Genomic DNA, 144,179 nt, shown 5'->3' with positions numbered 1-144,179 from the left:
GCTTGGGCATCTTGTATGTCCGATAGTAGAAGTTACCAAACAGAAAAATAAAAGTGGTGGCATAGAAAATGACACCCCAGTGCATCCATTTAGGAAAGGGGCAATCAATATAAATAGACAGGGCGGTGTGGCCAATAGTCACATGGAACTGAACCTGAAAGGTAGAATAACAGAAGGTCCATTAATCCTGATCAATAAGTTTCTGTTAGACTTTATATGAGCATTTTTCCTGAAAAAGTGTCCGAATACTATTCATACATTTCTTTATTTACTTAAAAGGAAGATGGGCTCTTCCCTCTCCACAAATAATTACCTGTGAATTAGGGGGTGGAGGATCATCTTATTTATTTAATTTATACACCACCCATCTCACTATAAAAGTGACTCTGGGCAGCTTACAAATAGAAAATTATAAAAAATACACAAAATACAAGAAGGCAAAGGAGAAAAACTAAAAGGCAGAGAGAGCGTCTTCAAACCACCAACCACCCCCATGGCTGCCTACCATTCTTGGATCCCCAAGCTAGTTGGCAGAGCCAGGTCTTGATGCTCTTCTGGAAGGCCAGAAGAGTGGGGGCCAACCTCACCTCAGGGGGCAAGAAGTTCCACAGGATGGGGGCAACGGCAGAAAGGGCTCTCCTCCTCAACCCTTCCAGCTGAAATTCTTTAGCCTACGGACTATGGAACATGCCCTTCCTGCCAGACTGGGTGGGACAGGTAGATGTGATTGGCATGAGACGGTTCCTCAGGTAACCTGAGCCCATGCCATAAAGGGCTTTAAAGGTGATAACCAACACCTTGAATTGGACCCAGAAGCACACCAGTACCCAATACAGCTCGCTTCCCAATCCAGGAAAGGGTGCAACTGGCACACAACATGAAATTAAGCAAAGGCCCTCCTAGCAATGACTGCCACCTGCTCCTTGACCAGAAGTCATGAGTCCAGGAAGACCCCCAAACTGTGCACTGGGTTCATCTCAGGCAGCTTTTTGGGTTGCAAAGGAGGTGCAGGAGAGGGGGAGAATTGTACTTTCAGACTTGCAAGATTCTGTCAATGCAGCTTTACAATAAAGTAGAATTAGCTCATGTGGTTGTCATTCCTATCTGGATTACTCCACGGGGCCAACACAAATACAATGGTAATAAAAAAATCATTTTCTGACCAATACACACATTTATGACCAAAAGCCTTCAGTGTGAAACTGATTAAGTCTGATCACTTTCAGGCAGCAGCCAGCTGGCTGGAGGGTTCTAATGAACTAATTAAGATCACAGTGCTGAGGTCCTCAACTTGTGGTTAGCACTTTTTAGGGAGACACTCTAGGGAAAAAAGCAGTTCAGGAAGAGAGAACTTTTTAAAGCATTTCTCTGCCCTGAGAAGGGGCAAAAAAAGGAAAAAAACTGGTCCGGCACAGGACGCTGTGCAAGAGGACTTTATCTGAATGAAACAACAGCAACCAGTGATTTTTGCAGCATCTCTCTCTCTATCAATCACGTGTACACTTAGTGACCGTTTCACTTAATGACATGGTTGTTGGAACAGATTGCGGTCACTAAATGAGGAGAGGGTATATGAGAAAAGGGAGAACAGCTCTAAGAGTACTGGGTGACTTTCTTGTTGCTATTCTTGTAGCACTCTATGTGCTGATGGCCATAGCATACGGCAGGGTTTTCTTCCTTTATCCATGGGAGTTCTGTGCAGCGCTGAGGCCTCTGATCTTTTGGGACCAGAGGACATCCAGGTTCCTCACTTCAGAAGAGACACCCTCTAAAGGTGGTGTGAACAATTGGGAGGGAAGGATGTATATCACTTTCACACTTCTTACACTGAGAAGACCCAATTTAAAAAATAACTTAGATTTTTTAAAAAATATATTACTTACTAATTGCATTATGGTCAAATATCGCTTCCACCAAAGGTACTTGTGGAATTTTGGGCCACAGGCAGCTAGTCCGTAGTACAAATACATAACAACATGAATGAAAGCATTCATATGAGCTCCAAAAAATGCTGTTGGGAAGAAGAAACAAAGTAAATACATTACAGAAATCATTAAGATAATCATATTCAATGGTATTTAATTCTGCCCATCAGTGAGAAGAAAACCCCTTCTTCCTATAATATTAAAAAGTTACAGTTCTTCAGGAGTAGGTGGAAGGACAAGAGTGTACGAGAAGAGGAGGAGCAAGAGAACCTTTTGTTACTCATGAGGAAGCCCACCCATGGTACACTGTGGGTAGGCCCTACACAGCTTGAATAGACCGGCGCAATTTCAGTGGAAGCATAAACTGCTACAAATATCTGAAAACTGGAGTCAGTTCCCACAGCGCTTGTTCTACATGAAATGTGGGCCTGAACAACTTGCTTTGTAATTTTGCTACACACAGGACAACGAGGTATAGAAAACACAACGCTCTGTTTGGGGATTACATGTCCGTTTTCAGTCCAGTACAGGAAAAGCAATGAATGCCTCTTCCCTACTCCTAGTTGTACTGACGACTTAGCAAAGAGACTGTCTCTGCTGTTTTCCTGTGCTGGACTGAACGCGCAAAGATAAAACTTGATCACGTCAGAAAACCTGATATTGGTGACGCTCATTTTTCTAGACCTGCACTGGAAGAACTGTGGATTTTTAGTAAATGTGTACCCTTGTAAAGTGTTAGTCTACAACTGTAAAGTATATGTGGACTGCAGAATAATATGAACTGTTATACTGTAAAATAGAAATTATGGATCTTATTATTTGGTAAAAGTATAAAATATCTAATTTGTACGGCAATGTACAGAAATGTATACACAGGGAAACATGCATAATTAAAGACAGAAAATGCAAACTAAGGCCGAGATTCTGACATTAACGAAAAGGAATTGTATGATTCAAGAAATAATGAAAGGAAACTATAATAACCATTACACCCTTTATGGTATCTTTCTGTACAATTTTTATCTACAGAGTGAAATGAAGCAGTTATATCTAGTTTTCATGCTACACAAAAATAAACTAAATTTAGGTAACAGTTCTAAACATAAGTGGAAGTAAGTCTTACTGAAATTATTATGACTTAGTTGACTAGATTCTTTCATCACCATGCTAAATTATGCAAGGCCCAATCAAAAATTTTATCTGCCTGTTGTTGCAGATTTTTAGTTAAGCAAGGCAGATCTGTTGCTTCATGCAGGCTTAAACACTAGAAGAAGAATATGCATTTAAAATCTGAATGATACACTTATGTCTGTGTGAAAAGGATTTCACAAGACTATAATAATATATCTTTCCTCCCCCTCATTTCCCAGAGAAGGAAGAATATGCATTTAAACTTTTAACACAACAGCATTAAGCATATGCTCATTTTTATAACTGTAGTATAGAAAATACTACTTGCTGGTATTCAATATGAATATTCATTTCCCTGATTAATCTTACTTTCCACTCAGTAGACAAGTTTACTCACCTTGTCCTCCTGCAACCCATTTTATGCCAATCCACCACAAAGTAAACATAGTGAAATGGTGATAGACATGAAGAAAACTGATTTGATTGAATTTCTTTCGTAGGATGAAGAATACTGTATCCAGATACTCAATCCCTTTTGATATGTAGTACCACCATAAAGCTCCTGCTATCTGTGATACAGAAAGAAGAATGTAAAGACAGGGTCAGACTGATGCACCATGTAGCACCGTATCTGGGTCACTATAGAGCCCCCATTATTCAGTTTGTTGCTATTGCATTATGATATCCCTCCATGAATTCCCAGTGTTTGTCTCTCCTCTCTATTTGTCTCTGTTACTAGGTACTGAATTGGAGAGTTAAAGGTCATTTTATTATGTTAAAACATTTATTCATGGTGTGGTTTCAAAGAGGTATGAAACAGTTTGGTAGTTTATTTTCTTAGAAAAAAAAATTCTGGTTGTTAAAAAGAACAATCCCCCACCTTCTGCTGCTTTTAGGCATTTGAGGTCTTATTGTGGCACTCTTACGCCTATAAAACAAGCAAGTTTTATGACTTGGAAATTAAGCTAAAATCAGATATGCATACAACTAAATCAGGCCCTGCCATCTTATACTACAAGTGCAGAGATATGATTAATACTTCTTACTTTCAATTTACATACACACACTCTCTCTCTTTCTCAAAAGATACTCCAGTGTTCACACATATATACATATACATATACACACACACAAGAGAAGAAATGAATGCAAATGAAAATACAGTAAGAAGGAAAAAAGAAAAAGGAAGAAATAAAACAGAAAGTTAAAGTACAAAATAAAAGAAAAGGAAGTAGAAGAAAAATAGAAAGAAAAAAGATATAAAGAAGTGGCTTCTAATCTTCTTTACAGCATTATAAGCACAATTGTAGATTACCTCTTTCTCTAAAGTTACATCGTGACTCTCTTCTTTCTATAATCTATCCTATCTAATCATCAAAACCATAGATCATAAGTACATTTTTTTCTGTTTTATGCAAAAAGCCCATAAGGGGTTTCCAGTCGGCAATAAATAGATACTGTCTTTTCTCTACTCAAACTAAAGATACTCCAATGTTCTAATCATTATGGTTATAACCTCTTACTGTTATGGCCTGAGCCAAGATTAAGCATTTAAACATTTACTTCTTTTCAGTTTCTGCTCAGAGTACAAAAAAAATCAGTGTCCGCAATTTACAAATAAAGCGAGTAGGAGCTATGTTTATATGTAACATGGTATCCTTATGCGAAACAGTCATTTAAAAATTTTATGAATTCTAACACAGCATGCAAATATTTAAAACTTTCAAGGATCTATAAATAACTTCCAGAAAAGAAATATTAAACTGAAAAACATGGAGTAAAAGTAGAAAATATAAGGTGTTATTTAAGAAGTATCTCTAAACACGTGAGTCTTTCCACCGTGGAGAACTTATGGCTCTATTGTTCTTAAAAACAAAAAAAACTACAGTTCATATCGTCTCTATGGAACAACACCTTATCTCTAGTCTACAGCACTGGATGGTGCCCTTTCTACACAAGTCATTTGTAACACACTGCTAGAGGAAACAACCAGTCTCGGGAACCTGCAGGGGACACAAGAGGGGATGAAATGACAAAATGTATGTGACAGCATCATTCAAATGCCACAACTTACATACTTGCATCAGATGTTGGCATGCAAGTAAGTAAGGACAAAATTTGTGCAATGCCACCACACACATGCCATTTTGCTGTCATCAAGATTTGCTGGGGACATTGTTGCAACCAGTCTCCCACAGATGGTTGCTCCGAAAGCCACTGTAAGGGAAACTAACATCATGATTTCTAATTAAAGCAGGGCATATTTATCCAGGTGCCCCTATAACTTAGTGTTTTAAATCAGTTCATGGTTGTAAGACTCACTATTCAAATATCATTGAACAGCACAGTGAAGATACAGTTAATCCTAATCATAGGATTATGAAAAGAGTACTGATGAATGGATTAATTTTTCCTAACTATTCCATGTTTCAGAAGACAATTCTATATAATTCAGGAGACTCTGGTTATTTTATTACAGGAAAACTTTATAAACAGTTGGTCTCTGCTGCTCCCCAGCCCTTAGAAGCAAACGGCATAATTCTGCAAACACACACGCAAGTACTCCCTCTTGCGCCTACTGACTGCTACCTCCCTGAGGAGTTTTTTTCAGGGTGGTGTGATGGAACATTTGGGGGATGTTAACTTTAGGCCTGCCTCTGATGGGGAGTACCACTATTGTCACATGACGGTTTGTTGTCGCTTTAACGTTTTTGTTTATGTTTGTATGCTACTCAGAACTGGTTGGAATGGCATAACATAGAAGTGCAAGGGAAGGGAAGGGAACTGCCCTCCAGCCTTCTCCAGATGAATATACTGGGGAATTTTTCCATTGTCTCTTTCTCTGCAGCCTGTGGTCTGATCAGTCTCCTTTTCATACTTGACTGTTCTTTTGCTGGCTTTTCTCCCCAAATCAGTTTGGGTCCTATGCTGTTCGGTTTTTTGAAAGTTTATATTTATACTCTGGATAGTTCTTGCTATTTGCTGTAAGGAATGCAACTATGCAATAAGGTCATATGAAAAACAGTTTTTGCAAAAATGTTGGAAATAAATTATGTAAAGCCGCTCAGGACTCCCTCTATCCGTGGGTCTACAACATGAGGAGAGAGCAGAAACACTCACACAGATTACGTCATTATACAGCAGAAAATTCAGGTGCCTCCTACGGCCTCAGCACCCTGCATGCTTTCCCTAATTTGTTTAAAATCAGATACTGAATGATTGCCACTTGCCTTAAATGTCTGTGATACTGATTTTCAAAACTGTTGTTAATGCTATGTATTTGTTCACAGCATTAGAGTCAGTGCTTTATGTAAGGGATTAGGGTATCTGACGAGGGTTAGGAGAATCTGAGTTATGCAGGTCACTCAGCATCCTCGGTCCAGCTACTCCTCCTTTCAGCGTAACCTCCTCACAGCATCACTATGAGGATAAGAAGATTGCGAAGAACCACGCACGTGTGAAGCTTCAGAAGTAGTGGGTGATAACACAGAGCAGTGTTTCTCAACCTCGGCAATTAAGATGTGTTCCTCATGCTGGCCGGGGAATTCTGGGATGAAGTCCACATACCTTAAAGTTACTGAGACTGAAAAACACTGACAGAGAGGCTGATAAATGCCTTCAGAGCCATCTGAAACTCACCTAACAGGATATGCTGTATCTTTCATATTTTAATTAATTTAATTTAAAAGATAGTCCAGTCATCACCATTTATTTATTTATTTCTCAGATTTGTGCTACCGCCCATCTCCCCCCAAAGAGGGACTCTGACTTTTTCCCAGACATCTTACGTTTTAAATTATTATACTATATGTGGTTTTTTTTAAAAAACTAAAATAATAAAAAAGGCAAAATGAAAACCGTGGCACAATCAATCTAAAAGAGAATAAAGAGAATAAAATAGAACTGCGACAAGCTTGGAAAGAGAAGGGTATAAGCAATGCCTCCACTGATCATACAAAGTGACCCAACTTAGTCTTTATGAGGAGAGACCTAGAGGTCCCCAACCGGGAAGTATATTTTATGTGCATCAATCAACCATACCTCTAAAGGTGACAGAACACAAAGCACTGATTTATATTCAATTCAGCTTTTGGATACCCTCCACCCTCAATATGGAATATAGTTCTTTTTAGTTTGGGGACTTCATTTTGAAGCTATGAAGAGTATGCTGTTGAAAATAAACTTGACGACCCTCAAACATATCAATAAAATTAACATTATTATCAACGAGTTATTGTGGGAGGTAGTAGCATCTTCTAAAGAACATAATCTGTGTCAGGAATAATTAAGGGAGGGCCACCAGATTTGGTCTGCAAACATCTGGGCAATCATTAGAGGGCAGCAAACGGGGATAGGTAACTTTAAGTCTCTGCTGCCATCTAGTAATGGTACAAATGTTTCCAGCCCAGATCTGACAGCCTTAATAAAGGGAGCTTTAGGACACAGACATTCAAAAAAGTCTGAGATGTGCGCTGTCACTATTATGAATACAAATAAACAGTCTGTACAATATATGTAATAGTATATCTTGCTCTTTCCTTCAAAGTGAATCTGTCTAAACAAATTCTAGCAGAAGAGTAAGACATGCAAACAGCTAGGCACTACTCCAAGCAAAACTTTGACAGAAAGAGTTTGGAGAGGTGATAAAATTCATCAAACAGTTAATAGCAGACAACATATCATGCAACTCTTCCCTGCACCCTCACACCTCTCTGTCCATATATAGTAGGAAAGCTGCAAGAATGTGAGATTTTGCAAGGCAGAAAGTTCAGTGTCTTCAAACCTCATTTGCATAGCTTCTCTAAGATGGTAATTGATACCAAATTCACTGAAAAGTCTCATATGTATTGGACTTCCAGGGGAGGTATGGCGAACTGAAGACAGCTCTGCAAAAGCAGAGCCGACAACAGCAGCAAAGACCAAAGAACTGAGAGCCAGTTTGGTCTAGTGGTTAAGGTGCTGGGCTAGAAACCAGGAGACTGTGAGTTCTAGTCCCGCCTTAGGCATGAAAGCCGGCTGGGTGACCTTGGGCCAGTCCCTCTCTCTCAGCCCAACTCACCTCACAGGGTTGTTGTTGTGGGGAAAAGAGGAGGAGGAAGGAATATTTGGTATGTTTGCTGCTTTGAGTTATTTATAAAAATAATTAAGGCAGGTTAAAAATTAAATAAATAAATAAACTGGTGAGTAGACTGCTTCCTTGGAACCTCTCTAGAGAAAGAGAGGACAGGAGATTGCCCACATGTGCTCTGGATGTCTGCTTCTCGTGAGGAGAGTGCAGGACAGCAGCTTTCCACAGGTTTGAGCACTGGGAGATGGCAGGATTAGCCATCTTGCTTGCAACTGGGGTGGAGACTTTTAAAGGACACTGAGTTTGCAAACCTCACTTTCTAACCACTTTTGGGTATTGCTCATTAATTATTGCTGAGCTATTAGAGACCTTCGAAATGACAAGTTTGAAAATGCCGGGTGAGTCTGCCTTTAATCTGAAACTAAAGAAAATTTTAATCTTTAAGCTTAAGAATTTAAAGAATCTGAAATAAAGAGCAAAAAGCTAAATAAGATTTTGAATTTAATAAGTTATAATTGGTCTAAGGATCCAGATAAAATTGGAATATTGAAACTTTTACAATAAGATTTTGGAATTAATTATAAGATAAAAACAGCTTCTTGTGGGAAATAGAACCTGTTTTGGTTTTTACAAGACATAATATAGTTAAAGAATTTCATGATTTCAAAAATGACACTAGAGGGGACTAAAGATTTTAGGTAGAGGAAAGATACACAGGCCTGCAAGATAGTGCAAAATGTTATGACAATTAAAATGCTGAAGGAGACTTTTGAAGAATGGAATCAGAAAATAGGAGCCACAATATCAACAATGTCAGTACTGATGTCTGTTTCTATGGATAGACTATGTCCAAAAGATGTTATTTAATAAATGTCAGATATGGAACAAATTTTATCTGACAAGATAAGGTATCAAATGTGGATTTACAACTGACAGGCCAAGAGAATGTTTTAGAAAAGGAAGTTTCACTGGCTCTACAAAAGAAACTGGATGAGGTTTTAAAATTTAAAAGGGAAATACAAATGACAAACCGAGAGAGTGACCTGGATAATTTTTTCCTACCGGATTTACAAAAGAGGCTTCTTAAAGCCTTGAAGAACTCTGTGCGATGGGACAAATGAAGAGAAACCAAATCCTACAACAATATTTGAACAAACTAAAGATTAAGACTGTTAGAAGTAAAAGAAGGAATACAAAATTGGTTTATTTGATCAAGGTTAAAATAGATATGTTGTTTCTTCTGGCAACCCTTTGTGGACTTTCTGCTGACACCAGGACTGAAAAAATGATGTTTTATAGATTTGTTTATAGATAAGAAATGGGATATGAGATGAAGAGATAAATGTTTGTAACCTTAGAGAGGGTGAAAAGTTACTAAATTTGTTTATATTTGTTGTGATGAAGGTTGGAAGTCACTTCTTTATATATTTCTTTTCTCTTTCTTTATTATATCCTTACTTTTTTTTTCTTCTCTCTTTCCTTTTTTCCTTGCACTTGTCACTCCTTCTCTCTATTCTTTTTTCTTTCTTTAAGTTTAGTTTGCATTAGATTATACTATTGTAATCAAAATTCTTAATCAAAATTATATGTGTATATATAAAAAGAAAAGTCTCACATGAATTATCCAGCTAGGAAGTGAGTAAATATCCAAGACTCTATAATAATGGGAATGGGGTTATTACAAATATATCATAGAAATAAAGCCGTTAAGTCATACAAGCAAAGGAATAATTTATAAAACCGAATGTGTAAAGTCTGATGTTTTCTTGGCAGGTGAAACAGGAAGACCTGGGTAATTGGAAGGAACACCAAGCTGATGTCTTACATGTTAATTAAGAACATGTTCTGAAGTGGCTTTTTAAAAAGCATTAAAACAACTGCATTGACTTTGATGTTACCTGCAGTGCATCACCAGCGTATTATTAGCTCAGATATAAAATGAAATTACCTTAACATCTTCCTCTCTAAGAACGTTAAAAAGAATACAAACCCTTTACAATTAGCTATGTTTTGTTTTTAGGTACTGTTTGCTTAGGGAGCATCAAGTGGAAAGAGAGATACAATCAATTCAGTTATCAGTATTCTAGGAGAAAGGTATATATAACTATTCTTATCAACAATAAATCTCAAAGCACTTCTTAAGCACTTGCTCAAAGCTAGTAAGTGCCACAGATGAAAAACAAAGCAGTCTACATTTACATGCATGAATAGACAGGTTGCAATCCAAAGTCAGATTTGCTGCAGAGATTTCATTACACTGGATACAAGTGGCTTGTGGGGAGCACAGCAGCCAAATGACGGATGGAGTAGAAAGAGGTGTTGCCAAAGCAAAAAACAAACAAACAAACACCAGAACCTGGGAGCCAATTTTCCCCAATATGGCAAGGCCACTGGTGAGCAGAAGGAGATCCTCATCTCTGTTTACTCTGGTCTGCTCCTATTTCTTATATGTGGAATCTCCAAGCAGGCCTGCTTGCCTGAGTGCCAGATTTCCTCCCCCTTTGGCTGTTGTTAAATGCATAAGCAACATCTTTTGTTTCATTTATTTGTTTTTTTTGGGGGGGGCACTTATTAATACAGTACATACAGTATGTATAATCTTGAATGCATCGTTTCTGACCGGTGTTTGATAGACTGGGATAGATCCATGACTGGGGATCCAGACATTATACAACCAGTAATCTAGGATATCAAGGTTCTCGTAACGGACCCAAGAGAAGCAACCTCAAGTTTTTAGCCAAACGTAGGGCTACCAAATGCCCAGTCTTGCACCATTCCTTTGTAGCTCTAATCAGCAAAGTTGTAGCCTGCTCAGACCACAGATTATTGAATAAACATCCACAACAGAACAAATTGGAAGTGCTTATTATTATATTCTGTTGTTGTCTTTAATTATACATCACATAAACTAGTCAGGGAGCTTGTAAGCATGTCAAAATTCTATATACATAAAACATTCTAAAAATACCATAACCAGAAATATGTGTGACTATTTTCAACAAGCTGTCATATATGTAAAGTTTTCTAAGACACCAGATGGTACAAAAACATTTTTACAACTGTGATTAAGAGGCCCATAACCTCTATACCTTGTCTTCTAAGGCTTTTTAAAAAACTTTAAAACTCATTTTAACTAATTATTTTAACTAATTAGCTCTTTTTGTCTTTTGTTTCTCTTATTTTATGCCAAAGTCACACTGACATTAGTTTATTTTGTCTCTGTGTGTGCTGTATTACTTCTGTAGTGGAATTAGTTCCTTGTTGGCTCATGCCTAGAAGTGAGAAACACAAGTTTCACAAATTATCTTTAGTTCATGGACAAAGACACACACACACACACACAGAGTTTGCATTGATTATTTGTGTGATCTTTTTTTCTTTTAAAAGGGTTCTTTGGAAGCCTAGTTTGTTTGCACCAGCAATTTATAGTGTCATTAAACCACTGCTGAAGTGATACAATGACTTCTAGTGATATACTATCACTATGCTTTTTTAACTTTTTAATAATGATTGTTTTTTGACATGTTTTATTGTTTTATAGCTATAGCTATAGCTATGTTTGTCACAATGATGCTAGTGATGATGCTATAAATCCCTAATGTGTCTGCTATTACCGCTATTGTTAACAGCCTTAACCCGATGCTGGAGATTTACAGGTTTTCAAAAAAAGAAAAAGCAATCTATATGTATTTTGTAGATTTTGCTTCACAGATCCTTTATCTAGTTTATGAAAAGTCAGATGGCTATAAAACTTATGTTGAGTACATTCAACATAAAAACTCAACATTTATAAATAACAAGTGGAGAGAATTCTTGATCATGAAACATTTCTCACCATCAAGCATTTTGTATTATCTGTCTCAAAAATATTTTTTAAAAACTGAATAAAAACAAAATGCCACCAAATTAATAGCCTCACATTTATATACTACTTAAAATTTTAGTTTATGTGTAATTTCAACTGAACACAGCATAGCCACTATTTGTTTCAATCCTCAATGTACAGTCATTTCAGAGCTACTTGATTGGGCTGATTGACTTAATGAAATTAACTGGAGAAGCCTATATTTGATCATAAGAGGAAAACGGAATCATAATTTTATCGTTCTCTAGTCTAACAACTAGACTTAACGTTCAGGAAAATACCTTGAAGGGAAATTCAAACAGTTCCTCCCTGTTATATCATCAATCGGGAAGGACTGATAATAGTTGTGATAGTCATTAATTTATAGGGGTAAATCAATTATTTTTAAAAAATGCCTTTACAAAAATCAATACTAGAAATAAACCATTTCCACCAAGGATTCTTACAGCTTTCTTGCTTAGATAGTAAGCAGGAAGCAGAATTTTTCATGCACCCAATAAAAGTGTATTCCTTGTCCTTTGAAAGTATAACAATGCTACTGATATCCACTGCCCTGATTACTTTTTAAAAGTCAGTGCTTATGAGGCAGCCTGTAGCTTAGCATGTTGACTGAACTTGCTTCCTGCATGGTTCAGCACATTTACATCATAAGCCCAAAGAGAAATTGCAATCGTATGATGAAAACGAGCTGAAGCTATCAGCACCTTACTGTGAGATGTGAAACATTATTAGTATTTAAATCTGCATCTGCATCTGCATCTCTGGGACAGCTCTCTGAGGTGTCCCTTATTGCTCTCAGGAATAATCTGTGGCATCTTCATGAAATTCTAAATAAATAAATGTGAACCACTGTGTGTCTCCATTAACTGGAAACACCATGAAAGGCTCTGGAAAGTTGTAGGAATACTGGCTAATGTGAATTGCCTTCAATAACCAGAAAACGTTACGTAGTTGCAAAAGAAAATACAGGTAGCCCTAGACTTACGACCACAACTGGGACCAGAATTTCCATCGTAAGTCATTGCAATCATAAGTCGAGTCACCATGTGATTGGACCCGATTTTACAACTGCTGTTATGGTGGTCAGTAAGCAAATCACAGGTCATTAAGTGAATCCAGCTTCCCAAATGGGCGTTTTTTGCTGGAAAATGGCAAAAACGTTGCAAAATGTGATCATGGGACTGTGGGCCGCTGCAACCAGTTGTAAATGCAAGCTGGTTGCCAAGCACCCAAAATGCGATCATGTGACCACGGAGGATGGTGGTGAGATGTTTTGCAACACTCAGAAGTGCTTTACAGGCTGTAAAGTATCTATTTTGAGGCTGTCATAACTTCGGACTGTCGAACGGTCGTATGTCAAGGATTATCTGTATATTAGAGACATTTCCCACTTTTCCAATAGATGATATTTAGATTATATTGTACATAATTTTACCTTTTCAAACTACATAAATTAACTTGCAATTATTTAGTAGAGGGGATATAATTTGTTCCTCGACAATAAAAACACATACCTTTAGGAGCAGGAAATTATCTGTTTCATATTATTTCTCATACAGTTTTTAAACTAATTTGAATTGAACAGAAAAAGTTAGGGAGTATAGTTTTAAATTTAAAATTGAGGGGGAGGGGAGATATGGAGACGAGATATGGTTGGAAACTAGGGAAGGATCCCAACCTTTATTAGGATTCTGCGTGTTTCCTCTTCTTTAAACTAAAGTGGTCAGTTTAAACACACTTTTAAAAACTTCTTGAAAGTAACACATAGTTTAGCTATATATACTATATATAGCTAAATACATATAGCTTTTTACCAGAGGTCAGGAACAGACATATTAACCTATAAAAAGAATTTAAGTGATATATGACTAATTGATATTGCTACTCACCCTGACTTCATATTCATTATCTGAATAATCCACAGTCTGACAGATATAGCTGTATCCTCGAGCTCTTGATGACAAAAACAGCTGAAAGCAGGAATTCACAATTTAATCTTCCAAAAATATGCCACTTAAAAAAAAATCTTTCTAAACTAACTAGCATCCTTTAATAAGGCTTCAGTTTAAATATCTGCTCTCCTTGATTACCCTTTTCCTCTCAAAGGGTCACTTAAGCTCCATGTGCCCATAAGAAGCCATTAAGTTCAGTCCTAGGCTGCCTCCTTTGATCAGGGATATGGTACCCAGCACCATGGAGGTACCATGGAGCCCCATCACAAAGCTTTTGGTGTGAGAGAATGTGAACCTTACATTGTTTATTCATTCAATTTATTTCCTGTTTTTCTATTCTATTGAATACTTAAGGCAGCTCAGAACTATTACCACAAATAGAAATAAGTATATGTCAAATAAAAGCCTACAAAGAGTACAAGCGGAAGCATTCAAAGGGTTGGATAAAGACAGTTATCAGCTGATTTCCTCGAGGTAAAGGCGACTAGGGGCCAAATGCAATCCTTACTCTGTTGCAGATCTTAATATCTGGAGAATTCATAACAGACAATGTGGTTCTTCAAGTGGTCAGTTCCTATGCCATTGAAGGCTTTCAAGGTTAACACCAATTATGCTTTAAATCAACAGTCATGTTACTTAAATTAATTAAGTTTTTGTCCCAACCATATTCCTTTTCCTGGCTCTGCACACTTTTTTGGAAGTGGCCTTCAGCACACCATTCAAAAACCAAGTGTGTCCTTCAGCTTGAAAAATACTGCCCATCCTTGCCTTAACTTCTAAGGAATTCCTGAAATCTAGAAGGCACCAGGTTGGGAAAAGCTGCCTCAAGCAACTTGTTCCTTTGGCCTAGCCCTTCCCCTCATGTCCAGATTACCCAGCAGCAAGAGGATTACTGCTGTAACAGGATCTGAGCAAAAGCAAGCTACTTAATGCTCTGTGATGAAGTGCAGCCTCACCTTCACATCAATAATGTAGAAGGATGGAATGTACCAATTACTGTGATAAGACAGGACACTGTGAGGGATCACACCAGTCTCTTCATACAGGTACAATACTGGGCTGTTGCCTTTATGTATGAGTGTGTCCATGCTAAGCTTGGCATAAACCATTAGTAATGCAGCTGCCTGGATATCTTACCAGATGACATTACAGACCATGATCAGATACACTACATCACTCCTTTTATTGGTATTCCAGCCATCTTTGTGGTCGCTGCTTAGTGAAGTTTGTTTGTTTTTACTGTCTTTGGATTAAACAACATATGATATGATAATGATAGCATAACTGGGATATGAGACATTGTGCACAATGAGGGAGAATGCTGAGACTCATACATTTTTAGTATTCTCATTTCATCTACTGCCTACGCAGTAATTGGCTCTGTAGATTGTTGTGGCCAAAACCTGGCTCACTTAGAGCAACCAGATCTCTTTGAAGGTAGAGCCTAAACTGATTAAGCAGGCATCCAATACCGTGTACACCACACTCCCAGCAAAGTGTTGGCAGCTTGCTGAGCAGCCCTGAGCACAAGCAGAACCACAGCTCATACATGCCCTTGGGCCCCTACATTGCAAAGACAAGACAAAGGAAAAGGCAGGCACAGTGTGAATTTCAGCATGACATGGGACTGTTTGTGATGAGCCTACCTGGGGGGCCTTCTCTTTGTTTACCCCTTCCTGCTAGGTCAGCATGTCAGCTGTGCTACCTCTGAGATATGCTCAGTGAATAGAAACAACCTGGTGGACTGGGCCACCGGTTCCTGACTGAGTCTCCCCCCTGTCACCACTCAGGTCAATTCAGCTTGCCACGAACGTTTTCATAAGGGCACTTTAAGCAGTTCACATGGATGGAGATGCTTCGTAGAGGGTTGGTAGTGAAGGCAGCTCACGTGTGTATATGGAGGGTACCTTTTATCACCTCAACATAAAATGCTTAGGAAAAAAAAATGCCAAGAATCTTAGTGGAAAAAAGAAGAAAGAAAAAAAACTTCACCAACAGAATTGATGTCAACGTTCCAAAATGAACGTTTATCACATCGTTAAAAAAAAAACCCAAAGATAAAAAGTTTAATTGTCTAATGTTTCTATCAAAAGTCAGGCATCATTTTTTAATGCTGGAGACAAAATGCAGCCCTAGATTTGCCTGCTCAGCTGGTGGAAGAGAGAGTGCTGAGGCAGCCATACCCACTGACTCTTAAGGTAGTTGGCTCAGGATGTCTGGTTCCTAGTGGAGGCAAACTTCTTACGCTTTTGCATACTCTGCAAGATGCAATTGCAAACACTGCCTGCTTATACTGCACTTTGGTATAAGCATGTACCAAATAAAAATACTACTACTAAAGTACTGTCGCCTGCCTGATCCTAAAATCTATGGCTGGGTTTGTGTATCTTATTCATACTTAATTAGCTTTAACCAGGTTTTGTTGATGAAGCCTTAGGGGATGGATTCTCACATAATACTAAGGCATAAACTTATTTACATTATTTATTATTGTAATTTTATATTGTGGATTTTATGATTGTTGTTTTAATTGATTACTGTAAACCACTCAGAGTAACCCCCAAAGGGAGGAGATGGGCGGGGACAAATTGGATAAATAAATAAACCATGGTTTACAAAGCTTTTTATGTAACTACGCTAAGCTAAAACCGAACAAATCATGCCATGACTTAGTATAAACCTGTGGTGATAAAGAATTAATGCATGTTCCTAAGTAGTCCACAGTTTCGAACAGGTGTTAGTGATGGGATTTAGTATTATTTCCTGTTCTCTGCAGGAAGCATCCAGTTCACAAACATCTAGTCAGTGCACTCCTACACTCAACCCAACAATTTCAATGAATCAATGAATGAATGGAGAGTGTCATCCACCTTTTAAATGCATATCCAGTTGTCCTAATATTTGTACTTTCACTTGAAATAATGAGTCACAAGTAGCAGATCTGGCTACAATCCTAAGTACAAGTCCTTTGCAAGTAGACATATTGTACTCAGTGAGACTGACTTCTGAGAGGACATGGATAAGATTGTACATACCTGTATCAATCTCTACATCTCTATATGTGCTTTACAGGTCTATCTAATGTGTGCACTTATCCATGTGTGAAAATTGAAAAGGTGAAAGGTCCCCTGTGCAAGCACTGAGTCATGTCTGACCCTTTGGGGGGATGCTGCTTTCGCGACGTTTTTTTGGCAGACTATAGAGCGGGGTGGTTTGCCATTGCCTTCCCCAGTCGTTGCCTTCCCCAGCAAGCTGGGTACTCATTTACCGACCTCAGAAGGATGGAAGGCTGAGTTGACCTGAGCTGGCTACCCATGTACAGAATGAAAATAGGAATACCTCTTTGAAAATATAGAAGTTAAGTAGAACCATTCCAAAGTTGTAAAAAATCAACAAAAAGCGAAATTGGAAAGGCTCCCTTGTCTTCATCCATCTAGGACCAAGCCAAACAGTGAGGAGGTAAAGCATGCTTATTGTCAATGTTGGAAAAGGAGACTGCATCATAGGCCAGTTGTCAACACGTTTATCTGGAAGGAAAACAGAAAGAATATGTCTGAAAATATGCTTTCTCGCCCAGTTTTAAAATAACTTCACACAGGGAGGCTGGAGGGCTCATCGTTTCAGCTGATCAATAGCATTTTCCCTCTTTTCCCTGGTTTCTGTTTCCTCCCCATCCTGTGCTTGCTTAGTTCTGACTGGGTGATAGTGTGTGTGCGCATGTGGGTGGATTTTTGCTTTCTAAAGATATTTTTCACTTCTGCATACTTAGGCTGCCCTGAGTCCTCTGTATGGGTGTTTGTTTTAGCACCAGAACTATGACACTTTGGAAAACTGATATTGCCATTCCATGCTAAGTCTCATTGACAAAACTGCAAGCTCAGAGTTTTCTATTTTGTATTATATTAAAAATGTTGTGTAAATTTACAAATGAGTATCACAAGTATTTAAGTTTCATTATGTATTGGCAGTTCTTTTTTTTAACATTTGAATAAAGGCTTGGTGCATATAATTCAGCCCAAGAACCAATCATGTGAGCTGGGCTTGTACCCATTAATATTTATACATACAGGTCCTTTTAGAATACTATCCCTGTCCTTGACATTAGAACTGACATATCCTGTTGAATGGATGGGAGAGGGAAGCACTGCTCTTTCCCTATCCCATATATAGATCAGATTACGAATACTTATCATCTGATCTAGACCTCCATAGTTTTCTTCCAACTAGGTGAAACTATGTGACATTGTGTTTGTAGCCTGAACATGCATTGCCATTTGTATTAGTGAATTATCTGATGGGCCAATTGCTTTTTTAAAAATCCCACTGGTCATTATAGAGCACAAGAAGTTCAAAGGACAGAAGTGAGTTAATAAAAAGTACATGCAAATAATAAATAGAAAAGAACTTCATCTGAGGATTATTACGTGGTAATTGGGACAGGGGAAATGGTTCGAAGGGTAGTCATTCTTGGACATTCCATTGGACTTGCTTAGAGAAGACACCTTTTGACCTATGTTTAAAACTAACTGTAGCAGGAGGGGACATGAATTCTGGGAATACCCAGGAAGAGAAAGTTCTTAACGACATTAATATATTACTAAGAAAGGGGAGAGACATCAGTAGCACACCATTAACATAAAAGGTAAAGAAAAGCAGAGATTGGGACCCTACAATGCTATACCTGTATGCCTGTACCAGTGGTACCTTGCTAATGATCTTCACATGCTTTGAGTATGCTATGTGAGCTCTGGGGGGGTGGAAATTAGAGGAGGCTGATAACAGTTTACACAGTCTAATCGGGATATGAGAAATCAAAATTATTGTATTTGAGAAAGCAGAAAGAATAGATGTCACTCAATGAATGTTGCTGGAAGCAAATAGAAACAGCAGGTCAAACTCCATGCAGCTGGGCAAGATCAAGGAAACATGAAAATCCAGATTGCTAATCTGGAGTCATTATATAATCTTGGAAACTCTAATAGGAATTTCCTAGACTCATTTATAATGAGTTAATTGAGGTGGAGCCTCTGAATTCTGGGAAACATTTCTTTTTTCACTTTCCCTCACTTGGGCTGAGTTGCCATTTATTAGATAGTGCCTACTCTGTTTTATGAGATGGTTTCTGTCTCTTCCCTTCCTTTCCCAGCCTCCCCACAATCTCTCACATTGTGTTACTGACTGATAGATTAACGAGGAATGGGACAAAGATACATCCTTTTTTGATTCCTCCGTGCAACTGGGATATTTTTAGATAAATTTCTGGCAGAAAAAAAAAACCTCACTTGAATATTGACTTTTCAAGTAAAAGTTACAGAACAATCCAGGTTTATGCATATTACTTTTGACTAATATGTATTTCTATAAACTGAACTGAAGACTGCATGCAAATTAACAACTGTTACATAGAGTTTTGACTGACCCTTTAGGAAATGTAAGGTGTATGCTTCTTTCTTTCAGCTGCAAAAGCGACTTTTTAAAAGCTAAATTTGTTCAGATGACCAAGTATCTTTCCTGATATACTTGATGATATCTAAAAGGAGGTGCTGAGGAAGAGATATGTAAATATATATGAAGGAATATAAATATATATGACTGAATTAAATGCACAAAATTTCTTTATAATTGACATACATATTCAAGGGGTCAAGTTCACAAGGAAAAGTGCTGGGGAGGAGCGATCTGTGGTTCCTTGAAGTTTATGCCAAGGGTCATATGATGTGGTATACTCAGATCCAGTACTGGAAGAAGTCTGGAGGCTTCTTCATTAGAGTGGCAATTGCTTTGGCCATCGTTGTTCCCTCACTGAGACTCCAAAGATAATCAGGAGAGGCGTGTTGGGAAAAATATCCCAGCTCTACAGCTGGGACAGTACAGTGAATTTCTGCCCATTAGAACAATGAGAAACAAAGAGAGTAACAACAACAACAACAACTGGCACTGAAACATAAAAAGAAGAATTGTTTGCCCCCTTCAATCTTATCCAAAAGAAGTCTGGCAGTTTTCTCATCACAAATTTCTCCCCCTTCTGACCTCCATAGGACTGATCTTTCTAAATATAAGCTTGTCACTCGATATTTTCAAAAATCACAAAGAAACAGCTTGCCTCCTTTCTTCCCTCACACAGTATCAAATATTCCTTCTTTTGGGAAGGCAGCAGAGGTGAAAATAAAAATGAGAAATAAGGCAGCAGAGGACAAAATAAAAAGGAGAAATAAGATTTATGGATACAATTTGCACAGGCTGGTATTCTTCCCTGGAATAGAAGTCCAAGGAACGATGCTAGGTAATTATCTGCTGCAGGCACAACACATAGGCAGGACTATCCTGTCCAAAGGGACTTGACAGATCTTGAGCACCTATAAGCTACACAGATCCATCCAAAGCTATATAAGGCGAGGCACAATATGCTAAGGTAGAGATGGGAGCATGATTTAGGTTATCAATCTCTCAACCACAGAGTAAAAGAAAATGTACAAAGTAATCTATTAGTCCATGTTCATAGCAACTGATATATAAGGCAAAGATTAAAAAAGTGTACGGCATCTGAAAGATTTATGGTAGTACAGAATTTCAAGAAAGGAAGACCATTTTATTGGATGCATACAGAATTTTATTTATTTTATTTTCTATCCTGCCTTTATTATTTTTATCAATAACTCAAGGTGGCAGACATACCTAATACTCCTTCCTCCTCCTATTATCCCCACAACAACACCCTGTGAGGTGAGTTGGGCAGAGAGAGAGGGACTGGCCCAGGGTCACCCAGCCAACTTTCATGCTTAAGGTGGGACTAGAACTCACAGTCTCCTGGTTTCTAGCCCGCTGCCTTAACCACTAGACCAAACTGGCTCAGTGAGTAGGCATATACATATTCTCCCCAGAGTGGTTTAGTTTACATAACATGCTAAGCCAAAAGTAAAACGTTAGTGAGCATGTGAACTCAACTTTCTCCCTAGAGGTTTCATTCAAATGTAACACGAGACAGTGGTGAATAAATCCAGCCCCATGTGTACATGAACACACACCCTGTTCCAACTTGGCCTCAAAGAGAAACTCAGAAGCTTTTGTTCTATTTTTTGATAACCCACATTTTGTGAATTGTCTGAACCCAAAACTGTGGTGACCACTCACTATGGTGATAATCGTGAAAATAAGCCAGTTTAATAAACTCAGATTTTAAATTAGCTTGTTTCTAGTCATCAAAACAAAAGTAAAAATGTTCATATTCTTTTTTATGGCTATGCTAGACAATCAGCTATGTGCAGGAGCCTGAAGTTTGCTGCAGCTTGTTCTGAAACAAATACAAATTTGATGTTTAGATCATATCCATCAACCACAAACATGCATGGCATAGAGAGGAAAGCCTATGCACAGCAGGCAAGGAAGGCCATGAAACTTAAGAGACTCATCTATGATGTTTAAAGCAAAAATAGATACAACATGAATATCTCACTTTTCTGGGTGTCTGGGTCCATTCACTGCCAAAAAGGGCAAAGCAGTGTTTGGAACAACCCTTTTTTTCTGCCTGTGGGTGTGTGCTCTTTCTGTGCTCCCTCTGTGTATCCCTGTTCCTCTCTGAAATCCAGGTGCTACATTGCCCCATGTTGCTTTTTTCCCCCCAGGAATTGTGAGAAAATGAGAATAGTGATAACTGGATGCAACAGATTTGCTTTAGTCTTCCTTCTGAAAACAAATTTCTACAAATGGGCCACTGCAAAGCCATATAAAAGGGAAGAATATTGCTAATGATAGTCCTCGATCCTTCAGAATTAGCAGAAAATTAATTTGAATTTCTAGCTGCAGAATCTCATTTATGAATCATGGAAATTCACATTATAAAAAGAGAAAGATGCCTTGTTTCAGTTAAAAAAAAGCATCATTTAAAAATGTATAAGCAATGAAAGATAAATGAAGTATTATCTAATAATGCACTCTGAGATGTTAATTTAGATTCTTCCATGCTTTTGGTGTCACCATTTATTATGAGATATAGATTTGAAGGTCAACAATTCAAGAGAGAATGCTTATGTTCCAGGCCAGGGATGTCCAGGGGAGGGGGGCAGGTGGTCATCAGTGACAAAATGGCAGGCAATTTTGGCCTTAAAGTGTTAGCGGGCAATGAAAAAATCCTTCTATCCAACTGATTAGTTAAATGAGGCCATGATACCATCATGGTTTGGCTCACACAGTTTGAGTTAATAACATAACAACATAGGAGGTGCAACAGTAACATAATGGAGAAAAATTGGTGGTAAAAGGCATGAAAAATCCTTGAAAGGTAAAGATGTTTGAGAAATTCTTTGCATACCAGAAGAGTGTGGTTTAAAAAGGGAATCCTGCAAAAATTTGGAGCAGCTTTAATACAACAGCCTATTAAATTAATACATTCAAGACGTATGGTTGCTTCTACTCAACATATTTAGTGTAATGGTATGTGGGAAAGAGCTTGGGAGACTGGGCAAATAGATGCTGCCAAGGGAACAGTCAGATAAGAGACAGCATAGCCCGCAACTGGATAGTGGGAAAGGGAAGAGGCTCAGAAGAGACCCTCCCTAGTTTCTCGGACTGTAAAGGAGATGGGGGTGGGGGGGAGAATTGTATTTTCATACTTGCAAGATTCTGTTAATGTAGCCTTACAATAGAGTAGAATTAGCTCATCTGGTTGTGATTCCTATCTGGTTTACCTTGCAAGGTTGACATTTAGCCAGAACTTAATATTTCTTAACAAACCACAACAAAGATTTATTTATTTATTATTTATTTATTAAATTTGTCACCACCCATTTCCTCTCACCAGATCCATGTCTATGACTGAATTTTAATAATAGTAGTAATATACTGTATCTCATGAATCTTCTACTATAATTAAAGTGTACCACATGCAGGTATTATATATACCTTAGTGTCAATTAATCAATCAATCATATTGAATTATTGAATTATTTTTATTGAAAGGATGAGCAGAGAGTTAGGTCTGGTTTGTTTATTTATTAGATTTGTATTTCTGGTTCTCTCTAATAAGTCAAAGTTGGAAGCCAGGTTGTTGGAGTAGCAAGAAAGCAGAGATGAGTTTTCTACTTAATACTAATTTTTGCCTGTCCCTCTTGTCCCAAGCTTTCTCATTAATCTTAAACAAATTCTGGCTTAATGTTTTATGCATGTATGTTACAAGCTAATTGTAGTTAAGTGACAGGAGGAATATGGAGACTTTATGATCCATCTCTGCATCCCTAATTTTTAAATGGGTGGGCAACCCACAATCATGGATCATGTGAGATCCTTCAGCACCCTGGAATGAAGGTTGGATTCTGTTATGTCTACACAAATCTTGCAAGACCAAACCAGCTCACTGCATTAAAATAAGGCTGATGTTATGAGAATGATGTGAACACAACAATGCAAGCTTTAAGGTTTTTATCTTTTGTTATTTATATATTTATGTTGTTTAGCTGTTATTTTTCATCTTTGGCCTTTGCTTATGAATTTGAAAATTGATTGATTCTGTAAAGACTTGAACTTACTCTCCTCCCTTCCAACCTTTTAAGGAAGAGACACCTGTGAAAAAATGTGGAATTTTGTAATTCCAGGTCTTTTGTTATCATAAGAATCAACCAATATTTTAAAATCATAATCTTTGCATTGGAATCTTCTGGGACATCCTCTATACTTCAACAGGCTGTAGTGGTGTACGCTGATAAAAAGACATCTAGAGAAAGTGAAACACATCCGAATACCTAGATAACAATCAGCAGATTATGTTACATATTAGCTTAGGAGAAGGCCCCAGTAAATATAACAGGAGCTATTCCTGAGTAAACATGCATAGGATTACATTGGAAAGCAGAGACGTAAAGGTCGCCCCCAAGGGCTGAATTGGCCCTCACAGAGTCCTTTCAGGGTTCATTGTTGAATAGTAATTTTTACTGGGGCAAAGCAAAAATAATTGAATACTGTGGGCCAATTATATTAACTGTTTAATGGCATTTATTAATTGCAATTTAATGTAATTCAGTTTAATCATATCCAATTAATTGCATGTCAATAAAATTAAATTTAGTATTAGTCCTAGCCCCACTTACTTTTTAGAGTGCAGTCGTTAGCATATTCACAAAAGCTAAGAAATCAGTTGTGTTCCATTGTTCTAAGAAATAATTTATGGCAGTATGATACTAACCCTAAATTTCCCAAGGCATGCATTTCATTTAATATTTATAATAGTGGAAACTCTTCGTAAGATTTTCAGGTTCTTGTAGCTACTCCCAGGAGCGATAAAGGAACCGAGTGTGCTTGCTTTCTCTCTCCTTCGAAGTATTCTCTCTAGACCAGGCTAGGCTCCTTGTATAAAATGCTGCTGTTGCATATTAGAAAGCAGAAACCCAAATTAAAGGTAGCCCAAAACTTCTACCTAACTGCCAATTGGAAAAGGACAAAAATAAATGATTTCAGCACAGTACAGAATGGAGCAATCTTAATAATTCTCAGAAGTGCCATTATCACACAACTTATGGCCAGGTACATGCACTTATATATGTAATCTGCATACACAAGACCATTTTACAATGGCCAGAAAACAGTGGTATGTGGTATATGAATTCATTTAAGTTGTGAATTCTGGCATATTTTGCACACTTCTTGGTGGTATGCACAATCAAGTATCAAGCTTCTGATGAGAAACACTTCTGTTCTTTACTCTGTTTTTCCTTGCACTGGAAGCTTAGGAGTGAATTTAAATAAACTCAGAGCATATATGAACACTGTCCCTGCAGGAAACAGTTTTAAATGAAATGTTGAAAGTGAGACATTGACTATGCTTCTGTTCATGAATCTTTAGCCTTCTGATATAAATAGTATCTCTGCAAAACTAGCATAAAAAATAATCAAAATATACACATTTACAAATACTTTCATGGAGTAATGTTATAAATAAATTAAATAAATGAATAAAATACTATATTTTGCAAACTGCCACAATAATGTTTTGCATTAGATTAGCCCCAGAGATGCTCTTCCTTGAGGAGAAAGTCCCTTTCACATGCCAAAAGATTTGTAATGCTTTAATGCAAAACAAAAACAAACTAAAGAACAACACCCCCCCTTGAAATCCAAAGGCTGTTATCACAAGTTAATTGTGCAATCTCTTGGGTAAAAAAACAAATAGGTACTCCACTATTTATTTGTTTGTTTGTTTGTTAAATTTATATTACCGCCCATCTCCCCCAATGGGGGACTCTGGGCGGTTTACAATAAAAGCATTTATCTGTTGCTAAAGTCCAAAGGAGCTTTGATGTACAATTTTAATCATAACGTCTAATAAATAGTAGCTCAAAACAATATAGCAATGACAAATAAGATTAGTTTGTTGCTTGGCATAACACTGGGCCCCAAAAGCACTTCTCAGATTTCTAGCTGTACAAGTTAAGGGTTAAATTGGAAAGGGATGGCAGGAAGTACTGGGAAAAGAGATGCAGGGTAAATTTGCACATCAGTCCTAGTTAATCCAGCAGTTGGACAGTGCCACTAATGCTATTCTTGTTCTCTCTGAAAAGAATCAGACTCAGTATTTTACAGCTATTTGACACATCTTTTTAAATTGTATAAGTAGGGGACTTTTTGAACCAGCTACATTTTGCCCCCATCCATCCCCAAAGCAATTGTAAGATTCTTTGCAAAATGCGGCTGATGGAACTCAAGGGGGTAAAGCATCTGCACACAAAACATGTGTACTGAAATGCTTCAGGGATTGTTTTTTGGTCACCAGGCTTTGATACCCTAAGCATTGTTTCTCACTGACAATAAAAACTGACTACAAGTCTTACCGTCATAACACAAAGCCCTGTGGTGCACTCAACGTAATATCCACATCTTTTTCACATGCGCAATTTCATTTTAACGTAGAGAAGGGGAAAGCTAAGTATACAACCACCCAGAGTCCCTCTGTCAGGGGGAGATGGGCGGTGGCGAAATTTGATAAATAAAAATAAATACAAACAAATACTTGTGTGTTTTGAGTGCTTTGATTCAAATGAATGGGAAAGGTTCTGCAGCTGGAGTACATATTAACTCCTAAGTTAGAACTCCATAACTTCGACCCATACCTACATGGGTTGAAGATGTGGAGATTAATTAGTAAAAAAAGGGTTCAAAAATATTTTTTTACAGATTTTTAATCCCACCTTTATTATTTTTATCAAGAACTCAAGATGGGGAACATATCTAATATTCCTTCCTCCTCCTATTTTCCCCACAACAACCCTGTGAGGTGTTTTTGGGCAAAACTCTTTAGCTTAATATAATCCAATGGAGAATATTCTGAATATTTATGTACTGTATTTTTTTTAATCCATTCAATAATGTCCGATTCTTAGAGACTACTTGGACAAGTTCCTGCAGTTTTCTTGGCAAAGGTTTTCAGAAGAGAGGTGCCCTTGCCTGCTTCTTAGGGCTGAGAGAAAGTGACCGGCCCAACGTCACCCAGCTGGCTTCCTGCCTAAGGCGGGGACTCACCATCTCCTCGTCTCTAGCCTGGTGCCTTAACTACTACACCAACCTGGTTTTCATGTACTGTAAAACATTATCCTAATGGCCCTTACTGACTGAAGTTAGACATTAAAGAATTGTCTCTAATTGTGGCATAAGTGTAATAATGTACAATTAAAGATTCCATCGAGTAACAGTTCTGTGATAGCAACTGTGTTTTAGATGTTAGAATCTTCGTGATTATTTTTTAAATAGAAAACAGGTTAAAGTTTGAAATTAATAATAAAGAAATGAACTGGATGACATTCAGCATGAATGTCACTGTTCTTGCAGAAAACAGTTTCCTTACTTATTACTGTTCATTTTTGCAAGAGTTATTTTGACTTGTACTGCTGTCTATACCTTATTAATTAGCAAAATGACTTTTGATATTGCTTAGCATTTTGGCTGTCTGTAATACTACTGAGAGGGATCTTATTAAAAAAACCTCTTAAATGCCTTTATTTATTCTGTTGTGCCAGTTTTATACACAGAGTATCCCTGCTTTTCAGAAATTTCTTTTCAGGCCCATTCTGAAAATGATTATTCCATGGAACAAAATCAAGATGCTGTATTGCTTCAACAATGTTGCAAATAATAATACAAAACTGGTTACATTTCTGACCTATAAATCATTCAAAGTTTTTCCCCATCATACTTCTTTATTACCTGCATCCTGCAAGTTTTTAATTTACAGAAAAGTTGAGAAATAAATAAATAATTTTGAAAAATAAGAACTGAGCTATCTATAGTTTTGGACAAGAATAAAAATCCAAATCTCATATACTAGATTCCAAAGAAGAAAGTTCCCATGTTGGATTCACTTTCATCCCTTCCACTTTATCATAAAACATTTATGAAATGTAATAGTTACTTCAGATGCCACCTTAAACCTAGACCAAAATCTAAGCATGGAGGATAGGCTGAAACTGCAGGGAAATAGAGCCCATGACACATTCTTTGTAACCAACTTCCAAATATTACACCATTACCTCACCCCCACAACTTAATGAGAGAACAATTGCATGAATTGGCTATCAGGCATCTGATTAGAGTTGGGAAGGAACAATTTGGGAATCTGATTTTAGAACTATAAGAATGTTGAAAACAATGACGAGAAACTGTGTAGGTGCCTAAGTGAGAATAAAATTTCTTCATTTGTTGTGCAATGTGGCTGTGCAGGGATGTTTTCAGTGTGGTGAAATGTTTCATGAGTTGAGCAATAGTTAAATATGGCCAGGCCTTTATGATAGGGTTGCTGGGCAAGGCGAGAAAAGCGTGGTATGATTTCAAGATGATGTTGATTGAAAATGCTGTGGTAGAGCAATAGGTGCACTGATTCATCTATTCAGCAGCATCACTACTATGAAAGTCTTATAATCAGGTTCAAAGAAAGCCACATTACTGGGTCAGATACTTCGGGGTATTTTGTTTTCAGAGGATTATACAGAATGTGGTTCTCTTTTCAATTGTTTCAGTTGGTTAAGAGCAGAAGGTTGGGATCCAAAGAACATTACAAGTGTCTGAAGGACCAGAACTACTTTCTGTCCAACAGAAACTTCATTCAGACCAGTCTGGTTTTCTAAACTCTCACTATAATAAAAACAACGTTAGTGGCAAATCCATGGTTAGATTAGAGGAGAGAAGGTAGTTGGAGCATTTGATCCACTCCTTTCACAAAAGAAAACTTAGACAAAGCAAAATTGATAACGTAGGATAGCAATTAAGAATATGAAGTCCTAAATAAAAAAAGTATCTTCAGCCATGAACTTACTGAGAAGATTTAAGAAAACTATTTGTCCTATCCCCTCTACCAAGCCCCTTGTTAAATATATATCAATGGTAATAGGAATAATTTACAGAATTATTGTTAACAATTATGTAAACAATGCATTTGATGACAGGGTCTAGAAGAGCATTATATATGTTACTATTTTGTTCTAGATTGGGCAAAGTTGATAATGTCCAAAAAAAAATTAGTGTAATAGGAAACAATATCTTCATTACTGTCATTCACACGGTCATGTTTTTTTTTCCAAATTAAGTTGGTGTGATATTCTTAAGTTCAAGAGCCAATGATATAAACAGAAGCCATGTAACTCCTCCCGTAACATTCTGAAATCACTATATTTTCCTTAATCTACTGAATAGTACAAATATAGTTTTGAATATATTATATATACACTTCTTAATGACTAGAAACACAAATACCCTAATGGCCTGAGCCTGATCATGTTTCTAATATAATTCCTTCATACTGAATCCAGAGCTTTGTTCTATCACCAGAACCAGACTTGATCTGCTCTGACTGCTCCCATGTTCAGAAAGGAAGGGAAGATTTTTCTTAATGTCCTACCCTCTGCAACCCAAACCACCATCTCCCTTATTTCCTGGAGGCTCTCCAAACCTCGAACAGATTTTCAGAGGACTGCAAAGGGAAGGAGTAACTGAATAACTATGATTTCTTGCCCCATTCAAGCAATGAAAATGTTTTACTGGATCAAAAATCTTCCACAGACCAAAGAAGCATTTCTTTCTGCAATAAGATTTTGCTAGACCCAGTCCATTCATCTGCATAGGAACACAATGGAAGTTCTATTTTTTTTTCATCCACATTATATCCACATCATCTCAAGTGCTTCAAGATAGCCAATACACTGAAAAATGTGTTTTAAGTATTGTAACTAAATACAGTGTTCTTGTGGAACATAGATTATGCCAGATATACTGTACATATACCAGTCTCAGATGTTGCCATTCCACTGAATGAAATTCAAATTAGTCTGCTCAGCGAGATTTAGTTGCCTAAAAAGTTAGGCGACTTTTTCTCAATTATGCAAATGACAGCTAGCTGTGCCTTGTAATAAGTACAGTGGAAAAAGTACAGAAAAGTGGCTCAGTGTAAACACACCACTATTCTACTCAGTATTTAAAGTTTCGGATTAGTGTTGATGTTGGATTAATATATCTGAAGCATGGCTAAAAACAAGACCAAGATATGAAGAATTATTATGCAGATCGTATAGAAAACAGGCTCTCTGAAGTGAGCATTGTACTGTCCAGAGAATGCCAGAATAAATGTGAATAGGAAGGAAGGCAACTCTTCCTTCCTATTTACTTATGAACTGTCAACATTTATAACCCACACTACATGAATTTTATAATTCCCTGTAGTGAAATCCATCATATTTGCAGAATCATCCTAGCATTTGAAATAAGGTATTGGCCATTTCGTATATAAAATGCAATCCTGGCTCCTGAAGAATATGTATTCATATTATCTGCAACCATAAGCATGAAAATGTCAAGCATCCAGTTATCCATGTGTTGTTTCATTTATCAGCAGAACAAAGGTATTTGCTGATGCATAAGACGAGAAGCAATCTAAGGCTGCAACCTTAGGCAATTTATCTGGGGTAAAGCCCACTGAACAAAGTGATTCTTCAGAATAAACATCATATAGTTTTACTATCTGCTTGCACCTGCCATGCCAATCCTAAATGATATCCTCTATTACTAGTCATATTTGATATCAATCTATTAGCTAATGTTTATACTTTACATTCCCTTTGGAAATAAACTGTCAGTTTAGGATTAGCTTAACTAACCACATCATGAAACTTGGAATATGTGACCAGGACATGATCTGACTTCCATGAAAGAAAGACAGACAGACAAAAATGGAGGGAGGGAGAGAGGAAGGAAGGAAGGAAGGAAGGAAGGAAGGAAGGAAGGAAGGAAGGAAGGAAGGAAGGAAATCCCTAAAGATCTAACAATGGTACATTCATTTCACAATGCAAAGGATGCCAATGGCTCATACTTTCAGTCCCATTTCCCCCAATTTGTATTGGCCATCAGTTTTCAGATGTATTGAGCATCAGTTTCAGTAATTCCCAATCAGCATGGCCAGTCAACTTGGCACCTTCACATGCATTAGATGTATGGCTTGTGGAAGTATGGTAAGCTTACTCTTCCCCTTCAGATGTTACATTGGTTCCCACAGTAAACCTTTCCAAACACTTTTTCTTGTGTGGAGCAGCCTATAGGCAGCAGCTCTTCTTCCTTGGCAAGCTCACAGTTAAAGGGCCAGTGTTCCAGAAGAATGGGCTCTGCAGCAATCACCGCCAGTCCTTGGCTAACAGGGCTTCGATTCAGCACCAGCTTGCATACAAAGAATTTAGATCTCATTCTAAACGCTTGGTAAGTTTCCACTGCCTACTCTCATTAGAAGGCTGTCTAATATAAGCCAAGAAAGGAGACGGAACAGCATCCCTTGCAGCGAACTTAAATGGAGCGGCTATTTCTCCTCTACTTATGACTGGTGTCCCCCCAAAAGTTGAGGATGAGGAAGGAGCCCCAAAATGTCTACTAAGAGGATCCCATTTGAGTTTGCCGCCGTCTCATAGAGCAACCGGGCTTAGGCAAGATAAGAGACGGAGCCATTTTGATCGTTGTGTGACAGTGACAAGCAAAAGTGGAATTGGAGAGGGGGAGGGGAGGGAAGGAGCCCCCTCTTTATAGCCTGGATGGGAAGGTGATGAGGAAAGCAGCGACGGCGGCGGCAGCAGCAGCTGGGCCGGCGGAACCTGTCGCCGGGGGCGGAGAAGAGACGGCAGGTGCTCCGTAGCCAGGAGCGGTAACGGGAAAACAGGCCAAGTGCCGGCGCATCGGGAGGAGGCTGACGGGAGACTAACGAAAGCTTGGCGCTTGGTTACCTCGGATGCTCCAGCTCCAGCGGTAGAACTCCAAGGTGTCGTTCACCACGTTGGCTATGAGGCCCGGCTCTCCGGAGTGACCCATGGCTGGCTGGCTGGCTGGCCGGCGGGCGGGCGGGCGGACGGGCTTGCTTGCGGCAGTCGTAGCAGCAGCGGAACAGCAGCAGCAGCAGCAGATCCGGCAGGCTTAGCTTAGTTTAGCTTAGCTTCGCTCAGCTCAAACAAGCGGGTCTGTGGCTCTTCGCCGGGGCTGCTGCTGCTGCTCCCCTCCTCAAGCTGGAAATGAAATTTAAATCTCTGCCTCTGGGTGTCTATCTTCAAGCCCCGCCTCGCTGGGAACGACTTCCGTGCCCGCGGCAGGGAGATGGAAAAGGCAGAAGAACCGGCGCCGAGCGAGGCTGCAGCACCTTGGGATGGACCATAGCGCTTACTCACGTGACGCCTCTGTTTTCCCGCCCCCTCTTTCCGGGTGGCATCTGCCGGCGCAGGCGCCCGTCCTGCGGTCCTGCCAGTCGATTCACGGGCTGCCCTGGCGGGAGGGACCGAGGCAATTCCGGCAGCCTTCCCTGGGGTTGGGGGTGGAGCGCTGGGGGTGGAGTGGTACCTCAAGGTACCTCGCGGCATCTTGCGAAGGCTCGCGGGTGCCAAAGCCACGCACGTGTCACCAAGAAGCGGAGGCCGGCTACCCCTTGCCAGTGTTGGGGGAGGGACTTTTGTGGTGCTGAGCCCGCACCCCGGAGGGTGAAGCCTTCCTCTCTGTATTAATCCTCATCCCCTCCTCTATCTCTCTGACTGAATAAAAGGCAACGGGCCATAAAGATGCAATACATCGCAACCCATCCATGGTCAAGTCCACAAATATTCCCGATGGAACTGTCTTGCCAAAACCACTAGAAGTGTCACTAGAACATCTACTTGGAGAGGATGTTTCATCATTCCACCCACTCCTTTGGAGCCTTTAAAACCTTAAATCTAAACCTTTAAAGCCTTAAATGGCACAGCTCCAGAATACATCAGGCAATGCCTTACCAGAATTAAATGCCCACCTGATCCTGTCACAGAGAGAAGGCCTGCTGAAAGTGCCTTCCCATTCTGGGGCATGGACTAGTCCCCATGTTATAGAATTCTCTCCCTACAAAGTATACACAGCCTTCACTTTTCTGCAGTTCCGCAAGCAAATTAAAGCTGTTTTATTTCAATCCATTTTTGGTTCCAGCTGATTGAGGGTGCCGATCTTGCATTTTATCCTTGTTCGGGTTTGATGCTCATTTGGATTTAGTTGTTGTTGTTGCTTAATGTGGAATACAGCTCAGAGGCCTTTGGGTTTGGGATGGGTTATAAGTCGGGTAAAATAAATATAGGCACTCATCAAAAGTCCTCATCTCAGGATTTTAAAGGTGTGAGTGTAGGGCCCAAGCTATTTAGGATTTTAAACATAAATACCAATAACTTAATCTGGGATAGGAAGGGAGTAGACAGCCACACGTATTCATCAAGAATTGGTATAATGTAGAATTACTAAAACAAGTTAGAATTCCTGCCATATTCTGAAGTAAGAAGCTATAAAATAATCTTCAGAGGCAGCCTTATATATAATACACATTTATATATCATACACTACATGTAACCTTTTATGTATGATATGCCCACTTAAAACACTGTATATATAACACACTTGCTGGTCTATCAAAGAGGCAACAGGGGCAGTTGCTAGGAATAGTTAATCTCTGTTTGCATTTTTGCCTTGTGCCAGTGCTTCTTGGTGGAAAGAAGCACACCTGGACACCATCAGGACAGGTGAGCAAGAGGAAGGTGGTAGTGACTGCTTAGGATTCTTCCTCTTGCAGAGCATTTGGTGCAACTCTAAATCAATCCTATTCTGCTTCACTTTGAGCTGCTAGCAGCAGCTTCCTACTTGACTTGGGCCTCTCAGATACATTCCTTTCCACCAGTAAAATCTGACAGACAGACCAATACATCAACTTAACTCTTTACCCTTAAGAAATCAATACCATATGCTTAGGATTACATTCTAAGACATCAGTTCTTCTCACATCTTAGAGCAGTAAATTCCATTAAATATGCTCTGTAAAAAACAGTTGGTGTTTGGATGGTGTTTGGTATTTGGTATTTGTTGGTATTTGGATGGTGTTTATCAATTGCATGGTGTGTCCATGTCAGCCTTATAAGATGTAAAACCATTCAATGATGCCAATATAGTAATACTTCAGTCAATCAATATACCAATCAAAATTAAGTTCATGGTATGACCCTGTGTGTGTTTTTATATGGATATTCTACATACACATACTACAAGATCGCACAAACAAACACTGACTTTCTAATCACCAGAATAGTGCTACATCTTGCTTGATATGTGTTTTATTTTGCCTTCTCCTTCTAGACTGGGCAAATACACAATAGGATGTCCCATTCCAATGACACAGCAGCAGCAGCAGCATATTTAAGTGATGTAACCAGATGTTGGTATAGTTTGTCCAATACTTTTTTTAATTAAAAGGTTTAACACTAACCACACTGGATCATTTACAATATATTCTTATGGGAATAGTTCTGGTTTCCAGTATAGCTTCTCATGGATACAAATGATCTTCCCACAGTTATTCTAGTCTAGTGGTATCCAGGTTAAAATCAATGCTGTCTCTGAAGATTTCAAATGGTTCAGATTTCAGCAACCTACAAATTAAAATATACTATTCAAAACACATACTTTCTTGCTTTTAGTCTGGTAATTTCAAGACTAAATGTATATGGCCTAGTATATGTCAAGGGCCTTCTCCAATATGTACCTGCCTAACTTTAAAATCTGCTTCAAGGTCTCTATTCTTGATCTCTCTTCCTTTAAAAAATTAGGCAGAGGATGATCAGAACCTGCCCCTCCATTTTTGAAATGTCTTCCTAAGATATATTTGTATAACCTCAAGAACTGCAGTCTTTTATATTACAAGTTTAAATTGTTTTGATTTGTTTTGTTAAACCAGGTATTTCTGGTTGAGCTGTGCTGCAACGTGGTTAGTGGTTAAGATGATAGACTAGGCCTGGGAAGTTTCAGGTTCAGACTGGGCTAATCATGACCTCTCAGCTCAACTTATCTTATAGACAGTTGATGTGGCAAAAATAGTTGGAGGAGGGAGGGTTATGTATGTAGCTTTGAGCTCCTGAAAGTAAGGTGGCTATAAATATAATGAATGCATAAATAAAATCAGTTAAGAAGATTGCAATAAAGAGACCTAGCAGAAACATAAGGAAATTATTTTGCCCATGAGGAGAACAGCACCATTTCGTTAATGTTCCCCATAATACCATAATCCCCTGAATACATAGTATTCAGACATATACCGCCTCTGACCACAGTTATAATTGATAACCATAATCAGTAATAGCCTTTTTGACATAAGACATTAATGATCTCCTTGTTTCAGTCACCCAGTTTCTATAGAAGCCGAGGGTTGTACTGTAATCTGCTGGTAGCACTGCATAAGAATGGGAGGACACAAAAGTCTTAAAGCACACAATGAGTGAAGCATAAGGACTAGTACTGGAATTGGACACTGAGACACCAGAATATCATTCAATATCTGAGCTACTGTTATCTCAGTTGAATGACCAGCCCCAAATCCTGGTTGAATATGGTTTGAGAAAGCTATGGAATTTAAATCAGGAATCAATTGTGGGAAGGCCACTCTTTCAAAGATTTTATATGAAAAAGGAAGCAGAGACACGGGTCAGTAACTTGAATTCAAGGAGAGATCTAGGGAAGGTTTCATTAACATATTTGCCATTACTTAATATAATATTTACCAGGTAACATAGGACAGGAAAAGAGTAAGGGGGGGAAAAAAAGAAAGAAAAGAAAGGGAGTAGCCAGGGATGTAGTATAGAGAAAGCCCTCTGTGATAAATTCAAATGCATAAAGGTGTTGTAGAAGATAAAACAAATAGTGGAGGAGAGGTACTAGAAGGAAAGGAATAAACAGTGTTCAACATTTTATTAAAGAAGAATTACTCCAAGCCCTCATTGAAAGAGAAGAGCTGGGGGAAAGCACATTCTTCACTTCAGTGGTAGTGAGACCCTGACCTAAGACTGAACGGTAGTCTGAGTAAAAGCCTCCTTTGCCTGTTGCAAATAATAAAAATAATTATCCCAAGCTATCCTATGTGTGTCTGCAGCCTGAAGGGAGAGAGTTTTATCTCATTTCCTTTTCCTTTATGGCCAAGCCTCATGGACACAGATATAACCTACAATACCTAAGATAGCAATAGTGACTGACACATTTTTACATTGAAACCAAGTTTCAATTACCAATGCTAGAGAAATATATTAAGTAGTAAACAGTATATTTTCTTGACCATCTGCAACTGCCTAATGAACATGCTCCTTGGCAGAATTTTTGACCAGGATAGACTGTCTGTGTGGAGCTATCTTTGTATAATAGCCAAATTGGGGCAAAGATCTTTCTCCAGATACCCATCTGCAGCTTGCTTCAACCTTATCATAGTCATCACAATCACCTCCTCCTTCAGTCCTGGATGTTCTCAGTAACACCTTTTATAGTCCTTGCCTATGCTGCCGTCCTAAAAGGCCACCAATCCTACAAGCTCTTCCCACAGCTACTCCTAATCATAGGTGGTAAAGACTTGGCATTTCCAATTCGTTACTTTAATCCCACACTGCTATATTGCATAAAACGTAAGTAAAAAAATAGGCAGCAAGCACTGTTCCTAAAATGAAGCTCATGCTTGGCACCTTTAAGATAGAATTATATAGTAGACATGGAGGGTCTCAACCACAATATATTCACATACCAGGTGGCCAGATGTCTTCATCAAGTCATACAACTGCACAAAACTTTTAGTTGGATATGTTGTTTCATTAACTTATTGTTGTTTTTTCCCCTGATAATGAATTGCTGTATCAAACAGTTCCTCTTTTTCTACTGTAAGGTTGGCCAAAGACTGTAATAAAGAGATTTGATTTGATTTGATTTGATTTGGGTGCATTTCCTTAGGGCCTGGAGGCTTCAAGACAATATAGCTAGTGGATCCTTTACACATTCTTACTGAATTGCACCCCACCCCACTTTGTTGTGTTCATTTCTTGGTAAGCTGTGTTTTCTACAAACTCCTTTTATGTTTTTTAGTCTTTTGATTAACTTTATGTTTTTAGACTGGACCTGTTTTTTCAATAACCTTGAGAGAATTATTTTAATTTTAGAGAATTATTTCAAGTTCTGCAAATGCTTTGGCTCTGTTTATAGCCTTAAGCTTTGAGAAGCTTACTTTCATGGCCACCTTAAGCAAGGTAAAGTGAATGTTACAACATGGCATGGGAAAAGTTAGGAAGAAGCAGAGAACTATATAAACCTCAAATGGAGGTGAAAAATATCTCTAAAACATATAAAACAAAACTAAAAGTTTTGTGCAGTTGTATGACTTGATGAAGACATCTGGCCACCTGGTATGTGAATATATTGTGGTTGAGACCCTCCATGTCTACTATATAATTCTATCTTAAAGGTGCCAAGCATGAGCTTCATTTTAGGAACAGTGCTTGCTGCCTATTTTTTTACTTAAGTTTTATGCAATATAGCAGTGTGGGATTAAAGTAACGAATTGGAAATGCCAAGTCTTTACCACCTATGATTAGGAGTAGCTGTGGGAAGAGCTTGTAGGATTGGTGGCCTTTTAGGACGGCAGCATAGGCAAGGACTATAAAAGGTGTTACTGAGAACATCCAGGACTGAAGGAGGAGGTGATTGTGATGACTATGATAAGGTTGAAGCAAGCTGCAGATGGGTATCTGGAGAAAGATCTTTGCCCCAATTTGGCTATTATACAAAGATAGCTCCACACAGACAGTCTATCCTGGTCAAAAATTCTGCCAAGGAGCATGTTCATTAGGCAGTTGCAGATGGTCAAGAAAATATACTGTTTACTACTTAATATATTTCTCTAGCATTGGTAATTGAAACTTGGTTTCAATGTAAAAATGTGTCAGTCACTATTGTTATCTTAGGTATTGTAGGTTATATCTGTGTCCATGAGGCTTGGCCATAAAGGAAAAGGAAATGAGATAAAACTCTCTCCCTTCAGGCTGCAGACACACATAGGATAGCTTGGGATAATTATTTTTATTATTTGCAACAGGCAAAGGAGGCTTTTACTCAGACTACCGTTCAGTCTTAGGTCAGGGTCTCACTACCACTGAAGTGAAGAATGTGCTTTCCCCCAGCTCTTCTCTTTCAATGAGGGCTTGGAGTAATTCTTCTTTAATAAAATGTTGAACACTGTTTATTCCTTTCCTTCTAGTACCTCTCCTCCACTATTTGTTTTATCTTCTACAACACCTTTTGCATTTGAATTTATCCATTTAACACAGAGGGCTTTCTCTATACTACATCCCTGGCTACTCCCTTTCTTTTCTTTCTTTTTTCCCCCCCCTTACTCTTTTCCTGTCCTATGTTACCTGGTAAATATTATATATTGTGCAGTTGTATGACTTGATGAAGATATCTGGCCACCTGGTATGTGAATATAGAGTTAGCATTCCTTAAAAAGTAATAAACATAAAATTTATCACTATGACCCTCAAATTTAGAGATTATTGGGAAGATCAAAGCACGTCTCAGGGCATCATAAAAAGGACACTACATAGGCAAGAGTTTCTACCTCCCTGGATCCACAAGGGCAAAGTCTTTGTAAATAAGGAATCCCATGAAAGTGGGCTCTGGAAAAGGCCTATCTATATTTGCTTAGGGTTAGATTGTATAGGTACCCTCCAGTAGAGGGCTTGCGGCTATCTAACAATTAGCAATAGAATTCAGAAGCATTGGTGATATCATTTTGGTGGTCAGTAGGGTGAGGATTTCTATGACCTAAAAATGTTAGAAATATGAAAGCATTTATGACCTTAAAACCATTTAAATATGACTTTTAAAGCAAAAATATGACTACAATTTTTCTGAAATTAGCACCCAATTTTTAAAAATCTGTGCTTACACACACACACACACACAGACACAGACACACAAACACAAATTTAAAAGGTTTATTCTTCTTCACTTCCAGTGCAGAAGTGCTAGTATTGAAGGAATCTAATGAACATCTTGAGAGTAAAATGGTCATCCCTGGATTAGTTTTCATTAACAGCAGAATTGCGTTGGATGACCATGTGCATCTTGAGGATATCAAACTCAAAACTCCTTCTGTTGTCCACCAGTATGTTCTTGTATCTGGAGAAACTCTGTTTGACATCACAAGAGCTTATAGGAACAAATTTGAAAAAAGCAGACTTATCTGGAGAAAATTCTGCCTTGAAGTCTTCAAATTTTGCTTGGAGTCTATATAGAACGTTACTTATTTTGCAAAGTGTTGAATAACCCAGATTAGATTGCAGCACTCTTTGCAGTTGATCACTAAGTTTTTCAGCTACTTTCCCCTTTGCTTGCTTTAAATCACTCTCAGTTTGTTTTACAACGTTCAGTGCATCACTAAGTTCCATTCCATTCTTACAGTTTCAAGGCGGGTGATTGCTCTTGATAATCCACTGAAGTTAGATCCTATATATGCTAAGTTTCCAGCCAAGGTTTCAGAAAAGGAAACTTGCACAATCTTGGTGGAGGAAGATTCACAACAGTCAAATTCTTTAACTATCCACTGCAAGGAAGCATAATTTGTGAAATAATACATAGCTACATCCAGCCAAGTCCCCCAATGTGTCATGGCAGGTTGGGGAGGGAGAGCCAAAGTAGGAGCAATTTCTTTGAACTTTTGTACTCGAAGTGGAGCTTTAATGAACATTTTTTTTTTCCCATTCAAAATTATCTACATCAGGATAGTTGCTTCAAATCTCTTTGGCCACTCTGTGTAAACCATGTGCAAGCCTTGTGATATGGATCATTTTTGGATAAAGAAGTTTAAGTCCCTTGGCTGCTTTAGTCATGGATGGAATGGCATCTGTTACAAAGAGGATATTTCTCCTTTTTACACCATCTGGCCAGAGTAGCTTCATAGAATCATCAAAGAGCATAGAAATAGTGGAATTGTTTACTTTTTGTAGAGTTTCACATGTTAGAACAAATACTTCACCAGGCTTGTCACATTTCAGAGTGCCAATAATAACATTGGCTACATATCTTCCATTTACATCCCATGTTTCATCTATTGAAACCCATATCTTATTGTTGTCAACAGCAGATCTTACCTTTGCTAACACATCTTCATAGCAGGCAGAGATGTAATTTTTCCTTACAGTTGATTCATTTGGAATTGGGTGACTGGTGTACCTCTCCAAAAAATGCCTGAGGCTACCACTACCTAATTTCCTTAAGGGAATATTTGAAGTCACTATCATTGTACAGAGATCCTTACAAAATTCTGACTGGGTATTTGATGAACCTGCAGTTGAAGAAGAAGCTCTCTCGAAAAGGAGACATTGCCTGTTCTCAGTGAAGGTAAATCTTGCTAAACAACTCTTGTGTTTTGCGGTGTCACAATGTTGTTGAATATTAAAACGCTTTTAGGCCTATACCTTAACTTCACACAATTTATAAAACAAAATATCACCATCGCTACTGAAAATCTGCTCCCCAAATTCTTGAACAAGATGCTGTAATTTCACACTTGCTGAACATGTACTTTTAGGCATGTTGAAATCAGATTGCAGCTGTCACGTGACTCTACCACCTGGAACACACACATACCTGAGTTGGGGAGCAAATGAGAAAAAGAAAAAACAGGCAAATTCTCACCTTTTTTTCAGGCCTGGTCAGGGGAGAAGCCTTTTCCCTTTCCCTCCCTCCCTCACACACACCCCTGAGTTGAAGAGAAAATAAGAAAAACAAAACAGGCAAATTCTCTCCTTTTTTTTCCAGGCCTGGTGTCAAGAGTACTGATGGTGAGCAGGAGGGGGCCTCTGTCCAGGGGGGAAAATGCATGCGTAGTACTGAGGAGTTAAGCAGCCATTCAAAGAGACACAGATCAGACCCGCCTTAACCTTTGGGGTTTATCTGTCTGGGTTTTTCCCACGCTTCTTCAGTTTGTTAGGATTTTTTGTCTAATGTAGCAGTAATAAAGCACTAGAGACCTATTTCTTGTCTCAGTGTGGTTCCTGGCTGTTAGGACATCAATCCTAACAAACTCCTACTCCCATTGAAAGAGGGAGGAACAAAAAAAAAAAGGAAGAGACATTTGGGAAAATGTCTTCGGAAAACCAGGAAATTCGGCAGGCCATCCAACAACTGGCAGCAGCATTGCAACAACATCAACAACAAGTAGATCTCCAGATCAAAACATTACAAGCAGCCATGCTACAGCAGTTACAACAACCAGCTCCAATTAACCCACAATCGGTGCCAGGAGCAGCAGCTCCGCCAGTAGTCTTGAGATCCCAGGGCAGTCTACCAGAGAGGTTTGGAGGAGAAGCAGGACAGTTGAGAACCTTTCTCACACAGTGCACAATGTTTTTCGACAGCAGACTGGCAGAGTTTCCCACAGATAGAACCAGAGTCACCTTCATCCTAAGCCTGCTAAAGGGCCCAGCAGCCAAATGGGCTATTCCCATGGTGGAGAACAACAACCCAATTCTCAACGACTACCAGAATTTTCTGGCAGGGTTCCGAGCACACTTTGATGACCCGATCAGAGAGGTCACTGCCAGCCGGGAAATTCGGAAGCTCAAGCAAGGCAACAAGAGAGTGGGAATCTACATTGCTGATTTCAAGCTGTTAGCAGGAGATCTGGACTGGAATGAGAGTGCCTTGAAAGACCAATTCAAACAGGGGCTGGATGAAGAAATTAAAAATGAATTAGTGTGCCAGGGAACACCAGCTACCCTAGAAGGTTTATATCAACTGTCTGTGGTTGTAGACGCCAGGCTAGAAGAGCTCAGACAGATGCAGCTGGGGAGAAACAGGGGCCTCAGAGCGCTTCCAGGATTTCCAGCTCTCTCCGCAGCATCTCTTTACTCAGGACCAGAGGAGCCAATGCAGGGGCGAGCAGGAGGCTTATTTCCGAGGCTGAGAGACAGAGAAGGAGAGAGAGAGCCCTCTGTTTCTACTGTGGAGCCCAGGGGCACATGGTGAGAGCTTGCCCAGCGAGAAGCCAAGCAAATTCCGTAAGAGCCCCAGGGCAAGCAGCAGAACCAAGAGCCACCTCCACCTCAACTTCCAACCAGGGAAACTCCATTGGTCTCCCTCCACAGAGCTCAGCAGGGAGACCATCAATCAATTAAGAAGGACTCATTCCGAGGATTCCAGGCAATCCTTTTACTACTTACCAGTCATAATGCACGTAAACCCAGAGCACCAGGTCAAGCTAGAGGCCCTCGTGGATTCTGGAGCTTCCACCAATTTTATTGATGTACAGACTGTACAAGACCTCAACATCCCAACCATAGAATTGCCACGTCCCATAGAAGTGGAGACCATTGACGGCCAGCCCCTCAAGGCAGGGCCGATTAGAAGGTTCACAGAACCTTTGCAACTAACAATGGGAGACCACACTGAGTGGATCCAACTTTATGTTACTGCATCACTTAAATGTGCCTATAGTCCTGGGCACACCTTGGCTGAAGATCTACAACCCATTGTTGAACTGGACTACAGAAGCAATCTCCTTCCCAGCTAAGGAATGCCAGCACCACAAGACTCAAGCCGCTCTCCTCTCTCCAGCAACCAATGCAGCCACGGAAGCAATGGGGGGTCCAGTTGCCAGCCAAGTATGCAGATTTTGCAGACGTTTTCAGTGAACAAGAGGCCACAGCACTAACCGCCCCCCCCCCAGGGACTGTGATTGCACCATTGAGTTGATACCAGGAGCCAAGATTCCAGCAAGGAAACAATATCCCATGTCCCCCAAGGAACTAGCCACCTTAAAGGATTACTTGGATTCTAATCTCCAAAAGGGTTTCATCCAACCATCTACTTCCCCAGCATCTGCTCCTACCTTCTTCATACCAAAGAAGCCTGACCCGTTGGCACCGGCAAACCAGGAGGCACCCATGAGAGTGGTCCACGATTTCAGTTCCCTCAATAAACTCACGGTCAAAGAAAATTACCCACTCCCCCTAATATCTGATCTGTTGGATCGCTTACAGAAAGCATGCATTTTTACTAGGTTGGACCTCAGGAATGCATACAATCTGATCTGGATGAAAGGGGCATGAATATCTGACTGCCTTCGATACCAGGTTTGGTAAATTTGAGTACCTTGTTTTGCCCTTTGGCTTGTGTAATGCAGGAGCCATATTTTCCAGATTTATGAATCAAATTTTCTCTGATTTACTAGATAAGTATCTGGTCATTTATCTAGATGACATATTAATATTCTCTGAGGATGCTACAACTCATGTAACCCATGTACGTAATGTCTTGCAAAGACTGAGAGAGAACAAGCTGTTCGCCAAGCTAGAGAAGTGTGCCTTCGATTTAACTGAATTACATTTCCTGGGCTATAAAATATCAACAGAAGGCATATCCATGGATCCTTCTAAGATCCAGGCAATTCTCTCTTGGCAACCCCCCCGAAATGTGAAAGAGGTACAAAGATTTCTAGGGTTCTGCAATTTTTACAGGAGATTCATAAATAAATTTAGTGACAGGGCTAAACCCCTCACACAGCTTTTGAAGAAAGGATCAAAATTCATTTGGGGGGAGAGACAGCAAGCAGCCTTCCAAGAATTTAAGCAACTCTTTGCATCCCAGCCGCTTTTAAAGCACCCTGATCCCACGAAGCAATTCATAATGCATTCAGATGCTTCAGATATTGCCATTGGTGTGGTTTTATTGCAATATACAAACAAAACCGAGAATATATTGCTCCCTTGTGCATTTTTCTCCCGCATGCTCTCACCAGCAGAGAGAAACTATGATGTTTTTAACAAGGAGTTGCTAGCAATTAAAGCAGCATTCCAAGAGTGGAGGCACTGGCTAGAAGGTGCAGCCTTTCCTGTGAAAGTTTGCACTGATCACAAGAATTTACAGCTTCTACAAAACACCAGATCCCTCACCCCACGCCAAATCAGATGAATCCAGTTTTTCTCCCATTTCAATTTTGTCATTTCTTATGTTCCCAGGGCGCAGAACTGTTTGGCAGATGCCCTGTCTCGATCCATTCAGGCAACCCCCGCTACTCACCAGGAGGTACAGGGTACTATATTACAACCTCACAACTTTCAGCAGTCTATGAGGGGGAACCAGACAGAGATTTTAGCAGTAGGCAGACAAGCAGAGGACCTATTTACAAGAGTCAGAGCTCAGCAGCAACAGGACCCGTATGCCAGGGCCAGGATGGATGACCTCCAGAGCGGCCCGCAAGACACTGCCTCCCCCTTTAATGTGGAGGCAGGAATCCTCTGGCATAGTGGGCGATTATACATTCCCCCCTCATTGAGGGAAGAAGTACTGAGGCTTTCCCATGACCATCAAAAGGCAGGCCACAGAGGTGTTTTCAAAACTCTCCATAGAGCTCTGAGAGACTACTGGTGGCCTAAGATAACTGCAGACATAAAGGGCTACGTGGCTTCTTGTCATACCTGCAGATGAGCCAAGCCTCTCCCAGGGAAACCCACAGGACTCTTGCAACCCCTACTCACCCCCAGTAGGCCTTGGGATACAATCTCCATGGATTTCATCACTGATTTACCCCTGGTCCAGGGGCTGACTTCCATACTAGTGGTGGTGGATCTTTTCACTAAAATGGTGCATTTCATTCCTTGCAAGGGCCTTCCATCTGCGCAAGCCACAGCGCAGTTGTTTATGGACCATGTTTTTAGGTATAGAGGCATGATAAATCACTTGGTGAGTGACAGAGGCCCTCAGTTCACTTCCAGGTTCTGGAGGGCCCTTTTCCAGTCACTAGGGGTCCAGATCCACCTATCATCATCGCATCATCCGGCTAGTAACGGGCAAGCTGAAAAAATTAACCAATGGTTACAGCAGTATCTCAGGTGTTACACCACTTATCAGCAAGACAATTGGCCAGCCCTGCTGCCCATGGCAGAATTTACTTATAACAACTCTGCGCAATCCTCTACCAAGATGTCTCCTTTCCAAGCACTCTACGGGGTTAAGCCTCGGCTGTTGCCCACCTCCTCCCAGCAGGGAACTGTTCCAGCCACGGCTGATTTTCTTAAGGAGCAACAAGCCTCACCGGAGTTGTTAAAGGTGCAGCTGAACAGGGCAAAGATGCTCACAGACAAGAGGGGCCAGCGATTGTGGTAGAAGACAAAGTGTGGCTCTCTACCAAGTTTTTGACCTCTACCAGGCCCTCCAAGAAGTTGGACTCTAAGTTTGTGGGCCCTTTCACTGTGGTACAGCAGATAAATCCAGTGGCTTATCGCTTAAAGCTACCAGCATCCATGAAAATCCATCCAGTCTTTTACAGAGCCTTGCTAGCCAAAGACCCTCTCCCAAGTACCTTACGATCACAAATGCCCCCCCCCTCCAGTAATTGTGGAGGGGGAGGAGGAATACCAAGTCAAGGAAATTCTGGACTCTAGGAGGAGGGGAAGGGGCATCCAATATTTAATACACTGGAAAGGGTACCCTGAGGAAGAGCGCACGTGGGAGAATGCCAGAGATGTGCATGCACCAGCACTGGTTCATCGATTCCATCAGCTTTTCCCTCACAAACCCAAGCCTCGCACTCTACCAGAAATTCCTCACTTGACTGAGCAAGCAGAGGAATCCCAAGCAGAGGAGTTCATAAGTTGGCAACCTCCACCCCCGCCTGAGGCTCTGAGGCCAGAGGCAGAGGAGGAAGGAGAGCCGCAGCCCTCCACCTCGGGCTTGCATTTCCCAAGGGGGAGGGGGGAAGAATCTTCTAATTATCTAGCTATTTTCCAGCAGCAGCCACCTGGGCCAGAAGCATTATCAGACCTGGAGAGCAGCACTGATTCGTCCTTGGAGGAGTTTTCCTTTGAAGAATTTCCATCGTTGCCCAGTTCCCATGGGAGCTTAGAGGGGGACATGGACTCTTCTGAGACCTCTGGAAGGGGGGGCGCTGAAATGGAATGTGAATCTGGAGGGGAGGGTGATGTCATGAGTACTGATGGTGAGCAGGAGGGGGCCCCTATCCAGGGGGGAAAATGCATGCATAGTAGTGAGGAGTTGAGCAGCCATTCAAAGAGACACAGATCAGACCCTCCTTAACCTTTGGGGTTTATCTGTCTGGGTTTTTCCCACGCTTCTTCAGTTTGTTAGAATTTTCTGTCTAATGTAGCAGTAATAAAGCACTAGAGACCTATTCCTGGTCTCAGCGTGGTTCCTGGCTGTTAGGATACCTGATCAGGGGAGAAGCCTTTGTTCACACCATTCTCTCTCTCTCTCTCTCTCATACACATACACACACACACACACACACACCTTCCTGAGTTGGGGAGCGAATAAGAAAAAGAAAAAAAAAACAGGCAAATTCTCACTTTCATTGCTGGCTCGAACTTGCTGGCCTATCAGGAGGGTTGCCAATAACCAAAATATGACTAAAATATTATGTTTGTTACAAAATTAAGCGGAAATATGACATAACACCTTTAAAAAGTCAAAATATGACTTTTCAGGCAAAATAAAAAGCATCTAATTCTCACCAGATTACTCTAAAACATGTTTTAACTTAGTTATAAATTCAAAAAATGTTCCAGAAAAAATATGACATGTCATAGAAATCCTTGCCCTAGTGATCAATGTCCCTAATTCTTTTCTTTTACTACCAATTTGGCCTTCTCAAGAGTTAATTGGCCCAAATATTCAGCAGAGAAGCCAAGACTGCAAAGTTCTTCTATATAGGTATGGTGCCAATGAGACTGGTAGCTTTCTGACAACAGCAGAGGCATCAGGCCTATAGGGTCAAACATGATTCTGAGTCCTGAAATTAGAATACTGGCCCAGGCCTGGGCCTTAATATGTGGCACACTAGCTTCAAGCCTAGAGACTGCATTAGGCATGCATTTTGGGCTACCAAACAAATTTCTAAGGAAATTCGACTGAATGGTTTCATAAGCCCTTAGGTTTGTATATGGGCCAAGGTGTATCCCATATAATAGTTGGGCAGCTGTTTTAGCCATAAACAGTTTGATTGCTGATGGTATGTAATTTCCCCCCTATTGCCTAATTTTTTTTATTATTGCTTGTGAACTCTTTTGAACAGTAGATGTGGCATAATTTACCTGGGCTGTTCATTTCCTAGATGCCTGAAATACTGTGCCCAAATATTTAAAACATTTGACTTGTTCTAATTCATGGGAACCAATTGTCCACTTGTACCTTTGCCTTTTGTTGGAAAAAACTAAAACTTTACATTTATCGTAGTTGACTACTAATTGTTCCTCATTACAGTAGGATGCCAGAGTTCTTGGTGCCTGCTTCATGCCTACAGAAAACAAGGAGAGAAGAACTGCATCATCAGTGTAGAGTAGAATTGGGAGATGTCTATCAGCTAATTTAGGTGCATGGATACCAACTCTCTGAAGGGTTTTAATCAGAGAGTTGATATTAATGTTAAAAAGGAATGGTGCTAAAATACATCCTTGTTTCACCCCCTTGACAGTCTGGATAAAGTCAGAAAGGTCCCCTCCCTGGTTATATCTTACTGTAAGGCCGGTTTTATCATATAGCCTATGAATTAGGAGCAAGTGTCTTTTGTCTATAGAGGATCTGCTCAGAATATCCCAGAGTCTGACCCTTGAGATATTATCAAAAGCTGCCTTGAAATCAATGAAGGCTGCATATAGATTCAAGTCAGAGTGGTTTGTATATTTGTCCACCAGATGTTGAAGCACTGTGCAATGGTCTATAGTGGATCGTCCCAGTTGAAACCCTGCTTGCTCAGGGTTGATTATTCCCTCATCTATCACCCAGGTTTGGAATTTGGTGAATAGGTACCTGGCATATAGTTTGCTAATGATGTTCAATAAACTAATTGGCCTATAATTAGCTAGGTCATTCCTATCAACCTTTTTATATAAGGGAACAATTATAGTTTCCTCCCAGTCCTCTGGAATCTTAGCTGTGTGGTTCATGTATGAAAAGAAGGAGGCCAGTACAGAGACTCACCAATCTGCATTGGATTTAATTAGCTCAGGCGGGATACAGTCACTCCCAGGGGCTTTGCCACACTTAAGCTGGTTAAATTGATTTTAAACTTTCTTGCATGTGACTGAGGGCCATTGCGCTAGTGAGGATAATGGTACATCCATCACATAGGTGTTAGTGTATGGATCACAATAAAGGGCTTGGAAGCGATGTACCCAAATACTTGAGGGAATGCTACAATGCAATTGTGTAATGACGTTATGGGAGCAATCTGTTATAGTATGCCAGAATAGGGGAGGATTTTTGGACTTTGTAGCTTTGTTTAGTTGTGACCATTTTTTCTTCTGATCTTGGGTATTTTCTTTCTGAGCAGAGCCTTATATTGTATTTTCTGCTCCTTTAGAATTTGGATGGAATCTGATGAATTGGCCTTCAGTGAGGTGTCACAGGATTCCAATAATGCTGCTTTGGTAGTGATGCAAGATTTGTCAAACCAACTCTTAGAATGCCATCCCCTGATTAGGTTGGTATTTGCCTTTGTTAAAAAAGGTTGGAGCTTAGCTATGAAATTGTGATTGATATACATCAAGTATTCTGCTATCTTATGGGGTGGTTGGGTCTGAGAGCGCTCCTAAGTTACAGAGGCTTGAAAAGTATGCAGTTCCTTCCTCCATGAAACCATTGGGCTATCCTACTTTCAAGGGAGCCATTCCATCTGACCCTGTAAGAGCTGCCTCCCATCAGGCATTTTAAATGGGCCTTAACTAGGTTCCTAATTAGGCCTTGTCTAAATTTGCAAGTGAAAGTAGGGGAAGGTGGTCGCTTTCAGACCTAGGGACTATGCCAAAATGCTTAAGGCAAGGGGCCAGGTCTCTAGAAATTATTAAATAATCTATGGTAGGTAATTTATGAGTTAACCAAAATGCATATTGCCCAGGGAAATCATTTCGGACAGAGCCGTTTAACATATGTAGGTTAAGCCTATTTAGGAGATGCAGCAACCTAAAGCTAGTCCTCCCAGAATTTAGCAGAGGCCATGTACTGCTATTGTGAAAGACATAATCCTCTTACAAAATTTTTAAATTTAAAAATCATTGAAGGGAGTGAAAAATGCCTAAAAGTCAATATTATTCTTTTGAGTCCATGCCAAGACTTTTTCCCTATTTATTCAACCTATATGCTGAATATATATTGAGGGAAGCTGGACTGGAAGAAGATGAGTGTGGTTTTAAAATCGGAGGAAGACACTTCACTATCTTGTGCAATACTGATAGTACTCTGATAGCTGACATTGAACTGATATTGAAGCTCCAGTAATGAAAGTCAAGGAGCACAGTGAAAAATTGGACTAAGGTTAAACATAAAGAAGATCAAATACATGACAAAAGGTACAGCAATCTGCCATAGAGTTCACACTGAAGATACTGAAGGGGTGGATAGTTTCTGCCTTTTAGATTTGACTAACAAGAGTAAAGGAACCAGCAGTCAAGAAATACACTGCAAGTTAGCCCTTGGTAGAGTTTCAGTAATGACCTTCGAAAAGATATTCAGATGCTGTGATGTGTCTATACCTACAAAGATCAGAATCATGCAGGCAATGGTTTTCCCTGTGACACTCCTTGGAAGCAAAAGTTGGACTTTGAAGAAGCAGGCTAGAAAGGGTATTGACGCTTTTGAACTTGGATGCTGGAAAAGGCTCCTGAGAATACCATGGACAGCCAAGACAACAAACAGATGCATCATAGAAGAAATCAATCCAGAGTTCTCACTCAGGGCACAAATGACCAGGCTTAAATTATCCTACTTTGGACGAATTATGCAAAGACCTAGTTCTTTGAAGAAGTCCATAAGGCTGGGAAAGGTGAAAAGAAAAAGAAAAAAATGACCAGGCACAAAATGGATGGACTCAGTCAGTTACAGTGGCAGTGGGTATACTATTGGCAGATTTGAATGACCAGGTTGGGGACAAATTGTCCTAGAAAAATTCTATCTATGTGGTTGCTAAGAGCAGACACCAACTTGATGGCACATAGTCATTCATGCTTGGATTATTACAATAATCTGCTGGCAGGTGTCCTCAATTCTTCTTGTTGTCTCCTGGTTTTAGTCCAGATCAGTGCATCTGGACTGTTCTGGACCTTCCATGTTAGTGTCATGTTTAACTACACCACAGGGCTCTTGGCTGGCTCCATTTTTTCAGCTGGTGTTCCTGTTCGATTTGGTGTAGTTTGTGTCCTGTTCAGACTATGCAGCCAGGCAAGGTCTTAAAAAACACACTGTATTAAATAACTATTTACAATAGTTAAGTCCTTGAATACGAAGACTCAAATTAAGAAACCCGACTGGCACAGTAGGCAGCAAAACAGGACTCTCTCACTGGACAGGGAGCCTGGATGCAACTGGAACGCAGTGTGCTGGAAGCAACAGATCTCGAACTGGAGTGGAGTGCTGGAGCTGGATCACTGGCAATCTGGAACTGGATTGAGTTTGGACATGGCAACTGGAGCTTGGAAGCAGGACTCAAACTTGGAACAAAGCTAGACTCAGCTGGAAGCCCTGAACTAGGTGGAATTCTTGGGACTAAAGTCTTGCAGCAGGACTTGGAACTTGGAGCATGGCTGGACTCGGCTGGAAGCCTAGGACTAGGCTGACTTCTCTGGACTAGAAACTTGGAGCAAGGCTGGAAACTGGAAGCTAGGCTGGACTTGGCTGGAAGTGTCCTGACACCCAGATTCTGAACAAGATAGTTGTGAAAATTCAGAGCATGGCTGAGTCTGCGAAATGCAGTTGCACAGAACTGAGGACAAGCGGCAGCGTGGAAACCCTTTGGCTTGACTATGCTGCTGAGGAGATTGTGGAGTTTCAATGCTGGATGCAAGGTGGAGGCTGCTGGCATGGCTGACTTGGATTCCTTGGTTGCAGCAGACACAGGACTCAATTCCTCTTCAGAGTGGAGCACAGGCACTGGGTCCTCTTCAGCAACAGATGCTGACTCCGATGCTGGTAAGGACTCTTCTTCCAAAGCTGCAGGCTTTGAGGATCGGTTGTCTCCAGCAACCTGCTCTCTGCGCAGCTGCCTTTTATTCCATTCCTTGGCGCGCTTGGAGTCTCCTGTAGCCAATCGGGCTGCCTTCTCCTTCACACGCTTTTCGGCTTGTTGGCATGCGCTGATTGGTGTATTCAAATCCCCCTCCGAATCTTGCCCAATCAGCACCGTGGATTCTTCCTGTGCTGTTTGCTCAGCTTGGAGTTTCGTTTTCCCGGTTTTGGACTGGTAAGTTTCCAATTCCTCCTCTGACTCTGAAAGAGTTTCACTTTCCAAGTCAGAGGCAGGCTTGGTTCTGACAGTATGGGTGCTTAAGATGGCCCATTTTCCCTGAATGTGAGAGAAATGGCTGCTTGTGCAGACATGTGTTGACATGAAGAAGAAATCCATTGCATGCTGGGTGTCTTCCCTGCCACTTGCATATATCAGAGGGTTACATGCCAGGTGCAGGAGAAGGGCTTCATCTGCATCCCAGACCAATCTGAGATAAATTCAAGCAATTAAAGATACTTTCTTCCACTTTCTAGAGGAGCATGAGGGCTGGCCACCAATCACACTGTGCCCTCCATAGTACTCTCAGATGCAAGGTTGTGGGATGCCAGGGCCCAGCTAACTTGGCTCAATAGGCATTCCATAAGTAAGCTGGTAGCATTATCTTGTGTCTCTACTTTGGGGATGGCTGCCTGTACTTGATGCCCTGCAAATGGTACATGAGTTGCCCCTTTCACAGCTCCTTTTGTGCAGACACCCATGCATTTCCTGATCTTCTACCCAGACCTTCTTCCATATCTTCCCCAGGCCCACAACTCAGAGGCTCAAGGTGGTTGCCACTCATTCTCTGCAAATGACTTATGACACTCATTTATGGAAATGGAGCACTTCACAAGCAAAGAAACAAAAATGGTGGTTCCAAAAAATTGGAACCCAGGCCATAACAAACCTTCCAGTGCAAAGCTCTTATTTATTTATTTATTTATTTAATTTTTATTTTCTATCCCACCTTTATTATTTTTATAAATACCTCAAGGCAGTTAACATACCTACTACTCCTTCCTCCTCCTCTTTTCCCCACAACAACAACCCTGTGAGGTGAGTTGGGCTGAGAGAGAGCGATGGGCCCAAGGTCACCCAGCCGGCTTTTGTGCCTCAGGCGGGACTAGAACTCTCCCACAGGTCCTAAGCTAAAGGAAAGCTGCAGTCCTCTGGCTTCTCCTCCAGTAGCCCTTCATGAAGTGAGATCTGTAAGTCATCAGAGATGTCACAGCTTGATGTGAACATGGATGGCCTGTGTGTGCAGGACAGATCAAGTACTCTATCACAGTGATGAGGGAGATGTGAATACAATAGACATCACCTCCTGGATTGTCTGTGCCATACTGGCCCCCTCTGGAGGAAGGAGAACCCAACAGATATCTGCAACAAAGAACTGCTCGTCTACATGGAAGAAACCCCATCAACCAGCCTCATGTTGCCCACTTGCTATCAGTGCTCTGCCTTAGGATGTATGATCCTAGGTCCTGCACTATTGCACAAAAGTCTTGCTATTGTCACAGCACTGTTGCTGTGTCTTACTCACTACTATCCCTATGGCTTCACCTGGTCTGGTTGTGGGATAATGAGTTGTTACAGTGCGACAAAGAAGGTATGCTCAGGTATTGTATCCCATCATACCCTAATAGCTCCAAAAGCACAATTTCCAGCTGTGAGAAAGAAACTTCATACATGGCATAGTACTATGACATTAGGCACTGACAAGAGATGCACAGGAGTCCACCATTGGTGACAGTGCAGTTGGAGATACAGAATTATAGTGTTCCAAGGCCCAAACACAGGGTATATATCAAAGAAATATTAAATAGGTTGTACACACCTACAATAGTCCCAAACCTTTCATCAATATGCCTCATGGATTCCATCACCCACTTCCAGTTAAAGGAATGTAGAGATGACCTTGGAGATAAGGAAGGAACCAGTGACATGTTAAGAGGGGTCTTTGAGAAAAGATTACTCAGGACAAAGTCATCCATTCCTATATACAAGAAGTAGTTGATGACCTGTAATTGGGATGTGGCAAGCAGAAAGTGCAGATCTTCTCTTAAACTCTTTTGGAAGTCAGTTAAGCCCTTTTGGGAGCTTCTGTATATTTACCCCTTCACATCTGAGTTCATTAAGCATACTGGGGAATAAGGCCAGTGATGTTAGCAGTAATTGCAGTGCACGCTGCCCAACAATAGAAAAGCTTACTGTATTAGCATACAAAGATTTTCTTTTTGTTCAAGTAATTTTATTAAAGATTATAATTACAGTAGTAAACTGTAGAGAAGCTAAAAAAAAAAGAAAAATAGAAAGAGTAAAAGGTGCAAAAGGGGAAAAATAGGAGACATAAAGAAAAGTAAGAAAAGTAAGAATATAGTAAAGAAGAAGAAAAGAAATATATAAAGAAGTGACTCCCAACTTTCATCACTAGTATAAACAATTTTAGTAAATTGTCACCTCCTGCTAAATTACAACAAATGATCTCTTCTTCCATATCCCATCTCTTATCTATAAACAAATCCATAAAGCATCATCATTTCACTGCTGCTGTCAGCAGAGGTCCATTAAGTGTTACCAGAAATAACAATAGAAATGCCATACAGAGATCTTCAAAGGTTGTAACCTAAGTGAGTTATCAATGCAATACGACACATGTCTATGCTGAAGACAATTCCATCCGTCTTCAGATGGGTTTGTTCCTTGCAAGTGAGTACAGAGTTTCCCCCAACTTTAAACAATTATTCAGAGTGATAGAATAGTTCAGGAAGAAATGAGAGTAACAGTGTCATATTGGGAATTTATGTAGATGACTTCAGAAGGAGAGCACAAATGCAACTGAACATAGTAATGATCATCAAACTGTGGGGTTCAGTAACTGGTTTCTCCATGATTGGAAATGGAACAGTTCTATTTACAAATGCCAGCTATTTAGAGCACAACGTGAAAGGAATTGTGCAGCAGAGGTCCTTATTTATTTATGCTGTTTTTGTCAAACATAATTAATCTCCACGTGACTCTTTCCCTCTCACCCTGTCAAAATACAGGATTTGATCAGGTGCTTTTATTCAGGGTGTTAATGGTTTTGCTACAGCTTCTTGCATTGGAATTGGTTCCTTTTTGCAGTTTTGTACAGTAATCAAGAGCTATAGGTGGGGTAAACTACAGCCAGAAACAGAGCCAGAAATGAAGAAACACACACACTCCTCCAGTCTCCAGTGTGTTGACAACAAGAACTTAGATAATGCCCTATATGAATTGCAAAGCGTGAGGTTTTTTTTTTACAGACTTTTCCCCCCTTTAAAGCAGAAGCAGATCACTTCCTGTGGCCTAAGATATGCTTTTACAAAGAACCTAATTCAGCCTCCAAAGTGGGCCTAGAGGTCATGGCAGGGTCTCCAGAGAGACAGGGCTACAATTTTCAGCCCTTGTGTATTAAACAAACCCACTCACCCACCATTATTTGCAGAATTAGTTTTGTTAAAAATAAAATAGACATGGTAAATCCCTTGAAGGCTTATTTGTCATGGTCCCTGTTCCAATGTTCCTGAAAAACATTGTAACGGGTTCCCATGCCATGGGGCTGACGCGAGTTCCTTGTACCAGGCTGCGATGCGAGGAAGGAAGAATGAGGAATGCATGTTTGGGTTACCTTGCCCTGTCAAGGACGTTTCCCGCAGACCAGCAGGAACCGTTAGGGGTACCTGCAGGGCATGGAATTGTGTTGACTTTGGGGGGAGGGATTGGGAGACATCCCGCGCTTTTACTATTCTCAGCTTTGCTTGTGATCCTGCATACTATTCATTATTAAATCAGATATCCATGAAAGCCCTGTGTGAGTCTGATGGTGATTTTGAATAGGCAATCATTACATTATTGTAGTGATGATGGTTTCACTGGGAGATTGGCAAGGAGGAACTGGGTAGTGGTGTGTACCTCTTTTCTTTAGGTGCATGGTACATAGAACTTTATATTGCCATCTAATGGTTGAGTATGTAAACAGGATTGAGCAAGCATCAATCCTTTAGTCATTAAAGGATTACACTCTGTTTTGTCCTATCCTTGGGATGGAACACCTATGAAGAGTAGGATGATCTTCAGACTAAAACCTTAGAATGGTCTGATTGCCACCTGGTATAAATAAATATTCCTTAACCTTGGGATGTTCTCACTTTTGTCAAGGCATAGTCAAGGCACTCCAAGAATAAGATAAGATAAACACATTCTCCATGTTCTTGGCAAAATTGAGTGAGATGAGGCCATTGAAAACACAAGTGATAATGGTTTGGAGCCTATATAAACTGTCAATAACCCACATGAGATGAACTTTTGATGCAGACCTTACTATGCCGCATATGTGCTTGCTGTCATCTCTTTAAGAGTTCCTGACTGTAAGGTCTTTCTTTTCCTTATTGTATTCTTGAATATTCTTTGATTGCTCTCATGTTATTTTCTCATACTGCCCTGGAATAAAGCCTTAAGTACTCATACTACTGTGGTTCTTGCTTCCAAATCCAAAACTACCTGGGATCCAAACCTGCTGGTGTGGCGACAGAGCAATACAGATAGCTCGTCTGTTTTACCTGCTTCTTTTTTTAAATAAGTGAACAATTCTGTCAGGGTCAGGCTCGCTTCACAATAAGACACAGACTCACTTAATGGGTATTAAGGATTTCTGGTTTATTGGAATGGTGGCTGACAGAACGAAAAACGAGAACGGGGGTTGTGGTGTGGAGGTGCCCATTTTATACCCTCTTGTATGGCCCCGGGCTCCTCCACCCTCTATTGTCCCAATCCCTCTTGATGGGACCCTTGATTGCTGCATGGGCATTTTCCCGGTGTCTTCTCTTGTCCTCTCGATTCTGGTGTGTCCTCCAGGGCACCAGGTGCGGCTTATCTCTGCTCATCCGATGTCCTTCTTTTCAGCTGTATATGGGTCCATGGGTGTGGGTGCTTTGGGTGCTTATTTTAATCCCTGGTTTAATTATCTTCTTCCTCTATTTCTTGATGATCATGATCTACGTTGTGAGGCTCTTTGTGCCTTGCAACGAGGTGATGACAAATTCTGTAGCTGGGATTTGGTAGCTTGCCATCTAATTTCAGCAGTATAGACTTGATGAGAATGGTAGGGTCACATAAAGGAGGCTGGGGGAGTCCACACGAGGTTTTCATGTTACCTGACCCTACTATAGGGGACAATGGGATTTCTTCCTTTTTCTGAAGCCAGAGCTACCACTTTCTTCTTATGAAGAGTTTCTTGATATTTTTTTTCTTGATTGTCTTTTTTAAAATATTAAAATTAAATTTTTAAAAAGAGGATCTGATTAGGGACCCTCACTCTGCTGAAGAACTTAAGTAGTTCATTGGCAATGACTTTTGCTTTGATTCTGAACAAGCAGATTCCTTGTACCTGATTTACTTTTGCAGACTTTGACAAGGCCCAGCTATATCCTCAGCAGTTCTAGAAAATGGAATAGAGACCAAATAAATTATTTTCATGTATATCATGTCCTGTTTTCTCTTAGGTTTTACCTACTGAGCTTATGGTCAGGACTGACAATGAATTCCCCTATTTTTAGTCATGGTTGGCCCAAAGAATCTGTCTCTAAGCCCTGTTAAGAGTTTTTTTTGCCCCATGTGATTTGAGAATGGATTTTCATGTACAAGTTTCAACAAATGCGCTCTGAAACACTGGGGAGCCGCAACTTGTGCTCCCCAACCCCAGCCAATTGGGAATCTTCATGGAGTCATAGAATCCCTTCCTTTTTCACCAAAATGGAGTATTCTACCTACTCACCCTCTTTTTCAATTATGTTCTTTGGCAACCATCCAAAGAATATTTTTTCTGAAAAAAATTGATATTTATTTTTTTTCTGGGGAGGAACAAGCAGAAACAGAGACAGAAGTAGAAATTTCTTGGACATCTTGCCCTCCCGTCCAGGCCTTGTAGTGCTGGGAACGAGGCCAAGGAAGGAATCTGCTATTAAAAGGTCTGATAAAAGCTATGGCCAACCCTTAATATCAACTTCCCAGCTTGGTATGAAGGGTTGGACATAGCTTTTATCAGACCGTAATAGCGGATTCCTTCCTTGGCCTCGTTCCCAGAACTACAAGGCCTGGACGGGAGGGCAAGATGTCCAAGAAGTTTCTACTTCTGTCTCTGTTTCTGCTTGTTCCTCCCACCCCCAGTTCCAGCTCTTTTGCTTGGGTTCTTGTGCTCACTTTGGCTATTTCTCCCTTCTGCTTGTATTGTGATGCAGGAATTTCAGGAACCAGTTGACTGCAAACTGGCAAATCAATACAATAATAGGCCAGAATACCAACAGTGGTTTTCTTATTTTGCCTTGAGATATGAACCCAGGCTTCACTTGGACTGAAGTATGACTGGAGAGCAACTAGAGATGGCTATTGATACTGAGAGTACAAGGAACTTTATTTGCAACAAATAAGGAATTACAAGTTTTTGACCAAAATGGTTTGCTTATAGTTAGCTTGCCAACACATATATTTATGTTATGTTGCAGTGCAGTTTGCTTGGAACAGTAATGAGGTAGGTGAATTTATATAAGTTATTAAAGGGGATTGGTAGCCACTTTGTGGCAGCAAAACTACTTTCGCTCTTTGTATTTTTTGGAAAGGAGTCTCTGTAAACCATATTAACTAGTGCCGTTGCTCATTCTCAAAGTCAGCTGGATCAACTGGTGGAATGGTACAACTTCTTGTTTAAAAGGTTTGGCCAAATTACTGACTATTCCCACAAGGTAACAGTGGATGAGTCAATGGTGCCTCTAGAACAGAACTTAGATGTATGCCATGTGCCATGATAGAAACTGTGGATGCTGAATTAGACAAAATATTGGGAAGTACATGAAAGTATTAATTGAGAGTCCAACACACTGATTTAACCAAAGAAAGATACTAATGAAATCTGTCTTTGTATAGATCTGAAGATGGTAAACAAGACTGTGGCTTGCCATCCACTATCAGCTAGACGCAATCGTTTACGTGTTATGCAAAGTGCAGAGTTTTATAAAATTAGATGCAACTAAGTTTTTTGTCAAGTAGAATTGGCATCAGATTCTCATCACTGGACAACCTTTATAGTATACTATGGTTATTAATAGGTTTGATAAAGTTCTATTTAGATTCTCAAGTATCCCTGAGGCTTATCAAAAGGGGAAAAATCTGACCTATGGGCTCTGCCTGGAGTTGTCTGGTATATGGATGATGCTGTCTTTGTGTCAACTACTGAAGAGCTCTGCGATAAAGTAATGAAAGTTTTTGAGAAATTCCATCCAAAAGATTGAAACTAAACAAAAAAGTGCCACTTTGGTTTTGATGAGATTTTTATACTTAGGACATATTGTCTGTGCCCAAAAAGGAAAGAAGAATCTGAAGATGATAGAAACTATTCTATAACCTCCAACTCTTGAGAATCAGAATTTACCTGTCACATAAAATTTATTCCTAACTCAGCAGATATTTCAGAATCACTGATGCCTATTGGCTGGCCTGCAGCAGCTGACTCTGCATTGCAGTACCTGAAAGTTACATTAATTAAATCTCCAGGGCAAGATAAATTATACCCTACTGAACCAATTGTACCCTACTAAACCAAGTTGACTATGATCCAGCTACATTTTTTTGTTATCTTTGAAAAATCCCAAAGAGCAAATGCTGTGACAGATTACTGTAGGAAAGCAAATATCTCTGTATTGAAAAAGGATAAAAGAAATATCCAGGTAACTATAGTCCAGTTCTTTTAGTAGTGATACCTGGGAAAATTGTTTGTTGTTGTTTATTCGTTTAGTCACTTCCAACTCTTCGTGACTTCATGGACCAGCCCACGCCAGAGCTTCCTGTCAGTCGTCAACACCCCCAGCTCCCCCAGGGACGAATCCATCACCTCTAGAATATCATCCATCCATCTTGCCCGTGGTCGGCCCCTCTTCTTTTGCCCTCCACTCTCCCCAGCATCAGCATCTTCTCCAGGGTGTCCTGTCTTCTCATTATGTGGCCAAAGTATTTCAGTTTTGCCTTTAATATCATTCCCTCAAGTGAGCAGTCTGGCTTTATTTCCTGGAGGATAGACTGGTTTGATCTTCTTGCAGTCCAAGGCACTCTCAGGATTTTCCTCCAACACCACAGTTCAAAAGCATCGATCTTCCTTTGCTCAGCCTTCCTTATGGTCCAGCTCTCGCAGCCATATGTTACTATGGGGAATACCATTGCTTTAACTATGCGGACCTTTGTTTTCAGTGTGATGTCTCTGCTCTTAACTATTTGATCGAGATTTGTCATTGCTCTTCTCCCAAGGATTAAGCGTCTTCTGATTTCCTGACTGCAGTCAGCATCTGCAGTAATCTTTGCACCTAGAAATACAAAGTCTTTCACTGCTTCTACATTTTCTCCCTCTATTTGCCAGTTATCAATCAAGCTGGTTGCCATAATCTTGGTTTTTTTGAGGTTTAGCCGCAAGCCAGCTTTTGCACTTTCTTCTTTCATCTTCATCATAAGGCTCCTCAGTTCCTCTTCGCTTTCAGCCATCCAAGTGGTATCATCTGCATATCTGAGATTGTTAATGTTTCTTCCAGAGATTTTAACTCCAGCCTTGGATTCCTCAAGCCCAGCATGTCGCATGATGTGTTCTGCATACAAGTTGAATAGGTAGGGTGAGAGTATACAGCCCTGCCGTACTCCTTTCCCAATCTTAAACCAGTCCGTTGTTCTGTGGTCTGTTCTTACTGTTGCTACTTGGTCGTTATACAGATTCTTCAGGAGGCATACAAGATGACTTGGTATCCCCATATTGCTAAGAACTTGCCACAATTTGTTATGGTCCACACAGTCAAAGGCTTTAGAATAGTCAATAAAACAGAAATAGATGTTTTTCTGAAACTCCCTGGCTTTTTCCATTATCCAGCGGATATTGGCAATTTGGTCCCGAGTTCCTCTGCCTTTTCTAAACCCAGCATGTACATCTGGCAATTCTCGCTCCATGAGTTGCTGAAGTCGACCTTGCAGGATCTTGAGCATTACCTTACTGGCATGTGAAATGAGTGCCACTGTTCGATAGTTCGAACATTCTCTAGTGTTCCCCTTTTTTGGTATGGGGATATAAGTTGATTTTTTCCAATCTGATGGCCATTCTTGTGTTTTCCAAATTTGCTGGCATATAGCATGCATTACCTTGACAGCATCATCTTGCAAGATTTTGAACAGTTCAGCTGGGATGCCGTCGTCTCCTGCTGCCTTGTTATTAGCAATGCTTCTTAAGGCCCATTCAACCTCACTCTTCAGGATGTCTGGCTCTAGCCCCCTGACCACACCGTCAAAGCTATCCCCGATATTGTTATCCTTCCTATACAGGTCTTCCGTATATTCTTGCCACCTTTTCTTGATCTCTTCTTCTTCTGTTAGGTCCTTGCCATCTTTGTTTTTGATCATACCCATTTTTGCCTGGAATTTACCTCCGATGTTTCTAATTTTCTGGAAGAGGTCTCTTGTCCTTCCTATTCTATTGTCTACTTCCACTTCTGCGCATTGCTTGTTTAAAAATAATTCCTTATCTCTTCTGGCTAACCTCTGGAATTTTGCATTTAATTGGGCATATCTCCCCCTATCGCTGTTGCCTTTTGCTTTCCTTCTTTCTTGGGCTAGTTCTAGTGTCTCAGCAGACAGCCATTTTGCCTTCTTGGTTTTCTCTTTCTTTGGGATGTATTTTGTTGCTGCCTCCTGGACAATGTTGCAAACTTCTGTCCATAGTTCTTCCGGGACCCTATCTACTAAGTCCAGTCCCTTAAATCGATTCTTCACCTCCACTGCATATTCCTTAGGAATATTAGTGAGCTCATATCTAGCTGATCTGTGGGTCTTCCCTAATCTCTTTAGTCTGATCCTAAATTGTGCAAGAAGAAGTTCGTGATCTGAACTACAGTCAGCTCCAGGTCTTGTTTTAACCGACTGTATAGATGTCCGCCACCTTTGGCTGCAAAGGATGTAGTCAATCTGATTTCGGTGTTGTCCATCTGGGGAAGTCCATGTATAAAGCTGTCTCTTAGGTTCTTGGAAGAGAGTGTTTGTTATTCAGAGTGAGTTATCTTGGCAAAATTCTATCAGCCTATGTCCTGCTTCATTTTATTCTCCCAGGTCATGCTTACCTGTAATTCCAGGTGTCATTTGACTGCCCACCTTAGCATTCCAGTCTCCTGTGATGAAAATAACATCTCTTTTAGGCATGCTGACCAGTAGGTGCTGCAGATCCTCATAGAACTGCTCTACTTCAGCTTCTTCAGCATCTGTGGTTGGGGTGTATATTTGGATCACTGTGATGTTAGATGGCTTGCCCTGAATTCGAATTGCGATCATTCTGTCATTTTTTGGATTGTATCCAAGCACTGCTTTAGCCACTTTATGATTAATTATGAAGGCTACTCCATTTCTTCTGTGGTCCTCTTGTCCACAGTAGTAGATTTGGTGGTCATTTGATGTGAAGTGGCCCATTCCAGTCCATTTCAGTTCACTGATGCCCAAAATGTCTATCTTTAATCTTGACATCTCATCAATAACCACATCCAATTTGCCCTGGCTCATAGATCTTACATTCCAGGTTCCAATGGTGTGTTGATCCTTAGAACATCGGATTTGCCATTCACCACCAGCACCGTCAGCCGCTAGCCGTCCTTTCGGCTTTGAGCTAGCTGCGTCATCACGTCTGGGGCTAGTTGAACTCATCCTCTGTTCCTCTCCAGTAGCATTTTGACCATCTTCCGACCTGGGGATCTCATCTTCCGATGGTATACCGACATATCTCTGGTTGTACTGATCCATTTAGTTTTCACGGCAAGAATACTGGGGTGGGTTGCCATTACCTTCCCCAGGGATCGCATTTAGTCTGACCTCTCTGTCATGACCTTCCCGTCTTGGGTGGCCCTTCACGGTTTAGCTCATGGCATCCTCGAGGTGCTCAAGCTCCAGCACCACAACAAGGTAACGATCCTTTGCTGAAGGGGAAAATTGTAGAGCAGATCATAAAGAATTTGTTTGTAAAGTACTTATAGATCAATGCTAATGATTATCTAATGATTATCATTCCATATTATTACTTGTGATGAATATCTCATCCAGTTAACATTATCTTGCTTTTGATCAAGTACTCTACAGGTGGACATTTCCAAATGGACAGCTTTGAAATCATATTAGCTATATGCTTGGCAAACAAAGATAAAGAAGCTCTTGTCATGCGCTGCCTACCCCCAGCTCTATTCAGTCAGCAAAAACAAGGCCTGCTGATGACTACTGCTCAGATCATGAAGTCCTTGCAAAATTACAGTTTAAACTAAGCAAAACAAAATAATCAGGACACCAACAAGATATAATCAGGATATAATAATCAAGGTATAATAATCAGGATATAAGCAAGATATGAACACAGACATATTTCATGTGATTATACAGAGAAGGCAAAGAAAAGGTTTAAATGATTAGATTTGATCAATAGAGTACCTGAAGAACTCTGGACTAAAATTCATGATATTATTAAAGATGAAGCAAACAAAAATATCCTGAATGCAAAAAACAAAATTGACTTTCTATAGATTCATTGAAAATAGCTGAATAAGGGAGAAAGGAAAAGACAACATAGACAGGGAAAAAATTCCCCAACTAAATGCTGAATTCCTGGGAAAAAATAGCAGTAAGAGACAAGGGGCTGCTGAGCAAAGAAATGGGAAGAACAAGCAATTCATTTAAGAAAAATTATAGAAATCAAGAGAATGGGCATGAGAAAAGGCAAAGAAGCACCAGATATTCTGGAAATGGAAGATAAATGGGTCTAGAAATAATTGTTAACTAAGCTGCAAGAATAGATGAAATACCAGCTGAACTGTTTCCAAGATTATGCAGTTAATCTGCTATATATTATTTATATTTATTAATATTTCAAATTTTGTCATCACCCATCTCCCTCAAAAGAGGCCCTCTGGGTGGTTTACAATAAAACTAAAACTAAATACAGATTAAAATACAATAAAAACAGTACCTCTTAAATATAAAATCCAGGATGCTGATATTAAAAGTTCTTAATTTAAATTAAAAAATACACGGGGGCCCCTTTAGGGTGCCACCCCCAGGGTTGGTTACCCCCCTCCCGCCCCAAGAGAGATGGCAGAGCCAGGTCTTTACCCCTTTCCGGAAGGCCAGGATTGAGGGGGCCTGCCTCACCTCAGGGGGAAGAGTGTTCCATAGGCCAGGGGCCATGGCAGAGAAGGCTCTCTTCCTGGGCCACGCCAATCGACAATCTCTCATGGACAGGGCCCATACCATGCCCTCTCTGCCTGATGGGCCGATGTAATATGGTTTGTAAGCAGGTACGGAAAACACAGCAGTGGCCAAGGGACTGGAAAAGGTCAACTGATATTCTAAGGTTTAAAAAGGGCAGTGCTAAGGAATGCTCAAACTACCAGACAGTTATACTTATCTCATATGCTAGTAAAGTGATGCTTCTTACTACTTGCACCAGCACCAGGCGCAGATTGGCTCAACAATAAGTTACTAGATACTAGATACTATGCCAGATACTACGCTAATAGCACAAGCATGAGATTATAAGAACTGAAGGAAGCAGTTGCTAAAAACCATTTCACCTGGTCATGAAGAGGCAGAAACAATTGAATAACTAAACAATAAAACATTTAATGGACTCTGGAATGCTGTAAATATAGCGTATCTTGATTTCAGCAAAGTGTTTGATAAAGTACCCCATAATATTCTATTCAGCAGGCAGGTTTAACGTGAGACGTGAAAGTTCAATGGATCCATAACTGATGGCTTGAAAATTGTATTCAGACTGCTTATCAATGTTTCCTCACAAACTGGAGATGTTAAGTGAGAATACACAGATGTCAGCTCTTTTTTATTTATGAATCAGATGAAGAGGTGGAAGGAACACTTATGGAATTTGCAGATGACACAAAATTGAGTGGGATAGCTAATGTTCTAGAAGAGAGAATAAAATTAAAATGATTTTAATAGGTTAAAGAAATGGGCTGAAAAGAACAATGAAATATAATAGAGACAAATATGAAATTCTTCATGTAGGAAAGAGAAATCAAATGCACAGGTATAGGATGGGAGCTACCTGGCTTGGTAATAATATTTCAAATATGGAATCTTGGAATATTAATTGAATATGAGTAAGCATTGTGATGTGGCTGAAAAAAATGCAGTTTTTGGTTGCAGTTAATAGAAGTATAGCTTCCCACTCAAGGGAAATAATAGTTCCAGTTTATTTTCCCTGATGAGAGCCCTTCTTGAGCACTGTATCCAGTTATGGGCACTACACTTGAAGAAGGAATGAGAGAAACCGGAACAATTTCATAGCAGGACAGAGGCCTTACACAGCCAGGGCAGCTGATCTCTCAGGCACTGAAACAAAATGTATCATCTGTCATCACAGGTCAAACTGAATTATGAAATATGAATAAAATTGAATTAGAACTGGGATTATATTACAAAATTTGTAAGACTTTTATATACAGTGTCATAACATGCAATAGTGAAGGCTCTACCTAATATGCCTGGAGCATGATTGCTTTCTAGTTTCTTTGTATAGAATATACTCTGTAAATATTCTCACACTCATGCATACAATGTTTTATTTTTATTTCTATTTATTTAATTTTTATCCAGCCTTTATTATTTTTATAAATAGCTCAGGATGGCCAACATACCTAATACTCCTCCCTCCTCCTATTTTCCCCACAACAACAACCCTGTGAGGTGAGTTGGGCTGAGAGAGATACAAACAGTGAGGGAAGGAGGGAGGAAGGAAGCCTTCTCATCTACTGCCCAGATAGACAAAAGAGAGTCAGGAGATTCCAAAAAGCTCTTTGTAGATGAATCACAGCTTTCCAACACCATACTTCCATCTTTTATACTCTGTGGATCATGGTATCCACGCTACTTCTCAAAATGAGTATTAATTCTTATACATTAATTCTTCATACATTTCCTTCTTCCTTTTTTAACAGTAATTTTATTAAACAGTACAATTAAAATGATAAAAACTAATACAAACTAAAAAACACAAAGGAATAAAAAGAAATAAACAGCAGAAAAGAAAAAAAAAATAGAAAGAAAAATAGAAAAGAAAGAAAAAATAAGAATGTAGAAAAAGAAAAGAAATATATAAAGAGATGACTTCCCCCTTCATCACAACAAGAATAAATGATTTCAGTAACTTATCACCTTTTCTTAAAATACAACAAATAATCCCTTCTTTCCATATCTCATCTCTTATCTATAAACATATCCTTAAAGCCTCATTGTTCAGCAAAAGTCCATTAAGGGTTACCAGAGATACCAAGGTTAACATATCTATTTTAACCTTGATCAAATAAACCAACTTTATATTCCTTCCTTTTACTTTTAACAATCTTGGTTGTTAATCCCTTCAAATAGTGTCCTAGAACTTGCTTTCTTTTCATTTTTTCTTTGTCCCTTCTTACAAAATTCTTCAAAGCTTTAACAAGTCTCTTTTGTAAATCTAGTATAGGAAAGTTATATTGGTCATTCCTTTGGTTTGTTATTTGTATATTCCTTTTAGTTCTTAAGATACCAGCCAGTTTCATTTTTATATCCAGTGTAGCATCTTTTTCCATATCATTCTATCTGTATCTATAGCCATACCTATAGCCATATCTACAGTATATGTATATTTGAATGGTACATCAGTTGTCAAAACAGGTATTGTTTGAAACAAAAACACCATTCTAGGCAAAACATTCATTTTTATCACAGAGATTCTCCCCAAGAGTAACAATTTTAGTTTCTCCCATCTTAACATATCCTTCTTAATTTCATTCCATGTCTTAACATAGTTATTTTGAACTAACATACAATTCATATTTGTCATAGTAACACCCAAGTATTTTACTTTTTTCTCAGTCTTAAAACCAGTTTTCTCCATCAGTTCTATCTGGTCTTTTAATTTTATATTTTTATTTAACAACTTCATCTTCTGATTGTTAATCTTAAAGTCTGCTAAGACATCAAAGTCCTTTAATTTTAAAATGTCAGGCTACAAGAATGATATGGAAAATGATGTTATACTGGATTTACTGCCCAGAGTCCCCTTTTCAGGAGACATGGGTGGTGATAGAAATTTGAAAAATAAATAAATAAATAAATAAATGTACAGATGAAACTGGCTGATGTCTTAATAAAGGAAGAGTCCCCCTTCTTGGGGGAGATGGGTGGTAATAGAAATTTGAAAATAAATAAATACATACATAAAATTAAACAGGACATACAAATAATAAATCAGAAGAGTGACTTGGTTAGCTTTCTTATCTTGGATTTACAAAAGATGTTTGAAACTTGTGAAGGAGTTTCTGAGAGGACAGACAGAGAAAATGATAAGAAATCAACTTGTGGGACACTATTTGAAGGGATTAAAGATCAAGATACTTAAAAGTAAACAGAAGGAATACAAAGTGGGTTTATTTGATCAAGATTAAAATACATACGTTGTTGTTTCTGGTAGCTCTTAATGGATTTTTCTTGACTACGTCCGAATTACAAGGCTTTAAAGATCTGTTTATAGATAAGAGATCAGATATGGGAAGAAGAGTTTTTTGTTGCATTTTAGAAAAAGTGATAAGTTACTGTGTTAAAAGTAAAGGAATATGAAATTGTTTTATTTGATTAAGCTTAAAATATATATGTTGTTATTTCTGGTAAGTTTAAATGGATTTTTGCTGATTAGGATTGAAAGATGAGGCTTTATCACTTGTTTAAGGTTAAGAGATGAGATGTCCTATCTTAGAGCAAAGAACCATGCTGAGACAGTAGCTTGAGTCTCTGGTCTTATTGTTCTACTCTACTAGACAGAAAATCCTGCCAAACTGAAAGGCTGTGGGCAAACCCTCACAGATTAAACCCAAAAATCAAGGCAGGTCTGCTCTGAGTTTCTTTGAAGGGAAATTCAAAGCTTCTAAGCTAAGCATGCATTTTCCCCCCTGGATAGAGGTCCCCTCCTGCTCACCATCAGTAGTCATGACATGAGATATGAGAAGAAGAGGTCTTTTGCTGAAATGTCAGAGAAAGTAATAAGTTACTGAAATTGTTTGTACTTGTCTTGATGAAGGGGGAAGTCATTTCTTAATATATCTTTTTTTCTTTTTCTCCGAACTTTTAATTTTTTTTATATTTTTCTTAGTTTGTATTATTTTTATCTTTGTATCTTTAAACTTTCATAAAATTACTATTAAAAAAAAAAAGAAAATCTAGTTCAAATTGTCAAAGGCCTTCCCTGAATCTAAGAATATCAGTGCAGTTTATTTTTCATTATGTTGCTCCAAATACTCTAAAATATCCAAAACATTTCTAATATTATTGTCCTGATCAGACTTAGAGGTGGCCAGGCAGATTAAATATCAAAAATACTCTTTATTAAATAACTATTTACAATAAATAAGTCCTTAGAATCAAGGAAGAACTGGTTTCAATCAAGACCAACTGGGCAGCAACAAGGAAACCGGCAAGATTGCAGAAGACTGCAGCAACATGGCGGAGCAGGATTTTCTAACAGAGGTTGGAAGGCTGGGAGAAGCTGGAGCACACGATGCTACTGGAACTGAAGCCAGATGATCTCGAACTGGAACACCACTCAAACTAGGCTGGCACTGGAATTCTGGACAAGGCTGGGCTGAGCCCCCTGGTTACGTCTGGGTTCTAGTGGATGAATTGGACTGGACTCGGTGACTTGGGCTGGACTGGATACTCGGAACTGGAGACTTGGACCAAGGCTGAGAACTCGGAGCAAGTCTGGACTCAGCTGGAAGCTCTGGACTAGGCTGAATACTCTGGACTAGGAACTCAGAGCAAGGCTGAGAACTTGGAGCAAGGCTGGACTTGGCTGGAGGCTCTGGACTAGGCTGAAAGCTCGGTACAAGACAAGACTGGACGTTCTGGACTCTTGAGGCATGGCAGGACTGAACCACAGATCCTAGACAAGGTTGCAAATCTGGTTCACAATGAGATAGGTGTGAAACTCCAGATCAATGTTGAGCACCTGAGGCGTGGCTAAACTGGACTGGAGATCCACAGCAAAAGTGGAGGTCAGAGGCACCCTGAATCTGTACTGAAGACCTGGAACTAAGCTACGAGCTAGAAACTTTGCAAGGCTGCACCGAAGACTCGGGGCAAGGCTGTGGACTTGAGGCACGACAAGGCTGAACTCGGCTGGAACCTCGAAACAGGATGGGAAACGCGCCTGGAATGTGCACAAGGTGACCGCAAAGGTCCGAGGCTGGGCGTGAGACTGAGATTGCTGGGTTCGGCGAGGAGATCTTTGGTGGGAGCAGAAGCAGGATTCAAGTTCTCTTCAGTGGAGAACACTGGGGTTGATCCCTCTTCAGTAACAGACGCTGTCTTCAACACTGGTAAGGACGTTTTACAGGATGTTATTCATAAAGATCAATGCAGGTTTTTACCTAAAAGACACTTACAAGATAAGTGTCTGCAGGCTCGTAGGATCGGTTGTCTCCAGCAGCTCCTCGCGCGTCTGCCTTTTATGCTGATCCTTTGCGCGCCTATTCCCTTCTGCAGCCAGTTGGGCTGCCTTCTCCTTCGTGCGCTTTTCTGCCCGTCATTAGCACGTGCTAATTGGAGGATTCAAATCTTCCTCTGAAGATTGGCCAATCAGCGTCTGTGACTCTTCCTGCGCTGCTGACTCATCTCTGGGTTTCGCTTTCCCCGTTTCAGCCTGGTAAGTTTCTATTTCCTCCTCTGACTCAGAAAGAGTTTTGTTTTCTGGGTCAGAGCCTGGCTGGATTCTCACAATTACCTTGTAAGTGTCTTTTAGGTAAAAACCTGCATTGATCTTCATGAATAGCATCCTGTAAAATTATTTTCAACCTTTCAGCCAAAACTGTGGTAAACAATTTATAGTCATTATTCAGTAGAGATATTGGTCAATAATTTCTTGTTAAAATCAAATCGTGTGCCTCTTTAGGTATTAATGTTACATTAGCCTCTTTCCAGCTATCAGGAATCTTTGTTTTGTAGAATAATATTAATCGTTTGTTGTATAGGTTGTAAAAGCTCGTCCTCAAAATATTTATAGTAAGAAGTTGGCAGCCCATCTGGACCAGTTACCTTTCCTGTTTTAGTCTTTTTAATAGCTTCACACAGTTCCCTTATTGTTACAGGTCCATTCAAAATTTGTCTCTGATTCTTTGTAAACTTTGGTAAATTCTGTTTACGTAAATATTCATCCACTTTTTCTGAGGAAATTTCTTGTCCTTTGTATAAATACTGATGAAACACTTTTCGCCTATTTGCATTATCTGTTATTACAGTATTTCCTTCCTGTAACTTTAATATCACTTCCTTTTCTTTTTCTTTCTGCAACTTATATGCCAACCATTTCCCCAGTTTATTTGCAAATCCAAATTTATTTGTTTTGCACGGTTCATCTTTATTTGCATCTCTCTCACTGTTAACATAGACAGCTGCCTCTGTAAAAGTTTGATTTGATGGGCAATAGTTGTCATCCCTGGAGATTTTTAAAATTCTTCTTCCTTTTTTTTAAGATCTCATTCCATATTACTCTTGTACCCTGTCATTTTAAAATCCACTTTCAGATCAGTCTGTCTTGTCCAGTATAAAGTGTTCCTCTTCCAACGGACATGCCCCTTTTTAAAATATATAACTTAAGGGGCGATCACACCTAATACTCTCCCCTCCTCTTTTCTTCACAACAAGCCTGTGAGGTGGGTTGGGCTAAGAGAGAGCGACTGGTCCAAAGTCACCCAGCCGGCTTTCATGGCTAAGGCGGGCCTAGAACTCACGGTCTCCTGGTTTCTAAGCCAGCATCTTCTCTACTACGCCAAACTGGTCCTCTTTTCTGGCAGAGTAACAAAGAGAACAGAAAATTAGTCTAATTTAACTGCACTTTACAGAGATGGTATTCAAGTATGCAACACAACTTTTGTGTTGGCACCTTAAAATCATAAAAACAAATACAGAAAATATAAAACACACCTGTATAAAATCTAAGGCTTCTGGAAGTCCAGAAATATTACCAAGATGCAGGATCCAGCTAGGTGGCTGGCCGGTCTAGACTCCTAGTGAGGATTGGCAGATGCAGGTTCAGGAGGCAAGGAGACTGGGGTGTACAGACAAGAACCATGCAGGTGTAGAAAGAAAAGCTGAGGTGCCTAGAGAGGGACTGCTCCCTTGGCAATGAGAGCATGAGAAAGACAGTAATTCTTCTTAACTTCAATTATTACTCTCTGTGGTGTTAGAATTATCACAGTGTATGACTCATAATCCTTTAATCTGGTGGTCCTTGGGCTACATCAGGATTGTCTCCCCTCAATGCCCACTTCATTGTACCAGTTTGGAAGGAACCGATCGCCCCGTACCAACTATGCTGGGTTCAACAATGATTTTGACCAGAAAAGGCAAGATCATGTACCACTAGATCAAGCTACCATATATGGTGTTCCAGGGTGTGCACCTGAATGGGCACCTTCATTACCACCCTGAGCCTATGAGGGCCACATGCTGCTGACTGCAAGCTTGAATAATTCCTGGTTTATTATACCAACAATTGTTCTCCAAAGGGAGAGCATCTTAACAGCCTGCTTGCAGTAGCAGAAGTTGAACAACCAGTATTTCAGTCACTACACAAACACTATCATGTTGTTATCTACTCCTTCAGGTCCTTGGGAAACAAATTACATGGCTACAATAAAAGTTGCATCATGATATGGTTCCATTTCAGGAATATTGGTTGCGATGGATAGGTGGCATGATGGCAGTATCATATTAAACTCTGCCACAGTTGATGTCAAAAAAGAGAAGTCACTGCCATTGCTTTCCTGCCTGTGATAACCGTCTCCTGGCTAAGGCAGATAAAATTCAGTTTTTATGTCATTGGATGATAAATTGGGTTATTTGGGGTCACCTCTACATAGTATTACTGTAAAGGTTCTGTTAGGGCCAGGAAAGGAGAAGGAGAAGGAATACTTGTTCAATAGTAAACCCCCACCCCACCCCCCACACAAGTAGAATGTAGAGTGTCCTAGATTTGATTCTGGAACATTCTTCATGCCAAAGGTGGTGCAAAAGATCTTTTTATGAGAAGCAGGGCCAACAGTACTGAGCTGATTGGCCTAATACTCTGGCCCATGAATAAAAATGGTTTTGCCTATGGGAGAACCTGCTACTATCTGTAAAAATGGTAAGGAAACATGCAAATTGATTAAGCAATATTTATTTATTTATTTGATTTCTATAGCCGCCCATCTCAACAAGTGACTCTGGGCGGCTTACAACAATAAAACCATAAAACAATTAAAACAATTATAATTAAAACAGTTAAAATATAAAATAAATACAAAATAAATATATATGGCTGCCAAGCGAGCAATGCATAGATATTAATACAGCCAAGAGATGGGACCATCCACACGCTTGAGGCCCCAGGCCCAGGCACAAAGCCAGGTCTTTATGGCCTTACGAAAGGCCAGCAGGGTTGGGGACATCCTAATTTCCAGAGGGAGGATGTTCCAGAGGGCAGGTGCTACGGAGGAGAAGGCATGCCTTCTAGTTTCCGCCAGCTGACACTCCCTGGCTTACGGGACCCGCAGCATACCCAACCTACTAGATCGAATTGGACAGGCAGAAACAACTGGGAGAAGACGGTCCCTTAGGTAATTGTGTCACTGTAAGATTATATTGAGTTCATAGTCCAATGATGCATCCATCAAGAGGAGGAACAGGAGAAATCTGAGGAATAGATCATTAAATCGGTGATGGGTGGAATCATTTAGATTCTAGAACATCTACAAACAAGTTTGGCCTCTCGGGTTAAAGCCAGTAATACAGCTGCAGCACAGAGCTATTTTACTTTGAAAAAGAAACTTCTCAAAAATGATAGGACAGGTGAAAAATAAACTGGAAAGGGAAATCGGAGTATCACATCCTTTCATAAACTTGAGTTTTATTCAAACAGCAATATTAGCCATTCATTTAGCATACATATTGCTGAGACATGGAAAATGCAGGAAAGAAGAAAAAAAGAACATATTCACAGAACATATTCATAGAATTCACTCCTAAAAGGATTGGGGATGGCAGCTTAGATACTTTACAAAAGAGTATTTGTACTCCTAGTCCTAAAAAGAAAACCTTAACCATCTCCCAGATCAAGAACTCCCAGATCAACAACAAGAACAGTCAGTTCTTGAATAGCAAGGATTGGGTAATATGCATGAGGAGGATATGTCCTGCTTATGGGAAGCACTGATTGGCCATTTCTTCCTGACTACTGGATCAAAAAGTCTTTTGGTCTAATCCAGCAAGGCTTTATGTTACAATATTCAACCCCAGCAGAAATTGGAAGGAGTGGTACACCTTGGCAATACTTATTGAAGATAAGCTCCTTAAATGAAGAAAATAAGACTGGAACGATTAGCAGTACTGTCAGCCGACTCCTCTTTTCTTCCTGAGCTGTGGGAGCTTTGCTTGGGGAAAAACATTATCACAGCTGAACATTATGAATGATCGAAATAAACTCAGATCTTTCTTCTGTTTTTCACAGCCATAGATGCAGATCAATAATTACTAACAATATACACATAGATTTCTTTAGAAATATGGATTTGCATCTTACAAATTTTATTACATTAATCTGAATATCTTTGTGCTATCATAATATCTAGTGTACATTAGGTGTGGTGAATTTTTGCAATGTATATCTTACTGACTTTGAGGCAAGGATATGCCAAACTGGAACCTTTTAATGTTGAAATTTTAGTCTCAGGTATGATCAGATTTAAAGTATGTCACATAGCTGTTCCATGCTCTGCAGGTGTATGCTATTGTTACAACATCTACTTCAGTGGGTGTGTCACCTACTTGAAGGTGTGTATGTATATTTGTTCACAAGAATAATTTTGCATCATGACTTCTGCATTAATATGCAAACTAATCTTCTTCAGTGGCTTGTGGCAACATAGAGGAGAATGAGGAGACTGGATGTTGATTGTGCAATATGTATACATTTACAATGGGTTTTGATTTTGAAATTATATGAATAAAGGTTGCAATATACTTTTATGAGATAGGAGCAAATTTAAGAGATCAGAGTCATCTATCAGCCATGAGTTATGGTGTCATGAGCACCGTTGAGCTGAAGGCATCAGCACAACGGCACACATGACAATACCTAGGAAGCAGAGGAAGGGATTTAAAGATAAGCAAAGCACGCACAACAACAGACACAGACCCCGAGGAGAAGGGAACGACCCCGGCCGGATGAACCAGCCATTAGAACACAAAGGGGGAAGGAAGAACGACAAAGACAGGGCAGATCACGAGGCACACCTGAAGCTGTCAGCAGAACGCAACGGATATCGCCCAGCTGACAGCAATCACCGGCCGGAGAAAGAAAACAATCATGAGCGAAGCCCGGGGCACCAGCAGGGGCCCTGCGACCCCTCACCTACCGGCAAGGAAGCATGCAGGACTTGGGGGGATGACACAACCCAAGGTGGGGGGGGCGCTGACCGGCGTGGGCTATTTAAACCCCGCACCGGCACGCTCCCTTCACTCTCAGCTTTTTCTAGCTATGCACTATGCTGAAATAAACCTGAACCTGCTCTTCCTTGAATCAGTGTCTGTGTTTTACTCAGTAGTAGGCAGCGCATGACATAAAGCTGAGAGTCATAAACTCAGCCTCGCCAAGCCCCACCGGACAACAACGAGCCGCGGGAGGAACAGATGGCGAGAAGAACACGAGCGGAGAGTGATGGAGCCAACGCGTCGCAGCCAGGACGGGCGAGCCGCACGGCGAGAAGCGGAGGAGGACCGACAGAGGCCAGAGGCAACACGGACCCCAGGAGCCATGGACACCCTCCTGGCCCATCCCGAGCCTCAGCCCCAACCCCGGAGGGAGGCGGAGGCGACCCAGCCACGGGAGGGAGCAACATACCTCCCGAGACCTGTGGAGACCTCCCCGCCCCACATCGCACCCCAGCCACAGGCGTGGAGCTTCAGCCCAACTGCAGCAAGCGCGGTGGAGGACGGAGAGGTGAACCAGCCGATTTACTCCCAAGTCGAGGGAGCTGACCAGCGGACGGAAACGCCTGAACCCCACCGGTGGCACAACTATGCGGAGATGCCGACCGGTCCGATCACAGCTGCGGCACGGACCTCGGACCGAGAAACGCAAGCCAGACTCGCAGCCATGGAGGCCCAACTAAGGGACCTCAGGACCATGCTGCAGTCGCTGATGTCCTCCATGCCTCACAACTACGTTCCTGTGCAGGTACACACCCCTATCCAAACCCCGAGCGGGTCTTGGCACCCCCATAGGCCAAATGCTAACCAGCAAGCGTCCCGGGTGGACGAAGCCATGGGACGGGAAGCGAGGAGAGGGGACCCACCGAACACCAGGGCCCCAAAGGACTTCCCCATCTTCGACAGGAACCCCGCAAAGCTGTCGTTTTTCATCACAAACGCCAGGGAGTTCATGGGGCGGCACGGACACTCCTTTAACTCCGAAGCGGACAAGATCGCAGCCGTGGTGATCAAGTTACAAGACAGGGCGGCGGACTGGTACGTCCAAATGTACGAGTCCAATTCCCCCGCCCTCTCTGACTTCCACGCCTTCATCACTGAGATGAAGCACTATTTTGAGGACCCGCTAGCCAAGGAGAGGGTTAAAAGCACGCTTCAAGCCCTCAAACAGGGCGCACGAACTGTCGCGGACTACGCCCTCGAATTTAAAGCCCTCGCAGGGAAGATTAACGACTGGTCCGAGACTACCCTGCTAGAGATGTTCAAAAGGGGCCTCAACCGCGAGGTACTCCAATGGGCACTCTACCGGGACGACCCGGAGACTCTGCAAGGCTGGATCTACCTAGCGGGGAGAGCGGAACACGCGCACCGCACTTTCTTAATGGCGACGACAGAGGACAAAACAAACACCAGCCCAAAGGTACCCGCGCCACACTTGGGGCCAGCCAGTCCCACGTATCAAAAGAAGAAGTTTACTTGCGGACCCTGCGCGAAGTGCGGAAAAATGGGGCACAAAACGGCAGATTGCTTCTCCAACCGAACACTAACTAGCGCTCCCAAACCCGCACCGAAAACGACGTTCAAACCAACTAACCCACCGCTGCCCCCCCACCGCTGAATGACCGGAGCCACAGCGACACTGGACGAAGAATGGGACGCTTACTTGGCGGGGGAGGACGCCGAAGTCCCAGACCGGCCGGCGGGAAACGCTCCCCGCCTGCCTTAAAACGCGCCGCGAGGCAGGTGGTGGGACAGGGGCACGAAACACATAGACAGAGCGACGAAAGCCCCGTAATAATGGGGTCAATCAGGCTTTCCGTCGGCAACAGAGCCACCACGGCCGTGGCGCTAGTGGACTCGGGGTGCTCCAAGAACCTGATCCACCCTGACATAGTCGCCAAGCTCGACCTGCCTTGCCTCCCCCTCCCCACGCCACTGGCTTTCCACCAGCTGGATGGCTCAACAGCGGGAGGGAAACCAGCCACGACGCAGACCGAGCCGGTCACCCTGCAAATGGGCACCCACACCGAGCGAACATCGTTTGTGGTAACCCACATAGGGCGGCCCATCGTAGTCTTAGGAATACCGTGGCTCGCGACCAACAACCCACGCATTAACTGGAAGACCCGCACCTTCCAATTTGATGACGGTGCGTACCGGGCGCCAGTTCCGGCGGGCAGGATCAACCCCACAGTGGGACGGGCAGAGGCGGCAGCCCAGGACAACACAGCAACCCCAGAAGACCTACCTGAGCAATATGCTGATTTCTCAGAGGTCTTCGGAGAAGAGGAGGCAGACCAACTACCCCCCCACCGCAAGACGGACTGTAGAATTGAGCTGCTTCCCGATGTCCCCTTACCCAGGCCGAAGATTTACTCGATGACCCCGAAGGAGATGACAACCCTCCGGGAGTTCATCGATAAAAACCTGGTAGGGGTTTCATAGAGCCGGCATGCTCACCGGTCGGAGCGCCCGTCTTATTCCGGGAGAAAAAAGACGGCACCCTACGGCTCTGCACCGACTACCGGGGCCTCAACGCGGCGTCCCTATCCAATAAATACCCCCTACCCCTCATGAAAGACATGCTCGCCCACCTGTCCACGGGTAGAGTATTCTCCAAGCTGGACCTTCGCGAGGTGTATTACCGGATCCGAATCAGGGAGGGGGACGAATGGAAAACCATGTTCAACTGCCCCCTAGGCGCCTTTCAGTACAAGGTGCTGCCATTCGGACTAGCAGGGGCCCCGGGAGTGTTCATGCAGCTCATCAATGAGGTACTGCATGAACACCTGTTCAAAGGAGTCCTAGTCTACATAGATGACGTCCTCATCTACACCCAGACGCACGAAGAACACGTAACCCTAGTCAGACAAGTCCTCGAGAAGCTAAGAAGGGCGAAACTCTATGCCAAACCCTCAAAGTGCGAATTCCATAAAGCACGCCTAGACTACCTGGGGTACCGAATCTCCGGGGAAGGCATAGAAATGGACCCCGCAAAAGTCGAGGCGGTGGTGAATTGGGAACGCCCACGTAACAGGCGCCAACTCCAAAGCTTCCTCGGCTTCGCGAATTTCTACAGGTCATTCGCACGGGGGTTCGCGGAAATAGCCCTCCCCCTAACAGACCTCCTCAAAACTAAAGGAGTTGGGGACACACGGCGAGCCAAGAACCCAGGGACAGTACTAAATTGGAGTCCCGCGTGTCAGACAGCGTTCAACAGGCTGAAAGCGCTGTTCACCACGGAGCCAATCCTCGCACATCCGGACCCAGAACGGCCGTTCGTGGTCCAAGCCGACGCCTCAGACTTCTCCCTGGGGGCCATACTGCTCCAAAAGGACCCTACAGGAATCCTGAAGCCATGCGCCTACCTGTCGAGGAAATTCTCGGAGACGGAAAGGTGCTGGCACGTATGGGAGAAGGAGGCGTTCGCGGTAAAATCGGGGCTAGAAACATGGAGGCATCTACTGGAAGGAGCCACCCAACCGTTCGAGGTCTGGACAGACCACCGGAACCTCGAGGCCCTCCGGACGCCCAGACGCCTCAGCCCGAAACAGGTCAGATGGGCCCAATTCTTCAGCCGCTTTAACTTTCAACTGAAGTTCATGCCGGGCAAAAAGAACTTCCTGGCTGACGCCCTCTCCCGACTGCCCCAAGATGAAGAGCCCGTCCCAGATATGATTGGGACGGTCCTATCCGCCTCTCAGCTGGGGATGGCTGTGACCACCCGGAGCGGCGCTCAGAAACAGCTCAACCCCACGTCGCAACCGACGGCAAGCCAACCAGCAACCAGACGGCGCCACCCGCGACTGCCAGGAGGAATACGCGCGGACCTCACCGCCGCCCTCAAAACCGACCCCTGGCTACTAGCAAACCCCGACAAGGTGACGATGGCACAGGACTTAGCATGGGGTGAAGGCAGAATATATGTCCCGGACTCGCAGCGCCAGGCGATCCTGCGCAGATCACACGACAGCAAACAAGCGGGACACTTCGGGTTTCTAAAGACCCTGCATCTAACATGACAACAATTCTGGTGGCCCGCGTTGAGACAGGACATGAGGGTCTACGTAGCATCCTGCCCGATATGCGCCATGGCCAAACGGGCAGCAGGTAAGCCCCCGGGACTCCTACAAATGGTGGCGGAGCCCTCCCGCCCATGGGAGGAAATCTCCATGGATTTTATAGTAGATCTACCACCCAGCCAGAAGAAAACAACCATTTGGGTGGTAAAAGACTACTTTTCGAAACAGGCCCACTTCATCCCCTGCTCATCGGTCCCGTCCGCCCAGCAACTGGCTAAACTCTTCCTTATACATGTGTACAGGTTACACGGATGTCCCGTATGCGTGGTGACCGACAGGGGCACACAATTCACCTCGAAATTCTGGCGGGCCTTCCTAAAACTGATTGGGACCCAACAAGCCCTATCCACGGCCTGGCATCCCCAGATGGACGGAGGCACAGAGATCCTCAATGCCACCCTAGAACAATTCATACGCTCATATACCAACTACCACCAAGACGATTGGGTCGACCTGCTTCCGTTCGCAGAAGTCGCATACAATAATGCCGTTCACACGAGCACAGGGAAAACCCTGTTCAAAGTAGTCTCCGGGCGCGAGTTCGTACCCATACCGGAGCTACCACAACCCCCGGGACCCCAAGTGGGTGCTAGTGACTGGGGACCGAAGATAGTGGAATCATGGCCAATAATCACGGCAGCGCTGAAGGAAGCACAGGAGGCCTACAAAGAACAGGCCGACAAGCACCGGCGCCAGCAACCGACATTCCAGGCAGGGGATATGGTCTACCTTTCCACCAAATTCATGAAATCACCTCAACCCTCGAAAAAACTGGGGCCTAAGTATATTGGGCCGCTTCGGGTAACACAGATAGTGAACCCAGTGGCAGTACGCCTGGACCTGCCGCACAATCTAAGGAGACTCCACCCGGTATTCCACAGCAGCCTCCTGAAACCAGCAACCACCTCCCGATGGCACCCAAGCATGCCTCTGCCCTCCCCAGTGATGATCGACGGCCAACAACATTTCGATGTAAAAGAAATACTCGATTCCCGCCGTCAACGGGGTACACTACACTACCTAGTGAAGTGGAAACACTTCCCCCACCCAGAATGGGTGGCGGCCCAACACGTCAAGGTGCCAGACCTGACCCGGGCATTCCACACGACGTACCCCGACAAACCAAAGGGGCGCCAAGCCGAACCGGCCCCTAGAACACTCTTCCCCCCTGGGACTCACCCTCCCCCCGCCGCCCCCGGGCCCACTGGGGAGAGAAGATTGGTCATAAGTGCATCACCAGGGGGCAAACACCCAGGATGCACACATCACAAAACGACGAACATCAACATAAACAAGCAACAAAACAAAAAGATAAGGATCCTACCTGGAGCTGAAAAGCACCCGACCAGCCACGCCTCCTCCTATGACGAACTGAGCACGAACAAGCAGGGTGTGGTCGAGGCATGCGCACTCCCAGGGTGTGGTCGAGGCATGCGCACTCGGAACACACCCAAAAGATGGACACGAGGTAGAGGGCGGAGCAAGGGGAGGGGCAAAAGCGCTCCGGCGGGGGGGGAAAATTTTTTTGACAGCTCTCCCGGGAAAAACCGGAATGCCGGGGGGGGGGCTACTATTCGAACGGGGGGCAGTATGTCATGAGCACCGTTGAGCTGAAGGCATCAGCACAACGGCACACATGACAATACCTAGGAAGCAGAGGAAGGGATTTAAAGATAAGCAAAGCACGCACAACAACAGACACAGACCCCGAGGAGAAGGGAATGACCCCGGCCGGATGAACCAGCCATTAGAACACAAAGGGGGAAGGAAGAACGACAAAGACAGGGCGGATCACGAGGCACACCTGAAGCTGTCAGCAGAACGCAACGGATATCGCCCAGCTGACAGCAATCACCGGCCGGAGAAAGAAAACGATCATGAGCGAAGCCCGGGGCACCAGCAGGGGCCCCGCGACCCCTCACCTACCGGCAAGGAAGCATGCAGGACTTGGGGGGATGACACAACCCAAGGTGGGGGGGGGGGCGCTGACCGGCGCGGGCTATTTAAACCCCGCACCGGCACGCTCCCTTCACTCTCAGCTTTTTCTAGCTATGCACTATGCTGAAATAAACCTGAACCTGCTCTTCCTTGAATCAGTGTCTGTGTTTTACTCAGTAGTAGGCAGCGCATGACATATGGGTTAGTACCAGAATGGCCTGAAGTTTTATTTTACAGGAGATGGGGATCCTTAAGGCAGTATTCATGTTTATTATTATTATTCATATATATATATATATATATATATATATATATATATATATATATGTGTGTGTGTGTGTGTGTGTGTGTGTGTGTGCGCGCGTGCATGCATGCATGCATGCATGCATGCTTAATTAGCTGGAAATTATTTATTTAGGACAAGTTACTATTGCATTTATTGAGACATATTTCAGTGCACTTTTGTATTCTAGGGAAACAGTGATACAAAAATATCTGCAGTCTGCTAAAACATTAGCTACATCAGGACATCACTATTAAAATGGTGCCCCAAAAATACAGAGAAAGAATCGTGTTCGTTCTCCAAAAAACAAACTGAGGTGGAGAATGTTGATCTCCACCAAGAAAATATTTTTCACCACAATAGAGAAGGGACTATTTTCTGCATTTAATCTCTTCCATTTCTGAGAGTGGAAAGATTCATAGCACTACCAGTAGAGAAGATTTAGCGTTAAGGCATTAAATGGGAGAAAGCAATTGTAGGCTGTTTAAAATAAGAGAATGAAAAGCAGCTTTACACTTAAACCTGGGAATAGACTGGAAACCAAGCCACAACATTTGAATTATATAACCTACAAGCTCCAGTTAACACTGTGACAGCTGCATTTTTCATGAATTGAAGTTTCCAAATAAACTTCACCTCAATATACGGTACATTATAATAATCTAATCTGGATATAATGAACCAAGAATAAACAAAACAAGGTCTGATTTTCTTGGAAAAGGCACAGCCACAACTAGTGTGTCATGTTCACTGTTTCAATGTGCACTGTACATCGTAACGTTTCACATGCCATGGCGCTGACGCGCATTTCTGTTTGGGAGGGAGCTGCTGGGAGACCTTGTGCCAAGCTCTGTATCTATGTTCATTTCAATGGAATGTGTTTGGGTTATGTGCTCGGCTCAAGGACTTTTCCCGCGGACCATCAGAAGCTGTTAGGAGCACCTGGGATTGTGAGCCTGGGAAGATTCTACGAGGGGAGGGACCTCGTTTGTACCGAGGGTTTTTTAGTTTGCATTTGGCACACTTTTTCCATTCTCAACTTTCTTTGTACTTGCATACTATTCTTAAATAAACCAGATTTTATTAAGCTCTTGCTTGTGAGTCTGAGAGTATTTTAGGATAGGCAACCATTACACAGTGATGCTGAAAGGTATTCTAGCTAATCTAAATTTCCAGGAATACAGCAAGGTCTTGATTGGTGCTGTTAACGAATCCCATGAAATGGTTACATTATTCAAATTGGCACTATTCAAAGTGGTATTTCTATGGATAATATGGTAATTGGTTCCAACTTGACAGGCAATGAAAAAATTTTAAACATAAATCTGTATATGTATATTAATGAAATATTAATAGGGTAAAAAGAATATACTTTAAATTTAAGTTTATGGTTAACAAAGTCACAGAGTAGTTATAGAAAGCAAAATAAAAACAAAAAAAATCTACCATAGATTCAGGTATTCCAACATCTCATCCTATTTTAGCCTTGCTATGACCATGTTTATGTCATTCAATTACATCAAATTTTTGCTCTGTTGTAATAATGAGCCTCTTCTTTTTTAAACTTTACTATTTTCCTCTGACAGAATCTTCATTTTCTCCATTTTGCACACACGAAGATTAGTGCTGTCTAAAACCCCAACCGCAACTGCTCATGTGCTAGCCTCAATTGCACACACACTAGCCTTGCAGTAACTGAATTTTGGGTTGCATTAAATGAAACCTGGTATCAATTTACAATTCACACTAAATAGAATATCGCATCATTCAAACTCACACTAACCTACCAGTACAGTTGGATCTAACTACATCCTCAAATCTGATTTGTAAGTGGAACACTGTAGAAAGGAAGCTGTAAATCTAGTCCAAATTGTGCTTCTCTTGATGGCTGAGCCTCTTTTGTCTCAGTAACAAAGCCAGTGATTACTGCTATCTTTACAGTTTAATGTGCAACCAGTGAATGAAAGTGATTGGATTCCTCCAGCTTTGTTCCCCCTTCCCACCACAAAATATTCTTAATTTGAGATGGGGTGGGGCTGCGAAGCGTGGATATGTGCCTGGAATGGGATGGTCAGCCATCTTCCAAGTCGCCTGAGTGTCAGGCATGGAGGTGCTCTGCACCTATGACCTAACAGCAGGGCTATTTCTGAAAATAGTCTAGTGCTCTTTAAGAAGACTGCTAGATTCATGTTCAGAAATAACCCTGTTGACAGGTCATGGGCTCATAGGAGGGGATGTGAGGCACATCAGGGCTGCTCTGTTCTACTTTCCTTAATGTTCTCTTTTTGTCCCAGTGATGTGTCAGTTGGGCTATTCCCGAATGTATCTGCCATTCTTTTGAAAGAGTTCTTGGGCCATGGTCAAAGTTAGCTATCAGACTGGACTTGGAACAATCAGAGGCAAACAAGACTCCAGGAACTTCTGGTAAATAGATTTCATTGTAGAAAAGCTAGGAAGCTATTATGAAAGAATTCCAGCAACTGCTGAGTATTAAATGGGTTACCCCTTCGAGGTAGTCCAGACAGGAAACTAAAACCACGAGTACTAATACTACTTTCATTGTAAGGTTAAAGTAACAGAATCTTGCAAGTCCCCCCTCCCTTTACTTTCCAAAGAACTAGGGAAGGTCTCTTCTGAGCTTTCTCCAGCCCCATTTCTGCTGTGAGCTGAGATATCTCTTCTCTGATCATTGCCCTGGCAGCAGCTGTTCTTCCTGTTTCCCAAGGTTATTCTCACAGCTCATTACATGACCTCCCCCGTCAGCCTCAGTGCCCCCTCCTGAGTTCACAGAGGAATTCCAGTGTGGGCTATGAGAATGAAGCACAGCAGTGTTGCTCCCTTCTTTTGCCAGTAACTTCTCAAGATCACATGAAATGTCCTGCACCTAATCTGTATCTGGAGAGGTGACTTCCTCCCCGCTTCTTCGTCTCCCTGATCAGAAAGCCGTTGCCATCCCATCATCCACATCCCACCCCCAACCCTGCATCCTTGATGTGGATGGAGCTGAGACATTTTCACTGCCCTCTACTTGCACTCTAGTTTGCCCTGTGGCTCCCTCCACCCTACAGAAAAATGTCTCTTGCTCATTTTGGGCTGCCCAGGTTTCTTGCAATGGCAGCCGTTCTTGAGGACAGAGTTTGTCAGGATATCGGTCTTGAAATTGGCACACCGACTGCAGAGCTTGCATGTCCATTGCTGCCTTCCATGATCTCTCTGACTCTGGGTAGCCCTTCCAGGGGATCATCTGTTCTAAATGTTTCTCTCTATGTCTAAAGTCTAGTACCACCTTAACTTCATTCTCTTCTTCCCTGTTTAAACACTCTTGGTTCCCCACCACCATTGGCAAAACCACGTTTTCAGGGCCTTATAAAAAATCAGCAGGGTTGGAGCTGTTATGATCTCCAGGAGGATGGTGTTCTACAGGGTGGGAACCATGACAGAAAAGGCTGTCTTCCTGGGCCCCACCAGATGACACTAGCTGACAGGATCCGTAACATGCCTCTCCTGTCAGTCCTGATGGGATGGGTAGCTACAACACTGTGAAAGGCAGCTGATGGATTTGGAGAAGGCTGAATGGCTCCCATTCTGCAGAGGCTGCAAGCAAATTTTACTTACATTCAGGCAGCCCACAATCTCTAGCATGTTGTTTAAAATGAGGTCCTTTCTCCATCTTTTTTCAATATTTCCAGTTCTATGCCATATATGGCTTTATAGGTCATTACCAGCATCTTGAATTGAACCCAGAAGCATGCTAGCAACCAATGCTGCCCATGGAGCAGAGGTTTAATGTGTGTCAATTGAGGGGTACACATAACTGATCACGCAGCCACATTTTGCACGAGCTGAAGCTTCCAAATACTCTTCAAGGGCAGGCCCATGTGGAGCACATTGCAGTAATCTATATCCCTATTTCTGATTCTTAAATATTGGCAGGTATATGCAATGACAGGAGTGTTAAAATAGGCAAGATGCAATTGTGGCACCACTTTCCAAGCCCTGCCCCTTTTAACTATTTTTAATCCAGCTAACATATGGAGTTTATTTAGTGTATTATAAAACTGTTGAAAACATTAAAAGGGAACATCCCTCCTGCAAAAGATTAGTAAATAGATCAGAAGAGATAAAAGAACAAATCCATGGAAAAGCTACTATCAAATTTAACGCAAGTGATTTAAAATAAAAGATTACCTATGCAAATACCTGGGAGAAGATGAATGATGGTGTAGGCACTCTAGGGTTAGCATTTCGCAAGTGCAGCCCCACAACTAAGAACCTGGTCTTCCTTGTAGCCACCTACATAATTTTACTTGATGGGGACACATAGAGTAAAGCCTCCAAGGAATGAGAAAGAATTCTTGAGCTGGAATGTATATGGGAGAAAATGTCCCTTAAGAAATTCTTTCTCTAGGTTGTTCACAACTTTAAAGATCAATATCAAAACATAAGCCCTTTGAAGTTCAGTGGGATTTACTCCTACATTAAATGTAAGAATGCACCTTAAATATCCGTAATAGTAAATATCCATAAATATTATGATTATTGAATAAAAAGATCCTGTCAAAATTAAAACTAATATTTGTTTATATGGGGTTTCCTCTTCCCCTCATGGCTTCGCTTTTCTTTATAAAGTCACAGCTGTGATACTTATACCCTGATGTGGATCACACATGTGCCTGTCTATTCAGAAGTAAATACTATTGCCCAGATGTTTTGGACAAAAACTTCCACCATCTCTGAGTATTGGCCCTGCTGACCGGGGGTATGAAATAATCTAAAGGTCCAGTGGAGCCAGGCTTTCCATCCATTTAGAACAGTGTTTCTCAACCTTGGCAACTTGAAGATGTGGGGACTTCAACTCCCAGAATTCCCCAGCCAATCATGCTGGCTGGAGAATTCTGGGAGTTGAAGTCCCCACATCTTCAAGTTGCCAAGGTTGAGAAACACTGATTTAGGATTAAGCTTAATCTTAAACAGTGTGATCAGGCTGCACTTTTATCAACACTGTCCTGTGATTGACCCACACTTTCAATTAATGCCAGGAAGAAAGGCTTCTTGAACAAGCCAGCTCTTCCTTTGTGGTTTCCTAAGTGATGCACCCCTTGCTTACTAAGTGCAAACCACAAAAGAACAAGCTCCCCACTTTGACCTTAATACGTTAATTGCTTACAGCTTTCACCTCCAGCATGGCTTGTGCCTCCCCACTAAGGGCTTAACAAGGTGAACAGTCTGTGCTAATATGTAACCTTCCTTGTGGATTCCCCACTGTTTGACTGTATGCCCTTCTCTTCTTCTTTGCAAAATCTAATAACATAAACCATGTAACTGTTGGAAGTTCTGACAAATCCAGCATGCCTCATTAGTATATGGATGGTTGCTTTAGGATGCAAACTCTGTGCTATTGAGGCAGCTGTTTGTTGCCACTCCCACTTCCTCTCTCTCCCTCTTCCTCCTCCTTCCACCTACTGAGGAGGCAGCAAGCATGCTTCTCTCCTCTGTCTCCATCTTGGGCCTAAAGCCATGTGCCTAGCCCTTTCTTCCATGCAGATCTTAGCAGCTGTAGGGCTAAGAGATCACTAAGTATAGTTAAAGAACAGAGGAAACAAGAAGCATCATTTTTCACCAGAGATGGATGTAACAGAACCAAGAATAAAAGTCAGTAAGACTCTTACTTTACTTTTAAACCTGCTATGTCTAAGCGTGTGATTCTTTATGCTTGGGAGCGCTGAGTGTATAAGATCAATAACCTGTGTTTCTCTGACATGCTTATTGAAGCTACTTAAGATGATATTTTTCTGTGTGCAGCTTCCTCCGCTGTGTTAAGCTGTGCTCCATTCTGTGGTTCTAGCAAACCGCTAATGGCTTCAGTAACCTCCTTCCGATTAACCTTTCCCAGACTGGCTTGAGCATTCCAGTGGGTGGGGGAGAGAGTCTGGGGATATAAGATCTACCCATAAAAGCAACCCCTTTGGGAGCCCTGGGCCGTGGCAAACTTTTCTTGCTGCTGTTTTTGCTCACTGCCACTGATGGGGGAAGGATCTCTCTAACATAAATACCTGGACTTAATTAATACATCTATATTAATTTTAATCATCCTGGCATCTTCTGTCGATCATTCATTCCTTGGTTTCTGACCCATGGTTGCTTTAGCCAGCAGTAAACATTTATTGCATAAGAGACCATATTGAATTTAATGTTCTGAATAGATTGTGTAGTTTCCCCATTCATCTCTTATAGGACTTGCACAATATTTTGTACTACTTCAGGATTCAGTTCTGAATGATCCAGGATGATTTTCACAATGTTGTCTGTTTTGGGGAGTTGAGTACATTTATTTCCTATTCTATTCTGGATGACTGAAAATTGCAGCAAGAGCAGCAATAAACTAATCTCCTCTTATGGTTAATGTTTTCCAGTTGGTAGGAATTATTTTGTCTCCTAGCTCTTTGGCCAAGATGAATATGGCCTTTCCACACAGAGATTTGGGTTCCTGCGGCTTCTATGGTCTTTCCTGTATGCATTATTTAGAATTTATTTTCCTTCACCTTCATCCCCCATATCAGCATGCAGCTATGACCGCAGCTGTTTGGAAAAGAGAATTGGTGACATACTATCTCACCATCACAAATCACAGAGGCTCTTTAATGCAAAAATTAGTAGTGTTATTAGATGGAAGCTGGGAGATAAGGAGAAAACGTTTCACACAGAATGCATTTGTTTACTCTTTTTTGCAATCAACTTTCTCCTGAATAGCTTCTCCATATAACAATCCCCTACCCTATTTTTTTGGCAAGTCACAAATGTAGACAGATTCATGTATTTAGAATGAAAAACATGGATAGAAGTATGCTAACAATTTTATTTTTTATATTTTCATCAGTGATAAAACTCAGGAGATGCTTCAATTGGTTGTCTGGGCTCAAATGTTTAGCAGCATAGGCCTGGTTAATAATTGAACGGGAGAGCTCCAGGAACTGTTAGAGCTTAGGCTACATACGAAGTAAAAAAAAAAAAAATCCCAGGAGGCCATGACGATCCACTTTTGTATCGCTGCCAAGAAAACCGCATGGACATGTTCTGGAAGTCATCAGAAGGCAAGCTCCAGCGGAAGGAAGTAGTAATAACTAAGGAAATAGAGCACACCTCAGATGTTCTTTATAACTCTTGGGTTGCTGTGTTGTAAGGAAAGAAAGGAACCGAGCTCCGATTGGCTCATGATGTTCCTGTGAGCGCCAGACTCGAAAATATAGGTATGACAATACTCAGTTCATGTTGTTGCTGCGTACAATAAAAATGATCAAGGCTCGGCTACATGCCAGCTTGTACGGCAGAAATGGCTTTAATCTTCGAACTCCAGCGTAGACGGGTGTGCTTTTGGAAAAGAAGGAAGCCAGGTTGCTGAACTTTTGAATTCTCCTCAGTATAAAGCCAGTCGAAGAGCTTCTTTGAATCACAAGATGTTAATTACGACCAACCTTTACGTTCAGTGCATTTCCTTCTCGTAATTCCACGTTCTCCATTCCCTTTGTATTTTCCAATCTCATGTGCCTATCGGTATACATGAGGAGATGGGGAGGGGACGGAAGCCTCCACTCTTCCATGAGAACAACCTTGCGGCGCGCGCGCTGCGCCAAACTAAATGAGAACAACCTTGAGGCGCGCGCTGTGCCAACGGCATTACGTTGCGTTGAACGGAACGCAGCCTCCAAGCACTAGGATTGGCTGAGCTTGAGCGTACTGCCCTCCGCGCGCCTGAGGCTTCACTGACGACTGATTCGCCCCCCGCCGCCGCCTAAAGCTCTCTTTCAAACAATGGGAATCCGCTGCCATCCTCTTTTCCGGGTGTCTATGGTCAGGAGCGGCTCGGCCGCTTGCCAATCAAACAACAATCCAATCAGAAGCCGCTTACGCCTCTTCGCAATTGAGTTAGCCAATCGCCTGCGAGTTGCCTGCTGGTGACGAGATTCAAACGCGGGGAAGCAGCACCTCCACTCCATCCCTTCAGGTGACGAGGACTGTTAATTACAGGAACGTGGTGAGTCCTTCAGCGATGGTTCTTTCCTTCGGGCCTCGGCGAATTTTTGCTCCGTTAGTTAACAGGCCTCCTCCGACGCAAGCGATGCTCTGATGCCCGTCGCGCTTCTGGCTTGCAGGCCTCTTCGCGGCCCCTTCGTCGGCCAGGCCTTCCCCTCCAGCTCTCCCAGTTGGGGGCGTTTTCGCGCGCCTCTGCCCCTGTTTTCTTGCTTTTCCCTCCCCTTCTGCATTCCTGTCCCCCGCGGTTTATTCATTTCTCCTTCCTCGGCAACCTGCCTTGCCTCCCGACTCTTGGCTGTGACGGAAGGCCGGCCGTCCCTACCCGCCGCCTTGGTCCCGCTGAGCTGAGCAGCGGGAGGGGAAAGGGGCGAGAATCCTCGTTCCCAAATCGGCGCCACGAGAAGGGGTCTGTCACCCCCTTTACAGACAAGGCCAGAGTAAAACATTTAAAAGGGTCAGGGAGCCAGAGTGAGGCGTGACATGCATCCGCGCAGACGTCCAGTTTCGGAGAAAAGTGCTCCTGATCTGTTCCACGGGTTTCTGTAGGTTGTGTGGCCTTGGACATACAGAAGTTTCCCTCTTCGCCATAGCTGGTCTATATTCGGTTGTGCCAGGGGTTCTCTACTTTGGGGCACTGCAACCCCCATCCCTTTACCAACAAATCTGTATGACTACCCCCACCCTGAACAAAACCAAGGATTTCACCGAGGCTAGGTAAAAAATAAGCAAGCTATCCACTCTTGGGAACCAAATTTAAGTTAAGTATTAGATAAAACAACGGTAGAACCCTCTTATTTTCCAAAACAACGTCCTTCAGTTGGAAGCAAACAGGAAAATAGCCAAATTCAAATCTATATTACTCAAGGGGAAGGCTTACTCTGAACAACCCCTCAGATCAAGGCACCACCTTTCTCAGCCCGGACCCATTCTCAACCAGGATTGATATTTGCTTCCCACAGCAGCAACTGCTGAAAAACTCAACTCTGCTACCAGTCCCTCCAGGCAGAGTGGGAGCAAACATCCAACAGTGATCCAACCTGGGGCTGACACATCATTGATGCCTACAGGTGAGTCCTTGGGAAGGAAGCAAATGCTTCCAGTTCTGCCTGCTAATTGTTGCCTTGTCCAAACCAATTACTAGATAAAGAACATATTAGCCCAAGTTGTCTGATGTGTGTGTTTTTGCATTCTCTATTCTTCTCATTCTGCCATTCAGAACTGAATAAAAATAAGGGCTGTTGCCTTATTAAGCAGTACATTATCAATTAAATTTATATCAATTATATTTTTGTGCAATTAAAACAATATTTCTGAAAGAAAAGTAATTTTATTCATGACTATTATCTGCCTCAGTTAATGGAATTTTGATAGGCAGGAGCAGTCTATTTTGCAGAACAGTATTAGCAGCAGATCTAAGCCAGTCCCAGTTTTTTTTGTTGCTGTTGTTGTTATTCTCTATTTAGCTTTTGCTCTTTCCTGTCAAAATCATGCTATCCTGCCATCACAAAGTACTCCTCATTGCTTAGCTCTTTCACATCAACCATTCACCCAGTTTTCTTTTGATCCATCCTAAGTGCCCCAATCTAAATGCCCCCCCTTATTTTTCTGGGAGGGTGAAAAGAGAATGTGCTTTCCCCAACTGGTTAAGTGTATTATTTTTCATCTGACTGAAACAAAGCTTCATCACTGGGTTTAGAAGCTGCAATTCCCCAGTCACACCTATTACTCTGTCTGCACTGTATCCCAACAATCCTGAAAGTTCTCTGTTCCATGGATCACCTACCCAGCTCTTCCCATTCGAAATCAGCTTTACTCTTTGCCCCGCTGAACATGCAGCAGGCCCTGTGCTGCCCATCCTGAAACAGTTGCTTGTCTTTTGCTTCCATTTCTTTCCTCTCCTAATGTAGCTTGATTTCCCCTGCTCCTCTGTAGTCCTTAAACACTGTAACCTCTTGCCCCTGGGCAAGACATATGCAGCTGCCTGTGCCTTGCTTAGACTGGCTAGCCAGTGGGTGGCGGGTTGTTGCGATACTTTTACCAATTCATTTTTCAGATGAGCAATCAGAATTCTACCCAGTATTTCAAATTTGGCCTGAATATATATCTCTGTATGGGTCCTATCCTTGCAATTCTATTTCAAATGTTTTTCTGAAGACAATGAAGCATCGAATGTATTACTTTTATAGCTACCCTGGCCTTGTGGGTAAAGGGAGGAAAAACATTTTTTTGTAACACGGATTTGGGAACAAGGATCCCTGCCCCTTCCCTCTCCCACTGCTTGTACTAAGCTCAGTGGGGCTAAGGCAGTAGATAGGATGGCTAGGCTTCTGTCAAAGCTGCCATATTATTTGGGACTCTGTCTTCCTGTGAACTCCAAGGAAGTAGATAGGGTGCTTTTTTAAAAAAGAATTTTATTAAGTTTCAAGACAGAGATAAAAGTTACGAAAAAACACACAAAAAAGAAAAGAAAACTACAAAGGTGTGAAAACACAAGAGAATTTTTTTTTCGAAATTACAGAAAGAAGTAACTTCCGACTTTTAACAGCAAGAATATACAAAAATTTTCCATAATCAATCTCTTACTGTATCTTAAACCAGAACCACATTATTTCTATAAATCATTCCACTTTAGCAAATTATAAAAATCACTAAGTACAGTTATTCCCTCCCCTTATATTAATATAAAGAAAAAAAATCATGTAAACCTCCTAAACATCTCCCCCCCCCAAATATAACATTTATTTAATTATTCCCTTCCTACTACTATTCTATACATTTCTGTCTACTGTAATAAAAATCAAACTTAAAATTACATAAATTGTCTGCCATTATACTTAACAGTACAACAGTTTTAATAATCTTAATCTTAATAAACCCAAAAAAGAAAAACAATTCAAAACAGTAACCTTAAATCAAATCCTTAAAACCATCCAAATATTTTTTTCTTATATACCCTAATAATCTTAATCCAAATCCTTAAAAACAAATAACATCAGTCAAACCCTAAAAACAATCCAGGTAAACATTCTTTAACCTTTATCCCACTTCAAAATAAACCAGAGCATTTACATATCCCCACAATGTGCACAGAGCTTTTCTCTTGAAAAAATCAAACAGCCCAACTGCCCCCCTTAAAAATTCCAACTTCTCTTCAGAAAACCTTGCATACATAATGACCCCTTCTTTTTCATGGCATTTCACCAGAAAGTCAATTTCACTTATTGCTTGCGAATCCCTCTCTCCCTTAAATTTCTCCAACTCCACTATCCAATCTTCATCCAGCATCTCAATAGAAATCCCAATCTCATTCTTAGAAGAAACATTTCTATCACTGTTGAAGTCCTCAGTTTCGTCCACTACATCCCTGACCAGATGACACATTTTAGACCTCATATTTTCCACAATGTCCTGAATGTCTTGTATAAAAGCTTGGTAGGAGTCAGAAAAAATCTGTTTAAAATCTTCCATGTCTCGACTGTTAATGCAGCTTCTGGTGGGAACATGGTAGTCTGAACAGCTGTGCTCATGGGCTCTGCGAGCAGAACTGACAAGTGTTTGAACAGGACACTTTCTCGGATTTCCATTGAGACCTTTAACAGATTCTTTTTGATTCCTGTCAAGTTTTCATGCAAGGCATTCAGGACATTGTGGAAAACATGAGGTTTAAAATGTGTCATCTGGTTGGGGATGTTGTGGAAGAAACAATTACCACCCACTTGCACTACTGCAACACACTTTACATTGGGTTGCTCTTAAACACAATTTAGAAACTATTGGTCCATAATGCAGTGACCCGTGTACTTTCTGGCTCTCAGCAATGGGAAGAAATAACACCAAAACTTTGGGCCCTGCAAAGAAAGGAAAAAGTTTATCTGCAGCTTGAAGACAGACCTTTGGGGGGGAAAAAATCTAACGGGTTAAGTCATGAGTGACTGTCTGAACAGCCTCTTGGTCCAGGAAAGGGTGCAACTGGTACACTAGATAGACCTCTGCAAAGGCCCTCTTGGCTACAGCTACCATCTGCTTTTCAAACAAGAGCTATGAATCCAGGATGACCCACAATTTGCACATAAATCTTGTGTGGGGAAGTACTATTCCATCCAAGACCAAAGATGGAAAATCCCCAGACCCAGGGAGCCCAAATATCTGCAGCCACTCAGTCTTGTCAGGATTGAGTCTGTTCCTCCCCATTCACACTGCACAGCCTCCAGACACTGGGATAGGACCTCAACAGCATCACCTGCTTGGGCCAGGATCAAGGTGTGCATACTAATGATACCTGATTCCAAACGGATGATCTTACCTGGTATCTTCATAGAATTGTTAAACAAAGGAAGTGTGAGTGTCGAACTCTTGATCTCCCCCTCCTCCTCAACGTTGATTGAGACTGGCTGCCAAGGATGGAGAACTATCACAAAACAGTGTGCCCCACTCCCAAACCCTATGGCTGGTCCAGAAGGATACTGTGCTTGATGGTATTGAAAACTGCTGAGAGATCAAGGAGCACTAGGATGCAGTTGTGCCACAGGTCATTAGCAAGTGTAACCAACGCTACCTCTGTAATTATAATCCAGCCTGAAATTCATCTGAAATGGGTCTAGACAATCCATCTTCTCTAGGAATCTGGAGCAAAAGCCCAACCATCTTCTCAACAATCTTCCTCAGAAAGAAAAGGTTAGAGACTAGACAAAAACGGTCCCAAATTGTTTGGTTCACAGATGGCTTCTTGAGGAGAGAGTGCACCGCTTCCTCCTTCAAGGTTGAGGAAACAACCCACTCTCTCAAAGAAGCTGATACCACTGCATGGACCCAACCACAGAGTCCACAGGCAGCCTTTACCAACTATCCAGGGATCCAGATTTAACAAACTGAGTTCACAGTCTGGAGAACCCTGTCCACTTCTTCAGGAGTCACTATTTCTATTTTAATCATGCTGTGGATGTTTTAGTATTTTTTATTATATTACTATATAAGCTATGAAAAGTCATTAGATTGTCATGGCTTATAAGTTTAATAAAAAATCTTTAAAGCAGATCTCAGCTGATTTGAAACCTTGGAAAAAAATACGTGTTTGTTCTAGAGAACGGATATAATTGAAGAAATTAAAACAAATACAGAAGTATATCATGAAGACAGGCCATAGAACAGTGCTTCCCAAACCTGGGTAAATTACCCAAAATTGGGAAAAGTGGATTTTCTTTGGTTAATGACACACAAACCCATTAAACTGACTTGTGTTTTACCTACGTTGGGTAAAAAGGACTTTCTGGTAAGCAGTTTTGGGTAATGAAGGAAAAGGTTTGGGAAGCACTGCTGTAGAGAATAATTAGATCAGGGCTTATATTCTATAGAATATTACTTGCATGGAAGAAAGTGAAATTGAAACTTCTTGCAGGTTAGATTTCTAGTGGACTAGGTGTCTGTCAGAAAGCATGCAAGAGGTAATATTAAGGACTGCAAGGAGTTCAACAAAAAGTCACCATATTATCCTATTCTTCCCATAGGAAGTTTCTATTACATCCTGGTTCCTTCAAAAATGGTGGAAGTGCTTCTCAACCAACCCCTGAGTATTGGGTGGTATATCTGAGAGCATTTAGGCACATACACTGATATATGCTATGGCCTGCTTATCTGTTAGATAAACAGCAGTGGGAAAGTAAACTGTTTGGTATGAGTCTGTTTCAGGTTGGTTTTAGAGATGAACATTTCACAAATGCTTTCTTCCCATGGAGTCAGATAATGATTACTGTACGTGGTTGATTCATCTCAGGTAAAAGATAAAACACTGGGAGAAGATGCATAGTGTTGCTTGACTTGAACTATTAATATGCTGATAAAATCTAGAGGCACATTAAAGTAATAGACACTGCCTTCCCCCACAGTTATTACAGGTTTTGAGGCAACTACAAACTGAAGTAATTATGGATGAGAAAAGTTGGTTTTATTAGGGACATAGTATTGGCATCAGCACTGATATTCACAGTGGTGTCTAGTGCATCTTTGGCTGGGGTGTCATTGTATAGAGATTTATTCCAAGGGTTAGACAATTGTCAGTGGATTGTAGATTCTTTAAGACTTGTGTACTAAGGCCAAAACAATGGCAATTTGGTTTGTATATTTTGAATAATAAACAGGGGATCCAGAATTATGAATCCTGCAACATATTGAGAAACATTCACTTCTGGACATGTACAGCAAATCTTTTTATAAGTTGATTTAATTAATTCCAATGTTTCTTAATGGAATTTATTTATTAGATTCATATCCTGCTTTTCCTTTAGAGGCTCAAGGCAGCATAGCACTCCTCCAATTTATTCCCACAACCACAACTCCGTAAGGTGGTTTGCACTGAGAGAGTGACAGGCTCAGAGTCACCCAGTGAGCTTTGGCGAACCTGGGTCTTTCCGTTGCCCGTCCACTATAAGCCCTGCATCGTGGGGCTGTCCTGTAAGGGAAATAGATTTTTTATCTGTAGTGTAAGGCTGTAATTTTAAGGCTTTTATATCCAATTTTTTGATTTGGATATACTTAATTAGGATAGCTGTCTCGAGTGTTCTTACTGGATAAAAAAGAAGGATATAGATTTAATAATCGTTTCTATGGTTATCCTCAGGTTCTTCATAGCTGGGATCATTCCAAATCATGCTAGCTAGATGCCAGTCTTGCACTTGTCATAGTGGTAGAAACATTCAGTTACAACTTAAATCTGATAGTTGCAATGCCAGAAGGGAGTTGTTGGTTTATGGAAATATGTCTTCTAATAAAGGTAGATGAAATGTCATAGACCTTGCACCTTGCATTTTGCTGTTTTTTCTGCCTCGTATTCTCCCCCTTCTATGTGTCTAAAAATATGTGTGCCAACTGGGAAAATATTTGATATACAGTACCTATTAAAATTGGCTCTCATCCTTGGATGTTTATGCCACAATATAAATTCTACCTCATATATGTATTTGTTGCAGCACCCTAAAAGCAACACTACAGTGTGTCATCAGGAAGCATGCCAATTAAGATCCAAAAAGCATTTGCTTGTTTCCAAACTCTTGCAAGTCTAAATTTGTTCAAGATACTACGATTACTTAAGGCAAGGGAGTGATTTGTTTGAGAAAAAAATCAGTTTAATCAGAGGAACAAACAGCAAAATCTTTTGCTGCCAGTGAGAAAAGTTGCATAACACTGTAGTGCTGTAAATGCAAATGATGCTTCTTCCTCTTGCCTCCACATGAGAGAGATTTGGGGCATTAGGCCTGGTGTTGGTATAAAACTGTGTTTCTTAATTCTTATGTGAGAGTGTGGGAATGCCTTGCCTGTCAACAGCAAGCTTCTAAGTAGTTAGGTATCTGTAAACTTGCTTAATAATTCAAAGGATTATTTAAGATAGACTGAAAGATTTTGTGTTTTTTATATGCATGTGCAATTATGTTGGAAAATGAATATGAGATTACTACTGACATTTGCCTTCCAACTGTTTCATTTCAACTTAATAGCGGTAGAGTTCTTTATGGGATTATGTTAGGCTTGTTGTCATTGCCCAGTATGAGTAATTGAGAGTAGTATTTTCTTAACCAATATGCTAAGCTTCATTACACTTTAAAATTACATTAAACAAAAGAATGTCTTGGCTAAATCCCAGAGTTATAAATAATGATCAACTACTGTTGATATTTCAAAGATGAAGTCTTTCAAAAACATAACCCATTCTCTTCCTTTGGCTGTAGTTTTCCCTGGCTATAACCCACTGGGCTAAAGATCAACACAGCTTGATAAAACTTTGAGTCTGCAAAACCAAATATGGTTTTCAAGCATCTGCCATAATGCATACTGTGGGTTGCATTTCACCTTTGTAGGTTGGAAGGTGCATGGGCCTGATTTTTTTTACAGATGTCTTCTTTGAAAGAATCATCACTGCAGTCTCAGTTTTTACAGTCTGGTTACAATGAATGGCATGAAATTAGAGCTCATCCCATTCAAAATTAAGGCCTGACTAGCTAAAGTGCCCTAACAATTTGCTTTCCACAATACACAAAAATAACTGAACCTTAACAAAAATACAGATGACTGTAAGTCATCTTCCTTATAATAATTCAGTGTTAGGTAAAGGTAAAGTTTTCCCTTGACATTAAGTCCAGTCATGTCCGACTCTAGGGGGCGGTGCTCATCTCCGTTTCAAAGCCGAAGAGCCGGCGTTTGTCCGTAGACATTTCCGTGGTCATGTGGCCGGCATGACTACACGGAACGCCGTTACCTGCCCGCCAAAGCGGCACCTATTAATCTACTCACATTTGCATGTTTTCGAACTGCTAGGTTGGCAGGAGCTGGGACTAGCAACGGGCGCTCACCCCATCACGCGGATTCGAACCGCCAACCTTCCGATCGGCAAGCTCAGCAGCTCAGCAGTTTAACCTGCAGCGCCACTGCGTCCCTATTCAGTGTTACTGCTCTGTTAATAAATGTTTTTTATAGCCTGTGTACGATTCTCCACATGTAGTTATATTTTCTGCCCCAACTTCTTATGAACTATTCATGTAATGGAAGGGCCTATTAAGATTTTTTATGGATGCATCCTACTGGATAATAGGAGCCACAAGATAGAAAGCATTTTTATCCAACACTGGTATTGCAACAGAATTTCAAAGCATCTCACAATAAAACATCAGCTTCAACAATCTTTTAATTCTTAATGCAATTATTTTCTTTTCCTGTTTGGATCAAGTCTGGTATTTCAGTTACCAATAGTAGTTTCTTATGACTCTGCACTGTGTGGAAGCAAAGACACGAATCCCCTATCATAAAATTGAGTAGGTTTGTGTGTGTTATCAATGAAACAGTGTGTCTGGTTCTGCCGGAGGCACTCCCTTTTATATAAATTAATTTGATGCAGGGGAAATCACACTGTGTAATTACTGTATATTCTAACAAATTAACACAAACTTTGGTCTGCATTACTGCAATATTTTCAAGAAGAAAAACAGTCAAGATTTTAAGGGGGAAAAAACCCGGAAAAAATATTGAGAGGTACAAAAGACTATTAAGGTGTGCTTTATTTTTTTTTTCCCCAAGAGAAGGTAGGGAAACTATCAGCAGTGAAGAGAATTGTTTGAGAGAATGAACAAATGGCCAGAAAAGAAGTGTAGTAAGAAAGAGGGACACTAGTTAACTAGCTTTAGCAAATGAATAAAGGAAAACAAATCTCATCAGACAGTAAGTACTTGGAAGAATCAGGTCCCCTATTGTCATGGTCCCTGTTCCAATGTTCCTTGGAAAACATCGGAAAGAGTTCCCATGCCATTAACATATTTATAGGTTCCCCTATGTTAAAGGAAGTGTACGAACAGCCTGGACAGATGGTCAAGCAAGAGTGACTCAAACAAGTGTCCGCCAGTATCAGCCCTTCAAAGTAGGCAAGGTCAGGAAACAGGTGGCATTAGGAGCCTTGGAATTTACTTCACTGAGGTTTAGGTGCCTGCAACAGAATCTTGAAAGCCTGTCAAAGCCCCTTTCTATTTCAACTTATACCTAACCCAATCAAAGTGGAGCTGTTTTCAGTTTCTTTCTCAGGCTTTCTACTTTCCCAGGAGTCAGATATCTTTTTTGTAATGGTTCAGCATTCTTCTCCCACTTCTTTGAATCAAACTCACATTCCTTCACACCCAGCAGGATTAGTGAAAAGCATGTGCTCAAAGATAAATGTGCATCATTTAACAGGAGGAAAAATTGAGGTGTCTATTAAATAGAGCCCCTCTCCCTTCCTTCAGAGCAAATGGGGTGTTAGCTACACCTCTAAAAGAAGGGAAAGGGGCATTAGAAACAGACTATTTATGAAGGTGTTTAAAGAGCAGAATTATTTCTTTCCATTAACTGGTTCACGGAGAGTATTACAAAGAAGTAGGAATAAAGGAACATTGGGTTTTTTTTCTAGCAAAGTATCACTAATGCATTTAGTAAGGTATTCATCACAATAATGAATAACGTGATTTTTATCTCACATCCTAGATGTAAAATCTTGATTTAGTCCCGGAATGAGGATGGACTGGGGAGAGGCAAATGTGGCAACTCTGTGTGGTGGCCTTATACTGCTTCAACAGGTTGCTTTTGCAACTTTTCACATCTTAGTATGTCATGAGTAGATAGTTAATGTGCTCTTTTGCCAGCAAACTTGCATGTGCAGTATATGCTGTATGTTGATTGTGCCACATTCTCAGAAAAGTTGTTTGGCTGGCTTGATGGGAACACTGAAAATATTGCATTAAAAATTAAGCTAGGCAAATGCGAATTCCTACCAAGTTACTTATTTTTTAATGTGCAAATTAATACTTTAGATGATTTAAATGCATTTTCACTGATTTCATAGTATGTATGCTTAATAAAGCAGACTTAGAATTTGGTAGGTCTAAAAGATACATTGTTCTAGTTTATTGAAAAGTATAGCATTAAGATGTTTTTGTACTTAACTATTTGTGCAAAATACTGGTTATAAAGTAATCTAGGTTTCTTTTCAAAGCTACAAGTTAAACATTCAGACTTTTAGAAAGCTCTGTATTTAATATAATTTTCCTTTTTCTAGACATGCAGGAAGACGACTTAAGTGAAAAGGGTTTGTTCGTTGCATCTATTATGAGTAGAGTTAGAGGCCTAAAAAGCAAATATAAAAATGAGGATAATATTACAGATGAACTTAACTTTACTAAAGTATCAACTGATACAACAGGTATGTAATATTTTAACTAAATTAATGATCTACTGAAGAGCAAGAATTCCTTCCCCCAAACAATGCCTGTTTTCTTTAATTTTTTAAAAAAACCTGTTACATTCAGTGGACATGTGCTATTAAATTTCTTCTGACAGGTAAACAAAAATAAATGTAGCTTCTCATCTATATGGGTTACTTTTTATTTTTTCCCTGGCCTTTTTCTAGGGTAGCTATATGTTTTTGTATTGACACTTGTTTAACTCTTGTTCCTTGAATCTTAAAGATTAAGTAATTTTTCTTAATAGCCCCAAAATAAGGAACTTTCTTTTGTTGTCTGTCAGATCATGATCTAAGCTGGAATGGCCTATTTTAAAGTAATTTGCATATTGCTTCTCTCTGTGTTGTTGAAGAGTCGGAGGAGACGTGTGTGTGTGTGTGTGTGTGTGTCTCACACACCCACACTAGATAGATGGATAGAGACATGCACACATAAGTACCTTTGTTATGCTTCAATCTCCAGTTACAGAGGGAACTTCCAATGGTCATTTCATATTTTAAGTTTCTTTCAACTGAGAATTCGTCATTTTATTACCAAACTTCTCTCTTTTCTAGATATAATATACCTTCGTATTTAATAAGAAGTAATTCCACTGAAAAAGCATTAAAAGATAAATTATTGAAGTGTTTTGCAATATCTAATGCTTTTATGTAATACACACAAGCAACCAGTCCTTTTTCACAGCTGTTACATTATAGATTAGAATAATAACTTGGATATATATGTGGATTGTTATACCTAGCTATATAGGCACACAAACATATCTGTTTGTAGGTTTGATTACTATTTTATGAGGAATCTTTTCCAATATTAATTTTGGAGATAGATTTGTCTTTTTAACACTGCTTTAAATACTTTTTTTTGCCTGTATGTTTTAGATAATTCTGGAACTGTTAATCAGATTATGATGACTGCTAATAATCCTGAAGATTGGTTGAGTTTCTTACTCAAACTGGAGAAAAAGAGTGCTTTTCAGACTGACACGAGTTTACTGAATAGATTGATTGGTCGTTACAGCCAAGCAGTTGCAGCACTGTCAGCAGAAAAATATAGCCAAAATGAAAATTATGCTCACATTCTGGTTAGATTTGCGGAACTGAAAGCGTAAGTATTGCAGTCTGGAAATGAAATTCAAATGGACTGCCTGTGATTGCATATTACACCAAACCATGCTTATTTTAACCATGTTTTGTTAAAGAAGTCATTAAAAAGTGCATTTAATCTTCTAGAAAAACAAAATAATCCTGTGATACCAATTTATTTTTGCTTCTTTTTTTGCTGCTTTTGTCCTTCTATTTCTGGATTAGAGGCTTTGACTTTACACAAACCATCTAGAACATAAAAATAGCCCTGCTGGATCAGGCCAAGGCCCATTTTAGGCCAACATCTGGATTTGCACATCCAACTTCTGGGATAGTCTAAGGAGGAGATGGAGACAATATATGTCTCCATTGTTCATCTACAATTGGTGTTCAGAGGCATGCTTCTCTCAGACTGGAGATAATATTGAATCTCCAAGACTAATAGGCCTTGTTAGACTTGTCTTCCATGAATTGATACAATTTTCTTTTAAAGCCATCCAAGTTAGTGGCTATCATCACACCGTGTGGTAATTAATTTTACAAGCTATTTATTTATTTATTAGTCTTTATTTGTCAGATTTATATGGCTGCCCATCTAACCCAAAGTGACTCTGGGCAACTTGCAGTAAAACCAAGAATTAAACCATTTATGTACTGTACAAATGTACTGTACTGTACATTTTATAAAAAAAATCTTTTTCAAATTATAATTCAAAGTGCATCTCAAACCTTTGTTCCACATATTCTCCTATTGCTCAAGCATGATGTATCCAAAATTCTTTGCTCACTTAATCATACAATCTTTAACGTATTCATCTGCAACTTTAACAATTCATTTGCAATAACATTTTATACATCTTAGTAGTAACATGCTGTTCATTAATATAAAGGTCCACTTCAAACTGAGTCTTTTCATCAACAAAATTTTAAGTCTTTTTATACAAATTAAATCATTTTGTCAATTGTGCAAATGTAAAGCAATGACAAATATGGCCTTCCAGTTCTAGCTGTTCCCTTGTTTTAAGTTTAGGTTCACCTTCCTCAGAAGTTAACAACTCTTTATATCTCAGCCAAATTGGTCTCCCAACCATCTCTCTTCTGATGAAGGCTTCCTGAGGTGACAACCACAAAGGTACATTAGGAGACAGTCTTGTTTTATATTTATTCCAAGTCCTTAGTGTGGCACCTCTAACAAAATAATTTTTAAAATCTTTAACTTTAATTTTATCATCCCTCAAGGAGGTATGCCACCCAAATCTCAAATCGTGTCCTTCCAGCCTGAATAATTTCTTAGTCCTTCATTCAGAGCAAGCAACAGGCATTAGAATATAACTTCAAATCAGGTAAACCTAAACCCTCTTGTTCTTTGGCATCTTGTAACAATTTATACTTAATCCTTGTTTCTTTCCCTTGCCAAATAAACTTAGAAATATCCTTCTATTGTTTAAATGGTACACCCATTGCCAAAATTGGTATTGTCTGAAACAAAAACAACATCCTAGGTAAAACATTCATCTTAATCACAGAAATCTGACCCGTGAGTGATAGTTGTAATTTATCCCACCTTAACAAATCTTTTTTTAATATCATTCCCAACTTTAACATAATTATTCTGAAACAACATACAGTTCATATCTGATAATATAACTCCCAAATATCTAACATTTTTTTCAATTTTAAAACCAGTCTTACTCATTACAGTTCTTGGTTTTGCATAGTCACATTTTAAACCAACATCTTGTTTTTTGTTTGGGTTATTAACTGGCTTCCTTCAATTTCTTCATCAACTTTTCAATGCCATTCAAAGGGTCTTGTAAAATCAAAACTAAATCAGCAAAGGCCTTCAATTTAAAAACTTCTTTTTTTATCTTTAAGCATTTTATCTTTTCATCTTGTCTGATGTCTGTATTTAGCACTTCCAGCACTAAAATAAAAAGCAAAGGAGACAGAGGACATCCCTGTCTTGCTCCTTTCTGTATATCATCACATGGTTTAGGTAAGTCACCATTAACAATAATATATACCTTTTGAGGTGGATAAATTGACTTAATTCCTTGAATAAAGTTTTCTCCAAAGTCCCTATCTTCCAAAACTTTAAACATAAAAGACCAGTTCAAATTGTCAAAGGCCTTCTCTGCATCTAAAAAAATAAGGGCCGCTTGCTGTTCATTGTGATGTTGTAGATATTCTATAGTATCCAATACTATTCTTACATTGTCTCTTAATTGTCTTTTGTGTAGAAACCCACATTGGTCATTGTATATAAATTCCTGTAAAAACTTCTTCAATCTATTAGCTAATATTTTATAATCGTTCAACAATAAAATTGGCCTATAATTCGTAGTTAAAGTAGGGTCTTGTTCCTCCTTTGGTAAGAGTGGAATATTGGCCTCTTTCCAACAGTCTGGCATTGCAGAGCCCTGCAAAATAGAATTCATCAGTCATTGAAAAGGTTGAAGAAGTTGATCCTCAAAACATCTATAATACAAAGCTGGCAGCCCATCCAGACCTGGTGCTTTCCCCAATTTAGTCCTTTCTATAGCTTCCACTATTCCAAAAGGAGTTATAGGATTATTCACTATTAATTTCTGTGACTGAAAGTTTTGGTAAATTTTGTTTCTCCAAATACTCATCTATCTTTTCCAAGGAAACTTCTTGCCTTTTATATAAATTAGAAAAAAAGTTATGAAATGACTTCTGGATTCTCTCATTATCCATTAACACAATCTTACCTTCCTGAATATTTAATATCATTTTCTTTTCTATCTCTTTTCTTAATTTATAAGCTAACCATCTCCTTGGTTTGTTTGCAAATTCAAAAAGTCTTTGTTTAACATAATTCAGCTTTGTCTCTATTTCTCTCACAGTCAACACAGATATTTGTTGGTACAAAAGTTTAAGTTGATACAAAACATCAGAATCTATCAGTTTTTTCTGTAACTCCGTCTCTTTTACTTTAATGTGGTCCATTATGATTTGCATTTTTTCTTGAGATTTCTTTTTTAAACCCTGGTTATGCTAAATAAAGTGACCTCTCATAACAGCCTTGCTGGTATCCCAAACAGTTTTTAAATCTACCTCTTTGTACAAATTAATATTTTAAAAAATCATTTAATCTCCTCTTACAGTCCTCCAACACATTTTCTCTTTGTAATATTGCTTCATACAATCTCCATCTAAATGCAGTAGAATTTTTTTTAATTATTAGGCTAACTGGATTGTGGTCTGAAAAAGTCTTTGGTAAAATATCCACTTTACAAATCTTATTAGCCAAATTTTTTGAAATCCATATCATATCAATTCTTGAAAAAGATTTATGTCTGTGGAGTCCTTGCTGCTCTCTGGGCCTTGTTGTTTTCTTGCAGACATTTCATTGCCAGACTAGGCAACATCTTCAGTACAAAGAGGGAGTGGGCCTTGCTCTCAGTATATATACTGTGGCTTTAAGGAGTTCTCATCGTGTCTTCTGACTGCTAGTTGGTGTTCGTGGATGCACTCTGCTAGTCTTCTGCCTGTCTGTCCTACATAGTGGCTGTTACAGTCTTGCATTGTATGCTGTAAATAACTCCTGTTTTTTCTTCTTGGGCTATTGGGTCTTTTGGGTTGCTTAATATGTTTTGAAGAGTTTTAGTTGGTTTATGTGCTACGGTGATGCTATGTGGTTGTAACAGTCTGTTGGTGGTTTCTGAAATGTTTCTGATGTATGGCAGTGTTACCCTTTTCATAGTTTCCATTGGTTGGGTTGTAGTGGGTTGGGTGGTGAGGCACTTTTTGATAAAGTTGAGCTACCGGTTCTGTTGGAAGATGCTGTACAGATGATCTTTTTCTTTTTTTCTGGTGTTCTGGGTTGCTGCAGTATATAAGTGCTCGTCCGAATAATGTTCTTACACAGCTTCTCTTGTGGGAGTTTGGATTGTTACTGTGGTAATGGAGCACTTGGTTGGTGTGGGTAGCTTTCCTGTAGACTTGTGTTTCTAACTTACCATCATTTCCTCTACTGATGAGGATGTCCAGGAATGGTAGTGAGTTGTTGTTTTCTTCCTCCCTTGTGAATTTTATTCCATTAAAGATGTTATTGATGGTTTTGTAGGTTTCTTCCAGTTGTTTCTTTTGTATTATGACAAAAGTATCATCTACATACTGGATCCATACTTTGGGTTGTATGTGTGGGAGTGCTATCCTTTCCAGATGCTGCATTACAATCTCTGCTATAAGTCCTGAAATTGGTGATCCCATGGGTGTTCCTTTGAACTGTTGGTATATTTCTCCATCAAACTGAAAGTAGGTTGTGAGGCAGAGGTTGATGAGGTCCATTATCCTGGGTATTTCTATTTTGGTGTATTTGGCTAGGTCTGGTGTGTTGCACAGAACTGCAGCCATGGATTCTTTAGCTAGTGCCGGGTCTATGGATGTGAAGAGCGTTGTAACGTCGAATGATACCATGATCTCATCTTCTTCTATTTTTATGTTTTTGATTTTCTGGAGGCACTGTAGTGGGGAGTTGATTGAATGTTCACTCTCCTCTGTGAGGTGTCTGAGTTTCTTTGTAAGTTCTTTAGCTATGTTATAAGTGGGAGTCTCTGGTAATGATACAATGGGCTGAAGTGGTATGCCCGGCTTGTGTATCTTGGGGCATCCGTAGAAGTGTGGGAGGACAGGTCCACTGCTTTTCATCTGCCTCTGTTCTTCTTGTGTAATTTGGCCTTTCTTGGTGAGGTTGTTGAGAATTCTTTTTACCTGGTTGTCCAGTTTCTGTATGGGATTGGTGTTCACTGGGGTGTAAGTTTCTTTGTCCTCAAGTAATTCTTTGGCCTTTTGTATATACTGTGATCTGTCCATAATGACGGTGGTGCGACCTTTGTCTGCTGGGAGGATGATGATGGTTTGGTCCATCTTTAGGTGTTTGAGGGCTGCTCTGTACTCTGTTTTCAGTTGGTTCTGTTTCCACGTCCTTCTGATTTGTGGTATGATTGTCTGTCTTACGTCCTCTTGGGTTTCTGTAGTGAGTCCTGTAGTTTTAAATGCTGCTTCTAGAGCTGCGAAGAATTCTAATTTATTTGCATCTTCTGTGCTGTAGTTCAGGCCTCTCTGTAGGATATTGTGTTCTGCAGTGGATAGTGGGAGGCTGGACATGTTGACCACCCATTGCAAAAATCAACACTAGGATTAACACCAGATGAACTATCAAACAGCACAATACACCCTAATCAAGGAACTAGTAACTCAGGCAACCAACCAAACGGCAAACAACAGCCCAATCAAATAACTCCCAAGGAGAGAACAACACCCTACCAACACAAGCAGAGCAAGCCACGGTATATAAACTGAGAGCAAGGCCCACCCCCTCTTTGCACTGAAGATGTTGCCTAGTCTGGCAATGAGACGTCTGCAAGAAAACAAGGCTCAGAGAGCACCAAGGACTCCACAGTTCAACCCTGAGCTACAAATATTCGCTTCAATTGGTAGATTTATGTCTTTCAGAATAAAAAATATACTCTCTCGCCAGCCCATTTTTGTGTCTCCAAGAATCCACCAAAGTCAAATTGTCCATCAAATCAAAAAAGGATTTTGGTAGTTTTCCTTGTTTGAGTTTAATTTCTTTATCTGATGTTCTATCAAGTAGTGGAGAAATTACTCCATTCCAATCTCCCAATAAACACCAACTTTGGTATGAAAAAAGTGATAGTTGATCCATAACATGCTTAAAAAACTATTATCCTCATTTGGTACATCACCTTGATCACCTTGATTGACCAGACTGTCACCGGACAGAGTCCTGCTGGTCGCAACTTGCTTTCCATTCATTTCAAATCCTGGCTTTTCTTCTCCAGGTTCTGCCAAAGTCCTTGCTATTGGATCTTCCCATCTCTTTGGGGGTCGGCTGATAGGTCTTTTTACTTCTCTTGGATACCATCCAGCAAATGCTGTTGTCCAACAGCCATCTGATGTGCACGCGACATGTCCTGCCCATCATAGCTTCCGTTTTCGATATTCGACGATGACGTCATTTATTCCACTTTGTGTTCTAATCTGGCTGCTTGGGATGTGGTCTCGGAGAGAAACTTTCACCATGGATCTTTCCATAGCCCTTACTACTCTTGAAAGCTCTTCCTCTTCTGCTTTTGTTAGTGACCAAGTTTCACTTCCATATAGCACCGCCGATAAGACAGTCGAATTAAAAAGATTAACATGCAGTTTTCTGTTGATCTTCTCATTCTGTAAGACTTCCCTAATGGAGTTGTATCTAGCCCATCCAGCTTTCTTTCTTCTGACCAGTTCTTCTCTTTGATCATTGTTCATTTTGATTAGCCATCCCAGGTAGACATAGTGGTCAACCTCTTCAATGAGTTCATTCTGAAGCCTCATTTGGAATTTTGGAAGGTTCCCTGTCTGCATATGTTTTGTTTTAGTGGGATTCATCTTTAGACCCACCTTTCTGCTTTCGGCGTCAAGTTGTTGAAGCATTTTTTTGCAGCTTTCGAGCATCCCTTGTGATCAGTACCACATTGTCTGGAAATCTCAGATGGTTTATCTTCTCTCCGTTTATATCAATTCCGTCTTCCCATTTCATTTTGCACACATTTTCCGAACAAGCGTTGAAAAGTTTAGGTGAGATCATATCACCTTGCTTTACACCTTTCTCCACTGGTATTCGTATATCGATTTCAAAGAGAGTAATATTCGTGAAGGGACGTGGTGGTGCTGCGGGTTAAACTGCTGAGCTGCTGAGCTTGCCGATTGGAAGGTCGGCGGTTTGAATCCGCGTGACAGGGTGAGCTCCCGTTGCTAGTCCCAGCTCCTGCCAACCTAGCAGTTCGAAAATATGCAAATGTGAGTAGATGAATAGGTACCGCTTCAGCGGGCAGGTAACGGTGTTCCGCTTAGTCATGCCGGCCACATGACCATGGAAGTGTCTACGGACAAATGCTGGCTCTTCGGCTTTGAAACGGAGATGAGCACCGCCCCTAGAGTTGGACATGACTGGACTTAATGTCAAGGGAAACCTTTACCTTTACCTTAATATTTGTGAAGCAGTTGGCATTTGCTTCTTTGAGCAGCACGATGTAGTCGAAGTTGATTCCTTGGTCACTGATCGCTTGCATTACTGCATTGACTTCAACACTGTCAAATGCTTTTTCATAGTCTACAAATGCAATCGCAAGTGGAAATTTATATTCTCTTGACCGTTCAATGAGCTGAGTAAGAGTGAATATATGATCAGTAGCACTGTACTTGCTTCTAAAGCCGGCCTGCTCTCATGGCCGTTGCTTCTAAAGCTGGCCTGCCCTTGTGGCATTTGGTACATATACTCCAAAAATAATAGATTTAAGTCCTTGCAGTTCAACTTCAACAGCCACATACTGTACCTGCCATGTTCATCAGAAAGTAAAAGCCATGGTTTCAATTGTGGTTTGACATATAATACAAGTCCATTAATCTTCTTCAAACCTGCAGAAATAAATTCTTTCCCAAAGCTTTGTTAGTCAAATACTTAATGTCTTTTTTTCTTATATGAGTTTCCTGTAAACATATCACATCATAATTTAATTTTCTCAAGTAATGGAAAATCTTCCTTTTTTGAGGTGCATTAGCTCCATTTATATTTATTTATTTATTTTATTTTATGAATTTATTCACCACCCATCTCTCCCCTACGGGGGGACTCTGGGCGGCTTACAATAAAACAAGATTAAAATATAAAACCATTACGATTGCAAAATACAATAAAAATATAAATATAATAAAATCTACATGGGGAAGAGATCTTAATCAGTCCTTCAGTGTGGCAGGTCCCTCCGAATCACTTCATGGCGCTAGCCATCCCCAGGTGTAATTATTTGCCCTCCCATTCCAAGCCTGCCTACAAAACCAGGTCTTTAATCTCTTGCGGAAGTCCAGGAGTGAGGGGGCTTGTCTCACCTCTGGGGGAAGGATGTTCCATTTTTGATCAAGTTTTTTTTTTCCAGTTCTGAAAACTTAGTTTCAATCTTATTTTCAAAAGCTTGAGTGAGTTTAGCAGAAAGATCTTCAAACATTGATTTCAACAGATCAGAGTCTCCTGATACCCTGCACTGTAATCTTCTCGTAGCCATGATCTTTAGCTCCCTCTAGTGACTTGAGATGCTATGTACAATCCAGAAGATGGGAGAAAAGGAGGAACTGAATTAAAAACATGTTCTTGAGGGACTCCTTTTAGTTACTTCTGTTAAGAATTTTTGGTCTATTCTGCTGTTTGTGTTGTGTATGTACAAATCCATAGAAGGTCAGGAACTTTTATCCCTTAACTGCTAATTCAAGTGCTTTTGAAAGAAACTTTTATCAAATGCTTTTGAAAATCCAAGTAAGCAAAGGTGATAGGGTGACCTCCAGTTTTACACTTGTCAACACTCAGAAAGACTCCAAAAGGTTGGGGAGGCAGGAGTTACAAAACGTCCATATCCTTCTTGAACATCCCTTTCATTCCTTTCTCATTTAACTGCCCAACTCCTTCCCAGGCTGTTTTTTTTTCTTTTTGCTTCAAATAAATATTTATTTATTAACTGGGTTTATTTATTACATTTATAACTTTCTGAATCAATTACAATCTGGAGGTTTACATTCATAAAATATTTATTTATTTTCTATCCCGCCTTATTATTTTTATAAATAAGGTGACGAACATACCTAATATTCCTTCTTCCTCCTATTTTCCCCACAACAACAACCCTGTGAGGTGAGTTGGGCTGAGAGAGAGTGATGGGCCCAGGGTCACCCAGCCGGCTTTCATGCCTAAGGCGGGGCTAGAACTCTCAGTCTCCTGGTTTCTAGCCCATTGCCACTAGACCAAACTGGCTCTCCATATATGTTTATAAAATATAAATCCATATATGTTTATATAATATAAACATATAAAGTAAATGTCATAAGAAAAATCCAATTGTATTTGAGAGCACATAAAAATGCAGAATGGAAAAACAACCCCTTAAAACAATAGTAAAAATTATGGCAGCAAATTACATATTTAATGCCCTTCAGAAAAAGTCCACCTTTAACATTTTCTGGGACTCCATTAATGAAAGAGCAAAGTCTGATTTCTTGGAGGGAGACTATTCAACAGGGCTAGTTTGCAAAGGAAAAACTGTTTCCTGGCCTTGGCTCCCTTCCCTTCATAGGAATAGAGAAGACTTAGTAAGTTATCACAGGAAGAAGGTATTCAAAGGGTCAATTGCGATTGGAAGTGTGGTCTTGACAATACCTAGGTGCCAAATTTTAAAGAAATTCTTATTGCTCCATTTTATGGTTTTTTGCTACATGTTTCTCAATTCCTTCCACTTTTCCAGCTTGTTTTCTTCTTTAGGATAGCATTTCCATTTCCTGGAGGCTTCCTGGACACTACTAGAAAGCCATGGTATCATGTTTGCCGTTGCAATGTTTGATTTACATCGTAACGTTTCGCATGCCATGGTGCTGATGCGCGTTCTGGTTGGGAGGGAGCTGCTGGGAGACCTTGTACCAGGCTGTCTATCTGTTTTCTTGGGGATGGAATGTGTATGGGTTATCGTTGGTGTCCAAGGTCTTTTTACCCGTTGATTAGCAGAACTCGTTAGGAGCACCTGGGATGGGGAACTTGAAACGGTTGTACGGGGGGGAGGGCTTACATTCGCACCGAGGGTTTTTAGTTTGTATTTGGCGTGCTTCTGCTCATTCTCAGCTTTCTTTGTACTTGCACGCTATTCTTAAATAAACCAGATTTGATTCAAGCTCTTGCTTGTGAGTCTGAGTGTGTTTTAGGATAGGCAACCATTACACATGGTAGCCCATGCTTGGATTTGGTTGATCCTTTCTTATGTTGTGGAATACATTCTAGTTGAACCTCAATTGTTGCTGTTTTAATAACAGCTGGCTTTGGCTAAGCAGAATTGGACCTGGTTAATGCTCATATGAGAGACCATCATGAAATGCTAGGGATGTAGGCAACAATGGAAGGTAAAAAAATCCCAGAGAAAAAGTAACAGCAAAACAATTCTGTACTGTTTTCAAGAAACCCAGATGGACGTGTCCGATAAGCCACCTAGAGTTGAGCTTGACTTGAAGGAGACTACCTTTAGTGGTATGAAGGACCACATTAGTGAAATACATTCTGTTTATGCTCTACGTCTTTCTAGAATATAGTTTTGGGGAAATGCTATTCTGTATTCTGTAAGGGTTTTATTTATTTTTAAAAAATCACATGCAACATTTTTTCTTTGAATTAATCAGTGTTGTATTGGTCTTTTTACTTGCAGTATTGAAGAACCAGAAGAAGCACGTGATCAATTCCATCTTGCTAGGCTGAACTGCAAGAAATTTGCTTTTGTCCATGTAGCTTTTGCACAGTTTGAACTCTCACAAGGTGTGTAGGAACAGATTTATAGTTAAATACAGATTTGCTTCTATTTAGCCTATCCTAGCCATGTCAAGAGATTCAACTGTGCAGTAACACTCAATGTTTTTTTCTTTTAAGGACACAGTTACTTGGTTAGGTAGGAGAACACATTGATGATGGAAAGATTAAACGGGTCTTTTCTTTTTTGGAGGTAGTTTCCAACAAATTTCATACCAAAGCAGACAATGTTAAAAATTAGAACAGGTCACTCCCCTACTGCAACTCGAGCATCATGCTGTTCTGCCCTCACTCTGTATTCTTTCACCTCGCTATTTTCCCAACGCAATAAAAGTTCAGTTGATCAAAATGAAATTATGTTTAACTGCTGTTGAATAATATATTTTTGCTGTGCAGTGCTTGGGTAGATGTAAATTGAAATAGGGAATAGAAACAACTTAAGGTGGCTTTTCTATGTAATGGTAATTATGAAATAAATACATTATTTAATATTTAATATAATTCTTTAAATTGTATTTATTTCATTATTTGATGTATATCCCAACTTTATTTTGTACAACTCAAAATGGTATACATAATCCTCCCACCTCTTATTTTCCCCATCAGAACAACCCTGTTAAGTGGGTTGGGCTAAGAGAATAACTGTCCCAAATTCATTCAGCTGGCTTTCATGCCCAAGGGAGGATTAGAAGCCAAGTCTTCCGGTTTCTATCTCAGCCCTTAACCACTATGCCAAACTGGCTTTTATATTTAATATTTAAATATTTAATATTAAACCTAATATTAAATTAAATTTCTAGATACCTATATTAAGATTTTAGAAGAATACAGATATGCACATTTTAAACTTGAATAAAGGACATGCAAGTAGTCCTCACTTAACGACCCTAATTGGGACCCGCAACTCCATCGCTAAGTGATGCGGTTGTTAAGTGAAGTGTCACATGACTGCTCCATTTAGTGACAGCAGTTCTGGCAATCCTCCTGTTGTTGAGTGAATCCCACGCAGTTGTTAGATCTATCCAGATCCAAGCCATTCTTGGAAGAAAGTAAGGAACTGCCTCCACTTCAGCTCCCCCCCTCCACCTATCTCCCCCCCATCTCTGCCCATTTGGCTGCCTACCTATCCACCGCTGCTAGCTGCCCCCACCACCCAGCCCTGCCCACTGTTCCTGCCACACTGTGTGCCACTACTATACCAGCCAGGGCTTTCTTTTGTGCCCCATTCTTTCATACCGGTGCAGCCAGAGCCTTCTCTTGCACGCTGGCCAGGGCCTCTGTTCATGTGCTGGCCAGGGCCTCCATTTGTGAAAGAAGGCCCTGGACAGCGTGCAAGAAAAGCCCTGGCTGCACCGGCACACAAGAAGGCCCAGACCGGGACAATCGTGGTGCGCTGTGTGGTGGTGGCAGGCAGGGTCAGGTGGTGGGGGCAACTGGCAGCAGTGAGTAGCTGGGCAGCCAAAAGGCAGTCATAAATGTGGGTAGGCCCGAATTTTGTTCACATGACTGCAGGGGTGCTGTGAAGGCTGGAACTTCAAGGACCGGTTGTAAGCCCCTTCATTCAGCACTGTTGTAACTTCAAATGGTTGCTGAAAGAATGGATGTTAAGCGAGGACTACAGGCAGTCCTCACTTAACAACCATTCATTTAGTGACAGTTCTGACTTATGATTTTGCTGGAAAAACCGACTTACGATACTCATGCTTACAACCGCAGCAACTGAAATTCTGGTCCCAGTTGTGGTCGTTAAGCATGAACTACCTGTATCTGTAGTTAACTTGACTCAGTCTTTAATAAGTATCAAATGAGATTTGATGTCTACATTCTATATTGTTTTCCCCCTACCCTGCCCTTGGCAATGGCAAGTTTTAAATGCATGATCTTTGACTTTTTTAGTTTCTGTGTGACATTGAACATCTACTCTCTTTATAGGTGGGTAAGCATACTGCCAGGTTTTGGCACTGAAGTAAATTATGTAATTTATTTGCTTAATTATGGATTATTTGCTTTGATAAAAGCTATTATATTAACATAAAAGATTCTTTATAAATGTTTACATTTGAAATTAATGTTACGTAAGAGAAAAGAAAAGCTAGATATGCTATAAAGAAAAATGATTTGGCAAAACACTCTGGGAAATAATAGTACTTTTCAAAATAATTATAGCAAGTGGCAGTCCTTTGTTAAACACTTTGCGCTTAGAAGCCAGGCAGGATTGGCTCTGATTACTATTTGGATGAAGACCTATCGGGAATTCCAATGCTGTAGGCTACACTGGAACATCAAAGAATACCTTGGAAGAAGATTTGGTATGGTTGCCAGGAAAGTTGCATTAGTATGTCTGTTAGTGACACAATAGGAACTGAACTCAGGATGTTCTTTACTTATTTATTATTTTCAAAATGTGTTTCTTTTTTTTTTCTTTTCTTTTCTTGGAAAAGTAAACTGATGGTTATCTTTTACTAGGAAATGTTAAAAAAGCTAAGCAGCTGCTTGAAAAAGGTGCAGAATCAAGAGCAGTTCCAGCAGAAATGTTAGAAATTGCTCTACGAAACTTAAACTTACAAAAAACACAACTACTTTCTGTTGAAGAAAAAGAAAATTTGACAGGTGAGCCATAAACTAATGTTGATCTTTTGAATTTTAATTAAAAGGGTTATAATTGGGGTAAGTAACCTCACTCTGTTTTAAGCTAAGCATATAGATTTAGAATTTTCATGTAAGCGTAACGTCTGCAAATTCACTTCACTGGAAAATTACACATGTATACATACTATAGCTACTTACAAAATAGCTATTCTAATTTTAGAAAAAATGGCTCACAAATGTAATTGATTTATTAAAGTGTATCTTAATCATAACTTAAGCTTTTATTTTATTGTGTGCAATGCTTGTGACTTGGTTAAGTATAATTAAATTGGACGTTTGCTATATATGAGCCTCTCAGTTATATATAAGAGGAAAAACTTTGCTTAAGAAAAATCTATATAGTACGGCTTCTGCTAATGTAATGCTTGTCTTACTAAACTTTTAAAAGTCCTTTAACAATGTTAAACATATGAACACTGGTAATCCAGAAACCTTGGTTTTATACCAAAACTGGTATATAGGTAGTCATGATTAAAGTTCGGCATAAGACTGAGTAATGGCTGCAATCTATATGGCAGTAGAATCCCCCATTCCATTCACATTATGAAGCCATTGTATATATTTAATCAAAGTCTAAAAGATTTGAAGGCATGTATATTTAATTATTAAGAATTTAATTTTTTGTCTAGTTAATACATAACATAGTTGGAGACTCTGTGTTCTTCAGTTTGAATGAATCAGGCAAATTTACCAAGTGATTGATGGACCCAATGGGGTTCCAGAGAGAGCATGGAGTTTTCTCTGAGGATCTGGTGGGCAGTTTGGCTGAGGCTGTAGGTATTCCCTGGTATGGGTGGGTGGCTGGGGCCCTGGATCATATTGCTCCTATGCGGCATCTCCCTGCATGCCAATCCCAGGGTGCACCTTGGTTGCTAAGTGATTCCAGGAGATGAAGCACCAGAAGAGACATCTTCCTTTGGAGGAAGACACAAAGTGAGTCTGACTGGACAGAGGTAAGAGCCCATATTAGGGATAACCTCATGGTGGCAAGGGCAGTGAAACCTTAATATTTCTTCACCTTTAGTATCTGATGATAGACATTGAGCAGCCCTGCTTAGAGTGACCTGGTCCCTATTGGATAAGGAAGGTCCCTCGGAATATCTGTTGAGTCTCTGTGAGGATTATTCTGGCTATCTGGCAGATAAAGTCGCTCAAAGTTGCTCCACCTTGGTGCCCGGGGTGTGGACTGGTGGTGTGATCTGGGATGAATTTGAACTGGTGACTCCTGAGGAAATGGACAAGGCTCTCTGTGCTGTCAGCTTGGCCACCTATTTACTGAATCTGGGTCCCTCCTGCGTTGTAAAAGCGTCCAAGGAGCTGACCTGGGTTGGGTCCATGTTGTGATGTCAGCCTCTGATGAAGGGGGTAGTGCCCCCAGCCTTGAAATAGGTGGTGATGTGCCCTGTCACCCTTTGTCACCCTTGGGCCTAATGGTCTTCGACAACTATCAACCAGTCTCCAAACTTCCATTCTGGGGAAGGTTGTTGAGAAGGTGGTCAGACTGCAGCTGATGAGAATCTGAAGGCAACAGATTAGACCTGTTTTAGTCAGGTTTCAGGCCAGGATTTAGTACTGAGCAGTTTTGGTTGCATTTATTGATGACCTGTGGCAGAGCCGGGATGGCGGTGGTACATCCATCCTTGTCCTTGAACTCTTGGTGGCTTTCAATACTGTTGACCATGGTATCCTCCTGAGCTGACTGCATGATTTGAGGATAGGGTGGTTCTCTTTCTTTCTTTTTCAGTTGGTGTTGGTAAGCAGGGAGAAATTGTTCCCCAGGCCCTTCCTTTGTGGGGTACCGCAGAGTTCTATTCTCTCCCCCCTCCTTTTCAACATCTACATGAAACCGCTAGGTGAGGTCATCTGCTGGTTTAGGGTTTCAACTCCGGGGTGGCCAAGTGAGGCTGTCGCGGTTCTGTCCCACTGCCTGGAGGTACCATTCAAGGTTGCTGCTCAATTTGGAGATCATTCTGGACTCTCTGCTCCTGCTTGATGAGCAGGTGGCAGCTGTAGCCAGGAAGGCCTTTTCACAGCATCTAGTATGCCAGTTGCGCCCTTTAAGATCAGGGGGCCCTTCCAGCAGTCACTCATGCCCTAGACACCTTGTGGCTTGACTACTGCAATGTGCTGTACATGGAGCCACACTTGAAGACCATCCAGAAGCTTCAACTGGTTCAGAATGCAGTGGCATGGGCAGTGATGGGCTCACCTCGGTATGCCCATGTAACATATCTGCTTTGTGAGCTGCTCTGGTTGCCATTTTGCTTCCAGGTGCAATTCAAGGTGCTGGTTGTTAATTGTAAAGCTCTACGTAACATGGGCCTGGTTACTTGAGGGACTGCCTGTCTCCCATAGTATATGCCTATCTGCTCTGGCAAGGTTGGTGCTCCTTCAATTAAACAATGCCATCTGTTGGGACACCAGGAGTGTGTCTTCTCTGAAACAGCACCTGCCCTCTGGAATGAGGTTCCCTCCCAAGATTCAAATGGCCCCCGTCCTACTGGTGTTTCAAAGGGCCTGAAGACCTGGCTCCTCACCCAGGCCTTTGGCAAGTGTGATTGAAGCCCCCCCCCCACCTCCTCCTCTTCATTCCCATCTGGATTAGTTATCTTTGCACTTTTTTGTTTCATGTTGTTTTCTTGTTTTAATTTTTTTTTAGCATTTTGTAAACTGCCCTAAGTCGCTGGGAGTCAGGCAGCATATACATTTAATAAATAAATACATATATATGTTTAATTTCCCTCATTCTCTGTGGTCTGAGTTCCTCTACATCATGTTTTTATTATTCTAGTTAAGGGGAGGGGCAGGAAATATGAAAGCATTGAAAGCCAGTTCCCAAACACTGGATATTTTTATTTGGCTAGATGTCAGCAAGTGTTACGTGTTTCAGGTTCTGTACAGATGGGCATGTGCATAACACCCCATTCCCACATTAAACCAAACACATATTTTTCTGGAGAACATGCATCAGCTGCAGAGTATAGATGTGCAAACCCAGGAAAAGATGCAGTTGCTGCAAGGTGTTCCTGATAAATGCTGCGTGCATGTCCACACGCACTTTGAACCCCATCTTGCTCTTTGAATCTGATCACTGCGCAGCTCTATTACATAAGTTTTAGAAGAATGATGTGAATGATGATTAATTTAGAATGATCTAAATGTATAGTTAATTATGAATCATGATGTGAATCTAATTCAAATCATAAGATGTTTTTTAACATTTCTTACTTGCTAGAGAAAGGTGAGTGAACTTAAAGTTCCTTACAGTGTTATGGTAAAACATATTAAAACATGTATTCTGAAATTTAGTGAATATTAGTGTAATGTTTAAATGTACAGCATTTAGCAGAGACTGGCTAAAATATTTTAATTTTGTCTGTAAATTGTATATTTCCAGCACCAAGCTTGCACAATATAACTGGAAACTTCCAGAATAAGAAAAAAAATAATGATCCTAGTGAGATTACTGCCAGTATTCCCAATTTTTTCCCAGGGTAAGTAGATTAAAATACAACACAGCATTCTTTCTGTTCCAGCTTCAATTGCCTTGATACAACTGAACATCTCATATTTTCATTTCAGGGAGAAAAATGATTCCTCGAGAGAGGCTGAATTGGTTTTTGGTGGACGCAAACCATTAATACAATTAAATAAGTCTAGTCAGGTAGAAATCTTTATTTTTCTATAAATATTTTATAAATGCAATGTGTTCTTTATGTTTCTGATTTATTTATTTATGTATGTATTTATTTATTTGCATCTGATCTATTCCATTGTGTTTTATTGTTTAGATATGTACCTTTGGAAGAGTTCCTCTTAAATTAATAAAGGAAAGTGAGAGTGATACAGATGAATCTCTGAAGATTGATATTCCTACTGTGACCAATGTTGCAAAGAGGTATGAACAAATTAAACTGGCTACAGAGAAGGTGTGGGCAGTTTTAGCAGGGAACAGTATCCTGAGTGGTATCTGTGCACTGCATGGACTTTGAAGTTGACAGGATACAGACATCAGTATGTTGGCTTGCAAGGTACTCTCTAGATTAAGAGATTCTAGCTTGCACAGAATAACATAAGTATGCTTGGGGTAAAAGTAGACTTGTTTGCATTTGTTGCTTGCTGGCCAAATTGTGAGAAAACTAAGGCCAATAGCTTAATCTATACCTTCTCTATCTTACTAAAAAAGTGTTACTTGAAAAGCCTTGATTGACCAAGTAATGATGGGTAGCAAAGGCTAAATATCTGTGGGCCTTTCTGGTGATGACTATGCCACATGGAAGATTTTGTCTTGGACTAAATGGTAAAGGGCATGCAGGAGGGAGGGAGGGAGGAAGGAAGGAAGGAAGGAAATCTGTGGAATGAAGAAAGGGGAAGGATGTAATAGATTTATTTTTAGTTCCTTTTCCTCTCATATCTTTTAATTTTGGGGCTTACAATTTCTTGCTCCTATTTTGAGCCTTGTATAACATTATATGCCAGTGGTGACTAGGATGAAATACCAGAACAGTTGGGTCTTTCTTTTTATTTTTCTTCCCCACATGGAGTAGGCAGGGAAGAAGCAAATAACTTTCCAGACATCTGAATAGCTTTTAAAAATTTGCTAAGATGTAAGTGCAACTCTGGGACACAGGATGGTCATCTCTATTACAGAACAATGTTCCAAACTCATTTGCTTCTAAAAGGCAGTTTTGAGTTTGGATTGTAAAAAGACAGAATATAAACGTATGGAATATATGTTGAGTGTGAGAGCCAGTTTTCACAAAGTTGAAAGTAAAGAGTCTGAGATCATAGTCAATTACCAAAAGAGATCCTTCCTGCCCAAAAGAGAGTGGCTTCCAGTCTCTGCCACTGCACAGGTAGGAGGAAAAGGACAAGAATTTGTGCCATAATTTTACTATACATAAAACTTGGTTTTGGTTGATTCATAGTAGTTGATGGTGTTCATTTGCAATGGCTTCATTAGCTTTTCTACAACAAGCCTACTTTCCAGAGTGGCTGTGTCCTTGAATGCTTGCTTGTATGTGCTTCCATTCTAGCTTATTGAGAAAAATCATCTTTCTGCAGAAGGAGTAGCATGGTCTGGGGGAAGATAGAAAAGGATAGATCAATATACAGGAACCATCTATTGGCTTTAAAAGATTCATGAACATCCTAAAATTGGCCAAGAGGATAGTCATCAAAGTACTTGTTTTAAATTAGTATCTTAATAATTTAAATTAAAGTTTTCTTGGCCAGGAGGAAGAAGTTGAATGTCACAGTATGTTGGAAACAAAACCTTTACATTTATTCAGTTTATTAAATAAAGAGTAGACTAAAATTGATAAAGGGATTCTGAAAACTGGGAATCAGAGTTATATGTTGTCTATAGACAACAATGAAATGTTATTTTTATAATCAGTAGTAGTGAGACGAATACTAATATCTAGCTCATTCTTAAGTGTCTGCTAATGTGACAAAGATCGTTTTTCAGCGCCACAGGATTTTGGAGAATTTCTATTGAAGTCTTTGTTTTAAAGTGTTTGAGTTCATTTAACAATTACTAGAGAAAACTCCATACTATTGAATCAGTTTAAATGTCTTATTTTTTATTGTTATTATATTTAGTTTGTTCTCCATGCTAATGTCTGTGTACTGTTGCTTCTACATCAAGAACCTTGTAACGAAACTTTAATATTCTGGGAAATTAGGCAAATATCTGGTACCAGTTTGATCCAGCTACCACAGCCCCACTCAAAACCTAACAGAAGTGATTCTTACCTGCCTGGAGACTTGAAGGTAATGGAATGTCCATTGTTGTTTTTTATAATGTTGTAGGAGGGGAAATAAGATAAATGGAATTTGATTGTGTAAACCAATGATGGGAAACTGAATCCAGGGGGCCAGGTGATATCAGAGTGCTAAGCTTTAAGGAGGGAAAATCTGCTTATTGATGACCTTTCTCCATATAGGAACATGGGGAAAAAGGTTTCCTGCTGCTGCCTCCTACAGGGAGAAACATTTCTCTGTGTGGCACCAACAGCGGCAATGCCATTCACCATTTAACTATTGCAGACAAAATAGCAAATGTGGCCCTTGGTAGCATCACTCGCTTCTTCCCTTTTCCAAAGAAAATGGTGTAGTAACTGAATGACAGCCACTCTTGCAGATGTTTTAGCCAAAGTACCTGTAAATGTGGCTTGCACTGCAGGTAAAAGGCTCTGCTTCAGCCATCCTTGGCCAGATGGTAGACCCACAGCTGGGGATCTCCATTCCACATACAGTATAGACAAAATAGGACTTTGGTAATACATATATACTGGGTTATCTATACTGATGGGGGAAACCTTCCTACGCAGATTTTGGGAGGGGGTTCAAATGGAGAAGATAGTCCCGTTATATAAATATATGCAGCTTATAGGATGTTAGACTTCACCCCCTTTAAGGACAAAAATAATTTAATATAGGAAATAGGATATCACTTGCATTTACAAACTGAATCTTCCTGTTCTTATGAGTTATTGACTATTAGCTTTGTACTTCAGTTGTTTTTCCATATTTTTAAAACACAATCACTGGTATCATTCAGTGATAACATGCAAAATAAAGTAAAGTAGTGTGCTATGGACAAACTTGGATGAGCTGTACATTCTTCCCTCCCTCTTCTCCCTTGAATATAATCAAAGGTGAGTGTTACTCAGCCTTGACAACACATCAGTTGATGAAATAAGAGATTATGGTCTGAACTAAATGCCAAACTGATATATTGTGACTGTAAATGGAATATTTGTAACATGCTTAAAATTTCTACTCATCAAACTCTTTGATTTAGGTGAGACTTGATTCTGATGCAGTAAGTTTTTCTGGAGGGATTTTGTTATTCCCTCCTTTGCCAGCCACCTTCATGTCTCATTATGCATTGTTCAGAAGAGCCTTTAAACTCTGTAGGGCAGTGGTGGCTTGCATAGAGGAGAGATTGGGAAACTTTTTTCAGTGCCATAATTTTCTTTGGAGGTCACATCTTAACATGGTTCAGACTGTCTTGATGCACTTCAGATTTTCATCTGTGGGTTTTGGGCCAGTGGAAATGGAGAAAGGAGTGTGCAGTCATGCAGCCACTAATTGGAGCCTTATTTTTATTCTTCTTTTATTTAGCCTTTGCCAATTAGAAGTCTTATAGAATCAGATGAAGAGAATTCAGAAGTAGCTATCAATTCAACTCTAACATTAAAGGAGAAATATGATTCCATCTATGTTAAAAAAAGAGGTTTGTTTTAACGGATGTGTAATTGTGATAACTTTGTTATTTTTGTGATTTATTAGCACTGGGTTCAAAAGGAAAAAGGTTTGTTGGAACATATGCACCTGTGGACAGCTTCTTAAATCAAATATGTCTTTTCCTGGGATTTCAATGCGTCTGTGGAGCGCAGCCGCACAGTCCTGAGTAAAGATGCATCTGCTTTAAGGAGTTAACAACAGGGGCTTCTTGACTGCCTCCATATGCTCCAGAGTAACTCTTTCCCTTTGGATTCAAAGTGCTGCACGGGCCTATGATTTATACATTGAATATTGTGTGTCAAATTTGGTTTTGCATTTTGTATTGAAGGTTTAATTCTGAAAAGGTAGCTAAATTCTACTGTGCTGGTTTAAGATATGCTTTCTGTGGGCAATTAAGTTGATGCTCATAGATTTTTCCTTCAGACAGAGATAGAAATAGTCATAGCATAATCAGTGTATATGAATTATACAGTAGGAGGAGGAAAAAATAAAGAAAGTGCTGGTTGAGTCAAATCAAAATATACTGCTTAATAAAGATTCTTACTGACTGCTCCAGAAAGTCATATTTTAGACCTTGTTTCACTGTGGCTATTTTGATTCTTTCTGAAAGATCAGAGGTAGAGCTGTACACATGTTTTGTTTTGCATTTGGAACAAACCAGTTCTATGTACAATGTTCTGTCTAAATGTTCTGAACAGGCTATATTCTGCCGGAGCAAAGCTCAAAGCAACTCATACTTTCCATTATCTGTTTCAAATCTTTTTAGGTGTTTCAGCCATATTGGCAAATAGATCACTTTTAAAAAAAATTATTCCCTGTATGATTCAGCCTTTTCTTGATTGGCTGTTTTATTTACATATTCAGTTGGGAACTCTATCATATTCATTTTGATAACTAGACCAATTGTTTCAGAAACTGAAGCACTGCAGGAAGAGCCAAGAACAATAGAATCAGCCTGTCTGGAAGGACAACAGCAGCCTCGTTTTTCTCTTGGAAGCTACCAAAAGGAGAAGGAGCAGTTCAAATTAAATTGTCTTGCGTCCAAAAATAAATGGCCTTACCTTGAAACACAGCATAAAAGAAACTCAGAGGTATTTTGAAAAATCTGTTAATATAAATTACTCACTTTAGGCAATATAAAAGTTGATCTTGAGCTACCTGGCTTTTTAGATGTGTACATTTGCTAGAATTATGTTTTGTTTCCTTTTCCATTTGATCCCATCTTTTCCTGTCCAGGAAATACTTCATTACTTTAACCTGAGGGTATGCAGTCTAGTGTCTGCAAGTACCTGTATGATCCCAAATCTCTCATTTAGTGAGGCTCCTTGTTCCACTTGATTTTTATTTTTATGTTTTACTCATTTTATTGTAACTTCTTTGGTTGATTGTTGTGAGCCACCCAGAGTCATTGAAGTCAGTCGGCATAGAAGTTTAATAAATTATTATTACTACTATTAAAAAGTATTTATCAATAAAAATAAAGAAGAAGCTGAAAAATACTAGTTTCTAGTTTATATACAGGCATGCCTTTGTGATCCCACTGAGATGATAGAGAGCATCCAGGAAGAAAGTTGTAGTCCACCTTCTGATAAATGGCTGTTTTGAGACTGATCATGGTAACCACAGCAGTCATTTTGTGAATATGTTCATCACATGTCAAAATTCCAAATGTGCTCCTCTATTTGATTGCTCCCACAAAGGAGATTGCTGTAGACAAAAGACTACAGTTTGGCATCTACTTCTTAAACACCACATGGTTCTACCTTTTGGACTTCCGTATTCCCTCTTCGTCAAGCTAGAATTGACAGCATTGCTTATAAAAACATACTGGCCAGAAAACAGTTTTAAGTAAAGCTTCTTCAACAATTTGCTTTTTGCATAGTATTGATAAGATAGTAGTATTCATTCTAGAGATCAAGTAAAGTTATCCATCTGTACTTTCCAGTTTAATTTATATTGCCAAGTAAGTGTCAATGGAAGTGGGCATATACTATATTCTCCTTAAGAACTGATCATATAAAAGTGTTCCCCATTTTGCAGGGAAAAAACTCAAGTTCTGAACACGCTGCATTTCCAGTTTCTAAAAGATGTTCACCGTCAGAGCAAATTTCACATTCCATTTCACCAGAGACTGCTTCAGAGAGAATGAGCCAAGCTTTTGTTGATGGGACACCTCGCAACAACATGGTTCATGATTATATAGCCTGGTAATTTTGCTGGGGGTGGGATATCAATTTTTAAATTCAAATTTATTTGTAGGTTGTTTGAATTTGCTTTTCAACAGAAAACAGAAATAATGAATCAACAGTTGAAATATATTCTGAGGGTTTCATAGGAAGTTGAAAGTGAAGAGGTAATTCTGTAAATCTGTTTAAAATTAGGCCTAAAGCACTTTTTAAAATATTGAAATGGCATCTACTCCACAATAATCCTAATGTAATGTTTTTTAACAATTCTATAGAATTATTAGATGTTTCATACACAATCTTTTAAAATACTAGATGAAAGAAACATTGTTGTACAATCTTTAAAGCAAACTATACCTTCAAGTCTTGATATTCAGAGAAAAAAACAGGTTGTTCGTTACTTGTGTGACAGTGAAAGGTCCCCTGTGCAAGCACGGAGTCATGTCTGACCCTTTGGGGGGACGCCACTTTTGCGATGTTTTCTTGGCAGACAATAGTGGGGTGGTTTGCAATGGCAAACCACCCCACCTTCCCCAGTCGTCAGCTTCCCCAGCAAGCTGGGTGCTCATTTACTGACCTCAGAAGGATGGAAGGCTGAGTCGACCTGAGCTGGCTACCCAAGAATCCAGCTTCTGCTGGGATTGAACTCGGGTCGTGGGGAGAGCTTCGGTTGTGATATAGCCGCCTACCACTCTGCGCCACACGAGGCTTTCATTACTTGTAGATATGATTGAGAGGAAATACAGTATTTTGTGCTTGGATTGTAATTATATATATTTTCTTCGTTTCAGTACTCCAGTTGTAAAAAATTATTTTCTTCCTATGGATAAGGCAACTACACCATACAACCAGTTTTCATATTTACAACATTGTACACCAACAGCTCCATTCCATGTTCAGACTGGCTTACAGGTATCAGTTATTTCTAAATAGTATAAGATAATACAAAAGAAGTGTTGATTTGTAAATAACGCTTCATTCTTTTGAGCAAGAAGCAGTTAAGAATTTTGCTGGTGATTTCATAGTAACATTAACTCTTTTTTTAAAATTAATTTTTATTGAAGAGATGTTTTATAAAGTAAAAATAATACAAATTTGGAGAAGAAAAAAGTAAAGTAATAAGTGTCCTTTTTTCTACTTTCCTTTTTTCTCTTAACCATATGTATGAAAACCATTGGAAACTAAATCCCTCTATGGTCAATTGCTTTTTCAACTTTATCAAAATTTAATGTTAGCTGCTGTTGTGAGATTGATTTTAAATCTTGGATTCTCAAGAAGGGTGTTTTTTATGTGGTTCAAAGGATTTATTTTTAAATATGTGTATATACATTTATGTGTACATTTATGTACATATAGTCAGTCTGAAGGCTAACAGACCCTTATTTATTCTGTTTTCTTTTAAAAATCAACTGGCAATGACACCTCTGATGTTTGGTGTTTGGCTGCCAAGCTTTGAATCACAAATGCTGAGAGACACAAAAAAGGCTGGGGCTGCCATCCCTGATTTTACATTTTGACCTTCATAAAATAACGTTGCACATTATTGTACATGTACATTGAGCTTTAACAACAACAATTTATTAAGTTGCATGCTGCCTGACTCTCAATGACTCTGGGTGGCTCACAACGATCAAATTACCATAAAACCAATAAAACTTAAATGATAAAGATAAAAGATGGCAAATGCAATGAAGTGAGAGGTTTCACTCAATGCCTTCCAATGTATTTTTCACTTGAGAGGTTTCACTCAATGCCTTCTAATGTATATTTCTTTTCACATACAAACTTTTTTATTCAGGTTTCAGCTTCTGTACCACCAAATGAATGCATTCTTGTTAAAGGAAAATGGTACTCTGTGTTAAAACAAATAGGTAGTGGAGGATCTAGTAAGGTAAGATAATAATTTAATATAAATCTGATTGATTTGATGAAAGCTGTTGTTTGTGAGCCATGGTTTTGAAAGAAACACATGTATCTACTTTAAATTTCTACAGTGCTAACAATCATAAAGATACTCTGCCTCTCTCAAATTGTTCAACAGCGAAGTGGTAAATTTTCAGCAGTTTTTAAAATTTGTTTAAAGGGCAATATATAAATATTTGAATTGAATATATATTCACAGAATATCTAGCATACCATTCAGTTAAAACTTCAGATTAATATAGAAGAGATGTATGCATAATCAAGCGCAAAATCCATATTTGAGTGATTAGGACCAATCAAAATTACACAAAATGTTATGCAAACTTTCCAGATCACCAAAATTTGATAATCGGTATTTATTTTTTCTCTTTTCCATATTCTAAAAGTTCAGTTTGGAAAAGAGGAAAGTAAATCTTAGCAGATATAAGTACAATACTTTTGTGGTTAATTTTAAAATATAGTACTTATAAATTGGTCCAAAGGGTTGAGTATTCAAGCTGCAATCCAATGTGTCTTGTCTTGTAGTTTCTTTGAGCATGATAGTGCCTGCTTTTGAGCAGATCAGCATAGGACTCCTATGTTTCTGCTGTGTTACTGTACTTTTTTCTTCATTATTTCTGCAGCTGAAGCCAATTCATTCAATAATTCAGTATGTTAACACATGCAGTACAACACTGGTATATACCTGTGGTTTTGTAAAGTAACTAAGATAGTATGTGAAAACTAGAATAAAAAACAAAGATCACATCAGAGGTTCCCAAACTTTCTCAATTCACAGTGCCTTTAGTGTTGCAAAAATATGACATTGCAAATGGATTCTCAAAAATTTAAATATCCCATAGTGCCTCTGAGAGTTCACTGTGGCACCCCAAGGTGCCACATTTCACAGTTTGGGAACTGCAGGATTGTGATGGACTAAAGTAATGCAGATAGTTCTCAGGAAGGAGGGAGCAGATTCCAAGGAGGGGAGCGAAATAAGAGAAAACACAGCCCTAGAGACTCCCAGTTAATCCCCTTTAGGTTAGAGTAGAGTAGCCTTAGTCTGGCAAGACTCTGTCTATGCCATGTGAGCAAATAAAGAACTGAAGTTTGGCTGGACTGATTCCTTGTCTTTCTTGGGCTAAGCCTAAATAATTACCCTATTCACTATTTGAAAACAAAGGATATCTAATCCTGTTACTAAAATATTCTGTGCTGAAAGATACTTGTTTCATGTGTATAATCATAATTAATGAGGATGAAAAACTCAGGGTTATATTTTATTATATGCCACCGGCTACAGAGCAGGCATTACTAGCAGATCAGATCCTTTCCTTGAAAAATTGCCAGATCTATTTTAGAAAGCATAGTATGGGTTCCTCTAGCCCAATTCAGAGTATGTGCAGGTAGAGGATAGCAAGGAAACTCCCACTATATGACCAGGACTTAGTGACCATAACATTGCAGCCCTGTATATGCAAGGCTAATAGTCTACAAGATTTCAGCGTATGAGATTTCTGTATACACATTTCTACTGTCAGACCCATACATAATGATATTTATCTACCCCTGCTTAATAGTCTAGCAGCTGTGTTCTGCACCAGATGCAATTTCTGGACAGCCATCAAAGCTAGTTTATGTGGAACACCTCATATGGAACTCATCCAGTTATGAGTTTATTCAGTGTGAGCCATTAAAAATGATTCTAATTCAGAAAAAGTTATCAGTCAAGCACCAGCCAAAGTTAGTCTAGAATTTTATTCTTTGCTTGAAAAAAAAAACTCAGAGTGCTAAGTACAAATTGATGAAAAGCGAGTTGAAAAGTATACTCATAAGGCTTTTTTAATTAAAATTTTTGCCATACTTTTTTTCAGCAAATGCATTCAAACCAACAATAACAATGCTAAACAGTTATACTTGTTTAATTCTTCTTGTCATTGTTATAGTCAGTAGGATTATGCAAACATGTTAATCAACTTCTTAAAACAGTGATAAATAGTTGGGTCTCCTAAAGTCATAAGAGCAGCATACATTTAATGCCATAAATAAGTCAGTTTTGAGACTGTGAAAACAATGCAAGAATAATCGTATACTGTTTAAAGTCTCTTAAAAGAAAGTCCTAAACAAAGAAGCTTGTGGACAGTGGTAAAGCAGTGAAGAATAAAACATTGGCTTTAATATGGTGTATTAAATGGGAAATGGATCTCAGCTATGCCTGTTGTATTTATTATTTTATAGATGATTGTGGATTCTATCTGTTTTCTTGAAATACAGAGTATTCTTGATTATACTGTATATAGAAATTCATAGAATAATATTGGGTAAATATAGGAATATATTTAAAAGGATACTACTTTTTTTAAAAATCTGGTTTTAAAGGTATTTCAAGTTCTTGATGAAAAGAAACAGCTTTATGCCATCAAATATGTTCACCTAGAAGAGGCAGATCAACAGACCATAGAAAGCTATAAAAATGAAATTGCTCACTTAAATAAACTTCAGCAACATAGTGATAAGATCATCCGACTTTATGACTAGTAAGTAAATGCTTTTGTAAAATCAGTCGAATCCCCCTTTCCAAACATGCATTCTCAGATTAACTTTTATTTCTGCAACTATATTGTTTTAGTGAAATCGGTGACAAGAGTATCTATATGGTGATGGAATGTGGAAATATTGATCTTAATAGTTGGCTTAAAAAGAAAAAGACAATTAATCCATGGGAGCGGAAGAGTTATTGGAAAAACATGTTGGAAGCTGTCCATACAATCCACCAACATGGTAAATACTGTTTGTATATTTGAAAAATTCTAAAGGAATTCTGTCCTTTAGAACTGCTTCTCTCAGGGACAACTACAAAGGATATAGTTAAAATAGTACAACTGAATAGTTGGAGAAGATAAAACAGCAAGACAATAGATGCATGATATGGTAGCAGTAAATGCACAAAGAGTTTCTAAAAAGAAAACCTCCTGTTAAACCCAGCTTCACCCACATGTACGATGTGATCCTTCCTACTTTGCCTTAGTTACAAGGGCATTGTTGGGTACTATCATAAAATGATTGCCCATCCAGGCCTTAAGATACAGATAGATATACAAGGGGAATTACTATAATTCATTCTTACAGTCATTAATATTCAGCTATGCAAACAAAGAAAGGTAATGGCTAAGAATGAAGACGTATCTTGGAGGATTTGAAGCACTTCAGTGAACTATCCTGTCTGAGAAGATGGAGGAAGAAAGAAACAATCTATCTGCATATGGGAGTTCAACTTTGCCTGAAAAGCAATTCATGCTCTTCTCTGATTTGAAAAGGGTTTTCCAGAGCTAGCTGCAAGCAAATACTGTTAAAGAATGTAATGTTTCACGTAAATACTGATATTTATACACATACACACTAAACATCAGGATTTTTTCCACCAGGCCTGACAGGAATCACTTATATAGGCACACAAACTGCTGATAAGTAATTATACTGTAGAAAGGCTGAGAAGCCATTAATATAATTCAGTAACTGCTGCGTATCAAAAAAAAGGTCCTATATTGAAATCACATTTACTTCATATGCTTCTTTCTCTAAATTGAGCAGTGCAATAAGATGGATGGCTTCTTTTTTTGGGTGAGAGGCCTGCATTCTTGCTTTGATAATTGTCAGATGTGATATAAGGTTGTTTTCCTCTGGCCATGTGTGAGCTAACTGTCAGACTGTGTATTAATCGAAGCGAATATTTGTAGCTCAGGGTTGAACTGTGGAGTCCTTGGTGCTCTCTGAGCCTTGTTTTCTTGCAGACGTCTCATTGCCAGACTAGGCAACATCTTCAGTGCGAAGAGGGAGTGGGCCTTGCTCTCAGTTTATATACCGTGGCTTGCCCTGCTTGTGTTGGTGGGGGTGTTGTTCTCTCCTTGGGAGTTCTTTGATTGGGCTGTTGTTTGCTGCTTGGTTGATTGCCTGAGTTCCTTGATTAGGGTGTATTGTGCTGTTTGATGGTTCATCTGGTGTTAAACCTAGTGTTGATTTTTGCATATCTGGGTGTTGATTGCTGGCAAAGGAGTGTACTGGTCCTTTGGCTTTTCTATTGTCTCTTTTGAATGGTATGTAAATGTTGTTTACCTCTATGTGTCTGTTGATGGCTGCTTTGTCTGAGTGCCAGGCTTCCAGGAATTCTCTGGCATAGCAGCAACCCAGAACACCAGGAAAAAGAAAAAGATCATCTGTACAGCATCTTCCAACAAAATGGATACCTGCTCAACTTTATCAAAAAGTGCCTTACCACCCAACCCACTACAACCCAACCAATGGAAACTATGAAAAGGGTAACACTGCCATACATCAGAAACATCTCAGAAACCACCAACAGACTGTTACAACCACATGGCATCACCGTAGCACATAAACCAACTAAAACTCTTCAAAACATATTAAGCAACCCAAAAGACCCAATAGCCCAAGAAGAAAAAAACAGGAGTTATTTACAACATACAGTACAAAGACTGTAACAGCCACTATGTAGGACAGGAAGGCAGAAGACTAGCAGAGTGCATCCACGAACACCAACTAGCAGTCAGAAGACACGATGAGAACTCCTTAATCTCACAACACATGGACAGACTCAACCATATTTTCAACTGGGAAACTGTGAGCATCCTAAACCAAGCCAAATCCAAAAATGCTGGAGAATTCCTGGAAGCCTGGCACTCAGACAAAGCAGCCATCAACAGACACATAGAGGTAAACAACATTTACATACCATTCAAAAGAGACAATAGAAAAGCCAAAAGACCAGTATACTCCCTTGCCAGCAATCAATACCCAGATATGCAAAATCAACACTAGGATTAATTTGATCCAAATGAACCATCAAACAGCACAATACACCCTAATCAAGGAACTATTAACTCAGTCAATCAACCAAGCCGCAAACAACAGCCCAATCAAAGAACTCCCAAGGAGAGAACAACACCCCAACCAACACAAGCAGGGCAAGCCACAGTATATAAACTGAGAGCAAAGCCCACTCCCTCTTTGCACTGAAGATGTTGCCTAGTCTCGCAATGAAACGTCTGCAAGAAAACAACAAGGCTCAGAGAGCACCAAGGACTCCACAGACTGTGTATTGCTGTTGACACAATAGTCTACACAATACCAAATGCATGTGTAGGTTTCATTGAAATCAATTAGATAATAGTATGAGGTGTGAAAATGTTTGTCAATTTTTCAGATAGTTGCATCAGTGAGCAAGTGCCTCAACTTTTTATTACTTAGAAAGTTATTGCTGTATTCTAAAATTGAACTAGATATTAAGAGATTTATACAAAATCTTGGTACAAAACAAGACCAACAAAATATTCCACAATAATTATAAATCAATTCCACAAAATAATTTCAGAGATTAGGGTAATTTAAAGAGGTGTTTACTTAGAACTGTCAGATAAATAAGAGTTGGGTGGAAAAATCGGACTCTACACCAACTGGCTACTCAGAAAGTCTTTCAGCCCCTTTTAAAAACCATCACATTTCCACAGAAACAAAGGGAGGGAGGAAGCTAATTCTAGGGGCTCACCTCGGCCCCTCTCAAGGCAGAGAACTCCACTTTAAGGTGTTGCCATCAATACAGCTTATATATTGCTATCAACTGCCTCTGAAGACAGCAGCATGGAGAAGTAGTACATAGTAGTGGATCTTAAAGGAGATCTTCCAAGTTGAAATAGATGGAGACCGTCCTCCAAGCAGCCAAATCCCAATCACAGACTATTTAAAATTCTAAAAATGAAAGGCAGGACTTCAAATTGCAATTGGAATGCACTCTGTCAAAATTATAATAGAAATATTCTGCATTACTTGAAGATTCCAGATCGTTTTCAGAGGCAATCTCAATAGAGAAGATGGTGGTGTTCTGATATGTAGGACTGTGGTCATGGATGCAGTGGGCAAACTAGGTGCAAACTAGGAGCAAAAATATAATTCAAAATTACAAAATGTCTCCAGAGAGTTTTCTAAACCAGCTGTTCTACAATATCATATAGTAGAAAAGATCCAGTGATATAGTAGAAATTATCCAGTCCTAATTGCCTAGATAAATTGAATAGGATCTTGATTTTTTTCTACCCATGTGTTTTAGTATGTGGGTAAATAATAATTTATTGACACATTTTGAACTAATTCAACAAATCTTAATTTTCAGGTATTGTTCATAGTGATCTGAAACCAGCAAACTTTCTATTAGTAGATGGAATGCTAAAACTAATAGATTTTGGCATTGCAAATCAGATGCAGCCAGATGTGACTAGCATTGTTAAAGATTCCCAGGTGAGACAATTGTGAATTAGTAAACAATTGTGAATTACTAAACCTAATAAAAGGGTGCAATTAGCTTGAATAATTGCCTGATGTTACTGTTTGATAATAGGGTGTGATGGATTCTGGTGTGATTCATGGCTGACTGACATTTGCAGAGATGAGGACTGCTGTGAAGAATGAAAAACCAGCAAGTAGAATGGTCCTTCTAATCTCTCCAGAAAAAGAGAGAACTGGAGACCATCTGTGACTGCTGCGAATGGCAGGGCCTCACGAGGAGACCATAAAATAGTGGTCTCTCATGGGTTTGAGTTCCAGGAGCTGAGGGAGATGACATCTTTGCTTTTAGCAGCAGAAAAGCCTTTCATAAGGACACTAAACCAGCCAAACTCACCTCTAATTATATTCCAAAATGTTCAATTTAACCACTTTATGGATATTAGAGACCTTCAAAACGTTGAGCTTAATTTGATACCTGGTGAGTTTCACCTTCTTTGGATTTAAGAAATTTTGAACAGAGACTTAGGAATTTAAAACAATATACAATTAGTAAAAAAGCAAAAAAAAATTTTTTTTTTAAATTTAAGTAAGTGTTAAATGGATTGGGAGACCAGAGAGATTAGGAATATTGGTTATTTTTGCTGAAAGATTTGAAAAACAAGTATATAATTAAGGAACTAAATCCATATTAGGAACTGAGGCTTGATGCTGCGAATGGACACTAGTGGGAATTTAGGGACCAGGTAGAAAAGAGTTAAAATGGCTAAGTTGGCTATAACTTTTTCTTACCTTAAAGAGTTTTTTGGAACATGAACTGAAATATTGATAACTAATATCTCAGAAAGGATACAGATTTCAATGAATAAACTTTTAGAAGATGGTGAGAAAAAGTTTTTAAAAACTTTTACCTGACATAGACATTATAGAGTTTGAAGGCATGGAAGACAACAAAATTGAGATTATCAAAATGGGAATACAAAAGACAAATCAAGAAAAGGATATAACATGGAACAGCTGCAACAAGAAATCCTGGATGATGCCTCTTTATGGGATTTACAAAGTAGGCTGGTGAAAGCTTTGAAGACTCCTTTTGAATGCCAAAGATTGATGAAAGTTCAAATCTTGCGATGCCATAGGAATGGTTTAAGGGTCAAGATTGTGCAGAGCAAAAAGAAGGAATATAAAGTTGCACTATTTGACCAGGGATAAACTATTTGTTTAATATTTCTGGTAACTCTTAATGGACTTTTTGCTGAACTAGGATTGAAAAGATGATGATTTCTGGATTGCACATAGATAAAAGTTAGACTATGGGGAAAAGAGTTTTTTTATTTGCAACTTTAAAAGAGGGTGAAAAGTTAGTATATTACTTATGCTCCGTGTGATGAAGTTTGAAAGCCAATTCTTTATTATTGTCTTTGCTGCCTTTTCCTTTCTACTTTTTTCTTTTTCTTTTCTTTTTATCTTTTTCTGCACCTTCTGAACTTTTATTTTTATTTTTTCTTATGGTTTAGTTTGTATTAGTTTTTACTATGTTTATTAAAAACTTCAATAAAATAATTAATGATAATGGGGTGTTACAAGAATGTACTGTAATCAGGAACCAGTTTGCAAAGCACAAGTTGCATTTGTGTGTTTCATTTACTTTCTTTGTTGGTAGGCTTGGACAGAGTCAAGTCTTATTTTTCCAAAGATGAAGGTTGTAGGATTCATAATGACCTCTGATGAGAGAGGAAAGTGAACTTTCCTGGCTATTGGAGTTCCAGTTACTTCACTTTGTTGCTGAAGATTTTTAAGGAGAACTTTGTATATGTAAACTTATGTGACTGTGAAGTGTATTAAACAACTATCTAAGGTGTTTAAAACATTGATAAGACAATAGTTTGGTTTCTAGATGTGGCTTTAGCTCTCATTATTCCTAAAATGGCCATCTGGCTAAAGCTAATAGGAAGCTGGAGTCCAACAAGTTTAATATCTTAATGGCCACCTCTAGGTTTAAAAGTGGAGTGTCATAAAGTTTGATAGCAATGGAAAAATACTGCTTTGTGTCTTTTTCCACAAATACTGCTCCATCACAGCAATATGGTTAAAAAGCTAATACATTGGCCTGTTATTTGTAGAATTGTTCCAACGTTAAACTGCGGTTAAGCAATCACAATTGGGTTGTGTGATTGCACTGGTCTCTCAGTAGAATGAGTTTCTTTACAACAGTGGATAAATTAGTGTAGATGTTACTGATGCTAAAGAGACTAGGATTCCTATTTTACTAGGATTCTTAACTGAAGAGAGCCTAATTAGCCTTAAGCATGGATGGTATTAGCAGCCATAAACACCTTATCAGGGATTCCTGACTTTAAGTCAGTTTTCAAAAATATTAGAGCAGAGTACAATTATACAGCATCCCCAGACATTGCTCTGGGGATTAAATGTTAGAATTAAAATGGCTGAACTCTCATGAGGCTTCAGTGTTCTATTGAAATGTTCATTGAGAAAGTCAAAAGCTTGTAAGATCTTGGGGTTTAAATTGCTGAAATCTCACATCGTTTGGGACATTTAGGAAAAAAGGAAATGTTTGATTTGTTGCATCCATGATTATGCTTTAGACCTGAAAAGGGGCTAGCCCTGTAGCACTATAAATCAGTTATAGAATTTTTAAATGTGGCTGTTATTTAAATGTACATAATCTTATTGTTATGTTAATAGGTTGGCACAATTAATTACATGCCCCCAGAGGCAATCAAAGATATGTCTTCCAGTGGAGAAAATGGCAAGTCAAGATCAAAGGTAATATATTCTTCTTACAGTTCAAAGGAGAAAATGTTGTCGGTTTTCCCCTAAATTGGTGCAATTTGGGAAAAAATTTATTTGAATGTAGAGATGGAAATAAATCATAAGAAAGCTTCAGAAGAAGACTGAGGCAAGCTCCTATTACCTATCAAATTCTCTCCTGTCCTGTGAAACAAAATGGAAGAAAAAGCTCATCTTAAATGTGGCCAGCTGCTGACTGATTGATTTTACCCAGAGGATTCCTATTACTTATGCAGTATGAAATTGTGAGGGCTATGCATGCTTTAAAGAATGATTTAGAAGTGCTTTGGACATAGCACAACTACAGCACTGCTCTACTATCCAGTGGAAGTACTAAAAGTAGCCCAACTTTTTCAGGCTTCCACAGGAGCTAGGAAAGAGGTTGCTGTGGCTTTAAGAGTTGCATTAACTTTTGAGTGGATTCCTTAAAACAGAAGCATGACACCTTCATGCTCTGCTACATCATACTGACATTAAGCAAGTAGGAGACAGCTAACTAAAATAAGCATCTTGCAGGCAGGCACAGATTTAATATTAATAGAAGATGATTTGTTTAGACAGCAAGCAGCATTATTCCCATAGGCATCTGTTACAAGTCAGTGATGTCAAAATGATGACATGTGCATCAAAATATCATCATGCAAATGATGCAGTTATGTAATCTGCATCTGAGAGTACAGCTTGTCATCCACTGACCCCTCACCAGTGCAACTGGTGGCAATGGCAATTGCTGTCTTTTGCCCCCATATTTATGTCTTAGTGTTGCCTTATGTGCCCATGCCTTCCATAGTGATCTGCCTCTGTTTCTTGGTGAGAGGAAGATTGACAGGGAACTTCCATGTGTTTGGTTTGTACTATTTGGTGCTTGATGCCCAAATTTAGCTCACAGCAACTTCAAGTAACGCTGCTTTCAAGTGCAAAAACGAGATTGTGGTGATATAGTGCCTGATTTTTTACCCTAGCCTTATCTCTACTCGCCTGTATATCTCTCCTGATACACAGGCATGTTGCATGATGCAGAACTACTGCCACCTCCAGGGGATCTCATACCATGCTGTGCTGCTTCTGCAGTTATTCAGAACCACTCCCTAAAGTGTGGGTGTTCTGCTTTCCTGGCCCAGTTTTCTCTGCCTGCTCTTATTTATCCTATGTCATCCCTGAGATTCAGCTGAAGCCATCGTTAAGGAGGTTAGATCATAGAATTAAATGCAAAGACTCCAGTATAAGTAATTTGTGATGTAATCGGTGCAAATTTTTAGCATTTCCTTTGCAGTGCTTATCATATTCCTAAATACTTTTGTGAACCTGTTACTGTCACTGTAAATTGTTTGCCTTGAAAACAGTGTTGATTTTTGGTTAATTATCTTTCACTTTCCCTGATTTGACTGTGAATTAATGACATCTGTAGATGCTAATATCCCATCTTTGTCAGTATGCAGAATCACAGTGTATGATCATATAAAACAAGTTGCTGTTCTTATTGCTTAATCACTTGTATCAGATAGGGTTATGTTGAGAATGACAAAAGCTTCAAAATAATGGTGTGATTGAATAAGGAGGCCTGGTTTTCCTTTCTATGTTTTAGATTAGCCCGAAGAGTGATGTATGGTCACTGGGTTGCATTTTATACTGCATGACTTATGGAAGAACTCCATTTCAGAACATAACAAATTATATAACAAAACTTCATGCCATAATTGACCCTAATTATGAAATAATGTTTCCTGATATTGCAGAAAAGGATCTCCTAGATGTCTTGAAGGTAATATTTTGAATCTCTTTTTGATAATAATTTCAGTTCTGTTTTATAGATAATTTTCCTAGTCATGATTTATTTTAATTACGTTTAAAGATCCAAAATAATAAACCCTGGATTCTTTTTAGAAACTGATCACAATTTGACATCATGTTATGAAAGTATGTATGGATCCTGGTTGTTTTTAATATGGCTTGTAATATCTGGACTTGGATTCCTGGTTTATTTGTAGCCTGTTCCATCCAGTCCACTTGCCTATCTGTAAAACTGTAATGCAAGGATAATTAAAGGCAGAGCTTTCCCAGGGTAAACAGCTTTGTATTACTTTTTTTCTCTTACACTCTTATACTCCCTGACAACAGTCTTTTCTCTAGCTCTTGTCTGAGTGCAAGTCAGAATTGTGGTTCTGTTATCCAATTGCCAAGGCATAGGTTTTCCTCTATAAAGGACAGCAAAATATCTGTTTACAGATGCTCAGGAAACCACACACAGGCAAAAAAGACACCCCACCTGAAGACCCCATGATTTTTTCATAATACCGCATAACACCATGCTAGCACATACCGTATTCAAATCAAACTTCCATTTGCAAATACACATCCCATAGACTAACCTACTGAGAACATCACAAGTATATCCAATCTTTTCTCCGCCCCGCTCACCAGAAAAACAGACCAAATGCATACCTCATTAAGAAAACATCTCTCTCTCACACACACAAAAGACAAAGACCCAACAAACATGATCCCCACAATTGTAAAAGAAAATGACTCACTAAATAAAAAACAAAAGACGTTCCCATAAATGCTAAAACAAAATAATTCTTCACAGCTGCTGCTGCTGCTGCTACTAGCATTTGGGATTATCAGTTATACACTGATAGTAAGAATGATGGGAAATTAAGACAGGACTTAATTTGTTAAATAAAAATTGGTTGAAACAAAACTTGGCTTTGCATTATGTGTGAATGTAGCCTAAAAGTTGAATGACTTGTACAGTACATAGAAATTTTTGACTATTTCTTAACCAATTTTGCATGATAAAAATTACATTACGATTTAGATTCTGAAAACTGTAGGCACATAGAACTTCAGAAGGAAGGCACACTTTCCCACTTGACCGCCCCTCCCCAAATCTCTTCTGAATAGCGTGGGATGGATCAAAGATGAACAACTGCGCTGGGTGAGAATTTTCCAAAGACAGTGGACATTGTACTCCAGAGAAGATTTTGAGGAGCTGTTCTGCAAGCTTCAGCTGCTACATAGTTCTTGATTTTATGTATACATACTATAGCATGGTTGGTTCTGTTTTCAATTATTTCCTGTCTTTCTGTCTTCTTTCTCCAGAATTGTTTAGTTAAGAATCCTAAACAAAGAATATCTGTCCCTGAACTGTTGATTCATCCTTATGTACATATACAGTCCAATTCACAAACAGGTAATTCAAGTTTTCTAATAGATATTATCATTGTGCTCCATTTAATTTTACCAGAGATTTTCTATATAAAAGCAATTTTCTATGTTCATGCTCTCAATTTATTTGCAGACTAAAGTATGTATATTAGGTTAGGTTAGGTCACCAAGTGCTATGGTACCAAAATTTTCAAAAAAGCTTTAAATCAAAGCATAAGGTATACATCTCAAACAGAATTAAATTTTAAATTCTTCTAGGACATCAGAATGCAAAAGGAACAACAGAGGAAATGAAACGTATCCTTGGTCACCTTATTGGCTTGAATTCTCCTAACTCTATTTCTAAAGCTGCTAGAGTAAGTAAATAAGTAATCGCTCTGCTAGTATGCTTAGAATGAAAATAATAAAAATAAAATATTAAAAAAATTATACATTTCTTGCTCAGAGTCCATTTGGGAGAGGCTGTCAGGGTGGTTAATGTGTAGTGAGAAATGGTTTAAAGAGTTAGGAAATGACAAGGAATTCTGTTGTTGGTGAAATGGTAGGATCTTATAAAACATAATGACCAATGGTTTGATTTGACAAAGTGGGGTGCTCTTCTACACAGGTAGACCTCACTGAATGTACATTTGTTCAGCGAGTGTTTGAAATTACAACGGTGCTGACAAAGGCACTTATGACTGGTCCTTGACGTTCTGGCTGTTGCGGCACTCCTGTGGTCATGTGAACAAAATTTGGGCCCACTCAGGCCCACCCACATTTACAACTGTCTTTTGTCCACCTGCCTACCAGCTGCCCAAACCACCCAGCCCTGTCCGCCATCACGCCGTGTGCCACTACTATACCAGCTGGCGCCTTCTTTGCACCACTTTCTTTTGTGCCAGTGCCACGAGGGCTTTTCTTGTGCCCTGGCCAGGGCCTCCATTTGCATGCGAGCCAGGGGCTTCTTTTATGAAAAAAGGCCCCAGCTGTGCTGGCACAAAAAAAGGACCCTTCTAGCTGGGTCCTTCTTTTGCAAAAGAAGGCCCTGGCAGGTGCGCAAACAGAGGCCTTGGTTGGCGCACAAGAAAAGCCCTGGCAGCACCAGTGTAAAAGAAGGTGGCACGAAGAAGGCCCTGGCTGGTACAGTGGTGGTGTCATGAGTACTGATGGCGAGCAGGAGGGGGCCTCTATCCAGGGGGCAAAATGCATGCGTAGCACTGACGAATTAAGCAGCCATTCAAAGAGACACAGAACAGACCCGCCTTACCTTTTGGGGTTTATATGACTGGGTTTTTCCCACGCTGCTTCAGTTTGTTAGGATTCTGTCTTATGTAGCAGCAATAAACACTAGAGACCTACTCCTCGTCTCAGCGTGATTTCTGACTGTTAGGACATCAATCCTAACAAACTCCTTTTTCGTTGTTTATTCGTTTAGTCGCTTCCAACTCTTCTTGACTTCATGGACCAGCTCACACCAGAGCTTCCTGTCGGTCATCAACACCCCCAGCTCCCCCAGGGATGAGTCGGTCACCTCTAGAATATCATCCATCCATCTTGCCCTTGGTCGGCCCCTCTTCCTTTTGCCTTCCACTCTCCCTAGCATCAGCATCTTCTCCAGGGTGTCCTGTCTTCTCATTATATGGCCAAAGTATTTCAGTTTTGCCTTTAATATCATTCCCTCAAGTGAGCAGTCTGGCTTTATTTCCTGGAGTATGGACTGGTTTGATCTTCTTGCAGTCCAAGGCACTCTCAGAATTTTCCTCCAACACCACAGTTCAAAAACATCAATCTTCCTTCTCTCAGCCTTCCTTATGGTCCAGCTCTCGCAGCCATATGTTACTACGGGGAACACCATTGCTTTAACTATGCAATGGTGTTCCCCTTTGTTGTCAGTGTGATGTCTCTGCTCTTAACTATTTTATCGAGATTGGTCATTGCTCTTCTCCCAAGGATTAAGCGTCTTCTGATTTCCTGACTGCAGTCAGCATCTGCAGTAATCTTCACACCTAGAAATACAAAGTCTTTCACTGCTTCTACATTTTCTCCCTCTATTTGCCAGTTATCAATCAAGCTGGTTGCCATAATCTTGGTTTTTTGAGGTTTAGCTGCAAGCCAGCTTTTGCACTTTCTTCTTTCACCTTCATCATAAGGCTCCTCAGTTCCTCTTCGCTTTCAGCCATCAAAGTGGTATCATCTGCATATCTGAGATTGTTAATGTTTCTTCCAGCGATTTTAACTCCAGCCTTGGATTCCTCAAGCCCAGCATGTCGCATGATGTGTTCTGCGTACAAGTTGAATAGGTAGGGTGAGAGTATACAGCCCTGCCGTATTCCTTTCCCAATCTTAAACCAGTCCGTTGTTCTGTGGTCTGTTCTTCCTGTTGCTACTTGGTCGTTATACAGATTCTTCAGGAGGCAGACAAGATGACTTGGTATCCCCATACCACTAAGAACTTGCCACAATTTGTTATGGTCCACACAGTCAAAGGCTTTAGAATAGTCAATAAAACAGAAATAGATGTTTTTCTGAAACTCCCTGGCTTTTTCCATTATCCATCGGATATTGGCAATTTGGTCCCTAGTTCCTCTGCCTTTAGTAAACCCAGCTTGTACATCTGGCAATTCTCACTCCATGAATTGCTGAAGTCTACCTTGCAGGATTTTGAGCATTACCTTACTGGCATGTGAAATGAGTGCCACTGTTCGATAGTTTGAACATTCTTTAGTGTTTCCCTTTTTTGGTATGAGTATATAAGTTGATTTTTTCCAATCTGATGGCCATTCTTGTTTTTTCCAAATTTGCTTTCATATAGCATGCATTACCTTGACAGCATCATCTGGCAAGATTTTGAACAGTTCAGCTGGGATGCCGTCATCTCCTGCTGCCTTGTTATTAGCAACGCTTCTTAAGGCCCACTCAACCTCACTCTTCAGGATGTCTGGCTCTAGCTCACTGACCACACCGTCAAAGCTATCCCCGATATTGTTATCCTTCCTATACAGGTCTTCCGTATATTCTTGCCACCTTTTCTTGATCTCTTCTTCTTCTGTTAGGTCCTTGCCATCTTTGTTTTTGATCATAACCATTTTTGCCTGGAATTTACCTCCGATGTTTCTAATTTTCTGGAAGAGGTCTCTTGTCCTTCCTATTCCATTGTCTTCTTCCACTTCTGTGCATTGCTTGTTTAAAAATAATTCCTTATCTCTTCTGGCTAACCTCTGGAATTTTGCACTTAATTGGGCATATCTCCCCCTATCACTGTTGCCTTTTGCTTTCCTTCTTTCTTGGGCTACTTCTAGTGTCTCAGCAGACAGCCATTTTGCCTTCTTGGTTTTCTCTTTCTTTGAGATGTATTTTGTTGCCGCCTCCTGAACAATGCTGCCAACTTCTGTCCAGAGTTCTTCCGGGATCCTATCTACTAAGTCCAGTCCCTTAAATCTATTCTTCACCTCCACTGCATATTCCTTAGGTATATTAGTGAGCTCATATCTAGCTGATCTGTGGGTCTTCCCTAATCTCTTTAGTCTGATCCTAAATTGTGCAAGAAGAAGTTCGTGATCTGAACTACAGTCAGCTCCAGGTCTTGTTTTTACCGACTGTACAGATGTCCGCCACCTTTGGCTGCAAAGGATGTAATCAATCTGATTTCGGTGTTGTCCATCTGGTGAAGTCCATGTATAAAGCCATCTCTTAGGTTGTTGGAAGAGAGTGTTTGTTATGCAGAGTGAATTGTCTTGGCAAAATTCTATCAGCCTGTGTCCTGCTTCGTTTTGTTCTCCCAGGCCATGCTTACCTGTAATTCGAGGTGTCATTTGACTGCCCACCTTAGCATTCCAGTCTCCTGTGATGAAAATAACATCTCTTTTAGGCGTATTGTCCAGTAGGTGCTGCAGATCTTCATAGAACTGCTCTACTTCAGCTTCTTCAGCATCTGTGGTTGGGGCGTATATTTGGATCACTGTGATGTTAGATGGCTTGCCCTGAATTCGAATTGAGATCATTCTATCGTTTTTTGGATTGTATCAAAGCACTGCTTTAGCCACTTTACTATTAATTATGAAGGCTACTCCATTTCTTCTGTGGTCCTCTTGTCCACAGTAGTAGATCTGGTGGTCATTTGATGTGAAGTGGCCCATTCCAGTCCATTTCAGTTCTCTAACGCCCAAAATATCTATCTTTAATCTTGACATCTCACCAATAACCACATCCAATTTGCCCTGGCTCATAGATCTTACATTCCAGGTTCCAATGGTGTGTTGATCCTTAGAACATCGGATTCGCCGTTCACCACCAGCACCGTCGGCCGCTAGCCGTCCTTTCGGCTTTGAGCTAGCTGCGTCATCACGTCTGGGGCTAGTTGAACTCATCCTCTGTTCCTCCCCAGTAGCATTTTGACCATCTTCCGACCTGGGGGTCTCATCTTCCGATGGTATACCGACATATCTCTGGTTGTACCGATCCATTTAGTTTTCACGGCAAGAATACTGGGGTGGGTTGCCATTACCTTCCCCAGGGACCGCATTTAGTCTGACCTCTCTGTCATGACCTTCCCGTCTTGGGTGGCCCTTCATGGTTTAGCTCATGGCATCACTGAGGTGCTCAAGCTCCAGCACCACGACAAGGTAACGATCCTTTGCTGAAGAACAAACTCCTACTCCCATCGAAAGAGGGAGGAACAAAGAAAAATAAAGGAGAGACATTTGGAAAATGTCTTCAGAAAACCAGGAAATTTGGCAGGCCATCCAACAACTGGCAGCAGCCCTGCAACAACATCAACAAGTAGATCTCCAGATCAACACATTACAAGCAGCCATGCTACAGCAGTTACAACAACCAGCTCCAATTAACCCACAACCGGTGCCAGCAGCAGCAGCAGCAGCAGCTCCGCCAGTAGTCTTGAGATCCCAAGGCAGTCTACCAGAGAAGTTTGGAGGAGAAGCAGGACAGTTGAGAACCTTTCTCACACAGTGCACAATGTTTTTCAACAGCAGACCAGTGGAGTTTCCCACAGACAGAACCAGAGTCACCTTCATTCTAAGTCTGCTAAAGGGACCAGCAGCCACCTGGGCCAGAAGAGTTATCAGACCTGGAGGGCAACACTGATTCGTCCTTGGAGGAGTTTTCCTTTGAAGACTTTCCATCGTTGCCCAGTTCCCATGGGAGCTTAGAAGGAGACATAGACTCCTATCAAGCCTCTGGAAGGAGCGGGCTGAAATGGAATGTGAATCTGGAGAGGAGGGTGATGTCATGAGTACTGATGGCGAGCAGGAGGGGGCCTCTATCCAGGGGGGAAAACGCATGCGTAGTACTGAGGAATTACGCGGCCATTCAAAGAGACACAGATCGGACCCACCTTAACTTTCGGGGTTTATCTGTCTGGGTTTTTCCCACGCTTCTTCAGTTTGTTAGGATTCTGTCTTATGTAGCAGTAATAAACACTAGAGACCTACTCCTCGTCTCAGCGTGATTTCTGACTGTTAGGACAAGTGGTGCGGCAGGCTTGGGGGCAGCTGGCAGCAGTGGGTAGGTGGGCAGCCAAAAGGGCAGAGATGGGGGGAGACAGGTGGGGGGGAGTTCAAGAGGAGGCAGCCTCTTACCTTATCAAGGCTTGGGGCTGGGAGGGACCAAGCTGGGAATGGCTGGGATCGGGGTGGGTCCTCAGCTAATGACCAGTGGGATTCGCTTAACGATGGCAATGGGGACTGCTGGCATTGCCCTTGCTCAGTGATGCAGTCATGTGATGTCGCACTTTACGGCCGTATTGCTTAGCAACGGAAAATCCAGTCCCAACTGCCGTCATAACTCGAGGACTACCTGTAATAGGAAGTGGCATGGTATAGAAGAGATACAACCATACAAAATCTTCAAGGAAACATTGCAGAGCTACATAAAGTACTAAAAGTACTTACTTACAAGCAAAAAGGCTTATCTGTGCAACAGTGGATGTTTCCAAATGTTTTTGATTCAAGTTCTGTAGTACTTGTGTCTTTCCAAGGCTATGTGAACCAATGAGATTCACTTGTAATTCAGCATGTACCGCCAAATCCTTATTTTTATAAACTTAGAAACACTTCAGTCAAGCCTCAGAAATGTAACTTTCTCACTATCTGCTTTTGATCCTGCTAAGAAAATTGTTTCACTATTTTTTTCGCTGCATTTGTAATATCAACCAGGTTTTTTGGTAGTAATTTATTTTTCTCCTTGAAAAGAATAAAAAGATATATTGAGAAGAAAATGAGAGGAGAGAAATGGGGCTGCACCAAGTCATGCTGCTAACTGTATTCCCTGTAGAATTTGTGTTCCCTTGGAATTCCCTTTGTATGCTTTCACTGTGCTCGCGTGTAGACTGAGCTGGCATTGACGTGCTACCGTTCTTAAAGCAACAGCAAAAGATCCTCCTAAGTGGCTGATAGAATTGAAGAAAAATAGAAGCAAAAATAACAACTTGGGCTGGGAAGAGAAGTAAATATTTATTAGGGACTTGTTTTAGCTAGAGATGAGGGCAGAAAGGGATTAAGCTCAATGTCCCATAGGAAAAAAGAAAAGAAGTATTTCATAATTTGTCTTGTCTTTTTAAATTTCAGACTTTATATGAGCAGTGCAACAATGGTGAAGGTTTAGATGTGTCTGCTTTTTCAAATTCTGACAGTCGGACAACCTGGAAAACAAAGTGATAAAGCCTGATTTACAAAAGATATTAATGAATATATGGCATTATTCTAAGCAAAGACTGGTCCCATCTAGGCATATTTGTCCTGCCATTTGAAAATGTTTTACTTCCTGTGATAAATGCTTCTCACCATTTGTTCATCCAGTGTTTGCATATAAATACCATGGGACACTCCTGCTATACAATTTGAACAGGCTGGTCTGCTGTTATATTTAGTTAGCAAATACTTGTGGATTGGTTATATATAGAAAATGTGGACAATCTTTGCTGCAATTCTCAATAGTGAGAGAATTATTTTGACTTGTAACACAAACTAAGGAACTCTAGTTTTTGACAAGTATCTGTCTTTAAGAATCAAGTCAATCCTTTTATTATCTATCAGGTCCAACTGTCATATTGTTTTTTCAAATTTTGCTGGTGGTAGATACTATAAAAGCAGTATTTCAAATTATGCTGCTTTTATAAATTATTTTATTCTGTACATATTGTCATGGAAAGATTTTGATGTACAGATGATACTAAGTGTACTGATACATAAAATGTTCAACTTTATAAATAAAAAATAAAAAAATACTCATACTGTCTTAATCTTCTTGCAAAGTTTCTTAGTAAACAGAACACCCTATAAAAATCAAGTATTCTGATTTGAAAAGCTTGCTTGCTTGCTTGCTTGCTTGCTTGCTTGCTTGCTTGCTTATTTATTCATTCATTCATTCATTCATTCATTCATTTAATCAATCCAATTTTTTCACCACCCATCTCGCCCCAGAAGAGGAACTCTGGGCGGTTTACAATGAAGCTAAAAAATTAAAATACAATAAAACCACACATAGTACATTGAATATAAATACAAAATAGAAGTATAAAATAGAATCCAGACAGCAGTTAAAAGTTCTAATTCAATTCCTGTATATATGAGGACCACTTTAAGGCACCAGCCATCCTGAAGAATGACTACACCTCTTCCTGCCCCAAGTGAGATGGCACAGCCAGGTCTTCAACTTTTTCCACAAGGTCAGGAGAGATGGGGCTTGCCTTACCTCTGGAGGAAGAATGTTCCAAAGGACGGGAGCCCTAGCAGAGAAGGCCTGTTTCCTGGACCCCACCAGACAGCATTCTCTTATAGACGGGGTCTGTGGCATGCCCTCTCTGCGTGACCAGATGGGACGGGCTGATGAAGTGGGGAAGAGGCGGTCCCTCAGGTAACCTGGTCCCATGCCATGAAGGGCTTTAAAGGGGATAACCAACACCTTGCATTGGACCCAGAAGCAAACTGGTACCCAATGCAGCTCTCGCAGCAAAGGTGTTACATGTGCCAATCTTGGGGCACCTAAAGTTGCCTGCACGGCTGTATTCTGGACCAGCTCTAGCTTCCAGATACTCTTCAAGGGTAGCCTCGTGTATAGCCCATTGCAATAGTCTATATGGGAGATGACTAGGGCATGAGTGTTCAGAGGGCCTCCCAACCCAGGAAAGGGTGTAACTGGTGCACAACACGAAGCTGAGCAAAGGCCCTCCTGGCCACGACTGCCACCTGCTGTTTGAGTAGGAGTCATGAGTCCAGAAGGACCCCCAGATTCTGCACTGGGTCTGAATGGGGCAGTGCAACCTCATCCAGAGCTAAAGATGGTAAATTCACGGATGCAGAGGAGCCATTAACCCACAGCCACTCCATCTTACCAGGGTTCAGCTGTAGCCTGTTGTTCCCCATCCAGGCCCCCACAGCCCCCAGGCACCAAGAGAGGGTGGTTACAGCATCACTTACATCACCTGGAACAGAGATGTATAATTGGGTATCATCAGGATATTGAGTGGTAACGGATGATCTCACCCAGTGGTTTCAT

At 40.4% G+C, this 144,179-nt stretch overlaps 2 protein-coding genes across 2 annotated transcripts in view; one reads left to right on the top strand and one right to left on the bottom strand.

The window, feature by feature from the left end:
* ELOVL4 (ELOVL fatty acid elongase 4) overlaps positions 1–31,284 on the bottom strand; it is a 31,909-nt gene extending 625 nt beyond the window's left edge. The window contains exons 1-6 of the mRNA XM_063312728.1: positions 31,173–31,284; positions 17,281–17,468; positions 13,879–13,959; positions 3,454–3,625; positions 1,884–2,011; positions 1–154 (exon numbers count right to left, since the gene is read on the bottom strand). The exon at positions 1–154 is cut by the window's left edge and continues 625 nt beyond it. Of these exons, the coding sequence (XP_063168798.1) occupies positions 1–154; positions 1,884–2,011; positions 3,454–3,625; positions 13,879–13,959; positions 17,281–17,468; positions 31,173–31,257 (808 nt within the window). The 5' untranslated portion in view covers positions 31,258–31,284. The remainder of the gene's footprint in view (positions 155–1,883; positions 2,012–3,453; positions 3,626–13,878; positions 13,960–17,280; positions 17,469–31,172) is intronic.
* Positions 31,285–97,792: 66,508 nt separating this feature from the next.
* On the top strand, positions 97,793–142,867 carry TTK (TTK protein kinase). Its single transcript, XM_063312715.1, has 21 exons — positions 97,793–97,934; positions 98,853–99,078; positions 109,322–109,428; positions 111,886–112,029; positions 115,466–115,562; positions 115,651–115,732; positions 115,860–115,966; positions 117,756–117,843; positions 119,200–119,311; positions 120,235–120,413; positions 121,363–121,529; positions 122,300–122,420; positions 123,307–123,399; positions 125,790–125,947; positions 126,040–126,191; positions 129,595–129,719; positions 132,411–132,491; positions 134,101–134,277; positions 135,618–135,708; positions 135,942–136,039; positions 142,250–142,867. The coding sequence occupies exons 1-21, from the start codon at positions 97,793–97,795 to the stop codon at positions 142,337–142,339; spliced, it is 2,637 nt and encodes an 878-aa protein (XP_063168785.1). The 3' UTR covers positions 142,340–142,867.
* The last annotated feature ends 1,312 nt before the right edge of the window (positions 142,868–144,179 follow it).

The sequence above is a fragment of the Candoia aspera genome, chromosome 1, assembly GCF_035149785.1.
Source record: "Candoia aspera isolate rCanAsp1 chromosome 1, rCanAsp1.hap2, whole genome shotgun sequence".
Classification (NCBI taxonomy): Eukaryota; Metazoa; Chordata; class Lepidosauria; order Squamata; family Boidae; genus Candoia; species Candoia aspera.
This window is presented reverse-complemented; position numbering and strand designations above follow the sequence as displayed.

Coding starts and splice junctions, on each gene's coding strand:
- TTK (XM_063312715.1), top strand. CDS start 97,793: ATGCAGGAAGACGACTTAAGTGAAAAGGGTTTGTTCGTTGCATCTATT. Junction 109,429..111,885: donor ACAGTTTGAACTCTCACAAG/GTGTGTAGGAAC, acceptor ATCTTTTACTAG/GAAATGTTAAAAAAGCTAAG. Junction 135,709..135,941: donor ACAGTCCAATTCACAAACAG/GTAATTCAAGTT, acceptor AAATTCTTCTAG/GACATCAGAATGCAAAAGGA.